Source organism: Limanda limanda, chromosome 8, assembly GCF_963576545.1.
Source record: "Limanda limanda chromosome 8, fLimLim1.1, whole genome shotgun sequence".
Lineage (NCBI taxonomy): Eukaryota > Metazoa > Chordata > Actinopteri > Pleuronectiformes > Pleuronectidae > Limanda > Limanda limanda.
This window is the reverse complement of record NC_083643.1, coordinates 25,452,228-25,574,123: the sequence shown is the minus strand read 5'-3', so window position 1 is coordinate 25,574,123 and position 121,896 is coordinate 25,452,228. Positions and strand designations below refer to the sequence as shown.

General features: G+C 40.0%; 5 protein-coding genes across 5 annotated transcripts; 2 read left to right on the top strand and 3 right to left on the bottom strand.

Annotated features, from left to right (window-relative positions):
* Positions 1 to 5,449: 5,449 nt before the first annotated feature.
* Positions 5,450 to 73,545, top strand: pot1 (protection of telomeres 1 homolog). The gene is made up of 21 exons (XM_061076963.1): positions 5,450 to 5,484; positions 19,860 to 19,993; positions 22,746 to 22,818; positions 24,887 to 24,987; positions 26,478 to 26,585; positions 28,187 to 28,261; positions 29,430 to 29,504; positions 30,257 to 30,383; positions 33,635 to 33,765; positions 33,861 to 34,154; positions 36,629 to 36,784; positions 61,715 to 61,899; positions 62,287 to 62,399; positions 63,936 to 63,962; positions 66,863 to 67,019; positions 67,506 to 67,714; positions 67,918 to 68,053; positions 69,818 to 69,900; positions 70,545 to 70,639; positions 72,662 to 72,767; positions 73,290 to 73,545. Exons 2-21 carry the CDS (start codon positions 19,874 to 19,876, stop codon positions 73,430 to 73,432), a joined length of 2,514 nt encoding a protein of 837 aa, XP_060932946.1. The 5' UTR covers positions 5,450 to 5,484; positions 19,860 to 19,873; the 3' UTR covers positions 73,433 to 73,545.
* Positions 73,546 to 76,013: 2,468 nt separating this feature from the next.
* On the top strand, positions 76,014 to 82,238 carry gpr37a (G protein-coupled receptor 37a). Its single transcript, XM_061077107.1, has 2 exons — positions 76,014 to 76,940; positions 81,411 to 82,238. Exons 1-2 carry the CDS (start codon positions 76,014 to 76,016, stop codon positions 82,236 to 82,238), a joined length of 1,755 nt encoding a protein of 584 aa, XP_060933090.1.
* A 14,761-nt stretch (positions 82,239 to 96,999) lies between these two features.
* LOC133009826 (hyaluronidase-5-like) lies at positions 97,000 to 99,543 on the bottom strand. The gene is made up of 3 exons (XM_061077364.1): positions 98,602 to 99,543; positions 97,507 to 97,596; positions 97,000 to 97,413 (listed from the first exon to the last, which is right to left on the bottom strand). The coding sequence occupies exons 1-3, from the start codon at positions 99,541 to 99,543 to the stop codon at positions 97,000 to 97,002; spliced, it is 1,446 nt and encodes a 481-aa protein (XP_060933347.1).
* Positions 99,544 to 104,416: 4,873 nt separating this feature from the next.
* Positions 104,417 to 108,336, bottom strand: LOC133009550 (hyaluronidase-5-like). The gene is made up of 3 exons (XM_061077073.1): positions 107,422 to 108,336; positions 106,762 to 106,851; positions 104,417 to 105,362 (listed from the first exon to the last, which is right to left on the bottom strand). Exons 1-3 carry the CDS (start codon positions 108,334 to 108,336, stop codon positions 105,033 to 105,035), a joined length of 1,335 nt encoding a protein of 444 aa, XP_060933056.1. The 3' UTR covers positions 104,417 to 105,032.
* A 7,117-nt stretch (positions 108,337 to 115,453) lies between these two features.
* Positions 115,454 to 119,688, bottom strand: hyal4 (hyaluronidase 4). The gene is made up of 3 exons (XM_061077085.1): positions 118,732 to 119,688; positions 116,606 to 116,695; positions 115,454 to 115,954 (listed from the first exon to the last, which is right to left on the bottom strand). Exons 1-3 carry the CDS (start codon positions 119,686 to 119,688, stop codon positions 115,454 to 115,456), a joined length of 1,548 nt encoding a protein of 515 aa, XP_060933068.1.
* Between the last annotated feature and the right edge of the window lie 2,208 nt (positions 119,689 to 121,896).

The window sequence follows — 121,896 nt, the reverse complement described above, 5'->3', positions numbered from 1 at the left end:
CATGTAATCATTCTGCGATCGATTACCTCCACCTTACATTTTCCAGTCTCATTTCTCTGATGGATGTCAGTCGTGTCTGAGAAAAAAACTTTTCCTCCAGAGTTTTGAACAAGGCCTTTAAAAGATTCCAGTGCCTGTGGTGGATAACAAAAGCGGAAGATATGACCACACACATTGTATCTAGTTAATCTCATGTTATTCACACAGAAAGAATAAATTGCTCTGATCTTCAGGAAGGACTTTAATTTACAAGTGACCAGATAAGATGTGTGGGTCCAGACAAACAATAACCATGTAGAGGTGAGTCACTGGAAGAGCAGAATCTGAATCAGATTAATTTGCCATGTATTTGTACACATACAAGAATAGACTCTGGTGAGAACTGCACTCAGTGTAATTACACAAACCGACATACAGTAAAAACAGACAAAAATCTTAGCAAGGATTGATTTAAACATTTTACTACCAGCTGCTGCTGTCTCTCTGGTTTTGACATTGCTGTTGTAATTGTTGTGGATTAATGCACATAAAGAATGGCGCTCATTGAACATGCTCATATTTTGGTGAATGGTGAAGTGAATGGATCTGTGAACGTGAGTGTTGTTCACACTCGTGGGACTGAACAAAACTCACGTACGACACCACAAGATGAAGTACTTAATTTCCAGCAACAAGATGTTTACTCTATTACAGTGAATAATAATCAAGCAGCTGTAGCCCAAAACACCTAGCATTCATACATCTGAATATTATCTGTGGCACATGGTGCTCTAATAAAGTTATACAGAGCAAAGTTAGTTTTTTGTATCGAGGGTTAACTTGAAGCTATGTCTTTTTGGTGAATTTCCCTCCACTGCTACTTAAAAAGACAGAAATCTTTATTAAACATCTTCATTAACTACAGCTATAAAATTTAAATGTTTTATCATGGAACAAAAAATATGTGGATTCTATATTTCAGTAGCACACAAGTATGAGCAGTAGAAATCATCACAACAACAGAACAATTCATTTTGTACTTGTTGTATCATGACTAGATAACGTGACTCTGCCCTTTAATGCAGGTGAGACACCAAACTGGTTGCATATAAGGATATTAAGTTACAGGCTATATGTTAGCGATACAACATGAAACCAACATTTTGATATGGAGTACAGGATTTATAGCACTGACTGTCACCTCATCTCTGAATTATACCATATCTGGACCATGTCCACTTCAACATCTTGATCTCACATGCTAAATTATATATTTTGATTGGACTATATGAAGCCTGGAACCGAAGGGAAATGGTTGAATTCAGTTTCTGGGTAGAAACATGTTGACATGAACCTGTAGTACTTTGCTTGTTTTACACTGGGCTGCTGTCAGTTTAATGAACAGCTGTGACCACGGCACAGGGCTCAGGTTGTGTTTCCTTCTGGATGACGGGTTGACATGTCCGCTGATCGCTGTCTGTACCAACACCGTATAACATCATGCTCCTCAGGGCCTCGCCCCAAACCCACCGATGTGGTGGAAGCTCATCTGAGGACGGGTAATTCACCTGCTCGATGTCATTCCTCTCTTCCTCCTTCTCCCCCTTTTCCTTGGCCCCCGAGGATGCTGGATGTCTGATGTTGATGCTTGGATAACCGGCCTCTGACCTCCATGCTATTTTCACTGGATTACTTGAGTGTTGGCCATAGAGCCTTTGTCTGCTGTATTTGTGTTGTTGTTGTTTGTTTATTTGTTTAGTTTTATTAGGTTAAATTAGATGAAAGAAATTCTAGATCAGATATGATTGGATCGGACAAGACTAGATTTAAATTAGACCTGAGCAGAGGTTTCCAAATAGGGGAGACAGGCCCAAGGAGATACACTGGTTTGGGGGGGGGATTACATTTATTACGACTTTCCCTGAGTGAGAAACTAATGAAGCCTGTGGACGAAGTGTTTTGATTTATTTGATGTCACCTGAGGTTATGTCAAAGAGCAATATTAGACTAACTCATTTTTTGAGTGCTTATGGGATCAATAACATAACAATTTAAGATAGTTAACCTAGGCGGGTGAGTGGAGAGGCCCAGAGTCTCTAATAAAATAAATTATACAGCTTTACAAGTACCAAGCTGAGTTCCAAGCTGAGTATATAGACAGGGGGGCTTTACCTAAAGTTTTAGCACCAACCTAGCCCTGGAGAAATGATACAGTTTCTGCACTGCCAAATAATCCTGAGGTCACTGTGATCAGAATCCATCAGGGGGAGCTAACACCACCCCTCCTAGGCAGCAACAGGCTACATAAAGCAATATGCAAGTTGTTGTTTTCCATCTGGAGGACAGCTTCATGTATGTAGTTTATTGTTTATTTCTCTTCACAGCAGAGTACGCTTGATTAAAAACATAGAGCAGGAGCAGAAGCTTAGGCCTGCTGCTGTGCGGTGTCTCTGCAGGAGAAACCCATTAGTGCTGAGTAATGAGCCTCCTGCTAATACAGCTGCGGAATTATACTCTCTATCACAGGCTCAGTGAGCGCCTGGCATTTTTCAGTTTAATTAAACAGTCACTAATCTGGTTGTAAGAGTACCTGAGGTTTCCATCCATAATGTTGCATGGATATGAAACCGGTGCTGGTTCGGAGCGGAGCTACTGTTTGATTAAAGGAAAGTTGTAGTTTCTGCCCCAAGAATAAATTATGCTGATTTATCCAGACTGATCTGCAGAAAGATGTCGCGATAATAACCTATATTGACACAAAATAATTGCTAATCATTGTACAGTTTAATCAATAATGATGGATAATTTCTTTAAGTTCATCATGTGTTTCATACAGAAAGATATTATGTACGAAAAGTTCAGTTAGGTAGTGGAGGTGAAAACATTTCCCTTGAAATAGTTGTGAAGTAGAAGTACAAAGTAGCTTGAATGTAAAGTATGAGTATTAGAAACTTGTACATAAATAGAATATTCTTGTTTCCATACGACTGGAATATGGAGTTTCAATTGAGACCATGCTTTGGCCATGACTGATTTGACATTAACAGATGAGACTGCACTTGAAAATGAAGTATTGAAGGAAATTTAAGTCGGATACTGAATTTCCTGAACTTTGTTTAAATATTATAGTCGTAGTGTGAGAGACAAATTGAATTGAAAGATAAATTAAGCATTTGTCGGCTTTAGTGCCAGCTTTCATACATACATTTTTTATTAGATACAACTTGAAAGCAGCTAAATAAACAGTGTATAGTGGAAACCACACAGTTCTTATGAAGTTAAAGGTACAAGACCTGGGACCTAAAAGCGTGAAGTCCTTTTCAGACAGTAACTCAGACTTTCTACAGAGTGGAAAACACAGCAGGGAGGGTTGGCACAGCATTTTTTGTTTAAATAAATCAACAGCGGTGTCAGTTTGTTTCAACAAAAGCTCTCTTGAGATCTTTGTCTGTCTCTTCTTTGTGTATTGCTCCGCTTTTTCATTCAGATATTTGTAAACTTTTCCTATGACTGTTGCTTGTTAGCAGGGGCGTCGTTAGGCCTGTTTTATGGGGGCTTCAGCCCCCCTAAAATGTTCTTCAGCCCCCCCAAATAATTATTGGGATTTTTTTTTATTTAATTTTTTTAACTATTGTTTTACCCTTCAAATTACAATCCAATAGCCTCTCATCATACTTAACAATAAAAGACCGGGCACTAGGACCTTGGGGAGTCTGTATCGCTGCTGTGCTGGCTTTCTCACTCTGCCAAGTAACGTCTCTCATCAAGACAGAAGGATTACAGCCAAGGAGTTTAGCTCATAGTAAATGATGCACGGAGTGAAATTGTAGGTACAGGTAGTTACAGAATGTGGCTATCTGTAGTTGTTAACGATTGTTACCTGCTTACATTTAGGTTTACTTGAGGCAAATGAAAGGGAATATTGTAATGAGCTATGTTAACACTAAGCTAGCTAGCGTCGGCTGCACTGGCTGCGGAAAATAATGGGGCAGAAAAGGCTTCACAGTCTTGCAGCCATGTCAATAGAAAGTGACACACTAGGTGGACTGAGTCACAACAGACTGATAGACCGATTTGCCACACTTAAAAACAGAAGGCATTCTTTGACGCTTCCTCCCACTAAATATAGTCATTAACCTGTGCTTCCAAAGTATGACTATGGCCATGGAAACATGATTACATTTTCTAAAATCTCCTGTGCATTGGATTCTATTTTTGAAATAATTTGAATGTATTTTTGTGTATTGTGTATCTTATTCCCTTCTGCTCATAATACAACAAATAAACAACTCAGAAGTTGACACTGGCAGGTCCATTCTACATCCATTGTGTGTGGTCCCTTTAAGAATTAGGATTTGGGAGTGATGCGGATATGAAAACAAGTATATCCGTCTTTCCTTTACAAGCAGTAAAATTATTTCTCTCTATTTGAGAAAAGTTCATATTTGTGTTGTCAAATTTCACAATGACCCTGAAATTCTGTCTCTTCTGTTATCTTATACTGAATGACTGCAAGCAAAGATACAGAGAAAAATCACACTCTTTCTGATTGAACCAATCTATGAACTGTCTGAAACAATGGATATCCGCAGCCCCAAATGAGCCCAAAAAAAATTGGCATCCTTAGGGGCTAAGCCCCCCCTTTCTTTCAATCCTAGAAACGCCCCTGCTTGTTAGAAACATCATCATTCTTATATGAGCTCATTCTGACATTATCCAAAGGGGACTGGGTGGTTTCCGGTGTGTAGGGACATTAGGGCTGAAAACATGGTGTATACGACGCAGTTTCGAGTCGAATAGGAATGTTGGAAATCAAACACCACCTATCGGCATCGATGTGAGTAGATAATCAGTGAATCCACATTTTTGGGTGAACTATCCCTTTAAAAGTGTCATTGACTAGAATTGAATAGAATCATTGTGATTGCAGAGTGTACAACGGAATTTAGCAGCAATCATTAACGTGCATAGCATAAATAGAAAAAATAAGAAATACAACAAGAGGACACAGCATAAACGGTGCTATAAAAATAGTGGTGTGAGGTAGAATTTAAATATGAAACAAACAGTGTGGTGAATCTTTATTTGTACAATTAAACAGAGTTCCCTTCTCTTATGGCTGTGGGGTTAAATCTGTTTTCAGTCTGTTTGTCAGGTTTGCCAGAGCTGAGCAGGTCAAACAGATGATGTATATTAAAATGCAATCACTGAAAGAATCATCTCAACCAAAGGTTAAGAAAGAAAACAAATCTGCGTTTCTTTTTTAATAATTAGCTCAAACAAGATTGTTTTATTCATTTTGGGGATTCACTGTCACCTTGAATTACTATATAAACCATTCAAATATTAATTTATGTCGTGCTCCCATAAGTCGTGTTCCCATGAACGGCGGTGTTTTGCGAATACACAAGAAGAAGAAGAAGTAGAAGAAGAAGAAACCTCGCGCATGCGCAATACAGCAACAGTCGATTCGAAACCAAGCGGGGGAAACCACTTCGTGCAGCTGTAAGTTTATCACTTTTATTTACTTCATTGTTTACCTCGACACAATAACACATCTTATGATTCGTGTCTGGGTTCGCGCAGGCTTCCTTGCCTCCATAGTCTTGCTGGCTTCTTGCACTGTCGACCCTAGGAGAAAGTTCAAACATTAGTGTGTTTTGAAGCGGAGTTTGGTTGAACAGCCTGTCATACGCTGTGCATCGTTTTCTTTATTCAGTCGCTCGCTCCAACCTCGTGTATGGTCGGTTGTTCACCTGTCGTCAGTGTTTCTGTGGGACACAGGGGATAAACCGGAGTACAGCTGAGCCCCTCTCCCTGGTACCTCCGTGTTTGCTAAAGTTGGCAAGCAGGCTACCAAGCTAACAGGGAAGTTGTGCAGGCAACTGAAGTAAAGTAAAAACAAAGTTACCAGTAAATGTACAGACGGAAATGAAGACCCACAGATTGCTGTTGTCGCTGCTCATTGATAGTGATAGTGTCAAATGTACTTTAAATGTTACTTGTCTGGTGCTTTGTTGATGAGATCACGTCATAAACAGACAGATGACACTGACAGAGTTATCCCCAGGGGAACTTTGGCTAATTCTCCACAAGCCTCGGAACAATGTACCCTTCAGAGACCTTTATAAACTGTGCAGGTGCACTGAGGAGAACTGAGGCTCTTTTTATTTAAATGCAGCACTTTGATGAAATATAAGGATAAATAAAGACTGTTCATTATTTGATGCAATACAATATCTCTTCTGCCAGGCAGTCCTAGTCAGGATGAGAAGCAATGAAGGAAAATAATATTTTCAAATGCAATTAAATAATCTCAATCTCACACACACACATTGACAGTGATACTTCTATAGTGTCTGACATGCTTAAAAAAACAACATAAAGAATTGTTGTGAAAGTCCGGACCTGGAGGTCATGTATGAAAAAAGCAATATAGAGTGTGGAACTGAGCTCTGATCACAAGACAGGAGACACATTCTTAATGTCAGGTGTGAACAGACAAACTGAGATCTGTTCACTTACACACAAGAACACACACACACTCACGGCCATAAGAATATATAATTAATATCAAAAACTTATGATAGAATATATACAGTGCATGTTAAAAGCCATGACATTGTTCAATAAAAGCAGATTCATTTATTTTTAACTGCCAAGAGAGGATAATGGCTGATTTTAAGTTAAGCATGTCAAGTATTTGTTTTGAAAGCTTCCTCACTTAAATTGTATCACGTAGGAGTGTGAGCTGCCCACGTTGACTGGTTCCTCATTGTAATGTGAGGGTCTAATCTTCCCATGATATCCTGTCGGTGAAAAGTGGCATCTGTCAGAGCACGAGTGACATGTGTTACTCAGCTGTACCCACAGAGAGCAGTGGCCTGAATGATAGTGTGACACTTAATGATGACATTTTATTTTGCCAAATGACAGTGGAACGGCAGAGACATACCTCCAGTTAAAGTGACATATGATATGCCATCTCCAGCTTTTAAGATTATGCCATCACTCATTGCCCAGAATTTGCAATACCGCTGGCTGTCAGCCCGGATGGCAGGACATTAAACTTTGCCAGCTGGTCTGGTCATTCTCCTCTGACCTGTCTTATCAGCCACACCTTTCTGTCCACATAACGGCTGCTCTGTTGGTATTTTTGTTTCTGGCATCATTTCTGAGTGAACTCTAGAGACTGGTTTGACTGAAAATCCCTGGAGATGAGCAGTTTGAGAAAAACTCAAAACTCAAATGAGTCACTGAGTCACTCGGGTCCCATTTTTCCTGATTCAGCATTGCCTGGAGCTCCTGAGCTGTGTATGTCTGATGTTATGCTTTGCACTGCTGTCACATGATTGCCTGATTGGATTTATTCCACTTCCTTTATTGTGATTGTTTTAGAAAAAGCAGAAACCAAAGCCTGTCTTACAAATTGGAATTGTGCAATTGTAAATGCTACCCTACCTTGATGAAATTAACTTTACCAAAGTATTCATAATGAAATTGATCCCCTAGGTTTAGGCTAATGACTTTAATATGCCATAATGTAGTGTAGAACAACTCGTTTTAGCTTTCGGTTGTTGTATAATTTGCTTACTCTCCAATCTCAAAGCTAATTGACTGTCGTCAGACGATGAATAAACCTCTGGGGGCAACGGCCAATATTTCAAGGCTTTCGGTGGAGATGGCAGATATCTGGGCCAAGACCCCATCTTCTGTTCATTGCACACTGTTTACAGTCCGACTGGTTTATTTGATCATATATTTTGAATGGTTCTCCACACAAAACACAAACAGTGAACATTTTTGCAGATGTTTTACGTTCACACAACATTTTGTCTAATCTCTACAAACGGTTATCTACATTTAAGATGCAGAAAAATTCCAAAGCTGATATCTGATGCATTTCGGTCAGTTTGTTCTGCCTTTTTTGCTCTCCAGATGGACTGTTAACCTGCGGGCAACAACAGCCTGCTCTAATGTGATTTGTCAAACTAACGAAAGAAACCTAAAGTATTGTCCCTCGAAAATGCAATGTTTCACATATTGACATATCCAGTTCAGCACACATCCTTCAACTCTACTTTCTCCTGCCATTCATTGCAGATTAGGAGAAAATAGATTGGTTTATTTGTAATCTGGATAGCTGTAAACTGATGTCAGGATCTGTCTGATTCAGCTCAGCAGTCTATTAATCAATCACTGACTTTGTATCGGGGCTTTAGGAGACCCAGTGTGCCAGGGCAGTGAGACAGAAGGAGTGACATTATGTTAAGGATTAGTCTTTGCCCCTGTTCAGACCTGGCATTAATAGTCGATCGCAGACACGAGGACATGTTTAAAGTTGCAATCTGTAGACATGTTGCAGCTGAATACCCCTTCCAAACATGAAAGAATCTTTGGTAACCTTCAGTATTCATAAAAACTGAAAGGGTGTTTAGTTTGTTCAGTCTGGGCTACTACAAGAACATAGCGGCCTCCATAGATAGGACCCCCCCTGATGTGAATATAAAGTATTTCAATATATAGGGCCCATTCTAGGGTATAATAAAACAACAATTTGTATAATTTAGATGATACACACTTGTGAAAACATCACTAGGATTATTTTATATTAAATATATCAATAGATCCCTTTCACCTGAATCTTACACACTGGACTTTAAGATCTGATCACTCAGTGTACACACATTGTACACACAGTGCTATGTTGTTTTGGCAGTGGGATTCAGAAGGGCCACTTACATAACAGACATCCTCTGGACCATTCAAGCTTCATAATTGAAAAGGTTTTTACACTAGTCTTACACAGTCTTAATTGCTCACACTCTCACACACGTTGTCAGTGGACACCGCTATACAGTCATTGTCAGGGAATGTGTCACAATACTAGTACTATTTTTAATCCCTTTAATGTTGTCACTGAACCTAGTTATGTTTCACAGATGGTTGGCCTGAGGGGTCTGACGTTTTCTGCAGAACTGCTCTAAAGATTGGTTGTTGTTTAATGTTTTGTGTTAGATTTCATCCTGTTTGCATTCGGAGGATAATGGACTTCTTGATGTGACCTAGACTGTTCTCTGTTCCGTCCCATTCAAAGTTTCAGTGTGTAGAATTAAGGAACACCTAGTTGCTTGTTGCGGCTGAATATTCACTCTAAAAGTGTAACATTTTGTTAGGAGCAAATTATGTCTTTCATTCTACGGTACAGTAAAAAATGCGAGTGTCATTCAGTTCCGTGAGAGTGAACAATCACAAGCAGTCACTCGGAATACGTTTTAGTATCAGATTTAAACTAACTTACTTAACACTGTCAATTTGTGTTTGGATCTGAACAGGGCCATTGAGACACATTCTAATACTAGGTGCAAACTATCTGATCTGTCGAGATAGCCGTTAATGATATGAACAGGGCCTTCGTCTTGGTTGGCGGGTTGGTCAAGGGTCATGCTCGACCCAGGCGACCTCCTGCTGAACATCTGTATGAGGGAGTGAGCACACTGCACTTTCATCTGGCTGTGGCATAGTGATATTTCTCAGCTTTGACCCTGCTGCATAACAGATAACCTTTTTCATCTCGTGTATTTGAACTTTTTATTTGCTTGGAGTGGTAAAAGAGAATTTAGTCTGAAAGCAAAGTGACACTGTTCATACTGACTATTAGTATTAGTCAGTTGAAGTTAATATTATTCGTTATGTATGCCAGATTTGTTTAGTCTTGAGATGTGATGAAGATGAAGCTGTGGGTAGCAACCCCCCACCACAAGCTAATCCCTGGATTTTGTAAACCAGTAAGTAAGAAAGTATAAGAAAAGTAACATCTAGTAGAGCAGCATGGTTAGGAGGTATTGTGATTTAGAAAATGAGAACAAGGTAAATTGCCACTTTAATGAAGCTTTAAATAATGGATAGATTTATTAAGAAAGTTTTCTTTTAGATATTTTACTCAGTAGTTTTATACCTCTTATCCCACAAACTCATGTATGGCACCCCTTTTTCACCGGGAGATATTTGTACCCTAACCCTCTTTTTGGTTTTTATTCATTTCTGCGTCCGTCATGTGTTAGAAGCGTCATCAACCCTCTGTGTCCAGATCTATCTTTTTGTTTTTTCTTATGGTTCTCCTTCTGTTGAGCTGCTCCCTTAATAAGAGACAGTGATAATGTGGAGCTCGGGTATCGGCTGAGCAAGCAGAGTGGAAAGGTGGTGATTTGGACACAGTCTCAGTTTGTCAGAGAAGCCCATGTGCCAGCAAATTCACTTGGCCATCACTCTGTTTGGCTTAGTTTCTCCATCCTGATTGGCTGAGGTTTAGCAGCATGGATTAATTCATGTCTGGCATACAAAGAATACTTGTAAAAAACGTTTAAAGTATGATTCCAAAGTCTTTATTGTAATTCCTCTGCTGCATACAACATCACAACATTGATGAACAGGTTGTACAGATATTAGGAAACTAAAATGAAAGCATAAAGTAAAGTATATTTGAGTGATTGCATGATGTGGGTTTCAACTGGACATTGGCATGCCATAAATAGTTATGTTTAAACCTTGGTCCAGGGTGTTAAAACTCCCTGAGTGTAGCTAAATCATAAGTGTGCTGTCCAAAGTGTTGTTGTGATAAACAGCTGACTGTTGTGCTGTTCCTCTATATACAGCTGTGATATTTGTATTAATTGAACTTGTGTCAGCTTCTTCTTATCAGTTGCTGCGGGTGAAATAAGGTTCATGTCTCTCATCCCTCTGGGAGGATTTGTCTGATTCCGGCTGCCGAGGAAACTCCTGCAGTCTGCATGAAAATAAAAACCTTTCAGATCTTTGTTTTCAAGCCGTGGGTCAGGAGACAAGACGTGGATAAACATATCTCTCCTGCACAGACAGTGCTTATTTTTGGACGTCCTCCAGTACTTCTGAAGGATTATTTCAGATGAAACAACGTGGAAATAAGTATCATGTGTTCATTCTGGTTCACAATTAATGGAGCTTCAACAATACACCATCACAGTTAGAAATTGAATTTGCTGTCACCACTTTGGCAAAACGCCTAAACAGTATCAGCTAAAAACATGCATACGCGTGTCTGATTTTTATTTTCCGAAGAGAAACTCAAAAACAATTTAGCTTTTTCATGAAAATTCACAATTATGGTAATCAGGTAGTGGAGTGGAGCCTTTGGTATTTTGGGCTTGTGGGGGAAATATGTCAACTCCACATGATATTTTTTTCTCGACTTAAAGGCAGCTAAACAAATTCTTAGAATGTTTACAAATTTACCAAAAAACTCTCTTTTTAGCAACTTGATGTTTTACTTTCTTCGCCAGCTGGTCTCTCACTGTGTCTGTGGACAGTTTGTGTATCAGAGATTGTTCTGTTAGAAAAAGCCTTCTGCTCCTGTAAACATTAAGGGGTAAAAAAAAGGTTGTTGCACCAAGTCAGTGGATCAGAGGGGTTATACTTCATCTCTGAATTAGTCTTTAGTGTTTCCGGGTGCAACATGCAGTAAATCAAACTGAGTGCTGTAGAGGTGGGTGTGGATCAGGCATTTAGCTGTAGGAGAGAGGTGTGCAGAGCTGTCTCAGCAGGCACAGTGCCTGGTGAGTTGATTGGCACAGCTATATGGGGTTGGCTAATCTCGATCTCCATTTAAAAGCAGTATTGGCTGGACTGAAGGGGAGAGATGCTGCACACAGGAATAAAGTTGGAGGTCCACGGAGATCCTGCTGCGATGGTTTTAGCAGAACCGTGCTTAAAGGCAGCCGGGCTGCAGAGAACACAGGAGAACGACTGTATCTGGTTACTGTGCAGAAATCAAAAAAACTAAAACTGAATCCTCCGTGTCACATGATTAGTGCCGGGCGAACCCACATGAGTAACCCTGTGTTACAAGTGCAATCTCCCATTCTCTTTTTAAAGGCCAGCAGAACTCGCACCTGAGTGGATTGTTATTATAATGGAGGATTTGTCATGGGAGAAGGAATATATGTGTTTTGCAACCACCATTGTATTGTAATGGCAATTTGAATAATTGAGCCACTGACTTAAGACAAGGTTTTTGTTGGTCCATCACTTTTCACTGCAAGATATTCAACACACCCATGGGTGATCAGATGGGAGCAGGTGCATTTGCTATTTGAAAGCGTTTTCCAGACTTTTTTCCCTGAGACTGAACCATTCATTAAATGTGCCTTAGAGCAAAAACCATGAGCTGAAAGATGGGCTGCATAGAGCTTAGACTGGCTGCATAGTTGGTCACATTTCTCTGGACTTATCATTACAATCAGGATCTTTCACATTGTGTGTAGCAGTTCCATCTAGATCAGGGGTCTCCAACCTTTCTTCATCTCTGAGCTACTTAGGAAAAATAAAGGGGGCCGAGAGCTACTTGTGAAGCTACGTTTGAAATTGCAATACCGAAAGCATTACATTTATTAAATTTCACAAAGCTTATTACAAAGCATATCAAATCTTAACTTCACATCAAGGTCGAAGAATAGAGATCATTTTTTTTACTAATTATGACCCCGTAGTAAGTTACTTAATTATTATCTTTAACTTTTCTTTCTCCTCATATCAAAGAAAAACTGAGTTAATTATTTTCTATTTCCTAGTATTGAAGTCATATTATTACCACCTTAATCACCACCTTACAAGCATCTTATGGTACACATGTAAAATAAGTTCCATTGACTCTTTTTTTTACAGTTAGTGAGATGACTGGCACTGAATGGAGTCCACCATAGAGTTGTATGCTGGAGTATACCCACTTAGGTTCACTCTAATGGAGTTGTTTGAATGTTCCTTTGTCAGTCTTGTTCAGAATTGAGATTCATGTCAGAAAAAGCTGATTCACAAAGGTATGTAGAGCCAGATAAAGCTGCAATTTTAGCAAATTTAAGCTGAACATGATTTTGGAGATTTATAACCTCCATCTACATCTCCTCAGAATTGACACTGAACAGTTCAGTAATCTTCTCTGAAAGCTCTGTGAGGTCTACCTCCATGGTCAATAGCCTTTTCTGCTTTTTCTTGGCCTGGCCACCTTCGCTGTCCATCTTGAAACCTATTTAACAGGTTCACTAATAGCACGAAACTCCTCACTTTAGCTCAGATGGCGTACAACGTAACAAGTTTGCTGCTTCGCTGCTGTGATTGGTTGGCTTCAGACGTTGACAGGACTATCACCATTTTATTGAAAGCTGATAAGCATATCTTTTTATTTTGTATTGGAGGGGGTGGGATTTCTATGTGTTTTATTGAATTGAAGTGGGAAGAGGTGCATTTATTGTCGTTGGATTTTTTAACACAGTCTGTGAACCCAATGGCTAGCTACTGAAAACAATCCCGCGAGCGATGAGTTGAAGACCCCTGAAGATATTAACTAGAACATGTTTAAACTGCAGACAGGGATTCAGAGGTGTGGAACCAGGCTACAGGCTTGAATAGTGCAAGGAGCCGGAAGTAACAGCAACAAGTGGCTTTAAAACAAAATTCACCGTTTACTTTTCGAAGTGTAGTGGAAGATATGAGACAAATTAAACACGAGTGTCTCTCTCCTGTGTCCATCTTTCTGTATTTCTGTTCAGTGTGTTTGTCTGCTCTCGTCCACAGAGAGTCTGTGACTCAGTGTTGAAGTGTACTTTTAAATGGTTTTTAATAAATGTCTTTCTATCAGCGCTGCAGAGCTGCTCTCCCCTGACATACTCCCTCCGCTCGACTCTTGCAAGCTGCTCCTGACCTGATAAAAACCCTGGAAATCACCTGCTGAGCTGTATGTGTTTTTTTTTGCTTTTTCTCTGAAACTGCTGGAGCGTACATCTTTGGCAGCTGAAGGCTTATGTTGTACAAATGAACCTTCAGGTTTTGGCCAAAGTTTTAATTAGTCTATTGGACTTTTCTTACCTGTGAATGTGCAACCTCATGACACTTATCTGAATGATACATGAAACAAAATACCCAGGTAGATGCAGCGTAAACGCAAAAGTAGTGTTTCGTTCACATTGAAAATAATTATCGAACATCATTAAATATTGAAAAACATAATATGTACCTTATGGCATTTGCAAAAATAGCACATCTTGAGCAGTGAGCCTGATTCATCGCTGCACTTTATCTTCTTTTACCATGATAATTAGTGGGATTAATAAGCGGCCTCACTTAATAGTGTACTCACATTGTGGTAAAGTCACTCGGGGCAAAGATATAGAGGATCACTGTCATTTTGGAACTGCCCCACACAGCAGTGCACAGATAATCAAATTATAGTTTATTTCCAAATGAATGGATGTTTTTATGTTATTATTTTAGGTTGTCATTGGCTGGACAGCTAGCCCTGTACAATTATAAGGGAAACCCTGTAGTGACAGCAGCTACCTGACCGCCAACATTGTTTCAATGACAAGAAGAAACAAATAAGCAAGTTGAAGAAACCAAAACTTGTCCAATGTTCAAGCCTCTTGTGTCCTAGTTGATTTAGTCATTTGTCCATAGACTGTAGAATTTACATTGTTCTGCTGATTTCCGGTGCCAGATCTAGTTTGCGAATCAAGTTCAATTAATAAATGAATTGCTTAATTGTTTTTTTCCCATTTGCATTTTTCCCAGTCTTGATCCCTGGATTTTCAATGCTAGGCTGCTAAATATAAGGAAAACCGCCTTGAAGAAAATATTATATTGTTTGACATGTTCTCATGTCTAACAATATAATAACAGGCTTTACTGTGATTAAAAAAACAGTATAAAGCAACTCCTTACCGGAGAAGCTACAAGCAGAGACTTATTTTTCTGCTTAATGTATGAATAAAAACAATCTAATATCAGAATTATCAGCTCTATTTTGGAGCATTTTATAAATGATTGTGAAGCCACAACTAGAAGTGACTCATTGTTTTGTGCTGGCAGAGATGCTGTGTTTGGCGGGGTCATCCCTCAGGAGGTCACACTCTCTTCTGCGAGGGATCATTAATATTTCTGTCTGTGAGACCACTGAGTGTCGTCCCATCCCAGCAGCCATGTTTGTCTGCAGTCCTAACTGCTGCACTGTGCTCATGCTGCAGCAGCGAGCTGTTGTTTAGAGATCTATCCCCTGTTCCTCTCAGCCTCTCTGTTCCTCATGACTAATGTTGGGATGAACTTGAGTTTCCTTCTGTGTTAATGAGCTCGCAGCAGCAGAGCGATGGGTTTCGGGGACGCACAGAGGAACAGGGAGGGTTCCAACTTCTTGAGGTGTGAGCTGGCAAACATTTGGCAGGAATCAGCTGCTTCCCACCACGGGGATTGGCGGACAGTTTACAGCCGACTGGTGGTTTCTGATAAAGTTGCTGCTCTGTCGGGGCTTGGGGATGGTTTTGTTGTTGGGAGTGTGTTTCTAGGGTTTTTTGGCTTCATTTACTGAAGCAAACAAACAACAAAGCAGTTGCAGCAGGCTAGAGGTTAGCTGGCTGCTTGTATGGACAAAGTTCTGTCAGGAATTTTTACACAGGTGGGCCGCTGTCATGGTATAATCAAGATGTTGCATGGCAGGAAAGTTGTTATTGGCAAAGTTGGGTAAAACTGTAAATCTGCCTTTAGGGAGTCACATGGAGGATTTAACAGTAGCACATGTTATTGGTACAGTATGACAGTGAGAGCCCTAATGCAAGTGGCTTGGTCTGGACCAATGACAAAAATGTTGTCTGGCCAAAAGAGGTGGTCTTGGTCAAACAGGACCATGGTTTTGTTTGATTTCAGTGTGAAATTTTTGTAGGGGATAGTTTGGACTGTTTGTACTCTTCATCCTGACCATATATAATGTTTGAACGATGAGGGAATTCATTTTGCAGGTAGTAATACAATAACGATATTACAGTGGCAGCACAATTAACAAATTTAACCTGTTCATTAGTTTTCTCCCGTTCAAGTGGAGATCTAATATTAGAGACACAATATACCACTTATTTAGATAAGCCAATCATTTGTCATCATATGGTGTCCGGACATGGCATGATTACAGTATCAATAAAGGTAGCACTGCATGATTGGTGTAAATATAATATATGTAGGTTAGCATTGGCCCTCTAATGCTTTTAAATGTATCTGATTCTATCCATGTAAAAATAGGGCTGGGTGATAAAACGATAAAGATAATTACTGCGATATAACATCCCTCTATAGAAATATAAGACATGGTCAATATAACTTTCAGGGTTTCCTCCAGTGCTTTATAGGCCCGCCAGGCCCCCCCCCCCCCCCCCCGCCAGGCTAAGCGTCGCTTGTTTATTCACCAGAAACATGATACCAAAGACGGTGTAGCAGATCCCCCGAAAGATTGATGAGACTTAACTGATGTTCAGGTCGTTTATTGAACCGTCCTTGTCACCGTACACCTTAATAAAACTTTAAACAACTTAGAAACACCGTAAGAAATTGTGCCTCTTCCGAGGGTCGCTGAATAACATAGCTTCTTCCGTCAACACTTTACTTCCTCATTGAGCCCCGATCCCCGGACAAGCCCGTCCTATTGGTCCACACAGTCACATGTCCCACCCCGACCCCTTCACTGACACTCAGACATCAGAACGCTCCTTCAACACAGTGTTTCACTGAGTATACGTCAAAACCATGACTACCCCCCCGTAGCTGAGGTGACCGCGAGAAGGCTTCTCTAGCAGGTTTTCTGGGGGAAACCCTGACTTTGATAGAACTCATTCCATCCATGTTTTGACAGACAACACGAACAGCCAATGATAATGAAAATAGTGCAGCGCAAACCAATCACGTGGCCCGAATAGAGTTACAGCCACATCAAGTTGGTTGATGCATGCATTACAGACTGTAGGAGCAGCAGCACATGTGTTAATGTTTGGGCTCCTGCAGAGAGGTGGACGACTCTGCATCGATCCAGAGACGGAACATAATCAATTTATGTTTTCTGCTACGTTCATTGTTTTAGTGGTTTTCCACGGCTGAATTATTATAACCACAGCTGCTTCAGGACAGACGCTCATTAAAGGTCTGGTTGTCCTGTGTAGGGATGTCACGAGAACCGATACCTACGATACCTTTCGATACTAACATAACAAAACGATGCCGATGCCCAAGTTTTTGAAGTACCGTAGGCACCGTCAGCTTCGATGCCAGCAGCTGTTAGAAACTTAGCATTAGCATCGGTGCTGCGCCAGTCGACGTTTACATTCTGAAAACCAAGACGGCAACTGCGGCTGCAGCGTTCGCCCCACCTCGACTTGTTTATTAAAAAGGCACAAAGAGTCGTGTATGGAAGTATTTTGCGTTTGACGCCGGGTTTACACCGGACACGGAAGCAACGCCGCTGCTCCGCGCTAATCCCTAGCGCGCCAGCACATGGTTGTTTACACCGGAAGCTGAAGCGGCGCATGGGAGTGATTGGGAGCCAGCTGTTATTTAAGGCTTCGTGCTGCGCTTACGAGTCGCTTTGGCGTCGCTTCAGCGTCCGGTGTAAACCCGGCGTGAGGCAGATGTATCATTTATTGCATAACGTGTCTCACAACAAAGCGTCACTCACATGCGACCGCAACTACCGTATAACCCTCAGTATATGCGCGGCGCAAGCACATTGAATTACCGTATATGACATTAACAACATCCAAATAATGCACTTTTTTTTTACCGTGGTATCGAAATTGGCATCGAGAATCGTGTTATTTTACTGGTATTGGCACCGACTACTGAATTTTTGGTATCGTGACACCCCTAGTCCTGTGTGAGAGTCTCTGTCGTAGTCTGTTTCCTCCTCGCTCCTCCTCTGACCTGCGCTCATCTTACACTGTTACACACGTGAACTACTACAAAGCATCAGACGTAACGTGACGTGCACAGTCAGGAAATCAGGGTTCAAGTGACCAGAATGATTCAGAGTCACGATCCGACATCATTAATTAATAACTAAATGCATGTGATTATCAGTTTGTGTGTGAGGAGGGACATAGACGAGCAGACACACACTCACACTGACACACAAACTCCTGCAGACAGAAGTTCTTCCTGCAGATTATGACTCAACACTGTTTTATCTTCATTGTTGCAGAAGATGCGATACCCTGTTTATCCAGGAACATGAGTACGAATTCAGCAGTTTTATACATAGATCAGTTGTACGTGACGTGAGTACTTGTTCATGCGCCTCAGTGCAATGGTGCTCATTTGATTTATATTGCCATATATATCGATATCGACTGATGTGAAATATTTTTTGTGATAACATTTGTTTCCATATCTCCCAGCCCTTTGTAGAAATGTGTGGCTCTGCTTAGTTAAACCTATTCATGATTGATATGAAGTATCAAATTTAGAGAAAGAAAAAGAGATCAGATCAGAAATTAGAGAGAATATTTATCCTTATTTCTATCAGAATAATCACAAATCTATATTTTCCGTCTACATTGATAGGCTACAGACAACACACTTTAGGATGTTCTCATCAGTTTAACTTGACCCTGTTGACCCTTATGATATATATATTTGGTGTTGTAACTCTTTTCTTTTTTATTGTTTGTGACTTTCAGTATTTATTATTTTCTTCTTCAGGATGAAATTCCTAAATGCTATAAATTGTGAAAAAGATGTAAATCAAGAATTTTTGCTTGCATTTTGTCGACTGTAACATGCAGCTGAGAATGGATAAAAAATTAGAATCGACTAACTGCACAAACACAAACACATTATGAATCTGATATGTCATGATTGATATCACATGTTGATCCTCAGCAGGTTTTGTAGAACAATTGTGTGAAGAAGCTAAAATTAATTTGCTGTTTTTGTCTGTTTCTATTTGTGTGCAACATGAAGAAAAAACATATTTTGATGTTTAGAGTGGTGAAATCCATCTGGGCTGCAGCTCTATTGTCTGGGGTGATGGCCTGCAGGTCGTAGGTGCAGCTCTGTGAGGTTTGTGAAGTTCTCAGCCACAGTGAGTTGACGATGTGCCTTGTAGGTTAGACCCAGAAATGATATGGTACCTACCTTCACACAGGCCAGCTCTGAACTCATGAATGAATCACTCAACCTGCTGTAATTCAGGCCTCTGGTTGCTCCCCTTTGGTCTAAATCAGAGAGGTTTGTTTGATTCTTTTTTTTTTTTTTTCTGGCTGGGTTTTCTGCCTGACTGAGCGGCTGACTCTACGGTAGAGTGAACAGCTCGTCTGCCTCGCAGGCTGTTCCTGCTCTGCCGTCCTCGGTCAAAGAGGTACCACAGAGGGACTCGGGCAGTCAAATCTGCCCGATATCAAACTAACAAGCTCTGACAGGAAGCAACTTTCTACCTGCTGGGAATATGACCAACACTTTCCTACGTTTCTCTCTGAAACGCCTCGAAGACTTTAACCCTCCTGCTATGCTCCTACTGAGTATGCTGTCTAATCAGTCCACGAATGAGGTGTTCTTTATGAGCCACGTAGTCTGGAAAGGCCAAACCCAAATGACACGGTCTCATCTACAGAGGCCGTGATCAGCATCACCAGGTGGTCCCGCCCTTATTGCTGTTGCCTTGCAATAGAGCTGAAGTTGGACATGACTAGAAAGTTTTAATCCATGTGTAATAGTAGGTGTTTGGTTGAGTTGAAGGGTAATACTCAAGAATTTAAAGTCTCAAGTACCAGAGCCATCTCCTCTATGGTTTGTCAGCAAAGTGCAATAAATCCTGGGATAGGGTGGGCTGGGAAGAATCCACCCGTTGAAGCTTTCAGTTATTGGGGAAGGAAGGACACATTTGTCAACTTTATTTTAAGCACCCTTCAAAATGGGACAGCCTAGTTTTTCCTATTTGACATAATCAGTGTTCGGATGCGGACTCCGAAGGAAGCAGCCTATGAACTGAGACACAGCTTTTGTTGGAACAGAATTAAATTGCATGTTTTGATTCACGTCTCCAGGTCACCTTGACGTCATGCCTGTCCATGTGTTGTCGGAGGGGGCGGGGCCCCACGCTCAGGTACCAACAGACCAAACCAGGATTCCCATCCATCTCATCACCACCAAGACGGACTACTCCAACAAATCAGTCAAGGTTTGTTCACAGCTCTATGATCAGAGACTTTACATTATTAGGGCTCTGCGTCAGGGATAGCAGCTTGGGTTAACATGTTTTTGGGTTGTTTGTTCATCCTATTAAACAGAGGTAGGAAGTAAAAGAAGAACAAATACTTTATTTCAGTACTGAATTAGATATTTCAGGTGCATGTACTGTATTTTTCTGACAATACCTTTACTGTCCACATTTTAACACAAAAATCTGCACTTTCTATTCCCTCCCAACATCTCGACCGATTTAAACTTAAATGGACAATAACACAGAAAGATAATTCCTTGTTTTATATCTATCTTAATGTATGAATAAAAGCAATCCAAACCCTAACCCTAACCCTAACCCTATGGTCACTTAATTGAGGAATAATTATCAGCTTTATTTTGTAGCATTTTAAGACACATTTATTAAAGGATAGTGAAGCCACAACTAGAAGTGACTCACTGTTTTGTGCTGGCAGAGATGCTGTGTTTGGCGCGGTCATCCCTCAGGAGGTCACACTCTCTTCTGGGAGGACGAGGGATCATTAATATTTCTGTCTGAGAGACCACTGAGTGTCGTCCCATCCCAGCAGCCGTGTTTGTCTGCAGTTCTAACTGATGCACTGTGCTCATGCTGCATATAACGCAAAACATATATAACACAACGGAAAAGACAAAATAAAAACAAAACAGACAAGAGAGTGAGACTCAACCGGGGAGAAGAGGCACATCTGCTAATGACAAGGAAAAACAACATGGAGGAAAGTGAACAATCCGACATCGGTGATAACTAGGGCTGCAACTAACGACTATTCTGATAGTTGATTAGTCACCGATTATTGAAACGATTAATCGACTAATCGGATTATGAATGACACAAATTCTCAATTGCTCTTATTTAGCAAACAGCTTTTAAATTTAGCTTGAGGTTGTTCGAGGCATGTGATGACTGAAAATAAAGACAATAAAGATTGATACTTCATTAAAAAAAATGTCTTTTAATAAACTTTGTTGCATATAAGGGTACAGTTGACACAAAAGCAAAGACAAATCAAGTTTTTGTCCATTTAAAACCAAGGACTGGCAAAGTGCTAATTAAAAAATTAATTTAAATTTAAGTTTCCCTTTTTACAGTGAACCAAGAACAGGCCAAGTGCTGGTACTAAAAATAAATTAAAAATCAAGTATCCATTTTTCGTGTTAACAAAAAAGGACAGGGAAAATAACATTAATAAAAACATCAACAAACGAAACTACAGTCTTCTTCGTCAGGCAATAGGATAATATTTCGCTTTTAAACTCGTTAAAAAAAAGTTAAACCGTATTGTTGTAATGGATTCTAGAATCCTGCGCGCAGGTATATACGTTTATATATAACATCTGACCGAGGCGAGTCCGCATCGTCTCCGTTACGAAGTCACACGTGCCTCCTCCTCACATGCACGTGTCCTGCTTCCATGCAAAGCAGGTCCGCTGTACAGATACTGCAGGTAGTTTTTCTCGGGCCATGTTAAGAGAGAAGTTCTCCCGAACTTTTTACTTCCTGGTGCGCAACTGCGCGCGGCAGCGGACGCCGACATCGGTCCATGTTTTATCGCTATTGCATATGCGCGACTTTCAGAGATAGGAAGGGAGCGAGATGGCTCACTCCTCAGCTACTTCCATCAGCACCTCCGGTAAAACGACGTTTAGTACCGGTGCGCGGCACGAGAAACACGCGCTATGACGTAACCAACGAATCATCGACGAGTAAATTCGTAGGTGACTATTTTGGTCATCGATTTTTGTCGACAACGTCGACTAATCGTTGCACCCCTAGTGATAACATTGTAGAGATGAAACTGAGTCGAGAGCTTGGGCAGTTTGAGCGCGGACGTCATAGCGGCTTCGGGCTGAGGATAACAGAGGATATTTACGCAAAAAAACAAATTTGAATGTTGGGGCTTCCGGTGACCACAGAAGCAGTATGAAGGCATTCAATGTTTTTATCTATAGTTTTTTATGATTTAAAGAAGTGGTCACCATTTATTTCATTTGTATTTGGCTGCAAAAATGTTTACTTTTGAAACTCTAAAAGTGTTTTGTGGACACTTCACCCACCCCTCCATCAGCATAGTAGTGAGTAGATGATGAGTGAATCTTCATTTTTGGGTGAACTATACCTTTCAGGACAATAACAATGTTTCAGCATTAGGCCTTTGTCAGATGTTAATACACTTAATTGCAATATTGAATTAATTAGTAATCTGTCTTTCACGTTGCAAATATTTAAGAAAAAATTGAATTCGATATCATATTGACCAATAGTCGAGTGTGTTTTAATATACCATTAAGTTAATAACAATAAATTGTCTTTATACTCTTACTATACTATACTCATTGTGCATAGAATTTACAAAGACTTGTGTCACAATCTTCATTCGTCACTTTTTGTGTATTCCCTTTTTATTCTTCTCTTACCTGCCACCATCTGTTTACATCCACGTAGTTAATTTTTTCCATTACGTAAGGCTCTTTTGTTGTTCTTGATTAGTTTGCTGCCAGTATATATTTATGAAAACTAAAGCAGCAGAATAATCCACCGTCTGTCTTGCAGCTCATTTGCCTGAGGCACTCATCAGCACGACTCACTTTTCTGACGTGGCTTTGATCCGGTGATCGGCTCACAGTCAAACTGCGCAGAGCTTCAGTCAGAACAAAATGCTCCCCAGTTTGTCTCTGAGTTTATTGTTTTTGGTTTTGTTTTTCTCCAGGGGAAAGTGATTTGTAAAGGCCAGCTGATGCCGATAGCAGCTGACGACTTCATCTTGAAGACTCTCATCCAAGGTAAAATATTTGGAAACATTTCCACAGCAGAACGTGTTGAAGCATGAACAAATTCACTGGATAGCTATTCTGAGATATAAATACGGAAATATTTTTTTAAATTAATGTGTATTGAGGGAGCAAACATACAGCATAAGAGTGAACATTGAAGTTATCCACTTAAAACACTTTTTTTTAGTAGGCGTTACATTTGCCTTACAACCCTTATTTTGGTTTATACTTATGCTAGAGAGGGGTCATATGAATCTGAAGGGTTACATATGTCTAATTATGAAAACAATTCTCAAAGTCAGTACTGTCATTAGTGAAACATTTGATAGTTTAATAAAAACACTTAATCATGTTCAGTGGGTTTATAAAGTATAGTTGGCTGTTGCTTCTGAAAACAATGAGATCAATCATACAGTCACATAGAAAATGTGCAGTAAAACTAGTAGCCTTAAGAGACTATAAGCTCTGCATTACTGCAGAAATTATAGTGTTTGCTATGTGTGTGGTTGTGTCAGAACGGTGTGTGTGTTAAGTTTTTAAGCTGGTATGGATTGTAGAAGCAGATGGAGGCTAGTGTGTCTCATTGTTGTCTTGTCTGTGGTTTTCTTATCTCTGAGCTGCCTGATTAAAGAGCCACAGAGAACCAATGCTCTTATTGTGGCAGGGACATTCTTCCTTGTGTTCCTTTAAACTCTGTGGCACCTGGCTGTGTCCCTTAGCTGCAGGATGAACAGGTCCTCCTCCTCTGTATTATTGGGTTATAGACACTTTCTGAATTAGTACAGGGCTTGACCTCCTGGTGCTTTGTTAGGTTTGTGACTCCCACTCTAAAGTTTCTGCTATTTCTTTTTTTGAAGTCTTTAAAGTTTTTGTGGAGAGATGCTTACATTAACTTGCTGGTATGTTATTGAGGATACCCTAAATGCTGTGTTTTGTGTGTGGTCAGAACAAAACAGAACCACTAAAATGATTTTGGCAGTTGGTGTTTATTGCAACTATGATTTTTTAAAATTAAATAACTAAAGTGTGTAAATATGAATTAACAGAAATTCAAGAATTGAGCCTTGAGGAGCACCAAACAAAACTGCAGGTCCATTACTATGCATTATACCAACTGAGATGGAGTTGTTTTTTTCTAGAGATAGGACTCGTGTCCTGTAAACACTGATGGGGATATTTTGATGTAACCTTGGCCCCTGAGTTTGGGCCTCTTGTCCACACACAAACAGTATTTTAATTCACTAAATGCTACTGCACACAAGGATAATCGGGCCGATTGTAGACACAACAAACACGGGGTGGTTCCTGACTGGAGGTCAGTTGGTGCTGATTTTCTGCCCAAATAATCCGTGTGTGAGGGGTTCTTAAAATAATCATACTGCTACCAATTTAGTCAGAGCCTACCCGACCCTTAATCATAAATATCAAACATGTTTGATTTTATTGTTTGTTTTCCCTCTGAAGTCACGTTCAAACACGCGAGTGTTCCACAGATCAGGTCAGAAGGTGATGCTAATGCACCTAAAAGTTGTTTGCATACCGCTTTATAAAATCTGAAGAAGCAGAAGAAGATTTCTGTGAGATCACAAGTGTGTGGTCAGACATTCTGGCCAAATCGCCCAGTGTGTGCTTTTTGAACATTATAATATAAAACATCTGTTAAATCTGTCATTATGTCTGTGGTCTCACGTTTTTGAAAATCGGTCAAGAATTGAAAATGTTCTTGTGTGCGGCAGCCATTAAACAGATTTTTACAAAGGCCTTCCAAAGTGAAGATTTGCAGTGTTTCTATTGATCGTCATAGAAAGGCGGACTACAAAAATATCCAAAAAAATCCCAGAGGAATGTATGTAGACTTACAGAGGCCTCAGTATGTGTTTTCAATCTAGATTCAGTCCTACCTACTGTAGGACTGTACGGTAATCAGATCTGCCTGTCATGTCTTGTACTGTCTCTCTGAGTTAATGTTAACAAATCCATAGTTACAAATATGAATCTGCCATACATGATCAGCACCTCTTGATCTTCATCTTATTCTCCATGCTGACTCCTTTCCTTTCTGGCATCTGTTTTTCAGAAGAAGACTCCCAGCAAAATACCTCATTACGGAACCAGTCCATTAACATCCTTCTGTTTGGATCACTGGCCAAAGATTTCGATAAAGCTGGCAGTCAAGGGGTAGGATCTCTCAGTCACTATATAGATATGATGTTCGACTTGTAAACTGATATTTTAAGAATTTATTGTTTTGTAAAGTATCTCTTAATGCAAGTGTTATGTGTGTTAGAAGCATCATCAGCCCCCCAACCCGCTCACTGCAAATTTAGTGGGGAATTCTCCACTTTCTTCTCACGTAGGATTCTCCCAACTTTCCGTGGACTTTATAATAGGGGGCCAGGCGTAGAAAGCCTGCAGATAATCCAGTGACTCTAATCCGGACATTTGCGTTCACACATCGTCTTCAGGAGAAGCTGCGGAGAATCTATATGTAAATGCTGGACGTGTAATTAAGCATCTTTTTGCTTACAAGTTCACCATAGTCGTTTTCAGACATGACCTCCGAAGGATGTCTGGAGAATTGGATCCGGACATTGCCTTTCACAATTGAAAAACACAGGAGGTTCTCCGATCAGACACGTTCACAACAACACAGCAATCTGGCGAAGGTTGATGCAGAGGGCGGAGACAGGATTAGTATAAATTCCACTGTGGAGATCAAGTGTTTGTTTGCAACACATTAACACTGGGATCGGCCATTATCACCAAAAACTCTCTTTTTACTTGAGGCCTGGCTGGAAAAAGTCTGCAGAAAGTCCAGAGACTCTCACTCCGACATTTGTGTGCACACATACAGCCATTCTTGAGAATGTCAGGAGTCTCTCCGGAGTTCAGTGCATGTCTGAAAGCACCTTATGTTAACCTAACAAGGTGATTATGGTCAGTGTCAGTGTCATGGTCACAACTTGCTTCCACCGTCACAGTTTGAAAGAAGATTCTGAGCTTGTGCTGCTCCACACTCTGTTAATTTGCTCCTTCATGCATCAGGTCTGTTGTTTGACACAAAGTGACTCAGAATGGTTGTTGCTCCAGCTCGCTGTCACGGTTTGGATTCTGTCTGCTCTGATACTGTCTCAGCTGTACACAGCAGCACCTAGGATGCTGTTTACAGAGCCGTGACTTTGTCTGTGATCTGCGTGGGGACAGTGAGCACATCAGGGATAATCCTCCTCTCAGCAGCATCTCATGGTGTTTTTGGTGTCCCCACAGTGCTGTCTTGATGGAACCCAAAGCCCCATAAACCTCGGTGAGGGCAGCGAAGTCATCGCTGTCTGAGCCGCCGTGCTTTGCTGTAGATCACAGAGGTCTCGTCAGGCTGTGTCTCCGTAACATGATTATTCAGACTATCTGCTGTCTCTTTGTCAGCCCTGATCAGAGGCTTTAAAGCCGTCTTGGGGGCAGCTGGCATGCCAAACAAAAAGAAATCTCCACTTTTCACACCAGTAGCGGTTTGTTGTGAAGTCTTATTTAACGTCTCCCCAGATGCAACATCTGCTGCTTCAATCTGTCCTCCCTCTGGGGAGAGGAATGTATATTTATCAGTGTTTGTTCTCTCAGTTTTAATCCGTGGTTTCTCTGCTTGTTTTTGATTATCTTGTGTTTTCCTGCAGGATGTGGTGGTGGCCTCTGGCTTCACTGTGGCCAAATCTTCCACAGTTCATGAGGACAACCTGCACCACTGTAATCTGCTGCTGTCAGGAGATGACGCCTGTCTTTATGTGAGCACTTTAGTATCCAAGCTATGTTTGATGTATATACGTATGCATATACAGTTTGAACAGGATCCCTGCTTTAGTAGTCTACTCTAGGACTACTCAAGTACAACTTTGAGTCACTAGTGTTTTAATGAAGTCAATGTCCCTTTATATTTTTACTCTGCTGAATTTTAGAGGGAAATATTGTTCCTTTTTTCCCACTTTATTTATTTTACAGTTGTAGCTGCTAGTTAACATTCAGATTAAGATTTGACTCTTTTCAGACCAATAATTTATGATGAGTTCATAATATGACGAATTCAAACTGCTCAACACTAAGGAAAGAAGTTAAACTTAGCATCACTTAGCAGCAATCGATATTAATACTGCCTGGATGTTATTCCTCTACTTAGGAAGTTATGCTTTAACTCTTCATTAAATATACTTTAAGTATTCAAATTTAAAGTATTTGTCGAGTGAAGCCTGTTCCCTAATGAAACGGGCTACTACATAATTTTAAATCAGTGTTGACGTTGCCTCTTTCAAGTCTATTTGAGTCTACTGATCTTATCAGAACGGGCAGGTAACATGACTGCTGTTGAAGAAGGTGGGGTCTAACATTACCTGCCCGTTCTGATAAGGTCAATCAACCAATTCCCCTTTCTTCATTGATTACTTCTAAAAAATGAAGACAATATATTATAAGAATGTAGTTGAGTAGAAAGTACAGATGTTTGCTGAAAAAATGTCTTGGTGTAAAAGTGAAATGTACCTGAAAATGAATCTACCTAAAGTACAGATATCATTAAAATGTACTGAAGTACAGTAACAAAGAAAATGTTACATTCCACCACTGGAGACACGTCTGATGAATTGTACAGCCTCCTCATGTTTTACCTGCAGGCTCAGCCATCACTACATGTACAATAACTTTGCTCAAATCTAGAGACAAACTTATGTGTTGATTTTTTGATAACAAATTATTTACAATGTATATACAGTTTGTCTGATTGGTTCAGAGCAACTACCATGCTGACTATTAGATATAAGAAAAGTATTGGCCTGAAATAAATTCCCATCAAATCATCCTGGATACCAAGGATAAGAAACCCTGCCTGAATGGTTTGTTTGAGACTAATCTAGTTCATCTAGTTCATCTAGCTCACCCAAGCCAGTCGAGGCAGATGGCCGCCCCCACAGAGACTGGTGCTTTTAGCCGTTCCTTCCAGTTATTGAGGGAGTCTTTTATCTCCACACTCGCCAAAGTGCTGCTCATTGTGGGAACTGTTGGGTTTCTCTGTAAAAAAGTTTTAGGGTCTTGACCTTCAATTTAAAGTGCCTTGGGTTAATGTATATTGTGGTTTGGCGCCATACAAACAAAATTGAATTGAATAGTTAAGAGGTTAAGGATAGCCAGTGCCTCATGTGACAAATTATCTGTGTGTTAACAGATTAGATTTAGACAGTCAGATGTTATGAATATAATTCCACTCTCCTTGCTTCTTTGTGTCTTTGTTATTATTCTGCGTTTCCTAAAGCAGCAGTAGCATCTGCAGTGTGTCTGCTGTGGTGACTGAAAACACATCATTGAGACGTTTGTTCACATCTCTGTCTCCATCCCTCAGGTGTCCCGCCTGTCGTCTCCTCCTGACCCCAGATCTCCATTGTCCAAAAAGAGAAGCACCACACTCTCCTCTGAGGTCAGATTTAGAGGCTTGGTCAACTGCAGAGGCTGCTGGGGGTGGGGCTGTTGAGATCTTGTTTCTGTCAGGATGCTTTTTGTCAGTGGCTGACTGTCCCAGATTCACCTTAGCTGGATCTGGGTCTCACAAGAGCCCTTAGTCTCTGCAGTGGTGATGATGAGGGGAGAATTCATGATTTCGTTTGACACTTGGGTCTTCAAACCTCTAAATATACATAGTTAATAACATTCATAGTTTTTGTAATGTACAAATATTTGCTGATAAATATCTTGGTGTAAAAGAGAAATGTACCTGAAAATGAATCTACCAGTACAGATGTCATTAAAATGTACTGAAATACAGTAACAAAGTAAATGTACTTTGTGACATTCCACCACTGGAGACGCATCTGATGAATTTGACAGCCTCCTCATGTTTTACCTGCATGCTCAGCCATCACTAGATGTACAATAAGTTTTCTCAAATCGGGAGACACTAACTTATCTGTTGATTTCTGGACATTTTACATGTCACATGTTTTTTCCAAAAAATTATTTACAATGTATATGCAGTTTGCCTGATGGTTCAGAACAACTGCCATGGTGACTGTTAGATATAAGCAAAGTATTGGCCTGAAATAAATTCACATCAAATCATCCTGGATACCAAGGATAAGAGACCATGCCTGAATGGTTTCTTTTAGACTCATCTAGTTCATCTAGCTCACCCAAGCCGGTCGAGGCAGATGGCCGCCCACATAGAGACTGGTTCTGTTAGAGGTTTCTACCAGTTATTGAGGGAGTCTTTTATCTCCACAGTCGCCAAAGTGCTGCTCATTTTGGGAACAGTTGGGTTTCTCTGTAAAAAAGTTTTAGGGTCTTGACCTTCAATTTAAGATGCCTTGGGTTAATGTATATTGTGGTTTGGCTCCATATAAATCAAATTTAATTGAATGGTTAATAGGTTAAGGATAGCGAATGCCTCATGTGACAAATTATCTGTGTGTTAAACAGATTAGATTTAGACAGTCCTATGTTATGAATATAATTCCACTGTCTTTGTGTCTTTTTTATTATTCTGCGTTTTCTCAAGCAGCAGTAGCATCTACAGTGTGTCTGCTGCTGTGACTGTTGACTGAAAACACATCATTGAGACGTTTGTTCACATCTCTGTCTCCATCCATCAGGTGTCCCGGCTGTTGCCTCCTCCTGACCCCAGATCTCCATTGGCCAAAAAGAGAAGCACCACACTCTCCTCTGAGGTCAGATTTAGAGGCTTGGTTAACTGTAGAGGCTGCTGGGGGTGGGGCTGTTGAGGTCTTGTATCTGTCAGGACGCTTTTTGTCAGCGGCTGACTGTCCCAGAGTCACCTTAGCTGGATCAGGGTCTCACAGGAGCCCTTGGTCTCTTCAGTGGTGATGATGAGGGGAGGAGTCATGACATTAAATACAAAGTTAATAATATAATAGTTTTTGTAATGTAGAAAATCTAAATCAGCCGCATTTGCAGGACATGTAGAAGCTAACTGAAAAAAAGGTGTTATGAGAATAGTTTACAATACTATAGTTCTACAACCAAAAGTTGCATGCAATGATACTATTAGATCAAATTAAGATACTTTAGTATTTGCTAAGTCCTGATGTCTTATGCAGAAGATTTTATTGTAGACTTGATGCATCAAGGAGACCAGAAGGGGAAACAATATACAAACGCTAATAGAGTAACATGAACTATTGTCACCCCCAAGTCTGAAGATGTCTCCCACAGCATCCCTGTAAATCTCCCCCTACTTCATCCATTCCAACAGCACATCCATGAATGGCTAGAAATGTTGCCATTCTCTATGTTACATGTAGGTGTTCACATCCTATATAGTTAAGCTTGAAGTATGCAATCCTTAATCACATTGTGTCTTGCTGATGATGCAATGCAGAAAAGAGTTGGAGTTGGTGCCTCTCTATCTGGGGCATCTGAGTAGGAAATTCTTTGTAAATTCTTTTTTTGTTATCCTTAGGTTTCCAGAAATACAAAGACCCCTAAATATACATATGTGGGACTGGGCGACCTGAAGGCTGGATCAGTCACGAACGTGTACGGAGTGGTGGTCTTCTTCAAACAGCCATTCAAGAGCAGGGGAACAGGTCAGTGTGAGCCTCAGCCCAAAGGATGGTCAAAAATGGGACCAAAGAATAAAGACTCCAGAAATATTAAATTAAATATTACAAAAACTTAAATAGTAAAATATAGTGTAATATTTCAATAACAATATTCTCAATATTGTCTTGCTCTCATATTGCTTTGAAATAGAAACAAGTTTGTTAGTATGTGAAAAGCAGTTCAAACCAAACAGTAAACATTTTCAACCGTTTCAGCACCACGGACAGAGACATTAAGACCTTCTGCAGCAGTGTTATAGATTTTTTTGTGGGGCAAGCTTTTAAACATGTAAGAATGATTGATACTATTATGGTTATTATTATTATTAGTAGTATTATTTGTAACATTTTTAAACCACTTCACCTCCTTTGAGTCACATGTGATTGGCAGAAAAGAAGAGAGAACCTTTCATGGAGCGATAAAAGTCGAATCAGTGCTGAGTCAGAACACACACAGTGCATCGGATTTTTTTTTTTTGATGAAAATGTCTTATTACAATAGTTTTTTGTATAATATATATATTTTTTGAATAATATATTATACTTTTTTCTGATATTCAGAACTAAACAATTACATCAGTTATCAATTACCTGTTATTGCACTGTCCTGTCTTTACACTGTACTAGTTTAATTGCATTCATATGTTTCTATATTTCTATTTATTTTTTATATTCACACGTATATATTGCATGTAACTTATTACTTGCTAGTATTGCATGTTACTTATTACTTGCTGATGTATTTTTGACTCTTACTGCTGTAATACTGCATATTTCCCCATTGTGGGACTAATTCATAATATAATATAATAATAAATTATCTTATCTTCTTATCTATAATAAACAGTCTATTCATTATAAATGGATTGAGTACCAGCATAACCGATAGAGCACAGTTGGTCTTACAGTGTGTTGCATTATGGATTATAGCCTCAGTGTTTAGTGTGTTTCTTTATGAGTCAATCAACCTTAAATGTGTTTGTTTAGTCCAGTATAACTTACAAGAGTCTCTTGATGCTGCTCTGACATGTTTTGCTGCCACAGAGGAAATAAATAAATCCAGTTCTGGGTTCAGGAATGATCTCCCTTCAGAGGCTGAGTAGTATGCACTGGGACAGCGAGCCATCTGTGACATTCCTAGGAGAGAATCAGTAAATTGCAGTTCAAATCATTTCACCACAGTCTTGTTTTACCAGTATTTTTTTGTTTAGTTGTACACTGTGATCACTTACACGTATGTGACGGGTATACAGCTCACATCATCACCTCTCACCTTAAAGATGACTGAGTGTGCTGTGAAAAGCAACAACCTTCGCTGAGATTTCTTACAAATAACTACTGCACCTATATGTATTCCCCCAAGAAACCCAAGTCAGATGCTGGTGTTTGGGTGTTATAATGGACTTTTTGTTGGAACAGGCCACTTGTCAGTACCTGTCAGCATTGAACAAGAAACTGCACTGCCCTAAACTAAAGGGACCACCAGACCATGGTTTAGTCATTATCTTTATTTACCTGTGAACACACTGACACTGATATCAGCATGAAGTGCAGAGGAAGCAGTTTGGCCTGAGGAACAGGAGGTGGTGAGCTGTTAACACTCAAAGGAACAAAAGGATAAGACATTAAACAGACTGCTCAGTCTGAGCTGACAGGACAGGATGATGAAGTGTGTACTGTGTACTGTGTACTGTGTACTGTGTGTGTGTGTGTGTGTGTGTGTGTGTGTGTGTGTGTGTGTGTGTGTGTGTGTGTGTGTGTGTGTGTGTGTGTGAGTGTGAGTGTGAGTGTGAGTGTGAGTGTGAGTGTGAGTGTGAGTGTGAGTGTGAGTGTGAGTGTGAGAGTTGGGAAGGTAATAAGAGAAAGCAGTGTCTCATGTGGAAACTGTCCAAACTTCATCATCCTGGTCTTTCTGGACCCTCGGGCGTCTTAAAGTAAACAGTGATATTAGAAAAATCCATCTGATCAGACTTAAAGGAAACCCAAACCCTCACACACAGTGAAGGCAATCAGTGGAATAATGTATTCTCTTGCCTCTAAACCTAATCTTAACCATCACAACTAAATGCCTAACCCTTTGAAGGTCGGTCAGAAAGTAAGGACCAACCGAAATGTCCTTACTGTCCCAGAATGTCCTAATTCTTTAAAGTGTATTATTCAAACTAGTCCTAAAGTTAAGAGCACAGAACAAATCTTGTCTGATGGATACAAGATGAGCATGAACATGCACAATTATGCATGTCCATATGATAGATAATAAATAAGTGTAAAAAAGCCTTTATATTTACTGATTTGAATAAAGGGCAAAAATCTTTTGCTTGAGAACAAATTTTCACATACACATCACAGCATGCACAAACATACTTGTTTATTTTGGCGTTATTTGTTAGGGCTAGGGACTAATCAATGCTAGAGTTTTGACGGTGGTGTGGTTAAACAAAAAGTATAAATTATACTGTGGGCATGGAGGAGGCTCAGAGAGCACCTCCACCTGGACCAGAGGAATAATCAAAGTATCTGAGGGCTGTTGGCTGATTGATCCTCTGGTTCACAAGTCAGCAGCTGAGCCGCCAGAGGGATAAGCATGAGAGAGGCAGAGACTGAGTGGAGCTGCAAAGCCGAGGTGCCAGCTGAAATAAGCTGGCAAGTTTAAGTAGAGTTCGGGTTATGTTTTTTCACGTGGTAAGAATAAAAAGATACTGAAAAACAACACGTTTGTTTCTGGATGTGTGGGTGACCCCGTTGACATCGTCAATTACCACATAAGCATAAAAAATATACATTTATCAGGATCAATGAAATTGTCATTAAGAAATCAAGGGCGAGATATTTTTTCCGTGCATATTTTTGACATTTCTCTCATGACGTTGTACTGTTACTCTACTGTGGTATTATTAGTATTATTAGTAGTAGTAGTAGAAGTAGTGGTACTACCAGTTTTTAACACATTATATTTACTGCCTGAAAATCAAGATCTTCTAAAACCATTCAAGTTGGGTTATGTCAGAAAGTAAGATTAGAAAGGAGGGAAAGATTTTCAAGTGTAAATATGTTCTGATGTTTTGCAAACATATAACCAGCCTGTGACCTATAGTCTACATGTATATACAATTGACACCCACAGATCTGCTCATCAACGTATTCCAAAAGATTTTATTTCTACTTCATTACTATCAACAAAATATATGATGACTTTTGCATTATTTATTTTGTTGATTTCGATTTTCTCCCCACAGACTACTGCTCCAGCCTGAAGATCACTGACCAGTCCAACGAGAAGATTGGCTGCACACTTTTCTGTGAGAAGCTGGAGGACCATCCCCAAATCTTTCAAATCGGAGACATTGTCCGTATGCACAGAGTCAAGGTGCAGCCTGCTTCTTCAGTCACCATATCCTGTTACCTTGATATTTAAAAAACTTGAACGTATACCCTTATAAATGATCCCACGTCTCTCTGCAGGCTCAGTGCTTCAACAACTCCATCACGCTCGTCAACACGTTCGGTTTCTCTGTCTTGACGTTTGACGGGGGAGTGGGTGCAGCTGTGGAGCCACGGACGTCCAGCCGCTCCTTCCACTTTGACCAGGAGGTCCGTAGCACTGTGGAGGGGCTGCGATCTTGGGCAGCCAGCCAGACTCTCCTGCCCACGGTGCCCACGATCCCACTGTCTGCCGTTGAGCCCAAGCTTTACTTTGACTTGAACTGCCAGCTGCTGGCCAAAGCTCCCATCGACACCACCTGCACCCTGCTGAGGGTAACGTATACATATACATACAGATTTGTTTTTATAATATTATGTGATAATGTTAAAGTTTATCATTGTGCTTGAAGAAATTCTACTAGGCAAAATGAAAACTGATACTTAGTTCAAATCCCTTTATTGAACACAACAGATCACCCCTCTGCGCTCTCACTGCTAATAATAATAGATTAATCCTGGACGGCTGCTGAGGTGGCGTTTTTATTCTTATGAAAGTTACGGCTGACAAATGAGATGAGATCACCCAAATCTACCAGTAGAGCAGAAGATTCCAGCTTGTCTGCTTGCTGAATGTTTTCTTACCAGTGTTTGCTATAATGATGATGTCAGAGTTTCTACCACAGCAGGTTGGCCGAACAACCTGCTGTGGTAGAGCAGAGTCATGCTGCACAATTAGCAGTTTTGGACAAATCACAGTTGAACACAGTCAAGAAAGGTTTGGAGTCACTGTGGCTGTGGGGTTCTTATACTTATACTCTTTACACCAAGGTTAGTGGACATACGCAGATTTATAAACCCAGGTAAACCCTATAAAAAGCTAATGGTGTATTTTACTTCCCCCTGGTCCCTCTAAAGCCAGAAACGGAGGCACTCACTCTTGCTGTCTTGTCAGTGTTGCATTTTGCATGATGTAAAGAAAATAAAATCTCTGTTGCATTGGACATAGAGAAAAGGAATTCAGGAGAGTGCCCACACATTGGATGTACTCAAATGTACATGACTATTTGTGCTATGCCAGGAAGTTGAATTTGCATCATAAAATCCTGCACCAACTTGTCCCTGCACTTCACGTGACGACTAGGAATAGACTTGCCAAGATTAAAGTTGATTAGAGGAATGGTTTGGGAGATATGCGTTCCACATGCAGACAGAAAGACGAAACCAAAGCTGATCAATGGACTTGTTTCCAATTTAATGGAAAATGCAAACCCTTATCCTTTGAAAAAGCTTGAGGTTACATCCACATGATGGGACAGCAGTGCCGCTGTTAACATCCTCAGTGATGCTTGTGATGCTGAAACATTTCTTACATACACACACACACAAAAAGAAAAGGGAATTCCAGAAGCTTCCCAGGAGGCTGTTTACTGTCAGAATGCATCCATTTGTTCCTCCTGTCTTCTTTTATTAGCCACTCTCACCTGTTTTGTTCTTATCGTGGATGTTAATGAAACTTGTCTTTTTATATAGCTGCCACGGTTCTCCTTGTTCCTCCGACTACGACCCCTGTTAAAGCAAATTTCAACTTACTTTGATTTGAAACTAAAGAAGTCGATATTATTGTTTTCCTTTGTAATAATGGAGCTGTTTGCCTTCAGTCTTCATCGGTCTTGAAGTAAATCTACTTCACAGTCTGACGGCCTAAATGGGATTTGGACTCGTGTATTTTATCTCTGTACCTTGCTTATCAGTATATCTTACCTTCTACCTCAGTGATGAAAACAGAAATGAGGCTGTAAGTGACGGCTGGGCTCCTGCCAGTGAGGCTGATAGAGTATATCAATTTGAACCGGGTTTGGCAGCGAATCTGCTGGTCTGCTGCCAGGCTGCTCTCACTGATTCCTAAAGCTGGGCTGAGCTGTAACAGCCTGCTGGTACACAACCACTCGTACAACCAGGAGAGGGTGTTGTCCAAATCCTAACAAGCTTTTAGATGGAGAAGAGATTGTTATACCCCACCTCAAGCTCCCCACCCCACCCGCCCTGCTTTCAACTGCATTAGCCAGCCCAATTTCACTGAAACAAATGTGACTACAATGCTCAGATCTAACAGCACTAATAATGTGAAACAGTTCAAGTAGATAAATTAATCCTTTAAATTAGTATTTTTAGTTGAAAAACACAAAAAAGGAGTATTTGCTACTTTTAACTCTTTATTTTATTGTGATAGACATTTGAGGATGTAACTAATCTGAACTTTTCATCCTTGTGTAACATTGTACATAATTAATAATAAATAAGACTGATCTACATCTGTCTCTTTCTGCTTCCACACAATGGAGGTGTTGCTGACAATGTCACTGGTCGTTGTGTGTATTTTAGAAGTAGGAATACTAGTGCAGTGCCTAAACCTACTTGTTTTGAATGGGATGTTTGCTTGACCTGTGGTAATGCATAATGCATCTTTCTTTCTAAAACTGCTAAAGTGACCTGCACTACTTGAGCAGCAAGTAAAGATCAGACAACCCTGAAGCCACGCCCCACTGCTGCACTGAGAGTAGTTCACCTGTTTGTTCAAAGTTGTCCCGTTGTGAACACTCTCGTTTCGTCACTGACAATGTCTCTTACGTTCCATTCCTCCAGCTTCCTGTTTATTTGTTTCCTTTGGCAGCTTGTGGATCCAACACAACCTGTGTGGTCCTGCACACTAGTTTGCTTTTGACCATCAGCTACACAAGTGTTTGATTAGCTCTGTCTCCTGTTCTGATCAGCACATTCTCACCAGTCATCTGTTTTGTGTTTGTCAGGTGTGGGACGGGACAAAGTGTCCTCGCACTCTGCTGAAGGTGATAGTTGAGGAAAATGTCACAGAGGGGCCGTCCGTCTTCTCCAAGAAGAAAGAGGACCTCATCGCCAACATTCTCATCTACGACAACCACGTGGAGTTCGCCAGTCAGCTGAAGGTCAGAGATCCCTTAGAAAAACAAAAAATTCTTAAAAAGATGTTACAAATTACTACCTGTACACTTGACTCATTTTGCATCAAAAGTCACATCACCTAATTCTCAGTCATACTTCAGTCACATCTGAGCGGAGAAACATCAGATACATAGTGCTGGAATATGGAAAACCTTCTTCTTCTAGACTTAGCGGGGCATGCAGTGTGAGGAAACAGATCAGTTACCCAGCAAACATTTCAACGTAAAAAAAAAGTTTGAATATACGTCTAAACCTACTCGTCGTCAAGGGAAAACTGACGTCAGGTCACAATGTCAACATCTATCCACGTGCATTGGATTTCAGATAATTCTGATAACTGATTGTTCACTAAGAAGTAAATGTCATCAGACAAACAGAGATTTCATGAGTTAAATACTCATCATTAATTTCAGATGAAACCCATTTGATCATATCTTGATGTTAAAGGGCTGTTAATTTCTTGCCTATGAATTTGAAATGGAAAGGCTGAAAGATATTTAAATAAGTATATGGAATTTCCATGTGTTTCAGACATATAGTGACTGTGTCATGAACTTGAAAATACAGTTTTAAAGACAAAAACTAAAGAAAGTAGATAAGTAAGAAGTGGCGAATGAAAGCTCCGAGCTTTTCTGAGTCAATAAAGGATAAAAACAAGCCGTGTCTGCTGAGCTTTCTCAGATTACAGAGTGAGACGGAAGGATTGTTCCTGATTTCAAACTTGCTGACTGCACACAGAAGCATCCCTGATAGGAATCAGTCCGGAAACACAACACAGTCAGGTTTTTTGTTGGATGTTTGTTTGAACCTGCCGCAGTGATAGATGGTGGCTCTCAGAGTCAGTTACACAATCGCTCGGAGGATTGTCTCTATGCTGAGTTTAATATAGATGTGAATCAGGTTATAGTGTCCAATGTACTCAGAGTTCTGTTGTAACGTCTGCAGAGATTCAACAAAATAAAGACTCTTTATTAAGAGAAAGGCTCAGAGACTTTACAGTTTCTCCAAATTCACATATTTTGAATTTGTTTGAGTTGTTATATATTCCCACTTTGAACCATCTGACGCTAGAAATTAGGTGATTTCAACAGAAAATAATTTATATAAGACTTTAAAATACGTGCATGACATTCAGGCTTTGTTGTTTTGGTAATTCAAACCATCAAGAGTTGTTTTTTTTGAGTGAGTGCATTCTTATAGTTTGAGAGCAGGACTTTACGTTTGAATTTTGAAATGCTTTCACTTAAAACCCTGCACTGGCACTCAAATAGCCCCTGCTTGTGCTTAGATTTGCTCTCCTTGTGCTCAAACTGTGTGCTGGCACTCAGATATTGTATTGCTTGCACTTCGCAAGCTCCAGCTTCAGGTCCTCTCCTCACTCTGCATCTCTGCGCATGTGTCTACTCAGATTTCTCCTCTGCTCTTGGATTTTTGTTCTGTGCTCTGACCTCTCTTGTGCAAAAAGTCTGTACAAATGTGCACGAGTGTGAGGTGAAGAAGTAAAGCTGGAGCACTGAACATCTGAGTGCAGAAGCACCGGCACTGCCCACACTCACTCACACTATGCGACACACACGGTGAAGCAGCCATAGGTGAAGGGAAAATCCCATTACCGAAGATCAACATGGGCATCATGACGGGGGCGGAACGGGCTGCTCGCAGAAAAAAGGAACGTTAACATTTGCGTGATCAGTTTACTATAGCACAATAATGTGTTGTTCTATTTGTGTATTTGTATGATACACAAGGAGGTTTTTTTCAATTTAGTTTTATCTGTTTGTGATTTGCTTGCAATATGCTGTAATGTATAGGTGGTAGTTTGATTTTAAATTTCTTTAATGGGATAGCAATTTTTTTCTCTTGCAAGCGTGCTTTACCTCCGCTGCTTCAACTCGATCCTCGGAGAAACACTGCATGCTCTTGAATAAAGAGAGGGAAACCCCCTACATCATGTTCTAATTTATCTGCATCTGTATACGACAGCCAGGGGCAGGAGGCTTTATGTTTTGGGGTTTTCAGTCCTTTTGTCCTTCCCATTTTTGTGAACATAATATCCCAGAATTCTTGAGAGAATTTCTTACATTTTGATTCAAACATCTACAAACAACTCAAAGATTAACTGATTATATTTTGGTGGTCAAAGGTCAAGGTCACGATGATCTCGCAAAAGGCTACCTTTTATTCAAATTCTTCAAATATTGACGAGTTGTCACTTAGATTTAACGATGAACTGGTTCGATTTCAGTGGTCAAAGATCACGTTGCACTCATTTGAAACAACCTTTATCCACAACCTGAACCTTTCCAAGAAACTAGGAACCTTAACAATTTGTTTTGACTGGAGAAACTTCGGTCCTTTCCCAAAAGAAGTCCCTGCTCGGAGGTTAGTACTTTCCACTAGCCTGCAAACAATCAAATGTAGAGGAGCGGGGCCGGATGTCACTGATTGTTAACACAAACCTCAGGCTGCTTCAGCTTGTGTACAGCTACGGCTCAGACAGTAATTAGCACTGTCTGACTCCACTCTCAGTCGAGTAGGGGACAGACAGACCCTCTCCACATTAAACATCACTTTCTCCACAGTGTGTGAAAAGGTTTTTTTCAAACTCAGTGCTCATTATTTCGGTGCATGCTTCACTTCACCTGTCAGTCAAACTGTGAGTATGCGGGACCTTTGTTGTTTATTATGAGTGTTAGTGTTCAGCTGTGATTCATAATTACCGTCATCATAATAGTTTTGCTTAATAATTATCGAAAGCCAGGTCAGAGAAATGATGTTGTTGACTTATTCTGTGATCATGCACTTCCACTTCATGGCAGTTTCACTTTACATTTCCAGGCCACAACCTGTATCACATCTATTGCAATCACTTAAACAGGTATGTTACAAGCAAATGACTTTTTCCATTCAAGGCACACAAATACCACACCTTAACAAGTAATGTTTTCGGATAAACATTGTCGTTATAGCAGTGACTTTATATGTAAAAGCTCTGACAGCTAGGTAGATTGATTGGTAGGAATTGTGAGACAGATTGCAATTACCAAGTAGAACGGCTAAATGTATTCAACTACCCTCACACACAAGCAAGTACACAAACCCTCATATCCCAGCCCACACTCACACACTTCAAACTGTATCTGGGCGGGGCTACAGGGGTAAATTCAACAGTTACGTTTGTAACATGTATATGCAGAATTGTACAGCCCTGAGAGAGACTGTGACGGCTTAAGTTTATTTTTTCTTTCTGGGGTGCCAGCCAGGGAGAGCCCTGACAATATTTTATTTACATTAATTAACTTATTTATTTACATTAATTAACTAAGCCACACAAAGGTTATTCTCACATATAACCAAAAGGAAACTTATCAAAGTATGAATGATCCAAAACCAATGATATTACTTTTAACTATACATATTACAAACACACAGGACATGTACAAGTATTGAATCATGGGTCTCTTATTTATTTTCCTCTGAAGAGACGGAAACATAAATTTGTTCCATTCGAAAACAATAAACAACCTCTAACAAAAAGAGTCCACTTCAGGATATGTCCCAGAAAAATAGAAATGTCACAACTCAAATAGTCCACATCCAAAAAGGGATGTCAGTAATGTGCGCATGCGTCAGTCTGTCAGTCAGTCAGTCCGCCAGTCAGTCAGTCGGCGATCTCAACCGGCAGCGACTCCGCAGTCACCGACCGGCCAGGGCTTACTCAGTCTCTCTCAGAGGTCCGCTCCTTAGTCTCGAGGGTTTCCACTGCCTCTCTTTCACTTCCTCCGCTATAGTGGTCACGCTGTTTTGCCGGCTTCCTCCGCTCTCGACTCGCATTGCACTTCCGCTTTCTCCTGTCTCTTGTGACTCCTTCTCCACCAATAAATAGGCTTGACGTCGCTCGCTACGTCATCCTCCGGCGACGGCTGTCAAACAACACTCCGGTGGGGGGTGGGGGGGGGGGTCTCTCGATCCGTTACAGTTTGTTCATCATTTTGTTCTTAATTGATAGCATCCTACTCACCGAGTTATTATCTGAGCTCAGGGAACACTGTGACATCCCTAAGGCCATGTCCAAACCTGTACTTTCACTACTCTGTTTGCTCTGGTTGAATCACTGGATGAGTTTTGGCCTGTCTGGCGAATCAAGATGAATCTATATTGCTCTATAAACATGGGGAGAGACAACTGATTCACAGAGAAGGAAACACATACACTAACAAGAACACGAACCTGGACCATCTATCAAAACAAATCTGATCACAGCACATACTGTCAGAGGGAGTTTGTCTTTATTCTCTGCACAGGACATATATAATAACTTTAAATAACCACCATGTGTGTGTGTTGGTCAGGAATCTCTGCACTGGGATTCAGATTCATCCAGCTTCTATGAGATTGAATCCAGCACCAATTTCTAATGATTTTTCTCAGTTTGCTGTGAAATGTGTTTGTGCGTCCGTGCCTGTGTGTATAAGAGACTGTGGCAAGTAAGCACAGGCATCTTCAATTGGGTATCTGAGAAATAAATTACACTACGTCGGTCCCAAAGTCACATTGAATTACAAGAGCACACACACACTGCATTCCAAACATATTTAGGCCACTACACTTTTTTCACAGTTATTTTGCAGCTTTTGTAATATTTGCACTAAATTCTAAATAATAAAATTATTCAAGTAGGAAGTTTGTCCAATAGGATTGAATATTTTTCGTTTTTTTCCCATACTATTCCAATGTTACTAAATAATGTGCTTGTCATGGAGTCAGACAACCAGTCAACGACAGCATTTCAAATATATCTGTCACAAGGTGTTTCATTAAGTTTGTCCTGTTCATTTGCATTCAAACATTTTGATGCGCAGCAAATGTTCGAATCAGTGACGAAATCCCTACGTGAAATACAGCCACACATTATGCATTTAGCAGTAGGCTTTTTGTTGTTGTGTCAGCTGAAGTTTGAGGTGGATATTAGCTAACTGCAGGCAAACGTTATGTGCTGCCAGAATAATGTAGAGAGTGTGTTGCCACCAGAGTTAAGTGTAATGTAAACAAGGCACGTGTAATGAAGTTAATGTTGCCTGTAAGCAGGACAAATATTTCCGTACAGAACTTGGGCACTGAAATCTCCGTCATGATTCACCATTATACAGTGCAAACACAGAGTTAGATGAAATGCAGTCTTTGATATATTGTGTGTTTTTTTTTTTAAATATTTCTATCCAATGTCAATGTCTTCAAGAAGAGAAAAACATTAACTGAATGATTATCTCACTTGCATCACTTCATCAAATAAACGTCTGAACAAACGTCTCCTCCGGCACAATAGCTCTCTTTCTGCAAATGATGAGTATTATGTCCAAGCATTCTTCCGTTCACAGCCATAAATGCCTTTTCGTCTTTCTTTATGTCGCTCTTTATGTCTATGGTCTTTGTCCTTTCCTTTTGTTATATGTTGGTAATCATTACAGAGTGGCCTGTGGAGCTGTGTCAACGGAAGCAGCAAAAGCTTAATTGTCCTTTTCAGTTTTTCCAACAAGGACGTCCCCCCTGTAATAATCACAAATAGCAGTGCTGTAACTGGAGGAACCACTAAATTACATCTATGGAGACCATGTTCCCTGACCTCCTGCTGCAGAGTTAATCCCACACAGCCTCAGCAGCTCTCTTTCTTTCAGACACGACTGAATATGTTTAATAATAAACTAGTGTGTCTGACCTCTGAACAGTTTCAGTGCCCATCTATTTTACCAGTGCTGAATGAAGGGCCATGACAATCCTGACTTGAACAGAGATAACTTCACACATAACATATTCAAATAATAATATTACATCCCTGACAGTTTATAACAGCCTCAGATCTTTGAGGCCTCGATGTTTAGGGTGTTTGCAAGCAGGAGGTGTTGGTAAATTTGGTTTCAGCCCAGCTCTCAGTCTTCAGCAGAAGATCTCAGTCAATGTTTCCAGGTATGTATTTGTCAGAGTGTATTTCTCAATGCAGAACTACAAGAGATGCTCTGAGAAACATAACATCGGGATCTTTTGGCTACAACAGCAGTGTATGATGCAGTCAAGGGCAGCGGGATATGTTTTTTAGAGATCCACTTTAGGATTATTTTCTTTGTCTTAAGGTTTTTCTGGAAGTAAGTACCTATATAGCTTTTCATGTCTATTCCATATCTGCAAATTGAGGGGAAATCCCTTCACTGTGTTTGAATCAATGGTGAGGTCTTCACATGTAATATTTTCCTGACGAACTGTCATACATTTTTACATTGGAAGCACAGAATGGCAGAGAATGACAGAAAATGTTGGTGAACGTGATCAATTGTCAATGAATCAATCCCTTTCTGTTATTTACAAACAAAAGTATGATGCTCATGTAGGATTTTTAAGTCCATTAACCACAATAACACAGCAGATGTCTGAGTCAGCTCAATACAAGTCATAGCATTGTTTTGAGTCAAATTAGAGATAGGGTGATGGAAAAGGCCCCCACCCAATTGGTGGAAATCTCAGAACTTTGCAAAGAATTAAAACCCAATGTAAGAAGTTGTTTTATCAGTGTTAGAAATAAACCCTTTTTATAGGTTTGATTTGGAAACCATTCAAAGGGTTTTACCAAGAACCCATTGTAAAATGTTACACCATGGAACCATACGTGAAAAGTTCCACCCGGAATCTAACTTTGTTAGTTTAACATTGGAAAAAAGAAGGTTATAAGGATATCTCATTGTACAATACCAACTTTGCCTGCATATGTTATAATTTCTCCGAGAAATAAAGCTGTTAACTGGACAAGGAAACCTCAAACTTCTGCATTCTTAAAAATATGTAATACGCAAATATTTATAAATTATATTTATTTTAAAACACTTGTAAAGTGATAATATTATAACATGATCATGCAAGTACACCCTGTCAAAGAGGAATGAACTTAATTCTAAAGAATATTCAGTTTGACATTTCAATAACAATTAAAATATCCTAAATTAATAAAAAATAAACCGCACACAAACAAAACAATAAATAAAATTGATTATCTGGCTTTCCTAACTTAAATAGCTCTTGAATACATATTTAACATTTGGCACAGGATACATATTATCAGCTCAGTAAACAGGATCGGATGGTAATAATTTAGATACGCTTTTAGCTTTCTATTGTATTAGGTTAATATTCAAGTGTTTCACCTAGGATTTTGTGTGTGTCTGTATTTGTGTGTTTGTGCTCTCAGCAGTTAAATTTTTTTCAATGTGCACAAAAACGTGTCTCATAAACTCGGGAGCAAATCAAACAAACGCAAAGTAAACTTCAGAGACATGGACACAGAACAAAAAAACTTTTCCTCTGCTCTGATCCTGAAGCAGTTGCACTAAATGTTTTGTATCAGCAGTCCATCATAAAAAAAAACCTGTATTCGCACTGTTGGACATATCCCGCCTCATTCAGCGCTTCTCTCTCATCTCTGCTTCACTGTGTGTGTGAGTGTAAACTATGCAGAGGAGATCAGATGAATAAGCGACACGACTTGATGAAATACAGAGACAGACCAGTTAAGTGTAAGGTGCACAGGTGTAACCAAGGAAAAGGAAAATTTTAGACAGACGTCACAGACTTTTGGTTGCATTTGCTTTAAATTAATCAGGGGTGTGTTTTTTGTGTAATATGTAATAAACCTATTAGATTGCCAGTAAGAGAAAACACTTTTCTGCAGAACAAACAGATTCACTTCATGCTCAAACAGCGGAAAAAAATACATCAATGCACCAACATTGCGCCTGACCACGCCTCATTTTGTGACCAGCACTCCCAAGGGAACCGAGATGGGCCCAATTGCTGTTCAAACAGTGGGGGATGCTGCATGAGAAAACGACAACTGTGTCTGTTTGAAACTAGCAAAGACAGTTGAATGGCAAAGACCTTTGATGGGGCTTTGTGCCAGCTATTAGATGGCGTCTTTAGTCCAAAAGTAACTATATTGGTTATTCTGCCAAAATCTGTTCCAACAAACAGGGCAGATTTTGTTTAGTCCTAGCATTGGCTGCAGTGGGCACGACTCGTGCTATGTGGGACTGCACACACTGGTGCCGTGACACATTATCTGATGCTCTTCCTTTTTCATGTTAACTCACACATTGCTGAGGCTCTCTCTTAGGGTATCACTAGAATGAGTCGTGTATTTTTTGTTTGTGTGTGTGTGTGTACTAGATTCATTGTTGATACCATGCAGCATTTGTACATATAGTTTGACCATAAACTCCATTTAACTCAATAATATAACTGAATCACCCTTTCAAACTTTTTTTATTTCTTCATGGCTAAATTTACAAAATTCAGCTATGTTCCAAATATGCAGCATTTCAATAGAGAAGATTTTCCTCCACAAGTCCAGCAGCACTTCAGCTCATTCACATAAAGATGCTCCCATAACAGTTATCTCATTTCAGACATTATTAAACAAATTGGAAAGAATAACAAATTAGAAATGAGAACAATTTATCACGTGCATGCGTAGGTTCCATTTTGACCTGTTCTCACTTTTTCAAAGGGCTGTTTGACAGTTAAGAATAGTGGTGTTTGAATTTGGTTTAGGTTAGGTATTTAGTTGGAATAGTTAAGGTTAGGGTAAGGGTCTAGGTAATGTATTATGTAATGAGTGTCCTCCCTAAGACAGAAGTACAAACGTTTGTGTTTATGTGTGTGTTTTGTTTTATTTGTTCACAGTCCATCTCATAAATCCACAAAACCAAAGAGAAAAACAGTGGAGGGAGTTCAGTCTTTTCCTATAATAATAGCTCAGATTAATGTTTTGAGAACAGACAACAGGAGCTTTTTTCTGAGAATTTGTCAGTGAAGTTTGCATTTTTAATGCTGATAGAAAATGACTGGTAATGTTTAGTATTTGCTTCATTAACCTCACATTTGCCTGATAGAAGTTAGTTTCTTCTCATTAATTGTCTAATTACCACTGTATGAAGTGATTATCTGTCAGTGGTTGTTACTTGTTTCAGTGCCCTGTCCTCGTGACACATCTGTCCCCAACACTCCAGGCATCAGAGAGCTCTAAATAATGACACAGAGCTGCTTCATTACTCAAACCACCTTCAGCTACATCTAAATGATTTTAAATACACCTCATCAAAACATTATTTCACTCAAAACAATAATCAAGGTAATAAAAATTAAGTCTAGTATTGAACGAGATTATCTGGAGGTCAGTGGTTCAAATACTGCTCAGTAGGATGTTATGAGCAGAGCAAAACATATCTTGACCTTGACTTAAGCCTCCAAGCTGGAGGAGAGATGTGTATTGTACTACGTTACACAAGTGAGGCTGCCTTCAATGGTATTATTTGGAAATTGCTCTGTGGGAAAGGAGTTGCAAATCAAAGACGTACCTCTGTTTGATGAAATCTGATAAAAAAAATGTTCTGAAACATGACAAACCAGGCAGAGAACGAGCAGCAGTGATATATATAATAACAAGTTGGCCATTCATTGAACATAATTATATTTCTGAAAGGATTGGATCAGTTTGCAACTGCAGAACATAAAAGTGAGCGTCATGCTTGTCGTGCGACTGAACATGTTCATCTTTAGGACTGTGAACTTAATTAAATATTCTAAATTATAAATTTATGGATTGTGATTGTGGTTGTTTGACAATTATATTGATAGATTGCCATTAGATTGCTTTAACATAGAATATGCCTACTCACGTATATCTCTATTATTGGCAATACCTCTATCATTACAATTTTCATTTCTGGTCCCTTCATCTCTAACCAACATTTTCTTTTGTATAAATACTTTAAACAATGATGCTTCTCTCAATGCATGAGACACTGTCTTTTCTCATGAATGTTGTATACCACATTTTCTCGACATGTCGACACGTGACATATTACTCTCCTGTGCGTCCTGGAGAGTGATCCCCTTCATATTGCTCTCTCTGAGGTTTCCATGTTTTCTTCCCTGTTAAAAAGATTTTTTTGTAGTTTTTTGTCCTTACCCTTCCTTACTGAGGGTTAAGGACAGAGGATATTGCACCTTGTTAGACCCTATAAGACAAATTAAATATATTATATAAACTGTGAAAGTGGGCAATACAAATAAAGTACAATTGATTGATTACTAGTTCATTTTGATCATTGTGAACTGAACTTTGAGCTGTTTCATTTTAACTGTGAACTTGCACAAGATTGACGAGCAGCAGCACAACTCTATGACTGAATTACTGAATTAGATTTTCAAATGGTTTGATCTAAATAGGTCTCACGTCTGCTTATGAGTGCAACTTGACTTGACTGATCCCAATCACACCAAAGAGATAGTCACACTGTGTGCTCTACAGACTCCATATGTTTTTTAACCCTTAGGGACAAACCTGTCAGCTGGAGCGCATGGAAATCCTCACTTGGATTGATGAGTTTTGTGAAAGGTCTGTTGTGGGATACACATCAAAGAGGATTGTCCTGTAATGTGATCAGTTAAACACTCTACAAGTATGTTTCCTCGTCCTCCTCTGACTATATGTTACCAGTGGGTTTGACCTGTGATCACGTATATACAGCTGTTAAACCCAATGAGCTTGGTGTGAACTAGAAAAGGGAAAACAGAAAATACTAGCATGAGACAATTGAGATGCAAATTGAGACTGCAAGACTATTCGGCAAGATAATCTGTTCAGATTAGCTTCAAATCGGGAACACGATCTTCAATAGGGCCTAATCGGATCTGATATCAGGCTGATAATTATCTGGTGTGTAGCAGGCATTAGTGTCACTCTTTCTCTCCATGTTCTTTAACACTCTTACACCGTTTTATGCTAAGGTGGCAAAATTTGGCACAGTTTAACATGAATCAGTACTCTGTAGAACCAAAGTACTAAAGTTAGTAGCCATGACTTCAGTGCCCAACCCTACTTGCTATGAATTTCACTCCCATGAAGTAATATGCAGAGTCAGCCTTGCTTCATGTTGAAAAGGATTTCTAAATATTATTTTAACATCAAATTACTTTTTACAATTTATTACAATTGGAGTGTTTTCTTTAATCTGAAGTCGACCCTATTCAATGGCTGTTAAATGTAAGCATTTTACTTGCTTCATGTATTGTGTGTTATTATCCAAATAGCTCACATGCTAATTATTTATTAAAAGCATTAAAATGTGAAAATGCTAAATGTTGCATGCTAGATTCCAGCATATTAACGAATGATCACCATGGCTACTGAGGGCATGGTAAGATTTTAATATTAGCCTATATTTCTAACATAGGCCTGAAGCTCAAAGCACAACGGAGCCTGACTGATACTACAGTAACTCTCTGTTTTATTCAGCTTATCGTGAGTCTTTTTGTGCATTGAACATCATCATAATAATTTAAGTCACCACACTTAACAAGTTTTTTTCTCTCACAGTGGTTCTGATCCGATTTCAGTGTACTCTGATCACATTTGACTGACAGGAGGGTCCACACGGTGACATAAACGTTAACATGAACTGTAAATGCTAAAGCAGAATCCATTCAAAACACTTACTGCTCAGGATGATACATCATTGGTGAAGTGTCACTTTGATTGGATTTTGTTTGACAAGCTCGTCAATTCACCTCACAGTCACACAGTGACATGCACTGCAAGCCTCTCAACTGAAGAACTGCTTGAATATAAATACTTCCCCCAATTACCAGGCTCCTAAAATGATGCATCGGTGATATTGTGTGAAATTGAATGAGGCGTTTCTGTGAGAAGATCAGGAGAGAAAGAAGCCCATTATGATGAAAAGAGAAGCTGAGAACATGAGGAGGAGGAGTACTGCAGTCAGTGTGTGTTGCTTCCTCTTTAATTGTTTTTTTCAGTAAACACTTAACACACAGGATAAAACATTTATTTGAAGAGTACATAAGAGAGAAGGAAAACATCTGCGTCTTAATCAAAGCAACGAAATGTCACATTCAGCTTGTCAGTCTGTCACTCATAGAAACAGATGAAAAGCATGTAGATCATACTGTACTGTGTGCTGTTATAGTTATTTTGCATCAATGGATTCAATGAAGTTACAGAAACACGCAGGTCAACTGCAGCATCAAAACTCACCACTGCTTTTAATATTGCAGCAAGTCAAGAATTTTCAATTTTCCTGGGTCCAATGGTCAAACAACTTTCTCTCTGAGCTTTGTCATGTAGGCTTTTTATAACCTATAACTATAACCATCCACCAGACAAACCCACACAATTATTCAGGAAAGTAATTGAAACTACAAAAGATGATTTGAATCACATTACTGAGGGACGTCTTTTGGCTTTATATTCTGTGCGGCCCTTACTGCTGGTCAGCAAATGTGTGTGTAACCACCATACATTCTATGAGAGGGGTCACATAGGGGCGGACCGGGATGCAGATCAGTGCCCAGACATCAGGAGAGAAAGAATAAAAATCCATCATACCCGGACCGTCACGATTTCTATTTTAAGAAGTTTCACTTTTCTAGCCTTTACAGCAGGGAACTCATAGACATTTTTTAAACAATAACTATGTGTGGCGTTTTTCAAAAAGAGACTGAACAATTACATATAATTCAACTTTATTTGTATAGCGCCAAATCATAACGTACATTATCTCAAGGCACTTTAAATAGTAAGGTAGAGACCTTGAACATTTTACCAAGAGTTCACACAACGAGCCAACACTTTTACTGGACTCAATTCGGGCGACCATCTGCCTGACTGGTTGGTAAAATAGAGAAGAGAGGAGAGGTGGGTGGAAAAGAGGGGACGGATTTGCATTCACACTGCTAAAGGACTGTTGGCTAAGCCACTTGTGTCCACATACTTTGAGCAGTGTGAGCTCATATCCCAGGCCACATACATTAGAACCCCCTTCTCAGCTGACGTCCTCTGACCCGCTGCAGTTTCACTTAAAACAAACTTATTAATTTTCTTCTTGTTGATTTGTTTGTGACCACCGCCAAACTTTCTCTACTGATCACCACATAACGATCAATACTTTCCTGAAATTGGTAAAATCTTTCTTCACAGCTGAACAAGATTCATTCAGACTCTCCTGACTCCCCTCTCTACTTCTCTTACACACACACACACACACACACACACACACACACACACACACACACACACACACACACACACACACACACACACACACACACACACACACACACACACACACACAAAAAACATAACTTGGTCTTGGTGAACAGAAATGTATGAGTAGGTGAGATCTGATCACATGACCGATGTAGGGCATTAACATTTTAATGCCAGGTGGCTTGTGCAAACTTTTTGTCTCTTCTGAATACAGAGACAGAGATAGACTTGCCTCTTGCTCAATCCATGTTGTGCTGTTTATATCTTGAGAGTTGCATGACCAGCGGAAACGATGCCACGTGCCAAAGCAACGTCATCTCTGACGCATACTGCAGCACACATGGACACACATGGCGAGCATAAACTATAGGCTTTACTCTGCATGTCCTCATCTTTAATACGGCCAGTAAATAAGTTTTTAATTAATGGAATTCTTAGTGGAATTGAAGTGATAATCCATTAGTCTCTGACCTCATCTCCCACTATCCACTTAACATTTTTTTCTCTGCATAGGCCCTGAAGGTTCAGAATTTGACACTTTATCATTTTATTGAGCTTTTAATGTCACAGAGCTTCAGAGCTTCATTCTAGTAGTTTTAAGATCACAATTAGACCTTTCCCTGACAGAGGAAATCAGAAGTAGAGGGTGACCCCAGCAGTCTTTCTACCCCAAAGACCTGAATTCTGATTTGAGTATCTTTGGACTGTAGACTTAACTTAATGGTTTTTGAGGTCTTTCTTCCCATCGCCTGTTTCAGGCTTCAGATTGTCTTGCCATTATTTGCCCCCACACTGTGTCTTCCTATCTTTCCCTGTCTCTGCCCATTGATTTATCCATCTCTCATTTAATTCATATCTCCCTCCTGCAGTTCTTCTCTTTTTGTCTCAGAAGACTGTTTACACACAAATGTTTACCTGGTTACATCTGCACTCATCTAATTTTCTCTTCTGGCTGAACCTACACACGTGTTTAGTCTGAATCCCATCTGGGCCTAGTTATATTGATAAAAGTATTGTCATAACATTATCTTCATTTTAAATATTTAGATCTAATACCATGAAGGAAATACATTCAGCATCTTTATTTAACCTCAGGTGTACACACAATAACACATATTCACATTGCATGGTTTTAAAATAAATGATAGAATTAGTAGAAAGAATAAATCATTAGGATTCATCACTTTTTCAACAGTAAATTTAAACTTTAAAATAAAGCCAAAACTAAAATCCACATTCCACAGCGTCTGCTTCATGAAAAACATATCTTTAATTACATTAAATCTCCATTACATAATTGTTCTGTATATTGGTGGTGCTTCATTAAACATGAAGAAGTTTTCTTCTTACAGTGCATTAGCTAGCATGCAATGCAATCTGGTTTTATTCCTCTAATGAGTTTAGAAAAAAGCAACATATCCTAAATGAGTGTTTTCATATTTGGAATAACTTTTACCTTCAAGCAGGCTGCTCTAAATTTTCAACTGTGATTAATCCAAACACTTTTGCTTCCACTGTCAGAGTTGGTTTTGAAAAATGTGACCTTGTGCAATGTAGAGAACCTCAGCCAAGAATTTGAATATGACTTTAGTGTTATTCAATAAAAGTAAAGTTGTACAATTTGTATTACCAATTATCAAGTATAATGTCATGCATACATGACCAATGGCAGTAATTAACATTTAATATAACACTACTTGATATAATGCCTATTTGTCCTTGGGAAAGACACCCAGCTGTGCCGGCAGTGTGTGAATGAGATATGATAGAAAAGCACTATAAAGAAGCACGATATGAATGGGTCTAGGTCACACCTGGTGTACAGGGGTTGTTATAACGAGAAAAACACCATATAAACACAGTCCATTCTATAATGATTGAATCCTGTGAGGGCTTAGTCTACATGTCCATAGAAGAAGTTTGGGTCTTACATCACTGGGGCCAACTCAATTTCCCATCTTTCAAATCAGCTATGGAACTGCAATGAGCTGACGCCTGACAGTAATGTATATTCATGTCAGATGGAGTGTGTTAACCATTTAACAGCAGAGTTTCTTAACACACGACTGCAAATTTAAGAAAGAATCAGTGTGAAACAGTCAGAGACAGTGATGCATCATTTATATTCCTTTACACTGCATTGAAAACAACCATTACACAGGAGGAAAGGATCTGCCTGTTGCAGGCAGCGCACAGATGCTAAAGTTAGCACACAAGTAATGCTGGCCAGCTTTTATGGACACTAATGTTACCTTGGCACTTCTGGTAGGTAGCCTGTGTGTATCCCTCCTGCCCTCTGTGGCAAATCACAACTTTCTTGTGTGGCCGTGAGGTGAATGATATGTGAACACTTATCAACATAATAGTTATGTGACCAAAAACAAGTTTTATGTTCAAGTCAATGAAGCTTTATCGGCAGACACGACCATAACATTGTACAACAAACAGACTAATAATAATATAACAACAAAAACAACATACATATTTGTGTCTTTGTGTAAATAATGTGTGTTGTGTGTAAGTAATTGTATATTTAAAACAGTTATTCTATTGTCCTCATATTGTAAGCATGTTAAAATGTTACAATAATGGTGATTTGTCCTTTAACTTGATTAGAAAAAGCTAAAGAATAAAAAATTCAAATTCTAAAAGCCACAGGAGTAAATCTAACGCAGGGAATGAGTTTGTTGTCCAGACAGGCATCACGTTTTTACCATGAACCTTTCCTGGTATCTGGCTGCCTATGCCTGCCTAACCATAATACAACCTGGTGCTCAGAACCTTCATAACAAAAGCATAAACCACAACTAACTAAAAATTGTTTAAACAATATTACTATTGTTTTTTATTATTATACTGAAACTATGATGTCCGACTGTCTGCATGGACAGTTATAACTTCATGGATGATAGCGTAAGCGAAAACGCGGCAAATAATCCTGCACACAGCTATACGATGCAGAAGTGGAGCAAAAAAAAGATCAAGTTAACACTCTCGCGTATGGGAAATGATTTTCTTTCCATCTTTATGAAACTGGGGCAGGACAAATTAGAATATGGGAAACGCTCCTTTGACATGGCGAGATAGGGCATTAGAGGTCTGGCTCGAACAGCAGCCTTCTAGTACAGCGCTGTTTATTTTTTCTTTTCTTAAACACATCCATCCAGAAACATTGTGATGGAAGTTTAAACCATTATTATTATATTCACGATGTCCCCGTGATCTCCTCAGTCTGTGCTTAGCTCCGACAGCTTCCGCTCATGATCTCATTTTTAACACTCACGGTCGACCAAGTGCACATTTTCATGTCATTGAATGTTTTTGGGGGGAGGGTCCAGCTCTAATGTGGCATGCTCTTTACTCCCACACGGTTTCCTGTTTAGTGAACAAAGCTATGAGGAAAATGAGACTTTATACCGGGCCGCAGGCTTGAAACGCCCCCTCCCCACCGATAACCGCCGACCGCAACAGAAACGCTGCTTCTTCTGGCGCTTGAAAAGGCAGCAAAGCCTCACTCACACAAGCGAGAGATCAGATCCACATTCACACTGACGCTTCATTACACAGCTCTCGTCTGTCTTCATCCTATGTACAGATAATTTATTTAGATGATACAGCTCTGGACAGATTTATGGGTGGGAGTGGGAGTGGGGTGTGATGTCTAATCTGTGGAGCAGAGTTTACAGGGGTTTTTTTTATTTTATTTTCCAGCATTTTCCTGCATCCGGCATCTTACTTTTAATAACCATTTGAACAAGAAAATGAATGTTTGTGTACAATCAAATGGTCAAAGTTTGTTCACCAGTTTAAACCTCGCTGAAGGGCTTGGGTTTCTCTGGCAGTCTTTTATTCATGAAGAGGGAAAAGAAGCAACACAGAACCTCTCTAAACAGTCTTGGATAAACCAGGGGCTAAGCCATATTGAGTAGTGGTCGGTCGACATTGGTTTGAGCCAGATGCCCAATATATAAAGCTGGTTTCACGTTGTTGTTTAAACTTGTGTAAAATGTAATAATTTTTTGAAAATTGCTATCTATTGTACATGATAACCTTATCCAGTAATTTGCTTTAGATGAAATTGTCATTAATCAATGAAATAGAACATTACTTGCTATAGATGAAGAAAGTGAGTGATGTTTAAGGAAGAGTGGGCTGAACTCTGTCAGAAGCAATATCATTCAACTCTATTATTCTATACATTATAACATAACATATATTTAGTGGTAGCCAGTAACGGTTTTAGTCATTATGAGTGATTAAACTGTTAACATTTAGAAAAAACAATGGATATGCAGGCTAAAATGAATAGCAGGGAGTATTAGTTTTAAATATATGATATACATATCATCTCATGTTTCGCTGAATGCCAATGACAGTTAAAGTATTATACATTTAAGAAGAAAACCACACATTTAATGGCCCCAGGTTAAAAAACGTTTGTGTTATATTGTGTTAAACTTTTATTTGTTTTGGATAAAATTAATATTAAATTTACTGCTAAAACACCAAATTAATATAATGTAAAGGACCTTCTCAGATTTAAATAAGCTTTAGGACTGCACAGTATTTTAGACTCTTTGAAAAGAGTTCAAAGTGTTTTAATATCTGAGTGTAGTTGAGATTTTTTAACAGAATTTTTGTTGTATTTCCGTCACATCCCCCCATCGAGTAGATTTTCCTGTACAAAGTGCCCGCCTGTTGAATAAGTCTGTATCTGTCTGCCTTTTAAAGCCCATTTCCTGCTGCTCCATAAGGACTCCGCTGTGAAATGAATGTTTCTTCCTCTCAGCGAGAGCACAATTTTTTTGGCGACTTTATTGAGCCTCAGCTCAACGAGTAGCCGTGGAAGCCCAAAGCAATCTTTAGAATTTTAAGGAATCTCTTTTCACTGAGCAGCCAAGCAGCACTAATACCATGAGACAGCAGCGTCTTGGCTGTCGGGCGGAGGGTGGACGGTGGAGTGTTTAGTTTTCATACAGATCAAGTACTTACAGAAGCCGCCACAGGCTGCTCCACTTTGCTCCCTCCATCTCTTTAAAAATATTTTTTTTTTATTTTCAGGGGAAGCTGAAGGGAGCCATTTTCTGTCATACAGGCTGATTGCTATCTGAGTTGTGTCCTACGGCCCCTGAACGCACCCTGTACACATGCTGATAGTAATAATGGCCCATTATACAAAGTGTAGTTTCAGCTGAATGATCTGATTAGTCGAAGAGTCACAAAGCTGACACAATATCACTGATTCCCCTGCTGCTGGTTGCTATGTCAACTGAGGTGATGATGGAGACGTGGTGATTTTCTCTTTTCTCCTGAGCTAAGTAGTACAGTGTAAATTCATTTTGCACTATCAAGACAGGAAGTCAAGAAATTGACAGTTGATATTCAAATACCAAGCCCTACTGTAGATGGATTTTTGTATATGGACTGTAGATGGATTTAGTGGCTCCAAGCTGCACTAAATTTTACACCCTCATAGATGTTAGTTCCATGATTTTTTTCATCAAGATCAATGATTTGTTCCCTTGGGAAATGGTCAAATGTTTGAAAGGCACCCTCTCTCACAATGTTAAAGTAAATGGAAAAAATATTCCTGGATTGGCTCCTTATTTGGATTCCCATCAAAATGTAATGGTGTCATCCCTGATCCAAACCGCCTCCTTCCACCAAGTTTCCAGGTAATCTTTGAAATTCTTTGTTTAATCTTGCAAACAAACAGACATATATATACACGATATATATATATCCTAAAACCAATTCTGTACTTCAGTGATAACCTGTGAAGAGAGGCCAGTACAGAAGAGATGTTGCATCTCATCTTTGTACCAGTGTGGATGAACCGGCTGTCATCGAGATAGGGCTGACTGACTGAAAAACACATTTTCCCACCACCTGCTGATGCACCTAGGACACACTGACTTCTGAGCTTTGGCAAAGTTGCCACCAGCAGTGAAAAGTAGACATAATTTGTAGGTCTAAGGTACAGACAGCCAAGGTCACGTTCCTCTAAATCTTAAACAGTATTAACCTGCTCTTGTCAATTTACACTCATAATGACTTACCCATCAATACACATGGTCGACCAGTCTAGAGTCAATCTCAGCTGTCAATCATAATATTTCACCCTGCTTTCATAGTATAAAATAAGTAATTACCACAACACCTACTGGATAAATAAGTACTTTAACTTTTTTTGAATTGTACATAGACAATTTAATTTGGTCCATGTCCCATCTGCTAACATGGAGGAGGCTATGTTTATGACCTGTACTACAGCCAACCAGGGACAATAACGGCGCTTTGTTTTATCTTTTGGGGAGCAATCATGCGTCAGCCAGAGCCTGCAAGCATTATGTTTTTATGTTGTCAATCAATCCTTCTGTTTGTGCGTCCGTCCCATTCTTGTGAACATGACATCTCAAGAGCGCCTTGAAGGAATTTCCTCAAATTTGTTACAAACATTCATTTGGATTCAAGAATGAACCGATTCGATTTTAGTGGTCAAAGGTCAAGGTCACTGAGACTCAGACAAAGCTAGTTTACATTGTGAATGCCTTGAGGGAATCCTGTCTGATTTTGCACAAACATTAACTTGGATTTATCCAAGTGTTCTTCAATTAGCCCAACATTAAGCATCGGATCGGTTGAAGTGAGAAGTGACAAACCCATTTCCTTTTGGAAAAGACCTCCATGTGTGGACATCTGGTTGTCCATTATCATCTCAAGAGAGTGTGTTACGGTCTTGAAGCAGAGTTGACATTTCTAGCACGATTTCATAAACTCTGTATTTGAATTGATGAAGGAAACTGTGTGAACACCAGGGAATCTATTACTGTCTGTACACAGAGACCTGGGACTCCCTCTCTTATGTCTTACAAAAAAAGGTGTTGTATGAACTGCAGCTCCACTTTGTTCTTTACAAAATCAACCTCAGAAAGGGACTCAGATGAGTCACGTTCTGATTTAAACTTAGAGCTGCTTCTTACGGCTGAATGTCTCTTCCCTATAATCACGCTTGGCCAGAGCCAACGCCACATGGCACCGCCTTTGTTTGCCCCTGCTGTCTGTCCTCTGTTTTCTCACCATCTTAAAGCATTAGTCACTCTCTCAGTTCTCCCTACACCTGTGTACCCAAACTCAAACCATGAATTCAGCTAAACTCTTGTGTAGCTCCGTGAAACACAGCCAGGCTCGAGGTACCCAGAGTTGATTTCTTCTGTCTCATTCTGCTAAACATCCAGGTCTCCGGAGACTAAATATATCCATACAGGGACTGGGATTCTAAAAACTAAAATATTGTCTTTAGGGTCTCATAGTGTGCTTCCTGCCGCAATGAAATTTGCAGATTTAATGATTCATATTCAATTATAATGTTTCCCCATGTACTTAGGAAGGGCTGCTGAAGATGAAGGGAGCTAAAATGAAAGCATATATACAATTAGATAAATTAAATCCTCTACTAGGAGTTTTTTACTGGTTATGAAACAGTCTTATTTTTATATTGCTGCCTTTTTTTTAATAAACTATTCTCAATGTCGGTCAACGGGACAGATTATCTACGAAGTCAGAGCAACGATTTGTGTCAGGTTGGGAAAGCCTCTGTTTAGGCGGAGGGAGAGGAAACAAGCCAGGCTACGCACTAGGCTGAAGGCTAACCCTAACAGACCACTGCTCCCAAGTCTGTTCCTCACCAACTCCACGTCTCTTACAAACAAGATGGCATGATTTCTAATCAGTGTTTAAAAGGAATGATTTAAAGAATTATATTGATGAGTCTCAGTTGGAGAGCAACATGGATCTGTTAATAGAGAAGTTTCTTGCGTGACAAAAATCTTCCTGTCTTTTACCTGGATTTATTAGACACGATGGGATGTTTTGAAATGATAGGTGATGTATGCATGTGCGGCTGAGGGATGGAGTGGCTGACTGAGGCTGCTTCATTTCCTGACATTCTTGAGTTTTATTTTTCTTTATCTTTTATTTTTCCTTCTTTTGGTAAATGTTTTGCAGATGTATTTATTTAGTCGCTTGAAGTTAATCTGATGAAAGCCCTGGGCCAAGTTCGTCAAAGTACAAATTTTTAAAAAAAGGCCACTAAATGCCAAATGGCGGGCTTCCTGTTGCGTTTTATATAATGCCCCTTGAGACTTTTTTGTGAAGATCGGTCAAAGGGAAACTTAGGGGCTGTGTTCCAGGGGGCGATGTTGAGCCATTTTGCCACTCCCATTTCAAAGTGGCCCAGAATACGTAAATCTTTACAACTTTCTAAGTTTGGTAAGTAGTTGAGCATGTTAAAGCCCTCAAAAAGCCCCTTCTTTTGTCAGAAAAATTATAATAATAATCATTTCAATTTCAATAGGCCCTCCCACCGTTTGGTGCTCGTGCCCTAATTATATTTTACATACATACACACATTCCAAATATCTTGGGGTGAAAATGAGTCTGCACCCCATTTAACATTTCATTTGACTTCAGGAGCTTTGTCTAGATAACCTGGCGATCTGTTGTTCTTCCCATTGTTTTATATTCTGTTTACAGATCACAGCACAGACAAGAAGCAAATCAAGGTTAAATTCTTATTTTTTCCAGTTATTGAATTGAGTAAAATTTCCGAACGTCTCTTCTCTGTCAGTTCCAAAGTAACATCCAGATATGTGGAAATCTTTCCGGTTTAAAGGATAATTCCAGATAATAAAATTATCTCCAGTCTTCCCAGTTCATTTCGCCGCTTTTCATGTGGACCGTAAGAAGAGCACAGGCCTCAGCAGCTCAACTAGTTAATCCACTCTGACACTGACTCCAAGTTCACGGGGGTTAACTGAGAAAATTGATTCACATGAAGCCGCAGCTTATAGATGATTCTCTTTCTGAGACATTCCTTTGCTCTCCATCCATAATGCAATTAAAGGTCATATAAATGTATATATCTATGGCTCGTATTGACTAAACCCTGCAATGTAAAAAAACAGTATAAAGGCCTCAGCGAACAGAGTGAGTCCCTCTGACAGTTCAGTGAAGCGTTCGCTGATGATGAGAGTGGGAACAGATTTCTCTCGGCTGCAGGCTCGTCGTGACGGAGAACTGACAGACTGGAAAAAAATAATGAAAATGACAAAACCTCAAAACCAAGTCCTTTGAGCAGCCTCTCAACCATTGTTACTGCACTGCCTGTAGGATTGGTGCAACATCGCCATCTGCTGATTCATTAAAGCCTGATGATGTTCATATGGACCAAGCTGAAAAATAGGAACACCTGCAACAGTGTGATGCAGTTTTGGGATAAATCTGTATGAAGCAGGTTCAGTTGCCCTCACTGTGTCAGAGAGGAGCTGATTACAGGAGATGCTGGTTTGGTTTTTTACATACATGGGGGTCCAAAATATTAGAGATTCATTTAAACTATAATTACAAGTGTAATGTGAAAGGCGTTCCTTGTTATGTCTTCATGCTCCCTTTTATGGCACAAGATAGATAGATAGATAGAGTACTTTATTCATCCCCGAAGGGAAATTAAGTTGTCATAGCAGCCGGTATATTTGAATACAATAAAATACAATACAATACAATAGAATAAAATTAAAAATATTGAGGTAGAAAGAATAAAAAACAGAAGCACAAGATAAAATACAATAAAATAGGTAGATAAGGTGCAGTGTCAAGATGATGGTAATACTGATGATATGATGGTAATGGTATTGTTAGAATACAATAAAATAGATAGATAAGGTGCATTGGCAAGATGATGGTAAAAGTACTGATGATATGATGGTAATGGTATTGTTAGACAGTATATAAGAATAGTACAGTATATATAGTATATAATATAACATAATATATATTTATATATGATAGTAATTATACCAATATAAAAGCAGTATATGGTAATAATGGCAGCACAGTATATATAATAGTAATGGTGGTATAATAATAGTATTTATAACATGTACACATGTATAAATATGTGTATATAGACTTACGTAAACAAGAATATACAGAGAGTATGATATGATATATAGTAGAAGTATGAATATGAATATAAGTATTTGACTATACAATAGGTAATATAATATACTAAGAGTCTAAGAATATGTAGACAGAGTGTGCAAAAGACAATGTTATTGTATAAAGTGATATATAATATCAATATGGTGTATATGAACACATATCACATATGATGTGAAGTAAAAATGTACGATGCTGTCACAATTTTCATCCCATGGCATGTAATGCCGCAGAATATACTGATTGGTATTTTCATCCATCTGTAATAATTTTTTGAAATCCAAATATGTCATGAAACTTCCTAATGACTTGATGAAGACATATTGTGTTTTTTTCAGTTTTTCTTTCCTCTAGTGTGTTATGTAGGTTATTCATACGTAAAATTTCTGCAAAGTCAAATAGCCCAAAGTCTACAGTACAGGGAGACCCCGACCCCACACAAACTACTGCTCCTGAAGCACCACATTTAGCTCTGTGGAGTTGGTTGAGAACAATTAGAATATTTGACCTGCCTTCAGTAACTTATTATGATGCCAGGTATTTGCTGGATGTGATTTCTCATTATTGCAGTCTCGTACCAGTACAAATAACTGATTTCAACTAATTTTGTTTGTATTCTCACTCAACATTTAGTTGAATTAACTGTCTGATTAATAATAGTTAATAACTTGCATAAATCATCACAAAGATTGTTTTTGTTTTAGTTTCTATCTGATTGATAATCCCTGTGTATCATGGAGACAGTAGATTTTGACACAAGATGCATTCCCATGATTTCCTCTTTCCCTGAGACAAATACGCAAATATTAATTTCTATAAATGATTTAACATTCTCATTATAAACTGGATAATTACATCATACATTTACAAAGCAGATCAAAAACTGCAAATGCATTTAATTGAAAAATGTTCTTGTTGACTTTTATTGTCGAGGCAGACAAACTGTGGTTTAAAGGATCTGTTCACAATACAAATGCATTTTGCATTTTTAATGAATGTACGCATGTTTATTTAATTTAGATTCACTTTTGTCATTTGAGGCCATCACTACACTGCTGCATCATTATTACTTACCTCACATTAGCTGTGCAAATACAAACTACAATGCAACAAGCTCTTAACACCTGCAGACCGATCCAGCTCACTTCACAAGAATCCAACTTCAGTTGCTTCAGTCGGAGGAAAGGTCATCTCATTTCCTTTCACTTTGCATCTTCTCCTCACAGCTCCTCCTTTCACCTTACGTGGGATGAATAAGACAAAAGGATACGACCTGAGTGAGAGAAGAAGAAGCAGTCGAGACAAATGAGAAACACAACATTTTGGGGTTGTTTGGACAGTTTGCTTTCTCTCCGCAAAATGTTAACAAAAAAATCTATTTGTCAAACGTCCTCCAACTTCATGAAAGTTTAATAGAAAATTAATGGTTTTCCTCCATTTGAGCAGGTGCTCCATTAAACGCAGGGTTAGAGGTTCGACCTGCGGTTAATGTGGGACACATCGGGATCAGTGAGCGAGACACTGAGCCACAAATTGTTGCTGATGGCTACTGGCAGCTCACAGGGCAGCTGTGCTGAATGAGAGACAATTTGGGAAGCGCTTTGTAAACCTGGGTTGAACCACTCTTTGAAATAATACTCCATTATGTCATAATGCACATTCAATTTAATTTAACTTGATTTTTTAGGCACTAAAATTATATTTTTCAGAACGAACCTTGAACTCTCTGATTGATTTTCCATTAATTTCTTAACTTTTTGGTAGATTTAATTTGTGTCTTTAACTTTATTGTTTGTCCCACCAGCCCGGAGACTTTCTGAGGATCTACAACCTGCGAGCCATTTCAGGGTCCAGTAAGGTACCTGGCCTCACCAGCAGCCAATCAGAGGAGGTGGATCACCTGGCTTTTCATCTGCACGGTGGGACGGCGTACGGAAGGGGGATTCGGGTCCTTCCAGAAAACAGCAGTGACGTGCAGGAGCTGAAAAGGTACAACAGGGACATACAGTATATTACTGAGGCTAAAAATCAAGTCATTGTAGAAAACGACTTCATCTGGCTGTTGGTGCAGACAAGGCGTGTGCAAGTTGACACATTTTGGCAGAATGCATTATCAGTGAATATTACAGAAAAGATTTGTTTCACTATAATATAAAAAAAGTGTATTTTACTGGTCCCAAATTTCAAACTTGAATCGAAAAGAATTTTTTTGTTTTTGAAGATTTTAGATTTGTTTTCAAATATAATAAAATAATACATTTTGAATGGTGGTATTTTAATGTAAACGTACCAAAGTATTTGACTTAGTTTACTGGAATGTGAGTGGTGCTCCCATTACATGAGATAATTTTTTTATCCTTCCCAATGTATGTGTAGAACCCTTGAGGCGTTCTCAAGCGACGCCGCCGAAGATGTTCTGAGCGACTCGGAATTGATGGAAATCTGGAGCACTCCGCCAGAGTCTCTAAATTTGACAGAGCACTCTGTAGGTACAGACAGTTTTCCTCATCTTCTCTCTCTCTCTAGTCGTTTTTAGACATGACCTGCGAATAAAGTCTTGAGAATTGGGTCCGGACTTTATCCACTGTTTGATTGTCTCACATGCACAATGCAGTGCACAAAGAAGTTCTCTGCAAAGAAGCGTACAGAACAGCAACAAATCCTCTGCTTCATTCAGGCGAAAGGTTTCGCAGCCAGTTGCAGCAGGCAGAGGCAGGAAGTAACATATTGATTCTTCTGCTGAGATCACTTAGTCATTCTCTTGACATCTTGGTCGGTGTCTTCTACGAGTGTGGCTCCGCTTTTTCACCGGGAGATAATTGTTTTTTTTCTTGTTTTTGTGTTCTCACATCAGATTTTCTCAACTTTCCGCAGACTTTTTACTATGGGACCAGGTGGAGAAAGTCTGCAGACAATCTGGAGGCCCTGATCCGGACAATAGCGTTCATATATGCACCACCTTCAGAGAAAGTTCAGAGAATCTGCTCCACTGCTGAACTCTATTACAATAGCACTGTGCAATTAGCCCAAAGCACCAGTGTAGTTGTACCACTTCTCAGAGCTGCCACTATGGCTGATGAAAAGTCTAGTTTTCTACAATGACTCTCTTTCACAGTGGCTTCTTACAGATGACTGGAAGAAAAACTTAAATATTTTGACTGCCTCACGAAAATAACAACATGAAAGAATGAGTGTAGTGGCTGCTCAAAAGGCATCTTTGCCAGCAGCCAGAAAACAGCCTGATGTGCAGGAGCTGACGAGTTAAAACAGGAGACAAGAGACAACCAGTCTCTCTGCTGAAGAAAGGATGGATGGAGTGATGGGTGGAATATAAGATGGATGTACTGAATCAGCAGGGAGCTGCCTCCATTAGATGCGTGACCTGAAGGTTTCCAAGTACAAATAGCTGTAGCTTTAAAAACTACTCTTCTTTTAAAAAGCTCTGTCTCCAGACCTGCAGGCCACATGTCTGTTGTTGTTGTGTAACTCTGAGAAGACAAAATATCTGTGACACAGTTTCTTACGGCGCAGTGTACAAATGTTCTTTTTTAAAACCTACTTAAAATCTAAGATACCAGAGTCGTTATGTGAAGAAGAAAAAAAGATTTGAATGAATGAAATCAAACTGTCGTATTGTTGTTGTTATCTTGAAAATTCAAGATTCTTTCTCACATCTCAGATTCAAAGAGATCTTATTTCAGAATAATGTATTTACTTACATATTCTCAGATTTTTGGTTTGGCATTTTGCTTTGATATATGTTTGCCTTCATCTGCTTTGAATATTACATCCTCGTTGTAAAATATTATTTTAACAAGGAAGAAGATGCACCTACTTTTTACTTTCAGAGTTAAACAGCAGAGCCAGTTGTCCCTGTTTTAAGCCTTCCTATATGAAGATCGGGTGATAAAAAATGTCCCTCAGCAGTAGCAACTCAGTAGTAAACAGTGTGTTTATTATTCCTTATTGATTTGTATATTTGTGTGTCTGGTTCAGTCCTTAATGGTTTCTGTTTGTGTTTTCAGATGGTGAAAGAGCAGAGTGCAGCACAGGTAAGAAACCACAATGCAGACACTCAACATGTCTTACACAACAAATGGAAAATGTATGAGAAGCTTTTGAGGATTAGTGGTTTGTTTATATCTAATCTGATTAAGTGTCACTTATTGTCCTTTTCTTTCAGGTAGGAATATATTTAAAGTGCCGACCACCTCTGCAGACTCATTAATAGCCTGTGTAGATCAATGCACTGATAGTAAACTGCGCTTGTAACATTTTATCTGTTTGCATAAGAGCTTATAGATTTGAGGGACTTTAATGATGCGTGACAAATTCAATATTCTTAACATCCAATAGCAGAGCATAAATATGGAGGGAAGAAGCCAAATCTTGTATGCAGCACTCTCTAAAAGTATAATCTTAAACTCCAGACAACACAGGGAAGGAAAATACATGGTGGAACAATTAAAAATGACACAAGAATTAAACAATACTCAACGCAGTAATATTTGATTCCACATGGGTCATTACCTGAGAGCATTGTGTTAAACAATCAGCACATTGTTGAAGTCCATTTGCCTATGTACAGCAATGTGCAACTCCTGGAGATCAGGAATACTACAGTGCAGAGGAGCATTACTGACAGAGCCGGTAAACACTGTACATATATTTGTTTTACAGTCCGAATTTGAACATATTGAAAAATGAACACTGGAACAGGTTATATGCAGGGTCTTGGAAAGTATTTAAAGTTGATATATCAATTTAGGGAAAATCAAGACCCTTAAAATGTATTAAAAAGCCTGAATCTTTTTCAAATTCAAGACTCTTTAGATGTGTAGCCGATGGTTTTTCCCTCTTATACTGTCAGGCCTCAGACGAAAAAGGACACGAGAGATGGTTATTGAATCGGGAAATCACACCTGTTTATTTTCATTCACATTTCAAAACTTCTCTCTCGACAACACCCCTTTCCGTTAGAAGCCCCCTTCAAAACAAGAGTCCCAACCAACACCCTGCTGATAACAGGAACTACACATCAACTTTCCACAATAAAGCCACTAAATAAAATAGCTTACAGATGTGTTGTTTTTTCGATGTGAATGGCATATTTGTCAAAAGTTGTTAATGGTTTATGTGAATTCACTTATTGTAGTCCTCACAATAGCACAACAAAAAAATACCTGGCGTTCAAGCGGGGACGGACCTCGAGCGGCGGCAACGTCTGTCTCAGAGCGCGAGACCGCAGGGCGAATACCGCTTGTCGTTGTTGAATCATCCATGTAGAGGATGGCTAGCTGCAAATAGTGCGCTATTAATTATGTTTATGGCTGCGAAGGAATAGGCAATGGGGAAGTGTAAATTCGCCGGGTACGACAGCTGAAGCTAGTAACGTTACTGCTAGCGTTGCTAATATTAACTCAGTTGCCGCCGCTTCAACTTCTACAGACCTCAGAGTGACGCTGAGAACCACACCAATGCTGTGTGTGTATTATTTAAAGTATTATAAAATACCTATTGCAGAGTTGACTGAACCATTTACTGCTCAGTGAAGTGCGGTCAAGCCAGCCGACACTCGCGCCTCTGTGGTCAAATCAGCCGACACAGAAATTCTACTGGGCGCATATACTGACATTTATGGTAAACGCATCCAAAGCGTTTTTTCAAAATAAACTGTTGACATGGAGCATGTACAAAATGCATAATTGAAAATGAAATGGATTGGATGATATTCACAAGGAGTGTATATTGTCTCCACGTCATTTTTATGAATAGAATTTTGACTATTAATTACAAGATGAAAGTCACACATTTTTAGCTTCAAGTAGCTAATTTCTGGATATTTCAATGTACTGTAAAAACCCTTACCTACATACTGAATATTAAACATATTTACTGTATAGATTTGGAGATTTTTCAAAGTAAAGTCCAACATTTCAACTGTGGACTAAATTATTTCTGGATATTTAAAAGTTCTATAAAAACACTTTGCTCAATAAGTTCAGAGTGAGACTGATATGCCTGTGTTCAGGACCTCTCTGACTACCTACATACTGAAGATTAAACATTTTTACTGTATAGATTTGGAGATTTTTCAAAGTAAAGTCCAACATTTCAACTGTGGACTAAATTATTTCTGGATATTTAAAAGTTCTATAAAAACACTTTGCTCAATAAGTTCAGAGTGAGACTGATATGCCTGTGTTCAGGACCTCTCTGACTACCTACATACTGAATATTAAACATTTTAACTGTACAGATTAAGAGATTTTTCAAAGTAAAGTCCAACATTTTCACTGTGGAATATATCATTTCTGGATATTTAAAAGTTCTATAAAAACACTTTGCTCAATAAGTTCAGAGAGAGACGGATATGCCTGTGTTCAGGACCTCTCTGACTACCTACATACTGAAGATCAAACATTTTTATAGTATAAATTAAGAGATTTTCCAAAGTAAAGTCCAACATTGTGCATCAAATCTAACTGATTTGATTGTACACATGTTGCACTTTACCTTGAAAAATCTCCAAATTTATACAGTAAAAATGTAAATGTGGATTTCCAAAGTAGAAATTTAGACATTTTAACAAACATGTCACCTTTAAGAATTATTTAACTTATTTTTATACTACCTAAACATTAACTTCACTCAGTCAAACTGAAACCAACATTTTAGACAACATTGTGGTTTCTTCTAACAGTAGTTTTAAAGATGTGTGAGCTTTTACTGTTAATTGTGTATTTTTACATCAGTGCATCATCTAAACCATTTCCCTAAATTAGTTGTATGGTAAATTATAATTTAAGCCTCGAACATGTTTGTTTTTAGATTGGAACATGGGCAGTCGGTACAGGCTGTGTTTCCCAGGTGTATCTTTCCACATGGCATCAAAAATGTCTGTTTGTGTCTATATGTCTATTAACTGGATGATTTGTTGTGTCCTTGCCAGAGAGAAGCTGCAGTCACGACTTGCAGCCAGTGACGCTGTCCGAGCTGAAGCGATCTGAACCGGGTCAAATTCACCACGTCACTGTCCAGCTGAGATCCTACCAGCCGCACAGACTCCACCAGGCTCTGAAACTCTACTGCAGCAAGTGCACATCTATGTACGCAACAGCACACACACAGACACACACACAGAGCCACTGAGTATCACAGAATCAGTTAATTGTTTCCTGTGCACATGCTGCCAATTAAAAGGTCTTTTTCCCTGATCCACTGGTACAGCTCTGCTCAGTTAGATGAAAAAGTCACATTCATTTTAATATATAGTAAAAACATGTAGACATTTGTAGCAGCCAGTGATTATGTTTCCGAAAGGATTGAGGTTTATCGAACTTTCGAATATATACAAACCTTTTAACCATTCTAGTCTGTTGGCAGAACAACACTTTTCAGTTACAAAGTAAACATACAGATTCAACTGTGGCACCAAAGAAGATTTTTTTTTATTAAATCTGTTCTCATTTACTTTTCCTTCTTTGTATCTCTCATATATTTGCGTGTAGAGCAGCAAAAATGTCTGAGTCATTGAGGATTGCTACACTTTTATATACATCAGATTTCCCTCTGATTCTACACTCTGCTCTCAGGCTGGACGTCCCAGATGATGAACTGGTAGCTGGTGTCTTTTCGAAGGCTTCCAGGGACCCTGGATCCTGGAGTCCCCCGCCGTGCTTGCTCTCTGGGAAGGTTGACGTCCCCGCAGACTCTGCAGAATCTCAGAAGCGAGATCTGAGTGTCCACCTGTCCACCCAGCTCATGTCTGAGGGCAAAACAGAAGAGCTCATCTTTCTCAGGGGTATTTTAAATCGTTAATTATTTTTATTTGCCTTGATCAGGTGTTTTTTAAGTAACAGTTCTGCATATAAAACATTTGAATCATTAATCAGATGAAAGAAAATGGTCTATTTTCTGTGCTGCCATCAAACTCACAAAAACACATAAGACGGTCAGGTTTTTATCCCATAGCAAGCACCTGGTGACAGACGTGGTGTTTTGCAGGTTCGACTCTGGAGGAAACATGTCGACTGGCAGCCGGCTACAAGAACATCATCCCCGTGAGGCCGTCAGGCGGTCACCTGGCTCTGCTGGACATGTCTGCACCTTTCCTGTTCAGGGGAAGAAAGAGATACTACGGGTCAGAGACGAGCTTCAATGACATTTGTTCTATTTGGTTGCCACTGCTAAACAAATCATTAACAAAGGAGATACTTCAGCCATCTTTTTTTTTTCTTGTTGAAGATGACTGACTTTTATATATATTTAATAAGTTAAAAACTCCATTAAAGATACATATGTGGTATAAAGATTGTTGATAGGATCCCTTCAAAAATTATTTTTGTTGATTTAGAATCCCCATCAAATGCATTTAAATGAAAGCAACAAGCCACTTTTGAAAATGTAAGAGGTAGAAAGTGCTGATATTTGTGTTAAAAACTGTAGGGAATAGAAGGAAAAGTTCATCAGAAAAACAAATACCCAAGTAAAGTATTTGTACGTTGCTACTTCCCCCTCTGCTCAGCATATTATGAACCTCTGTTATCTTGGCTTACCTGCAGAACCTGTGCATGACTCACTGTTGAAGGGATTGTTGTCTCTGATCACACTGACTGCAGTAACCTTCATGCTTACTACTGACCTCAAGATCTGTGTAGTCAGTAAAAATGATCTGTGAGTAATTGTGTGGCAGAAACACAGAAAGTAGTTTTGACCAAGGTAAATAAACGACTCTGGGGGCTGAACAACGCACATGGAGATTTAAGTTCATGATGCACGTGCATTTGTGTCCATGTCTAAATCCATTTAGTTAGCTTCACTGTGGGAAAAAAAGGTCACTGACACAGTTGCATGGTTCCGAGCGGTTGTATTTTGTCTCCTGGTCCCTTTGGCATCTTGTTGGATTGTTGTTATAATGGTGGATTAAGAAAAGGAGTTAAACAAACGCTTCTTTGCCGACAGAGAAGTGCATCACTCAGTGCACAAGCACATCGTCTTACTAACAAGCAGAGAGAACACTCATTTTACACCTGCCAGCATAGGTGTTATTTAGTCTGTTAATAATGAGCCTTAAATTAAGTGGAATACTGAGCTACTGACTTCACTTTCCACTGACTCAAAACAGCAAATTTTCCACCATGTGGAAGTACAAACATGGATGCTGTAAACAATATTGATTGCATTTATGTATTAAGAGTGTTTTAACAACATCTTAACAATGTATGACTGTTATATAAAGAAGTCTTCATTGGCTAAAAGGTTTTGTGTGTGGGGTTGTTAGAATTGGACGTGCAGTTTGCAATGACAGAAGTGTAACATTTGACAAGTCCAAATTACAGGCTACTATTTAAATATGATTGTAAAATAATGTTTTCTGGTTCAAAAGAAATGAGTACACTGCAACTAATGTAAGAAATATTTTCACTGCCTTTCCGATTTGTTGTTCCAACTTGAGATGGTATTTTTGTGAATTTCCCTTTCCCGATTAACCCGACCAAAACTAACAAAGACACTTAATTCTTCTCTGGAGAGACAGACAAGAACTGTCTCACCACCAGTAACTCATCGTTGTTGTTGAGCAGCTTTCAGGTCACAGATTCCTCCCAGTCCTCGTGAAATTTTCTGAGCACATGGTGACTTCTCTTCCATGTTCACAAGTAGACATTGAAAGTGTATTCTTGACCTTGGAGAAAGCAGTTTATGGAAACAGCTTCATCACAAAGAGAAGATCTCTTACGTATGATGCAGCAAACTGAGCGGCAGGGTCTTTGTTCAATCGGTTGGGATGTTGTTAAGATAAAGTTTGTTCTAAAGCCAAAGTAGAGTTTCTATTGTGAACAAGAGACGATGCAGAGGCCTGAGAGGTTTCCAGCTCATTCTTCATTAGTTCCTGTCTGTGTTTCAGGTGTGAGCGGTGCTCGAGGGCGACAGTGAAGGATCCGTTTGCTGAAGGAGTCGAGGCCATCGATGAGAAGATCGTCGCAGAAGGTGAGACAGAGTTTGGTTACAATCTCTGGACACACAGGAAGTAGACCTCACTCAGTCGCACCAGTGTTGTGTTTTCAGTTTGTTCTTTCTTCCCTAAAGGAAGAAAGAAATTGAATTATTGCAACTTTAACGAAAGAAAACGTCATGTTCAAATGATACTTTTCAAAAATACAACAAATTGAAACCAACAGTTTTCTTAAATGAAGCTGATGTAAAATCCAATCTCTGGTTGCAGCTATTTTATTTGAAAGATTTTCAGCCCTTCTGTTTTATATTATCATAAACTGAATATCTTTAGGTTTTGGTCTGGACAAACAAAACAGGTCATTTAAAGATGTCCCCTTAGACTGATGGTAAATTGTGTTTAATAATAATGAGTAACTATGCTTGTTAAGTGCAGCCCTAAGACATTATCATTCTGCAACTGACACAGTCACAGCTCATATCTGCAGTAACCACAAGATTAATGTGTGTGACCCTTTCTTCACCCTCACTCTGAGTTTTATATTTGTGTCATTTTACTTTTTTCCCTGATTCAGCAGGTTGTAAAAGTTCTCAAAGGCTCCTGGCTGATCTCAGGTCTGTTGGAGCTGCAGCTCTCTCTCTGAAATAAATCACACCGTGTTAATGTCTCTGCTCTGCAGCTCTTGGTGTCCAGCTGCTCCAGTACGTCCTGCTGATGAAGCTCAAGCTGCAAGACGCCACTGACACGCTGGAGGTCTTCCTGTGGAGAGACGCTGTGAGTTTCAGATCACATTAAACATCCTGCACGCTCTGACTCACCTCACAAGAAGAAGGGAGAAGCTTTTCCTAGCTCCTCTCTCTGAACTTATACTAAAATGTGTCACATAAGCATTTTTAGTACAGTTCGTGTTCATATAACTTCTGTAATATGTCGTCTGCTGTGTTCTAAAATTAAGGGAAGGTTCACAGAACAGCAGATGAAACAAAAGAAGAAGAAAAGTTATGTAATGATGAGTTACGGCTGTGTTGGCACCAGCCATCCGGTCTGACTGAAGTCACAGGTTATATTCAAATAACGTCAGGAATTCAGAGAAAAGAAACCAGTCTTCATCATTAAACTCTCAGAAACAGAAAAAAAAGTCTCTAATTAAAGAAAAGAATCAGAAACGTTTGGATCAGAGAGGACATAACGGGCCATTTCTATAAAGAACAGTTTGTTGTGGGACTTGTGACAGCATTAACAGCATGTTTAATGCTGCTTCAGTCCATTTCTTTATTACACTTCTGACACTGATGGAAAAGTCCAGACTTCAACCATCCAAACTGGAAAAACGTTTGTTATTCCTACACGCCAGCATCAGCCATTGGCCAGAGGCATTCTGTTTTCATGTTTCACTTAGACTACAGGTGGACCTGAATATAATTTAGGGGTCAAAGGTCATTGTGACCACACAAAGCCCAGTTTTTGCCTTGTGAGTACGATGTCACGATGTGAGGTTCTCGTCAGGACACGTGCTGCAGCATTTTGGACAAGCTGCAGAGTCTTAACGACTTACTGCTGGAGCCTGATAATAATGAATTACAGTAGTCCAGTCTCGATGTAACAAAGGCGTGGACTAGTTTTTCTGCATCTTTTTGCGAAAGGACATGTCTGATTTTTGAGATATTACGCAAGTGGAAAAAGGAGGTCCTAGAAATTTGTTTTGAGTGACTATTAAAGGACAAAACAGGATCGAAGATCACTCCCAAGTTCCTGACTGTTTCATTGGAAGCAAGGGCAATGTCGTCTAGTGCAGCTATATCATTAACACTAAGGTGTTTAGGGCCAAGTATTATAACCTCCGTTTTATCTGAGTTTAATAAGAGAAAATTGCAGGTCATCCAGGTTTTTATGTCCTTGAGACATGCTCGAAGTTTAGTTAATTGATTACTTTGTTCAGGTTTTATTGACAAATATAACTGGGTTTCATCCGCATAGCAGTGAAAATTTACCGAGTGTGTCCTAATAATGTTTCCTAGTGGAAGCATATATAATGAGAATAAAATCGGGCCGAGCACAGTGCCCTGTAGAACACCATGGTTAACTTTGGTGCGCACAGATGACTCATCATTAATTTGTACAAATTGGAAGCGATCAGAAAAATAAGATTTAAACCAGTTTAGGGCAGTTCCATTAATGTTAATTAACTGTTTTAGTCTCTGTAATAAAATTTGATGGTCAATTGTGTCGAATGCTGCACTGTACTAACAGAACGAGGACAGACACAAGTCCCTGATCTGAAGCTATTAGAAGGTCATTAGTAAGATCGGCTTAGGGGGAATGTCTTCAAATTTGGAACAAATGTTCACTTGGACCCAAAGATGAAGTAATTACATTTCAGTGGTCAGAGGTCAAGACCTTATATGAATCTGGGGGTGGGACACTGTAAATGCACTGGTTGGCGGAGGCATACAACCTTAGTGCGGTAATTCTAGTTTACTCTGATGTCATGTTTATGAATGAACACTGCATGGGTCAGAACTGTTTCCTTATATGGTATTAATTGTATTAATTTAATATCCTTGTGCACTCTCCCTCAAATACATTGAGGTAGCATCCATCATGTTTATGCACATCTTTTACACATATTTCTAAGATAGTAGCATATCTTGAATCTGATGAGTCATATTCCTATGAACTCACCATACGAACAAATAAAGAGCCACTGATTTTCAAGGTAAAACATTCACAAACGATAATGTGTGCTAATGGTCTGACTGGTTCACTTTTGTTCTATTCTCTCATGTCTATTATTAGGAGTTGTTCTTCGAAGTGAAAGCGGAGGAAGCAGCAGCCAATCAGGAGGCTCAGAAAAGCATCCATCAAACCATGGATGCCCTTTGTCCACCAGGGGGCACTGAAGGTACATCTGTCAAATTAAGGTGTAAAACTTAAGTGCAACAGCAGCTTCACACAGAGTTGTAACATCCAGTTACTTGTTACGCATAATGTCTGTGGGCTAAAGAATAAATATTCTGAAAACAACAATAAACATAGAAATAAGAAGAAACCAGAATGAACAGCAGCAGTTTTTAATTTCTTCTACGATTTCAGCTGAAGTGAATAACAATGATAATTTATTGCACAAGTTACTGAGTGCTTAAAAAATTAAAATAAATCCTCAAGTAAAACAAGACAAAACATGTGATAGAAAAGTATGACCACCTAGAGTTAGGTAAAATCAGGAAACACAGCGCAATAAAAGTAAGTTTTAAGTTTTGATTTAAAGAAGCTACTGACTCTTGGGTACTGTGTTCCAGAACCTCAGATCTGAATCTCTCACAGTTATAACGCAGAGTCTAGCTGGAAAGTGTTTTTGTGTTTGTGTTTTTTGCAGATGTTAGTGTTGAGTGCTGTGGGTGACCTTGTGTTTGTGTGTCATCAGATGGGCGTCCTTGGCTCAATTTGTGTCTGACAGCGTATCAAGCAACGGATGACGAGGGACAGAACCAAACCTGCTACCAGATCTGCAACACCTCCGTCATCAGACCCTCCTCCTCCACATGGTCTGAACCTGACCCCGCCTGAGCCCCAGCAGGTCGGAGGTCACCGTCAAACCAGCAAGAACAGTTTTTTTTTATAATTTTGTATTATTTATATATTGTCAAGAGATAATAAATGTAAATACTGCTGACTGACATGTGAGGGTACTTTTACTGATTTTTTCAAAATAAAAGACTACATTGTGACTTTAAGTGTTGAAATGTATATGGACGCAAACAAATAGCCAGTGAATTCTGTTTGGCACACATTCAGGTTGCAATTCTCAATATCAGTACAGGTATTAGAATCAACAGCTGTTAATTTACCGCTCTTTCTTACTCTGCAAGTTTCGCCTCCTGTGGCTCCTCAATCATTAGAGGGTATTTGGACTGGAACAATTTTGTGTTAAACAAATGCAGGGGTTCACAGGTGGAGAGTTGCTTTAGGTACCATTGAAGTAAACAGATATTTTGCTACAGCGGCAGTGCGGTGTTAGCACTGTCGCTACCAGCAAGAAGGTTCCCACGGGCTCTTTCTGTTTTCATGTTCTCCTTGTTTCTGTAGGAGTTTTCTCCAAAACGTGCAGATGGGGTTGGGTTAAGTGGAGACTCTAAATTGTCCATATAGGTGTGAGTGTGAATGGCTGTTTGTCTATGTATGTTGGTCAAGCAATACCCTGGCCACCTGTCCAGGGTGTAACCCCCCCTCTTAGCCAATGTCCTGCAGTCCTCTAAGTAAAAGTGGTATATTAAATGGATGGATTATTGCCCCCTGAATGGATGGACAGATGAAGTCTATATAATCTGACTTCTTGACTTCATTGCACGGGTATAGAGGGACATATTCGCCTCTGGTGGATCAGACCATTTTTTCAGTGAGAGTTTTAAGGTAAGTTTTCACTTTCTATACAAACTGTCACTGTTCATCTTCAGAGAACTTTCCAGAGGTGATCAGTGGTGCTGCTCTGCCATCTGCTGGTCAACTGACAGCATGGTGCACTTTTATGAAAGACCTATGTTGATACTTTGCGGGTCCAAAGTACAAGTGGTAAAGGGATGAAAAAATATAATAGATCAAAAATATTGATCTAGTTATCCTTTATTTGTTCACTTGATGAAATTTGTATTGACTCATGTCTTCATATAGACCGTCAGAGTAGGAAGCTTGTCCTGGTTACTGTCCAGGCAGAGGCAGATAGAAGACTGGGTATAACTACCAAGATTTATAGATTTTATCTGACCAAAAATAATGTGTGTCTCATTCTGTTGTCATCTTTGCCCCTTTTCCAAACAGGACTGTCCTGAACCAGGGAGAGTAAACCAGGTGCTGAATGCCATAGCTCCAAGAATGTGTAAGATAAAGGACAAACATGGAGCCAAGGAATTCAGGATTATACACTTCTACTGATTAAGATACGATTAATAAAAGTCCTGTATTGATCCCGATTGGGGAAAGAGGAATTATTTTCGTTTTATTGTTGCAGATCAGATTAAAGCAGCAGGGTTGTTGGTGTAATACCCTCTTTTTGCACTAGATGGCACACCACACATGTAATTATCTGCTCTGACAGAACGATGCAGTGGATTTTCCCTGAGTTCAATGGAAACAGAATTTCTTCACTTTAGCAAACATGTCCTCAGCCTCAAACTGTCCCGCACACAGGAAAACGAAATGTCCAATAATTCCAAATTAATTCTCAAATTGATTCTATACAAATACCATGGACCCTGTTCAGGAATATTTTATTGTTTTGAATATTCCTGCAACATTATTCAGTGAAAGTTTTTGTTTTATAAAAAAAGAAAAAGTAACACTTAACAATTAGTCATTTTAATATAGCATGGTAGTATTAAATCAATACAACATAAATTGGAAAAAGAAATTCAGCTCCTTAATTATTTACAGCGTATATTACATGGGTGGAAAAACGTCCACACTGCAAATAGCTATAAAGTTCATTTCCGGGGAAATTACAGCGCTATGTGGAGAACTTGAGGCCGCTGTTGATGTTTAAAACATCTTGAAATGGTATAAATAATTGTGTATACTATATAGGTATAATCCCACGCATGTTGTTGTTTATATAGTTTAACATATGATCAGATAAGCTTGACAGATGACTGGACCCTTGCTCTCCCCACCCCGTCCCCCTCATCCTCCTCCTCCCCTCGGATCCTCTCCTGACTCCCAGGCAGAGCTCCTCGGCGTCTCCTCCGGGTGTGTCTCTCCGGGTGTCTCTCTCCAGGCGCTCCAGTGTAGCTCGTCTTGGAGGAACTGTCCTTAACGCAGGGGGACTGGGATTCAGCTGTCCACCCCCAGCTCCATCCAATGCTGTGGAGCACACGAGTCGGTTAACTGTTTCCAGTCCACTCTGAGGACACGGCTCTGCTGCGGACTTTGGTCTCTTCGGTGATGCCTCCAGACTGGAGCTGCTCCGGGACCGGGACGCACCTGAACCCGACATCAGGTTCCGCAGTCCTACGCGACCAGAGACTCGGTGAAACCTGTTTTCGTGACAAGCGACGGTAGACTAAACTTTTCGTGTCGGGATTTGTCAGCAGACCAGAGATGGACGGATCGTTTGGGTTCCCACGGTTTCATCTCTCGGGTTAGACGGACCCACACGATGCAGCTTCCACCCCTGAGGCTCCTCTGTCTGTGGCTGTGCAGCGAGGCCGTGGCGAGTCAGCTCCACGGGCACAAAACAAAGGCGACTCTCAGTCGTCATTATGAATCCACCACCGCGGACAGGAATGCGCAGAGCCGGGCATGGCGCACTGTGAGCGCGGTGCGCAGTGGGGGAGCGCGCGGTGCGAGTGCGCAGGTTTCGTGGCTGGAGACGGTGAACAGGTCGTTCTCTGAGCTCCGGCGCACCGAGGTGCCCCGGAGCTCTGTGCGTAAAAGTGACCGGCGGAATGGAGTCCGACCTGAACCCAGAGAGGAAGCTTTACGCGCGGATGGAAACCAAATCGGTGGACCGCGGAGAGGTGAATGCAAGTCAGGAGAACTTGAGAAACAAACTCGGCATGGACTCATCTGCATCCCGGCGAGTAGCGGACCCAACCCGCGGCCGAGGCGCAGCGCCGACCCGGGCAGTGAGGAGCCGAGCGAGCCCGGAGCTCTGCCCGTGGCCATGGCGCAGGAGCAGGAGGCCGAGGCGCCTTTTGGACTCAACACCAGCGACTATGAGGAGGAAGAGTACTCTCTGCCGGACATTCCAGACCCCACGCCATTCGTGCCGGTGAACCCGCGGACCAGGCGCAAGCAGGTGAGGAACCCGTTCTTCCCGGTCACCGCGGAGTCCTACGGCGCGTACGTGGTCGTGATCCTCGCCGTGGTGATCTTCAGCGTGGGGGTCATCGGGAACGTGTCGGTCATGTGCATCGTGTGCCACAACTACTACATGAGGAGCATCTCCAACTCGCTGCTGGCCAACCTGGCGCTGTGGGACTTCGTCATCATCTTCTTCTGCCTGCCGCTCGTGGTGTTTCACGAGCTCACCAAGAACTGGCTGCTGGGAGAGTTCTCGTGCAGGATCATCCCGTACCTGGAGGTGAGAGGGGGGGATCTGAGGGTGAGGGGACATGGGATGTGTTTCTGAGATCAGGTCTGATGAGTGAACTGATCAGAGGTTTGAAGGAGGATCATCAATCTTCTCCAACTAGGTTTATAGTGTTTGCACTTCGTAACAATAACATCAAATCATGTGTGATGTAGGCCAGATGTTCCCAAAGGGTTCAGTCTTTGAAATCCAGATTAACCACAAATTTATGACCTGCATCATCCCAGAGGACATTGATTTGAACAAGTTAGGACAAAATATCAATCTCCGTGCACATGCTGTTTCCTGTGGCGCTAAAGTAGTATTTTTGCTTATAGTAACTTATGCCATTTTGAATGATCTTTATTGTATTATTGAATTGTATTTGATTTCTAGAAATCATCTTGTGACACTCCTTCTGCGGCCCCTAGTTTGGGAACCACTGATGTAGCTAATTTTAAAATAAGTATTTGTCACAAGGCTACATAATTATAGATGCTTCATAGGATTATTAATCAATCAGTCAGTTAATCAATCAATACATGTTTATTTGTTTAACCTATTTACCAAGCACAGTTTCTCACAGAGCTTAACAAGGAGCATCACCCTCTGCCCTTACACATCCAAATCAACCCTATTAGCTCGTGGAAAACTTAGACTCCTCAGAGAAAGTCATATGTGACGGATCCTTCTCCCAGGAAAGACAGAAGTGCAATAGACGCCACATGTAACCGCGCTCAACAAAATAATATTTTTTGTAATATATTATTTCTAGCAGTTGAAACAATACCAACACTAACAGAGAAACATGAGCAACTGTCAAAATAAAGTCTGAAGATGACTCCCACAGCATCCCATCTTATCTCCGTCCCTCTCCATCTCGCACCCATTGTAACAACATGACCATAGAGGGCTAAAGAGGCTGTCACTATCTATCTTACCTGTATGTACTAGCATCTTATTGGTTACTTCTTAAACCTAAAACACACATATCTAAATCATGTTGTGTCTTGCCTCTCTACCTCTGCTCTGATTAGGGAGTTGGAGCCTCTCTGTTTAGGACCTTCGATTTAGATATGAATGTCCCTGAGCCTAGACATTACAATTTACCCCTAGTTTACCCTCTATTGATAACCTGGCCTTGGGTATTGCCAGGAGAGAAGGGAGTATGTGTTGGATGTGACGGGCTCATGTTCTCCTATAATGGTAAACAAATTGGATGTTAGGTGATACAAAATTCCTTCACGCACAACATCGATGAAAAGTTTTGTCTGACAGAGACGAAGGGAAGAGTAAAGGCAATTGTTATGATATAGGTATGGTCAGTATTGTATATGTGAGTAGGAATATTGTAAATCTGAGTAATCTGGTTGTAACCATAATTCACGATGAGCTGCCACCTCGGTCACGATCCAGGCCCTGCAGCCGCAAAGCACAAGAACTCTGAGGAACAAGTTATGTCAGTGACATGTATAAATGAGACATTAATGTGAGGAAGAGGTAGTTGAGGAAAGAGAAGCTCCATGTGTCATGTGTCCTCCAATAATTTACACCTATAGCAGCTGAACTAAGAGCTGTTCCAAGGCAGATCTGAACCAGCTCTATCTAAAAATAACTATAACCATGATGATCAGACGAGTTAACATTTTCAATCGTAACTATAAAATGTAATAAATAGTAAAAGTCTTGAACTTAAACGGAATCAGATGGAGGTGAAGTGTTGTGTGTCTGCAGGAGTTTAGGTCATAGTTTATTGCACATGTATTAAACCTTGATGTGTTTTTGTGTCATCATTCCAACAAAGTACTGTTACAACTGTGACGTTACTGGGTGCATGTTACACAGTCAAATATCCACTGATACAGAGGTCAGGTCACATCAGAGCGGCTCCAGACTGAGCTCAGGGTTTACACTCAGGATTTAAACTCAGGATTTACACTCAGGGTTTAATGTCTCCTCGTGTGAAGGTTGTTTAATCTGATCAGTGTCACATCAGGTTGCTGAAAACAAGACAACGCCTGCTGACCAGACTGAGATTAGCAGCATGGACCCCCCACCCCCACTTCCCCTCTGATCACTGAATTAATTGTCTCCATCCATGTAAACAGAGCAGAGAGGTCTAAGAGCAGATCATCAGGGTTTTTTCTTCCACAGATGCTTTATTGTTTTGACCCGGAACAATTTTTTCTTGTTGAGTGTGTTTCCAATTATCTATGTTTCTGGTTTCTAATTAACAGAGTCTCTGCCTGTGCACCGAGGTCAATAAAGAAACCTTTTTTCTTAGAGTGTGAGACAAACCTTATCTCCCATGTTAGTGTTAGACTTCACTTAACTGCAGTGCAAAAGAGATCTGCTTTAAATACCTGAAACAGGGAGAGTAAAGGCTTTTATGACCACATGTTTGAAAATTGCTGCAATGTCCACGTGTATTTTTGCCATGTAGTCCATGTGCCCACTGTAGCTTGTGATCTCTGTTGTTGTTGAGCTGAAGCTGGCAACGCTGACTGAAATCAGCTGGTCACTAACATGTGAGCGTCCGCTGCAGCTCGACGCGTTCGCTGCTGCTTGTGAAGAGTGAAAAGCGTCTGAAAACAAAAGGACGTGTTTACTGAGTTTAAGCTTCTTAGCTGCAGCAGCTCTTTGTTTGAGACGATGACCTACAAGACAATGACGTATTCTTTTCTAAAAACCTTTACTGATGGTTTATTTTAATATAGGATTGATTGTTCTTAATATAATAACTGTTCATCAATTGAAAAACAAATGTGCAAAAAAGAAGGCACTGCAAATATTCGCAACACAACCAAATACTCACAATACTACCAAAAACTCACAACAAAAGTAATTACTCACTAAACTATCAAATACCCACAACACAAGCAAATACTCACAACACAAGCAAATACTCACAACAATACCAAATACTCAGAATACTACCAAATACTCACAACACTAGCAAATACTCACAACACTAGCAAATACTCACAACACTACTTTGCACGTCTTGTGTCTATTTGCATGTGTTAAACAATAGTCTCAGGGCCACTTTCTAGTGCACGTGTGCCTGCGTGTGCATGTTTGTGAAAATCAGAGATGCACTGATCCAACTTTTTCAGTCCTGATACCGTTGTTGAATTAATTAACTGTAAACCTCGTCATGTGGGAGAGACTGAAATCAGGCTTGACTTAAACATTACCTTCCTAAAAAAAACAAAATGTTACAAATTAAAGGAATAGATATAAATTAACTGAATTTGTATTTATTAATAAAATATTAAATAGTGTTCAAGTAAGTGACGGAAGCCTTTGTTTTCAAAGGCCGACAGGGGTTGGGCATCCAAGACAATAAATTACAGACCCCTTCACTTTTATTTTTGTCGCTTTCACTTTGTCAGTTTAAAGCTTCTCACATCTTCTAACTCCTTCGTAACTCCTTCTTTTCTTTTGTTCGACTGCAGGAACTCTTGCTCTTTAGCATGATGCTTCTGGAGGTGCTTGATTAAGTTTGTTGTGTTGTATTTTGGAGAACCCCCACCCCTCGCAACATTTCCTTTGCAGATCGGAAGAGATTGATCACTGAAAGCAGGACATATCCCGTCAAGATAAAGAGTCGGACAAAACAGCTCAGTCCGCTCTGAGGATCCCTCCGTAAAAACGAAAGGGTCCACTTGGTCTATTGTACCAACTCAGTTAGAGCCACAGTAACTTGGGACGATATCATATTTTCTGTAAAGTTTTTAAAAGATTTCGAGATCGTTGGATGTTGAACAAAAAGTGTTAACTACCACCATTACAACATTTTCCTTTCTTGCATATATTATAACTTTTCCATCTTTTTTTGTCGACTGAAGTCTGTCGTCATTGCATAATTATTTAGGTGAACATGCTAGGTTCATATTTTCATTGTCAACTCTTTACTTACCAGCGACAACAGTGTGCTGGTTTATGTTTTGCACCTTGTGAGTCTGTGTGATCCAGATAGTTTGTGGGACCCTAAATCTGTTTGAACAGTCACATTATATGGAGAAAAAACAAGTTAGCTATGGTTAAATGGTTGACTTTTAAGATGAAGATGTGTTTATGGGGAGGTTATAGGTAAGTTAAGCAAATAGTAGTTAGAGTTGAGGTTGTATAGTAAGTAAGTAAGTCAGGAACTGCCCCAGAGCCAGTTTGTTCAGGTGTGTATCGTCACAGTGATAAAAGTGCAGGCGTGTAGTTGAGATCCTAACTTTAAAGATGGGTGTGGTACGAGTCGACCCATGAGCTCTGAGCACTCATGTAATAATGATGTTCAACTACTGAGTCCTCATGGTTTTGTACATCAACAGGTTGACAGGAGGGTGTTATCCATCTCAAGAGAGTCTCCAGTTGTTTCTGTTAACACTAATAAGTGTTGCACTTTTCTCTCCTGGGTCATTTCCCTCAGAACATGTATGAGAACGTTTTTCAAAGTGTAACCAGATTTTTTTCTTCTGTTCCCAGGTGGCATCTCTCGGGGTCACGACCTTCACGCTGTGCGCCCTGTGCATCGATCGGTTCCGAGCCGCCACCAATGTGCAGATGTACTATGAGATGATTGAGAACTGGGCGTCCACCACAGCCAAGCTCGCTGTCATATGGGTGGGCGCTCTGCTGCTGGCTTTACCCGAGCTGCTAATTCGTCAGCTTGTCACTGAGGACGGCGATCCTCCCGGCGTGACACCGTGCGAGCGCTGCGTGGTCCGAATCTCCACCGAGCTCCCAGACACACTCTACGTCCTGGGTCTCACCTATGATGGTGCACGACTCTGGTGGTACTTTGGCTGCTACTTCTGTCTGCCAACGCTGTTCACCATCTGCAGCTCGCTCCTCACGGCTCGCAAGATCCGCCACGCCGAGCGGGCCTGCATCCGCGGCAGCAAGAAACAGATCCAGCTGGAAAGCCAGATGAACTGCACTGTGGTGGCGCTGGCCATTCTCTACGGCTTCTGCATCATCCCGGAGAACATCTGCAACATCATCAGCGTTTACATGGCGGCTAGCGTTCCCAGGAGAGCCCTAGACATCCTGCATCTGGTCAGCCAGCTGCTGCTCTTCTGCAAGTCAGCTGTGACACCGGTGCTACTGTTCTTCCTCTGCCAGCCGTTCACCAAAGCCTTCCTGGACTGTTGCTGCTGCTGCTGTGCTGAGTGCAGCTCGCCCAGAGACTCCGGCACCAGCGACACCGAACACGAGTGCAACACCACCGAGCTGGAGCTCTCACCGTTCAGCACAATCCGCAGGGAGCCGTCCACTTCCACTAGCTATGCAGCTGCGGGGACACACTGCTGAGGACAGAGGTCAAAGATCAGCAGTGTTAAGTGGAGATGGTTCTGGATCATTCCTGTGATTTGATTAAGGCTTTGATTGGTGGATGTGTTGACCTATCAGGCTGCAGATATCTGGGATGGACTCACAATTTTCACATTTACTTGACAGACAGAAGACATTGCCTGTCCACTCACTGTTTACAGAATTTATATGAGAGAAACACAGTATTAATTCATAGCATTTATTTGTTTAGTTTTTTTAATTAACTCCCAAGTATTTTTACTCAATCTGCACTTGTTTGTAGTCACTGTATTGTTGGACACTGATCATTTATTCTGTCCCGTGTCTTTATTTAATGTGTTGGACATGTCTCAACAGTTTCTCTGAAATTATTTTAGTCAGTTTAGTTAGTTGTGTAGAATTTATAATCAGCTGTTGCTCCATGTAAACATGTAATTTATTTTTCACTCCTGTTATGCATACCCCAAAACTTTCTGTTCTACAATAGCAATAACTTTAAGTTCACTGGGTATGTACAAATCAAACACTATGAACTGCAGCGTTCTTTTCAGGAAACTTTAGGGAAATAAAATAGGTGATACAATAAAGCGTTATCTTTGATTGTTGTATTGGAAAGACAGCTGCTCTTAGCATCTGTAGTTGCTTATGATCTGTTCTGTCCCTGTGTGAGTTATTTCAGTAGGATGAACAGTAACAGAAACGTCTGTAGATGCTGTGTTGTGTTAGCTGATGTTCCTGTGAATCAGGCCTTTGTGAGTATTTAGTTCTTCACAGAAAACTGCACCTCACTTAGTCTGTAATGTGACAGGTTTGTTTGCCATTTGAAAAGTGTCACTTGGATTAAAAGATATTTCATAGTAGTTTTTTTTAACCCTTGTGTGCATTTAAAGAGTTAAATTATGTGAGTAGGCAGAAACCTCAAATTTGAAAGAATTCTAACTAACACGTAAGTTGTTACACACAGACAAGACATGTAACTCATTCTCATGTTTGTGGAGGAAAATCAGTTTGCTTCAGTTGTCGCTTCATGTAATGGATTCAAGTAAACACATTCAACATTTAAACACTAACTCCCACTGCTAGCAAACCACTTGAATAGGGTTGATGCCACATTCACGTTCAATGTCATATAAGTGGGACTATATTACGTATATAGTCTGCAGTCCAATATATTATAATATAATTGCTAACAGGTTGTTAGCAGCTAGCTAAGGAGCTAGCACTGTGGTCCTCGCTAGCAGGACCTCGTTTCAGCACCAGGCACATAAATTATTAATTATGAGTTATGAACTAGAACTGTTTTAACCATTTACATTTCAATTTTATTTTTATTGAGACTCTCCTGGATAACGCATGTTAGAGGCACCAGTTTTGGGGAAATCCGGCTTTCTGACAATTTGGTATTGCCTTAAAATACTACAATCCCCATGAGCCTTTGCTAATTTTGCGATGTATGGACAAATAGCGAGAAACACGAACCCAAAATTAGGTTTTAGATTTTCAAATCAGTTCCTCAACTATATAACATCTTGTTGTCAACTGTTAGTGCAGCATGCTTTCAAGCTAAATGACTGTATTGACCAAATTGCTGTACAAGCTGTTACTTTTCAGATGAAGTTTTTACATGCACAGGTTTCTATCTTTTTACTTTTTATAAAAAATGTACATATACGGAGACCTAATTATACATTTTCATGCTGCTACAGGCCACAGATCTAAGACCCATAAAAGTCGATCGGAAAAAAATATGTTTTGAGTTTCACTTCCAGAACCTACAATAGCTCCATCTGTTATTGTCTAACATCAGGCACTAAAATCATGTTGCTGTAACCAGAGGCTACAGCACATCCACTATGGACAGTTTGATGCTACCAGCCACCAGAAGTGGAGACAGAAATGTAAAGTTTAGCAAAGCTAATTTTGGTCAGGTCCTATTTGCTGAAGATGAGGAGGAAACATATGAACCCAAAGAAGCAGACAGTTGATGTTGCTGTCCATCCAGAGGACACAGCTGCCATTGTTTGTTCAGTTCAGACCCAACACAACATGTTACAGTCAGTCCAACAAACAGCTGAACCTCCATCAGGCAGCCACTGTCAATGAAAGAACATCATTACTATTTTTTAATTTGTGCTATTTGCTCTGATAAAAAAAATCATTACAACAAACAGGACTTCTTTTAATGTCTCAGCTGTCTTGTCTCTCGCCATCGTTTCGTCGTCACCGTCGCCGCCCAGCCAGGAGGAGAACACAGCGCGCCATTGTCCTCGTCCACCGTTGTCTTGACGACAGAGGGAGTCTTCCTCTCAGCTGGCTGCCTCGGTGAACAGAGCCACAGTACCACAGACAGACAGCCCGTCCAGGCTGTGTTATTCAGAGAGAAGTTGTCACTGATGGTTTCTGGTCTGAACCAGTGCAGTCTGGACTGTGAACAGCTTCTCTCTGGTTTAAATAAATGTGCAGCAGCTCAGATTGTGTGTTTACAGGTAGAGAACAAGGCTGACTTCCAATTTCACAGGTTTCTGTACAAGTGTGTGCATGTTTCTGGTGGAACTGCTTTAAGCTCAACACATTCTTACAGTGAATGGGTTGAACCACTAGTGTTGACTTGCAAACTGGGCATGAAAACAAAATTAGGGTGTGTGCAATACTTCTAACAGTAATACAAATCCATACTATCCATAAGGGTAATTCACCAATATTTAATATATAGCATATATGACATTGAAATTATAGACTGTATATAAATATGGAGGACACGACAGCTCCCAAAGGTAAACCTCCGACTCCTCTGTGTTCCTCAAAGATGGTTGCTGTCAGTTTGGTTTGAATTGGCTCTTTAATATTATATAAAGAACCTCAAACGTCATGATTGACAGCTGAGGCAACTCATGATTGGTCAAGCATGTGTATGGGCGGGGCCTAAATACCTCAGCTCCACACCACGATCACTTCTTCCAGAATATTGCCGCAAATGACGTCATCAGTGCAAGATGGAAGCACCTGTATCACAAGTTTTCTAGCTTCATTTTTGTACAACGGGAGAAAGACAGATCAGATCTGTTGTTGAAAAGCATATATGCCATATATTTTACGTATGTAACATAATATACATTTGGATCATTAAATACTCACATGGGTGAAGATTGTTTCATTGTCAGGAATTCAGCTGTTTCATTTTAGTGCTGCTGCAAGAAAAGTCCGATACCAAACTGCCTCACCTGAACGCCTCATGCTCTTGATGAATTCATATGAAGTCCTGAATATCTCAATAAAGTTAGATTAAGATATTGAAAAGATGGAAAATATGATTAAAATGAAATGATTGTAAGATGATTAAAAGTGAATCTTGTATTTATAGCATTCCAGCCTTTGGATAGTGAAGTAACATTAATGTATAATTGTATTCAAACCAGGATCACCCGGAGGACTTGTTGTATTTAACCACATTCTAGTCTAATCTCCAGTTTGGCACTGACTTGCTCTCTGGCACCAAACTTGCATGTTCGTGTCTTTTGTGAACGAGGCCGGTGGCCCTGCTCCCTGCTCCAGTAATTGGACAGCCCCATTCATTTAGAAACAATGGGACGACGGGTACACTGAGGCTCCGCTGCCGAACAAGCTGCTCACTGACCTTCTCCTAACTGCTCCCAGGGTTGTTCTCTGGGATGAGATGAGATGAGATGGACATCCTGAGAGCACTGGAATCACTGCCATCCGATTGGTGGACAGACGCCAAGTTACCAGGGTAACAAACCCACTTGTCTTGGACAATGCAAATTCAGGTAACTTGTTTCTGCTGTGTGCTTGAAAACAAAATGTCAAATAAAATGTTGTGATCATTATAACACCCAAACTTGCTGTGTCTGGATTTATTTGTAATTGGTCAAGCCAAGACAAAATATTTACCAGATGATCCTTTTCCTGATTAAACATAAATTGTATTTCATAATGATGTGTTGTGTTGGATTATTTGTTTCCTAAAGTATCTTTTGTACCAACTATGGTTAAAATTGATCACTTGTGATGTCATCATTGCTAAGCAAAAATAAATGAAGGATGCACAGTGAGTATTTCTGTGTTTAATAAACAATTTAGTTCACAGAAATTCATTCAATTTATCAAAGACTGCATTTAAGTAACCCTGTCTGCATTATACATGTTATCGAGTGCAGTGCCCATTCTAAATCTTCCTGTTTAGAAAGGCCTGTGTTGATGCTCTGCAGCTACTTCAGAATTATTCCTTGACATTTGTGAATCCTCCTCAAACAGTTCTACAGTATACAGTCACTTTTTTTTAGCGTTTGTGAGCTGGAAGTTGTGTGCAGAGCTTTTTATAAACAGTCTGTGGTGCAGAGTTAGAAAACTTCATCTACATACATTATCTGCTCTGTACTAGTACCATTCACTGTTGTTCTTCAAACTTGCGGCCAGGAATTTGCTTTAAAGGAAACACAAGAGTGAGCTGTTTACCTTTTCTATCTGCATCTTATAGATAATTAATGGCACTACCAACTGACTGTTATCCATTTTATCCCTTTTCTACCCTCCAATGTCTTAACATGCACATGTAGATCATTGTTTCTCTTGGCCATGGTCCCGTTGTAGCAGAGACAGTGCAGTGGTAGAGTGGTTGTCAAATTTCATATGTAAGTCTGTCTAACTTCCTGTGGGAGGTGCCCAGGGGGGGGGGGGGGTTGCTCCCATTATTCCAGTCCTGACAGTACCCATTGACCTGATTGGATTTTTGCCTGACAAACTCAGACAAATTGTCACCACTTGCCAGAGGTGATGAGAAAAATGTGTCGAGTTCCAATGTGGCGATGGGACTGAGCCCTGCGAACTGGCTCCAGCTCATTCAGAGGGGAAACACCTCACGGCTGTTGTTTATCACTGGGATTTGGTTGTGATGACTAACAGGAAAAAGTTGTCTGTTCCAGTCTGGGCCAGTCGGTGCTGACAGTCGGGTTGAAACCCTCAAGTGTGTGATATTTAAAGATTCTAATCTTTCAAATCTGATCAAGCAACTAATGTCGTAAATTAGCAGAAGTCAGCTTCCTTTTTCAAGTTCACTCTCCTCCATTCCCTATGTATGCTCCATCCGGGATCACAGCCATACATTTTTTATTAACTTTTCATGAGTTCAGCACATATGTCTTTGATTGACACAAATGATTTGTACGCTGACTGCTGTTATCCATGTTTGTTTTGGTACAAGAACATGTGACGGTTGAGGGTCTTGCAGGATATTACTCCTCCAAAACTCCAGTGGTTATTGAGCACTTTGCTGTGAAATGTATTTACTCTGTTGTGAGGTGGATACACCTGACTAAACAAGCGAGTGAGCTGGTTCCATCAATCTTCATGTTTGTTTTTGCACAAACATGCACAGTCTTTGTAGATCTCATCCACCGATTTTGATGCAGAGATATTACGAAATTGCAGTTTTTCTTTCCACTACCGTGTTATGTGATTTACTCATTTTCCTTATTTTCTACTTGTCACAGACTAGAGGAGAATATCTAGAATCTTATTTGTGCCATTCATCTGAGGATTCAATATGTTGTCTTTGCTCGTTGTGTGTTTTGAATGTTGACCCACTTCTTCTCCTCTCTCCTCTGCAGGTGACAGTGTTTCTGCTGCCAACCAGCTGGAACTGGGCAGCAGCTCGTCGAGCCGTCGGCTGAAGACCTTTAATGGCGACTGACTGTGGCAGCAGCTTTCTGACAGCCGCTGTGATCTGATGCGCTCTAAAGATTCCCTCCAGACGTCTGCTCCAGCTCCCTCTGCAGACTCCTCACATCCAATCTGTTTCTGTACAAAACCGACTGAATCAGCCTGGAAAGATAAAGAGGAGAAACTTGAGGCGATCCATAGAAGTTCCTGCTAGACTACAGCAGATGTGTTGTTCACTATTTCTGCTCAGATGTTGTGTTTCGTGTTTGCTTCACTGTCTGTTGGTTGAAAAGCTGTAAAAACATTCAAACTGGAGTCTGGAAATCGTGTCAAGAATCGATAACTAATAAGTAATGCATACTGTGCATAGAAGGGTGGGGATTAAAGGGATAGTTCACAGAACAATGAAAGTTCACACCCAAGGGTTGGGTGAAATGTTTGAGTCCACACAAAACTTTAGGTGGCTCAAGGGTAAACAAAAAGTGAAGAAGTGTTGCAGCCAAAGTCTGCAACACTTCTTCAGACTAAATAAAAAACTGACTGTTTTGTGGACTCAAACACTTCACCCACCCCTCCATCAGCATAGTGGTCAGGAGAAAATTTCCTTTTTCGGTGAACTATCCCTTTTAGTCCTGCAAACACGTTATTGTCCCCTTCATGGTGAGTTATTATCTCTGGTGGCAAATGTATTTACCATCTACTCACCACTATGCCGGTGGAGGGGTGGGTGAAGTGTTTGAGTCCACAGAACAATTCTGAATTCCCAAATTCCCAAATTTTATATCAGTACATGAAAGATTTAAATCACTCTTTGAGCTAAAATGTCGTAAATCTTTATAGTTTAATGAAAAGTCATGCATTTTAAGTTTAGTTTTCTTTTGGGTCTATTCATGTGGATGGTAAACATTGTATTGAAAAATATTTCTACATTCAGACATTCATATGCTCAAATTATTGTCTCATAAAAGTTTTTAACTCACACAATCATCAGTGATTAGCTGCAGCTTCTTATAGCAGCATCCAAACCTCAGGCAAGAACATTAATGTGAGCTTAACCCCAGTGAGAGTGATCACTGTGAAAGGTTGAAGATAATTATGAGGCGAAATGTGATTGGGGGGAAAGGATCTGAAGGCCGGTCCGCCCAATTATCACCATGAAAGAGCCTTTTCACAAACCGCTTGAGTCAGCATCCATAATGTATCTGCTGCGACAGAAAACAGACGCTGGAATCGTTTGGTAGATCGCAGCCTGGTTGTTGTTGCCCGGAGCTGATTTCTAATTGCGTTCCCCCCTGACAGTGCTGAGAGAAATATGGGGGGGGGCTGGGGTACACGGGGGAGGGAGTGAATTCCCTCAGTGAAGCATCGGTTGGGCAGCGGGGAGTTCAGTCACAGCCGGTGACCTAGAAATGTAGCAATCCCCAACAAAGGAAAAGAATCAGGACAATAAAGCTCTTATCCCCCCTTGACCACAGCTTCCATCCCACAGAGCAGATAATAATGCAGGCAGGAGTTGGGCCGGACCGGGCTGCCAGATCCCAGAGGGTGCAGGCTCCACCAGGAGCAGGCTGTAGTTCAGTCAGCTGTTGCCAAGTCTTCTTACCAAACTGTTTATTTTCTATGACCCCCCCCCCCCCTTCCAGACTTTTCATGTTGGGTCATCATCAGCCCATGAAAGCTAAGAGGACATTTGCTGTCAGTATTCACAATGAATCTGTGGTTTTGCTGACATCCTAACCTTTTCTCAAGCAAAATTATATTCTTACTTTATCCGGAGAAAAATGTATAAAGGATTCATACAGACAAAAAACCATGCACATGACTTGTCGCTCACACCAACTGGTATTTTAACTTGTTTGCAGTTGATGTCAAAAATTAGATAAGAAGTAATTCTAGGTTGTTTACCAGTTTCACTAATTGAGTTATAATTTTCTACAGAGCAGTTAAACTTTTGTCAAAGTAACATTAACAAAATTAATTTTAAACAAACACAAATTAATTTTAACTAGATTTACACTCAAGCCATTGTTTCCCCATGTCCCAGTGGTCTCAACTGAAATGTGTTTGGCCACTGAGGTGCCCTTGTCCTGTCCAATTCTTTTTTTTTATTAAACTAATCCCTTACTAACAGTTCTATCAAAAATGAAAAAAAAAAAATAATACAAGTGTAGCCCCTTTATGGCCCCTGATAGGGGCAGGTGTGCAGATCTGCCCTGGACCACTATGAAGGAACTACTGCAGCCTCATGTATTAAAAATAGAACTCGTGTGTGCTTGAACACAGTTGAAGTCTTAAGAGATGTTTGTATCTGGTGCCTGGATTGTGTTGCACAAGTTCTTTGTGAATCTATTACTGTTTACAAGTGAAGTCTGTACGTTCATAATAATGGATAATGCATTCAAAAGCAGTCAGTTGCCGTCTTTGCCTTCATGTGGTGTTGGGTAACCAGAAAAAATTGGATCCTGTCTATAGAAATTCACATGAACACAATCTCAAGTTGGATCAAGAACTTGGAAAGTTATAACATTTTGGTGCATGAGTTGCTGATTGCTGGTGTCATCCCTTATGAACCATTAATGTACAATCAGCTTTTAATAGTAGCTTCTAAAGTCACTTGCAAACTGAATGTCAAAGTATATCTTCCAACACCAGACTTTTAGCCATTGCAAACATTTTTAGGATCAACGTACATATACGCTATATGCCTATCACACCTGATCCTTTTTAATTGCTTTTTTATTTTATTTTAGAAATATTAGAAAGAAATGTCAATGTTGTATTCAAACACATAAATACAAGCATATTGAAGTCAGAGCAATAACTTCACAACTAGGGAAATGGGACCTGGTTATCCCAGTTCAGGGGCCACACCCTTTGGAGGCTTCCCATTCAAGACTCCTCCATATGCACCAGAGAAATGAGTCTTCGCGTTCTGAAGAAACAAAGTAAATTAATGAATCTTCTAAGGACTGTATATCTCAGGATGGGATGAAAGATGGATCTCTTTTCAAAAAGAGAATATGGCAGGGAGGAGGTGGCTCAGTGAGCAGCTCCAGGGGAACCAGGGACGAGGGGGACTGGAACACCTCAGTCTAGTTGGTCAATCAACTCTCCCTGGATGCAAAAGGCAGTAGCGGAGCTCCAAGAGGAAGAGACACCGAGACTCAGGAGGACATAAGTGAAGCTCGTAAAGCAGAAGCTACACTGAACTAACCTCAGCTGCAAAGTCAGGGGCCAGATGAAAAAAGCTGTCACTTTAAGTTGAGATTTAGATTTATTTGTTTGTTTAAAGAAAATAATCATGCTGAAAAACCCAAGTGCCGTCTCTGTATGGGAGACCCCGGTGGCAGCAAATGCAACAAAAAATAAATTTTTTATTGTAAATATTAGGTTTCAAACTTAACCAACTGTACAAATGTTACAAAAGACAAGGGGCAATACAACGTCAATGTTGTGTTATTCACATGATAAGTTACATTTCATTAGTGAACTCGGACAGCGTAGTAGGCAGCTGACTGAGCTGCAGTAAGTGCAGCAGCTCAAAGGGCGGCATAAAGCTTGTGATGGGAAATAGGAAATCCTCCGTTGACCTGAAGGTTTTCATTCAGTTCAGCCTTAACGTTTTTGAATCAACAGAAGGACTCCTGCACATTCCTCTGAAGGATGCAACCCCTCAGCTGGAACCCAGCTAATGTGACATCACAGGCTCTTAAAACACAAACGTATAAATATACGTTTTAGGAGACAAAACAATAAATTAGGTTTCATACCATGACTTTATAAAGATAGGAGCTGCACAACCCAACTCATTTATAAACTGTTGGTAATTTAGGGTTCGGTGTCTTGTCCGGAGTCTTGAAATGCAGATTTGAAGAGCTAGGGATCGAATCACTGACTTTTTGATTAGTGGATGACCCACTCGTCCCCCTAAGCCACAGCTGCACATTTGCATATGTATAAATGCACATGGGGAGCTACTCTATGAGTTTCAGAGTAAGAATATGTATACCGGATTGTGCAAAATGTCTACTACTGTAAAAACTTGAAAGTTTGATATATTCACGATAATCTTTTTAAATCCAGCTCCTCAGCAGCTCAGAGTGACTTCAGTAGAGATCTGTCAAATCTGCAGGTCACAACAGAAACCAGGAAGAGATCCCAGACATGAAATATTCATACAGCACACAACAGTCAGGCCGTTGATCAGAGCAGCTCCGTCACTCAGAGGCTGGATTCTTCTGAAAGAGCAGCTGATGCTGCCAGTCCTGCATATGGATGAGAGGGATGTTTGACCAAGACAGACTTAAGTCCTCACATTAAATCCCACTGTGCACGGATGCACGGATTCATACAAGTCAACAATGAGTGTGTTTCACCACTGCACATTCCACATATGCAGAATGAGTTTTATTTTACAACGGACACTAAGTTGTGTTGAGTTTTCAGATTATTTTTTGAAACTGAGGCAAAACCATGAGGACCAGTGAACCCTGAATGCCAGGAAGATTTATGTAGATAGATTTGAGTTCCCCACAGATACTAGCAATCCAATTTTGACTTGAGGCAGGCAATTTATTTCCCATTAGTAAAAGAGTAAGGGCGCTGTGCAGCACAATAAAGCATAACAAAGAAATCCCAATTTACTCTGGATGCTAGACACAAAAAGTTGAATTTGGTCATATAATAAAGCATTTTAGAAATGATCTGAGCTACACTTTTACCTCGAACAGCACAATACCTGGCAACCCAGATCTGGCTGCAGAGTCAATATTAATTAAAGCAAGCTCTGCCATTCAAGGCTGAACTGGAGTTGAATGTAAACTAATGCTATACACCACAGGCAACATATACACACATGAAGAACTGAATATGGTAACTACAAGGTCACTTTTACCTCGTTGGGATATCACAAGTCTTCCACCTATAAATATATAAAATGTGTGTAAACGTCAATAACAACTACTGTATGTTTATTCTAGAAGTAACAGAGTCCCTAATTTTGCCTTCAGGTTGCTTTACCTGAAAAAAAGCTGAAGGTGAAAGGTTAAAAAATGGTTCATCAGGTTTAAACTTTGAAAATTGATGGTGGCATTACTAGGCTCAAAACCGACCAATCACACAACTTTATCTTCAGACGGAGGCAGGCTGGCCATTTGTCTCATCATCGTCTTTCCTGTAGTTTATTAGGTTAGAATGTATCTTCCCTCTTTTGGAAGTCGTGCCCACCAGGAGAAAGAGAACTGGCATCCCACATGAATCATTTGTCATGCTTAAGGTTGGAACTCGACTTGGAACAGTTTTTTTCACCTGTTCTAGAAATGTTTGTTTAGCCTCACAGCCAGAATTGTCTTTGTTTGAATCCCAGTTTGAGTTTGCATGTCTCCATGTCTCTGGGAACTCTGGCTTCCTCCAAGAGTCCAGAGACATGAAGAATGGACACTCTAAATCTGTTTGTCGCTTTATGTTGGCCCTGTCAGAGTGTTACTTTCCCTTAGTAGGATTAGGCAAAAAAGTAATCTTCACTGAACAAAGAACAAAGGTGGTTGTCCCAAAAGCGATGCAATAATAGAAAAACATTATTTGTGGTGTGTGTTTGTGTGTGTGTGTGTGTGTGTGTGTGTGTGTGTGTGTGTGTGTGTGTGTGTGTGTGTGTGTGTGTGTGTATTATGTTGCTGCTAGTATGGTAGCATGTTCTGGAATCACTGCTAGGAAGTGATTGGCTTAACCTGCTTTCACTGCTTAATGTGAAGACTGTTTCTTACACTTCCCCTCCTCTGAATGTGTTCTGTACCGGAAAGGCCAGTTTTATGTTGTGTTGTGTTGTGTTGTGTTGTGTTGACTGTCGTGATAAAGTCTGAAAGAAAATCAAATTAAGTGGATCATATCAGGGAAAACTTAATGGTTGTTGATATTTGAGTATGTCGATCTCTAAGTTTTACCTCGGGAGTAAATATGTAAGTGGGAGAATTGTTGTTTATTGTGTGACGTGTCTGTTGAGCACATGACATCACACAGCTGCATGAAGCTGAAGTGGGTAAAAGATACAGAGCTCTGATTCCCCCTGCAGGACAGTAACATGAAGTACAACACAGACAGTTCACTTTGACATCGAACCAATAAAGAATTGTGATTTCATTTAATTGTTTACAATTTCACAGATAATTGACTTTCAACATAATTTGTTTTCTTGTTTAAAAATACCCCCGAAGATGATTAAGTATCAACATAATAACATATGGTTAAATATAATTTCATGAATAATTATCTGTTTTTCAGTTTTTAAAATTGATTGTAAATTATTATGACAAAGTTTGATACGCTGATCGGATGGTATCATTTTTAATTATCTGCACATTAATTCAGAGACATAAGGCAGATGTGTTTCACATCTGTGAAGCTGTGAGCTGAACTCTCTCAATTCTTTTTCTGAATCTCTAATTAATGTGTTAACTTGACCGGTTTTATACTTCTTCGGGTTCACAAAAATGTTAAATGTGAAGTTTTAATGCAGAGAAGCAATATTTAAGTGGGATAGTAAAAAACACTAGTAATTCACTACAAACCCTTCACTACATGATGACAGTGAGCATTAACTTTCCAGTGAAAATTACCTGGTACTAGGTTCCATTATGACATTAATTATTTACTGAACAGTAAATAATCTTGAATAGGAGCAGTCGACGCTTCGGTCACTCATTTCTCACACAGGGTGGTGAGTCGGCTGTTCAGCAGTCGGATGCTCCTCATGGTGGTTTCATCCAGCAGCGACAGATCCACGGAGTCTGTGTCGCCAACACATTGAATGACTTTGAAACTATGAGAGAATCATCGGTGCTGCCCCTGTGAATATAAGGTTCACTTCTCTGTGCGTCTCATTAAGCTGAGTGATGAGTGATCATCTTGCATGTAAATATAGCCGATATCACAAAATGGCTGTTGTCATTATATAAAATCTGATTATAGAGAGTGTGTTTGTGTGTGTCACAAACAGCAGGGGAGACCGACAATGATGCAGCTTATCCATTCTTCTTTTAGTCTTTGTTATACCAGGTTTTGGTATCCATCTCTGATAAAGTCATTTGTTTTATTCATTCTCTTTCAGCCAGTCTTTTGCCATGTGTTTATGGTGCAAGCTAACGTGTGTTTGCACAATATATCAGTCAGTGATTTGTGATCCTGCTACTTCACTGATACTCAGGAGGAATATATTTGTTTCTCTCTGACCTTAAGTTGAAATATCACTTTGTTCTTTGTTTACAAATCATTACTATTTAATTACCCAGCATGCCGGCAGAGACTAAAGCAGGGTGTTGTTTTCACCTGTGTTTGTGTGTCTGTGTATGTGATGTGTGTGTGTGTGTGTGTATGTGTGTGTGTGTGTGTGTGTGTGTGTGTGTGTGTGTGTGTGTGTGTGTGTGTGTGTGTGTGTGTGTTTTAGATAGATGATGTGAATGGATTTTCACCAAGCTTAGTGGAAGCTTTTGGGGCTGATCAAAAGTGAACAGGAATATGGTCTGAAACACACAATTTCCCACAAATAATTGATGATCAGAAAATGATCAACCCTCATATGATGTCATATGATAAGTGACTTTATTTTTTACATATCTTCTCCAACTCCAACTAAAAGCTCATATAAAGCTTATGTAAATCAAAAATGCTATATGTTGTGACATCATCAGCATGTCATATAGCAGCCAATAAGGTTAGAGACACACTTGTTACTTGATGAACCAATCTTTCTTCATCATATTGTATAAGTGATGTCATTATGAAAAAGCAATATTACAATGTAAAAAGTTACCTGATTGGGGTATTTACCGAAAAGCTTCACCTACATGTGTTGCTTCATCCACACAACTGTCTGTGAAGAACCCAAAGATGAACCATGTGCTTTCATGGTGATGGCTTTTGCATTTGCCTTTTTTGCATGGCCACGTAAAATGAGAAAGGAGTCATTTAAAAGTAACCATAACAGTGTGGATGGCACCTAAGATCAAGCAGTTCCGTTAGGGAAAATAGTTTTCTTTCTTTCCGGCAGGATCTCTGAACAGATTTTTTTCTAGGTTTTTTTTACAGATAGGTTGATGAATAGACACCCTGTTTTAGCTGAAGTTTATTTTGCTTGTATAAATGATTGTGATGTTATTGCATACGTGTGTTATGTCTGCCTTGCCTAAATTGAAGAAGGACCACAAAGGAAATACAGCAAGCTCTCAGTTTATTGTGTTTTATTCTCAACAGTTTTATTGTATTCAACAACTGCATGGCCGCATTCTGATAAAATGAGTCTATTTCAAACAATCTGGCTACATGAACTAAACAGTGTCAACAAGCTCACACACGATTTCAATCATAATCACTCAACTTAGTTTTGCATATCAATAAGCACACAATGCATAATAAACACGGAACACATAGTACACAGCTGAAGCTGATGGGGGGGAAAAAAACTTTCATAAATAAAAAGTATTGCAATTCATCCTAGGTGTTTGAATTTATTTGCATGGCAATAACTTCAATAGAGACACAATTCAATCAGAACTTATCATTCTCATGATGGCACAAGACAGATGGCAAAGCATCAGAGATCATCCTCTGGTAATCATGAACAGAAATATGTAGAACAAGCATGACATATTCTTTATGTTTATTTTTTTAATTAAAAAAATAGGTGTTAATTGCTCAATAGTTTTATTTAAGAGGGAAGTCTTGTCAAAGTGTTGGTTTCATTCCAGGCTGTAGGGTGTAAAGTTAAAACACCAGACATTAGCAATAACATTTCATGGTGAGTTAGATAATAAGTCAGTTCAGTTTATATTAGCGCAGAGAAAATTTGTATTTCATCTTTGAACAATAACATAACAACAAATAGGGACGTCTCATAAACACTACACAGGAAAGAGCTGGGTTACTCTTTAATCTCATTACCAAAAGATGTTTGTCCCCGGGTGCAGAGCGAGACAGGAACATGAGGCTAAACTGAATTCAAAACATTTTAAACACTGGTAAAAACAGTCACAAATAACAAACAGCAAACAACAAGCTGAAATAGCAGTGTAATTACATTATCACCATGGACTATTCACATCACAACACACTTCAGAAAGAGTAAAATCACAACCAGAAGGAGGGGGCGGGGCCTGTCAGCGCCTCGATTGCCCGCGGTGATGACGGCCTCTTGGATGATATTGAAGGTCATGACTGATCTGCACGGCTTCTCGCTGTAGCACATGCAGTCAAAGCTGCGGTCAAACCAGTTGATGTCATCCTGCGAGAGGCCGCCGCTCACAGTGAGTGGGCCAGTGCGCCGCTGCCGCTGGATACGGTAACGCCGCGGGTCGAGGTGGAGGAAGACATCGTCGTCCCAGCGCTTCCGCACACAGCGACCTCGGCCCTGGCAGAGCGCTCTGCTGCAGAGCCGTGTTGCCGTCGAGACATTCAGGATGTACGGGTTCATGACCTGCTCAAGGTGGCGTCGAGCATCAAAGCAGGAGTCCTAAAAATGTGTAGGATGTTGAACCATTTATTTATTGGAAGTTTAAGTTTCAAACCTTCCCCCGGAAAATACTAAACTAACACTGCTTTTTACCTCTGAAGCTGTGACGTTCATGTCTCCCCAGGAAACAACGCCAGCAGCACCAAGAGCGGCAGCTTCTCCAATAGTGTTGACCAGATCAAACTGCAAAAAACAAAGACAATCAGCCAGAGAAGCACAGGAAATTACATCAGTCATATTGATTCCTAAACTGCAAACCTCAGTATTGAAGTTTGATACTAAAATATAAAAAAAGCCATTTTAAACCAATAGATTTAAATAGATGGTAACAATACTTTGAACGAAAGTAATTATACACAATCATGATTTAATGTGTGGAATGAGAGTGACTCAGAAGAGCTCATTCCTCCACCAAGGCCCAATAGTCCCCTGAAAATAAATCAAGCTGCACTAAAAGTATTTTAGACACTCAGAGATATCAGTCCCCTCAATATCTTTTTATAAAGATACATAAATTGTCACCTCCGGAAAGGATGTTTTTTTTTTTCCCTGTCCATTGATTTATTTGTTGGTTTGTTGGTTTGATGTTCAGCTGGAGTACGCAACGACTACTGAACAAATCACTGACAAATTTCAATGGATTCTTTCTTGGTCCATATTTCCAGTTTTTGCATAATCCTTCTGACAAACAGACAAACAGTTCCTCGTTGGCTGAGGTTACAACTGGAAACCCACTAAAACTGATACTGGAAAAATGTTTTAACGCAAGTGCTTAATAACGCATGATGAAGGGACATGATATAAAGCAGTAATAGGCAGCAGGGCAGAAAAAAATGACACAATGTGAGGTTTGAAGAGTGGCTCACAGTGAATTATTAGGCCTATTCCATTGAAACAAGGAACAAAGGTCAATCATGTTTCCTCTGTATTTTAAAAGTGTGTATGTGGTTAGTTTCTCTTGCATTCAGGTGAGTTTATCAGTCTAATAGAGCCTGATGCATATTTCTCTGGTTTGGGTAAGGGTGCTGTTTGTTGTACGTCGAGCTTTAGATAAGGCTGCAAGACACTTGGCAGCGAAATCAGACATATCAGAGTATGTTCTGTGGAATGAAGACACAGCATCATAGCCTACATTCAGCCTCAAAGTGACAAAACCTGTGTTTCTGAGTGAGCACCAGTTTGTCTGACCTCTGACATGTAGTCATCAGTGCTGTCCTTGTACACAGGGCGGATGTAGGCATATACAGGGATGGAGTAGGAACTGTTGGGGAGTGTTGACACCCTGATGGCTTCATGGATTCGATGGCGGACATACAGCCGAGCCTGCTGGGAGTCTCTGAGCACCAGCTCCAGATAGATGGATGGAAAGAGCGCTGTGGAATCTTTCCACAGCCACAGCAGCTCATTGTTCCTGTCCTTCTCGATGGCGGGGCACTCTCCAGTGTAGCCCGCCATGTCCTGGTTGTAGTCATAGTTGTAGCAGTCAGGGTACAAGTAGTAACCCCAGAGTCTGTTGGGCCTCAGCCTCTTTGCAATGCCGATGGAGCGGAGGAAGTACCTCTTTGCTCCACGCTCAAACACGATCTTCGCCCGATCCTCCGCCTCATCGTCAGACAATGACGCATTTTTTTTCTTGACCGTTTCTATGGAAATCTCTCTGTAGATGTCTTTACTGCCCCAGTTTCTAGCCCACTGTGGCCTCCACTCCTCAAAGTCAAGCACAGCAAGACCTGGCTGGTTAGAAGGAATATAGAGCTCTATGTCGTCCTCGGCCAGCTCATGGTGCTGATTCATGTCTATCAGCTGTGGTAGACCCTGATCGTAAATCTTACCAGTGTCTTCGTCCACGTACGGGAAGAGGCCGAAGCGGTCGGTGTAGAATATGGAGATACTCTGGTTGGTCGCAGTTTTCAGCGTGCTGCTGACTAAGTGGAAGTAGGAGAGATCGAGGGGCATGCCAAAGCGGCTGTCACACAGCTCAGTTGGGGCATTCCACATAAAAAGGAAGGGTTGATCAGAACGAAGGGGAGGGTCCGTCCTCGGTAAGGCTTGGCCCGAGCTCAGCAGAGTCAACATGGTGATGAAGACGAAGAAATGTCCTCTGTCATGATGCAGTTTTACTTGATTCATTTTCAATCAAGAATTGTATCTGTGGGGAGAAGGAAACAAAAACATCAATCTGAAATACTAGGAGGTAACAATGAGTTTCTGCCCCTCTTTAAAAAATTAATCTGTGATATGAATAGAACATGCCATATTTTCAGTTTGAAATGTGTATTGTTTTTGTCCATCAAAGCTCTTCATAGAAACTAAAGAAAAGAAAATATTTCACCAGTGGAAATATCTAAATGTTCATCTCAAAAAATGTATGAGCTAACACACAGAATCAAAGTTAGGGTGAGAACAGTTCCCTTCTCCATCCATAATGCATTGAAAAGATTTAATTTAATAATAATAAAAAGTTACTTAAAGCCATGCTTGCTAGTAGTTTTGTGGATGGAAGTGTTGGTTGGTCACTGATTGTTGTTGCTCATTATAAACACATTAGTATTGTGTGGTTGTTACCATGCAGCCTGATATAGCATCTAGCATGGCTGTAGACTCAGTATTGTTTCTGCAATGAAGGTCAAATCTACAGCTTTGGTTGGAAGGCTAACAACGTAGAGAGAGATGTGATTGCCTGGCTGAGTGAGAACACGTTTTTAGTTAAGAAGGAATGCAGCAGTACCCCGCAAACAAATCTCACTGTTAGATAGATAGCTATTTGCATTTTAACTTTCATGCATTCTGCCATCATCAAAGCAAAAAATTGTTTCTTCAAAAAAAAAAATGTATAAAGGTTTTGTTCATCAAAGATTTGTGTTATTTCATCAAATTAATAAAATCAACTTAATTTCATTGTTAAAAGAAAGTATAACCTTTAAATTTATTTTATAACATTATCTTAATTATTTTGCAACATATATCATTTAATATTTTGTAGTGAATGATATTTACAGAACTCTCAGAGCTCCATTGTTTCTTTCATTTTGGAATTTCCTACATTATCAACCATATGGCATATTTATTCAACCAGCAGTTGATTCTTAGTGTTGGCTTAATTTTTTTTCCAGCTGAGCAGATCCGTGGCATCAGTTCAAGTTAAAAAACGGAGTTGGAAATATTTTCGTGACAGCATCGAATCGGCACTAAATCTCCTGACTTAGGAGAGATTTATGTGTTTTTAATATCCTGATGAAAAAAAGGTGACTCTGTAATTGTCTGGATTTCCCATTGTTGCATAATAGAGATGAAATATGACAGTGTTGTCCTCAGTTGAAGGCATAAAACAAACCAGCAGCACACTAAGATGGGAACACTTTTCCCTCCGTCACTGACTGAGGATGTGGACCTGATAAGCACTTTGCCTCCTGAGGGCAAAGGCATAATTCATCCTGAATGAACAAAGTCATTCTCTGTTGTTTGAAAATGTGAAGAAATGCAATCAGAGTTACAACATAATCCAAGATTATTAATGATTAATGGAATTTGTAGTTTACAATAGAAAATTAGAGCCCAAGATGTCAAATCTGGGCATTTCAGCATAAAATCAGGCAGAAAGTCTCAATTCATTTTACCAATATGAATGAGTTGGTCCAATTTTACTACCAAAGATCAGTGTCCGCATCAGCTTTCATCGGCTCTTCTCTGTTACTTGAGCCGGGATTTGAAAAAACACGGAGCGAATTGAAATCGGACACAGATGCTACAGATACATTCAGTTCTAATTATAGTTTGATGTCCACAGTCTCTTACTTTCAAATCTTTAGCCTCTGAGAAAACTATCATCTACACTTTGAGCATTTTACAAACTCTAATCTGTTCAGCTGTCTTGCTGACTGTATTTATTCTATTTTTATTAAATAGAATAAGAAGGTGTTAGGACAGTGATCACTGTTCACAGCATCGACTCATAGTTTTACACGCTCTACACAGTGTTAACATTAATATCTTTATGAGGTCAAAAATCTGAAGTGGAGCTACAGTATGTTTGTCTCCAGGCAGGTTACAAGCAACCAATCAGTCTGACGGTTTTATGATTTCTGTCCTTTCAGACTTTTGTCAAGTTAAATTTGAGGGGAAACTGTGTCACTGCTGCAGCTAAACTCTTCACCTTGTAACTTTCTCCACTTTTACTCTCGAAAAAACACCAATAAACCTTTGAACCCAAATGAGACAGTGAAAGGAGACATCATAAACTGAGCACCAACCTGCTTTGGGGTCCCACCTCCCGCTGTTGAAACTGCACACTCAGTAAGTCCTGGTATGATTACCTGTTCCCAATAAACAACACCCTCACACTCCTTTGGGAGTCTAAATAGTTCCTCTTTAAATACGCTGCGACCTTACAGGCAGGACACTTGTGGAAACTTGTAAGAGCTGAGAGATCTGCAGCCCTGAGGTGTTCTGGGTTTTATTGCGATGTCCTGATGTTTTTCAGGCTGAGACCCAGCTCCCTCCGTCCTGCCAGGAGGAGGATAACAGCGGTAGCTCCAGGATGAGGACAATGTGTGTGGACAAACTGCCACTCATGTTTGAGGCTTCTGTCCAAACACGCAAGGAATGCAGTGAGAGTTTGAACTTGGTCAGCTTTGGGTTAGAAATGCACTAAGCTGAAGGAAATCTACCTGGTTTCATCACCAGAATGCAGAATCACGTAAAGTGGAAGTTCGACCGGCTCCATCAACTCCTGCCGATGGTCAAACCCAACTCTACTGAATCAACTGGTTCTCAGATGCATTTCATCAAGAAGGATCGAACAAAAGAAAGAGGTCTACATCGGATTCTGCCAGACTAAATTATGAATTAGTCTTTGTAGGAATGATTATTTTCTGTTAAGATTGTTTAATGTGTTGCAAACACATAAAATCCATATGGAAGTAATGTGATCTTTGGTTAAGTGTTGACTGTTTAGTTACTGTTGTGTGATAAGAAGAAGAGTGTAATAAACTATCAGACTCCTTTGTTATTTTGTGTGTGTGTGTCCATCTGTAGCAGTCCTGTTGAATCATAGTAACATTCAGCCGTTTTCACAGGCATATTGCCTGTGAGATTCCATGCCAGGTACTGTCATTTAATTACAGCACAAGGTGTTTATTAAAGTTTGAACATGTGCCATTTTTCCTGGCTTCATCATTTATATGTTTTGTGCACAAAGGCAAAAAGTCCAATTATGAAATATGTTGAACTTTGACCCCAAGTTGCACTGACAATTCTTAAGAAAATGATCACACTCACAGATTGCAGTAGCTGAGATGTGATTAACATGAGAGCCATGTCCACATTTGGTTTGGCTGATCCTCCCGGAGTATTCTGCAAGCATCGGACGGGGCTGAAGGCTTCTTGTGCTGTAGAGGCCTTCTCTTAGAAGTTGTGTTTTTATACAACTAAACTGCAAAGGAAAATAGGTTTCATAGGAAATATAATCAATGGCTTTGTTATAATAACTGCAAATTAATCATAAGAAGAAGTTTGGTTTTATTGTCTGTATTAAGACAACAACCGCCGGTAAAAGACGGGTAATAAACCAGACCAGGATCCAACCTTAACCAAGTGCGGCACAAGTCTAGACATGACCATTAAACAGTCAGTACAAGTTGATACTATACTGAAAATAACAAGTAGTCTGTTAATATTTTATTGATGAATTCAGTATCTTAGTATTTGGAATTCACCAAATATGTAAATTATCATGTTATTACATATTGCAAAAACACAATCCAGTCACGATTACACAATCGGCATCTCTTTGCTTCTGCAGTTAGGATAGAGACACATATTTGTTAGGAGGCACTGTTCCATGGCAGATAAAGAAAGTATGTACTATCAATTTGTTTTCAATGTTCACACTGAAGCATGGATGTCTGTATAAAGTGAATTAACTCATGGTAGATCTAAATTTCAGGATTAACAAAAATGAAAAAAATTACTCAGCTGCTTGTTGTTTCCCTTGCCCAGTAGGTGGCACTATAACTGTGACCAAGCAATATGATGTAGTCCCAGAAGTTTGTACAAGTGTGCACAGTGTACTTAACTTCTGAGGATACCTGGATGACTGAGAATATACACAGACAATATTATGTCGATATTTTTATGCCAGGACTCTGATACAATGGTTGTAGTTTAAAAAAATAACCTCCAAGTTAAAAAGTTTAGGTTTCAACTAACTGCTAACGGCATCATACTTGCTGCAACCAAGTGTTATGCATCATAGGTGAAGTGTGCTGCTGTAGCTGGTGTTAAAGGGTGCGGTCAAGCCATTTAACCTCGCCTCTACACAAAACCACTTCACACATACATTTTTACCCTGACTCGCCGAAAACTTTAATCCCTAAGTACGATGACCAACCCTTCACCCCACCTTACCCCAAAGCTCTTACACTTGCTCGCAGAGGAGCAGGAATTCAAACAACTGATGATTTATCTTGTCAAATGGAGAAATAAATAGCATAATATTTCAGGTATGCCACTGCCGAACCCTTGATTTGGAACATGCCATTTTACTGACACACCTAAATAGAAAGGATCCATCAGTCATGTTATTAATTACACCTTCCTGGCAAAAGACAAGTCAAAATGACTGCAGTGAGAGAAGCCTGTTGAGAATTAAAAGTTCTTCTAAAAACAGCAAGACCTGGCTAGGTTTTGACACCTCTTGGTCTAGCAAATAAAAAAAAACAAAATTCATGTAACCCTCAATGGTTTATCAAAATGGTAGTTCTGGATAGGGGTACTGATATAAAACACTTACTGTAACCAGCATCGAATTGCACAGTGAAATTGTTCTGAAATCAGGGCTGTAGTTGGGTCTCTTATGTTTTTCACTTAAATTATGGAGGTAATGTTTTCACCCCAGTCCATTGGTTGGTTGGTTGGTTTGTTTGTTTGTAAACAAGATTACACAAAAACAGCTAAACAGTTTTCCACAAAACTTGTTCTATGTCAATTTTATTTATACAGCACATGCAAGATAAGTTGACCAAAGAGCTGCACAAAGTATTAGGTACAAGAGGAAGACAGCAACATGTAATACATCAGAATACCAGTAGTTCAAATGAAATAAGCTATAAGAAAATAGAATAATATAAAATGAAATCGGTGGAAGGGCCAGGGAAGAAACCAGGTCATCCTTTACTATTGTGATGATTCTCAACATTTTTACTGTTTTCCTTGGGAATATTTCCCATGTCTTGATAAAAGCAATCAGACATATTAAGAGAACTGGTATCTATGACTCTGTGACATTTGGTGCAGCTTGATTGGATTATCAAGCTGTTATATGCACTACTGCTGACCATTCTAGTTATTTTGCTTTGAAACTCGTCTCTGACATTTAGTTGTTATTGAGGTGGACTGGTCTCGGTCCTGTAGGCATTTTTACACTGACTTATCATGGGAACTAATTGGTTATAATGTCACAGTTTTTACTTCAGTTCTCACTGTTTCTTAATTAATGACCATCTCTGTGGACAGACTTTCATATTGAGCTTGATTTAATTTCTTATAGAATTCTATTTTGTTTGCATAGTTGAAATAACGCTATAAGCAGTTAATGCCACATAAGGGAACATTTTCTGTGGTTAAACCCAAATCTGTTTGATCTCGATCGTTTGGGAGAGTTTTGGGGAACAGGTCCCCCCTGCATAGCACTGACAGGTGAAGTTTCCAGCCCAGGCATCGAGGTCGGCGGAGGAGGGTAGACCAATCGCCACGTACTTCCTGTTGGCACGCAGGAGGCGGAAGTGGGTGGGGTTCAGGTGCAGGTACTGGGAGGAGTCGTAGTCCTTCCTGACACAGCGGCCTTTCCCTTGGCAAAGGAGCTCACTGCAAAGCATGGTGGCCGCCGTCACATTAGCAATGTACGGGTTCAAGGTAGACGTCAGGTACTCGGAGAGAGACTCACAGGCAGCCTGCAGGGAGTGGGTGGGGTTTACACATCAGACTCAGGTATATAAGCACAGAGGGAAAAGGACATTTAGAGGTTTGGTTTAGTCCTTAAACCATTGATTAAGCCATACATACAAAGTCTTTTGTTCTCATTTTCAAACAACAACAACAAATTCAGAGCAGATTTTTTGTCACATGTGTCTGATTTACAAGCTGAAGAAGAGGTTAAAGGATTTCTATTTTTATCTCTCCAATGGTTTGGATTTTTAGTAGAATTCTATATACATGTTATCAAATATTTAACTTCAATTGACTAAAAGATGATCAGAAGTTGAACTTGTCAAATTAAAGTACCAGTGCTGTCACCACAGGAATGTAAAAATTAGTAGTCCTGCATAAAAGAAGAGATTTGTGATGTTTTCTCCATTTCAATGATAACAAGCTCATTACTAGATCTGAAAATGTATTTTACCATATACACCTATTCAGCTGGATTGTAATAGAAAAATATTATTGGGTAAAGCAAGTAATAATAACTTTAGGCTATAATGTTTGTGTGAAAGCTGATAGTGAACGTTGACAGCTCAGATAAACAACCCAGCATTGCTGGAGATGGATATAGCTGGAGGCTGAAATGTGAAAGTGTTAAATTCCGTCTGTAGCTGAAAGTATGTTGAAGTAATTGAAGTTCAAAGTTAGGAAGGTTATAGAGGATTTGAAGATTCCATCATTCACTTTTGAGCTGTTAAATGATTTACTGTTGACAAAGTTAACGTGTGTTTTTCTGTGTGTGTCTGTGTGTTACAGATTGCATGTCCACATTTGTGTAATATGTTTCAGAAATGAGAGAGGTCACATAGCATTGAAGGTCATGAAGCAGCTGATGAGTCTCTTATTGCTCAGGGGTCTGAAATACAAACCACTCAACCCTTTGCTGAAATATGTCTACTGTGTACAAGAAGACAAAGTTCCCTTCATTCTGGTGAGAAAATGTTGTGCTGATTCATTATTCACACTAATTACAGATAAATAATTCTTTAGCACGTCTGTCGGCAGAGATAACGAATACTTCAGTGTCACGGCCCTTAGTTCCTCCTAAAAGAGGAAACAAGGTCAGTTTATTTTTTGCTGATTTTCCTGGTCATCTTTGTTCCCCTTTTCATATCTGTGAAATGTGTTATCATTGCTGCAAACATATTCAGAGACCTGTCTTCAATTGATGTGATGATGTCTGGGTTTTCTCTACTTTGGCAAGAAATTATGAAAAGCAATAAAATGGTTTTCACAAATACATTTAGAAAAAGTATGTATGTTTATGATCTCATGCAAATCTTGCTCTAAAGTTAACAGACTTGAACTCCCTTTTTTGACTGAGAGGAGACCAGTACAACCAGTGATTGAACTTGACACAGCAGTGGTTACCTTGTTGTTGTAGTCTTTGGTTCCTCCCCACATTATGACCCCAGAAGCCCCCAGAGCTGCAGACTCTCCCACGGTGCTCACCAGGTCACTCTGAAAGAGGAAGAAACACACAGGAGACTCAACACTTTCTGAACTAATACAAATCCATCCATCCATCATCTTATCCTTTTGAGGGTTGCTGGGGGAACTGGAGCAAAAACTAACAATCACCTGTTTTTAATGAATTTCTTTCTTCCATAAAAATTTATTTTCAACCTGGCGAATTTCATGTGGTGATGCTGCTAAATACAGACACACTCACACGCTATTTTGTTTTTCGAGCCAGTTTTGTACAGGTGGGACTAGGAGTGTTGTGTTAAGGTCAAGCATGACCGAGATGCTTGCAGCAGTGCAGGTCTGTGAGTGAACTTACATAAATAACTTGATTTCGCTAGTGTTAAGTGAACAGCTTTAAGAAAACTACAACAGTTCTGTATTGACCCAAAATAAACAAAGTGGGAATCCAATCTAACTAAACGGCTAATAATGTGTGATACATCTGACATATTAGAAGTCCCTGATCACATCAAAATGGAAGAACCAAATGATGCCAACTGCATATCACCCTCAGGTTAGTTTACCAGCTACTCAAGCAAATTGAAAGAAATCTGACTGTCTCACCAAGCTCTCTAACTTCTTGTTCTGATCCCTGTACAGTGGCCTGGAGTAGACGTAGATTGGAACTGTATACTGACGTTCGGGCAGCATTGCCACCCTCATCGCCTCATGGACACGGTTGCGGACGTAAAGTGCAGCCTGGGGAGAGTTCTTAAGAGTTGAGTGGAGGTAAATGGAGGGAAATAGGGCAGTGCTGCGCTCCCACAGCCACAGCATCTGGTTGTTTTGCTTCTGAGTCTTCTCAGAGCACTCTCCTGTGTAATCAGACTTCTTCCAGCCGTAGTTGTAGCAGTCAGGAAACAAGTAGAAGCCCCAGCGGCGGCTCGGGCGCTCACCAACGCCAAGACTGATGGTCCTCTCCATAAAGTGCCGGCTGGCATGCTGGAACTGTGTCTTGGCCTCTTTGGAAATTTGCTGTGTTGATAAAAATGGGGCTATCTGCAGGGCATGAGTGATGGACAGTTTCTGGTAAATACGTTTTGATCCCCAATTTTGGTCCCACAGGGGGCGCCAGGACTCCCAATCAATGACAGCCAGTCCAGGAGAAGAATCTTGGTAGATGTTATGATCGATCTGTCTCCGGGCCTTGGCTAGATGTTCTGTCAGGTTGCCGTTTTGGGGGATTCCACCTCTGTAGATCTTGCGTTTAACGGTGTTGACTTTAGGGTAGAGGCCAAGATGGTCTTCATAGAAGATGGTGAGGAATTGACCAGGCTTGGAGACGGTCGTGGTCATTGCCTGGAAGGCTGCTGTGTCCAGGGGGATTTCCAGTTGTTGGCAACGCTCTGTAGGGGCGTTCCATATGGCTACAAAGGGGTGGTCATGGATCAGTGGCGGCTCGGTAGTTGGGAGGGCAAGGATGGTGGTGAGAGATCCGATGATACAGAGGGCGGTGCAGGACAGAAAGGGCATGGCCATCATGTCGGCTGTGGAGAAAGAGAAGAAACAACAGAAAAACCAATAATTTGCAAGAGACCATCTCAAACCATTAGGAGCAAGTCCTAACCGGTCTGGCCTCATAGTTCCCCTTCCTATTAATATACATGCTATTACCTCAAATGCAGAAAGTGTATACAAATCCTGGTTGTACCTTTTTGTGGTGGACTTCAAATCGCAGAATTTGACAGAACCATGACTTTATCTCAATAAATATATTCGATTTGTCTAAAGACATTTAACAGGTCCATGTGATCACACTGTGTGAGATGGGTCTAATTAATCTTGATCTTAGTGTGCGCCAGACTGTACAGTATCTGGTTTAAGCCAAACCACTTAGTAAAATACCCAAAAACCTATATGTGAGACGGGTCATCAACTTCAAAAAACAAGCTACGATGCAGGGCTATTGCTTTTCATCTTACATAAATCAAACTTTTTTTTGTCAACCACAGAAATACACTGAGGTGATATCTATGTCTGGCATAGTCCCATTGTACCAAGTTGATCCAAGGTTTCTGAATATGACATCTGTTTGTGAACTAGCCAATTTTACATTTACCCTGACACTTTTTTTTATATATATTGATTATTCGTAGATAGTTTTAACAACCAAACCTTTATCACTTAACTTATAACTAATAGCTTTTTCAGCTAATTACCAGCTAACCTTGTTTGGGCCTATATAATAAACATTTGCAGAAAAGCAGCTGGAAAATATGAGACCTGAAAAACAAAGCGAATGTTTTAATTCCACAGTGGCCTTTAATTCCTTTCCTTATACGATTATAAGTCATATTACAGGAGTTTGTTTCAGTTGAGTTTTCAGTTGTACCATAGGAAATTTCTCTGAGAAACAATAATAAACAAACTGAGGGAATAATTTGTTTGGGAGATGATAAACTCATATGCAATTTCATTATCTTGCAGCTTTGAGCTTCTCTGAGGTCAAAACTCCACTGACCAGAGGAAAAGTATCTGTCTAAAGATATGACAACTATAAATATGGTTTCATATGGAGCTATTGCTCATTACCCAAAGACTTAATATGTTATAGAAATAGGGTTGTCTCTTCATTATCAGATCACAAACCTCTTTAAATAAATATAATCAAGCATTAATACAAAATCAATCTAACAGTTGACTGTTGCTTCAACATCATCACAAACTGTATCGCCCGGGCCACACAGCTTCGTCAAAGCTGTTAAAATCATTGATTTCACATTATTTAAAAGTGTCAATTAAAACCTCCGGTCTCTTACAAGATATATGTGAAATCTGGATTACAAATAGTTTTCCAACATTTCATAGGATCCTACCTGCTGCTCTCTTCAGTGGTCCGTGAAGGATTGTTCTCTGTTTCTGAACTTCTCTGTGTTTGATTGCTGATTCATGTGTCAGAGAAAAGTTTCTTCACTCTGATCGATGGTTATCTGATTTCCTGACGTAAAGGCCTGCACCCCTTGTTCAGTCTGTTGTTGAATGAGTTGGTGATTCAGGGGTCAGCTGTACGCTGTCAGGCTGTTGTATTAAAGCCTATATTTGTTATTTTACATGTTTTATTGTGTATAATTAAATAATAAAAACTACAGACAGATAGTACTTTTTTATCACTGGTAGCTATCAGTAGCTGATACATTTTGTGGCACTCACCTATTAAAGTGTTCAGTTATTAGCACAAATATGTACAACAATGTCATTAAGGCAACAATATGGGCTATAGTTAGGCTTGGCAATATTTCACCTCATCTTAGATATCTATTGTGGTTGGAGAGTTTGCATTTCTGTTTGTTGTGTTTATATTTTGCTTCTGAGTACAGGTCTGGACCTCACTGACTCATACAGCTCCTGGGTCTTGGGTTCTATGGTTCGGTTGGACCTAAGAAGATCACTACTCAGTCGTGTTCTATTACCACGGTCCTGGGTCTGTTGAACATGTGTAATAACCTGAGAAGACCCAGTCCTGGCTGTGACCGACAGCATTGAAGAAAGTCCTGTGTGTGTGTGTGTATGTGTGTCGTACCCTGCAACATTGTAGGATGAGAAAGTGCTGCAAAAGAAGAGTTCAAACGTCTGGAGAAAGGCAAATAGTCAAAGCTATCTTTGATATACAGCAACAAAAATACAAAGCTGATTGTAAACAAGTTGTGTTGTTCCTCCATCCCTGTGAATCAGCAAAATAAACAGAAAACCTTGATGTACTTTCTTGAAGGATGGATTATATACGCTGCTGACAATTACATTACATTAGGCAAGACATAAAGTTTGGTTTTGTGAATTAATGTTAACTTCAGATCTGTTTCTGGTTGGGCTTGGGTCCAGTGTTTCGCACATCTACACAGGTTGGGGCCCCATCTTTCAAATGATAGACTATGATGGATCAAAATTAGGAAGAACATTTCCTGGTCTTTTCAGGTTCGGGCTCAACTCATTTAGAACTCTACTACTGAGTTTCACAAAATATCAAGTAAATTGATGAAATAACAGTATTGATAGCTGCCATAGAAGGCATCTTTGTACCTTTATGATGCGAGGAGTGTACGCAGAATAGTGGCCTCTTCTTTACATGCAGACATCTTAAATAAGCCTCATGCTTAACATACATTTTCATCTTGCAGTAGTGTGGCCTGAGTGCAAGGCCTTGCAGGACTTCAGTTTATGTTTAGTAATTCAGTGGTCACTTAAAATTCAATTGATTCTATTTGGCTTGACTTAGTTGATGATTCCAGTTTGCATTTAAAATGTTTGATATTTTGATATTTATAAAAGATTCTTTAATATTTTGATAATACACAAATGACTAAAAACTGTATGGGCATTGGTAGAAACTCAGGACTCAGTTGAGCTTTATTCTGCTGTTGTAGTCTAAAGGATTTTTTGATTTACATATTTATGATGTATGTCAATTTTTGATTTACTTGGTTTAAGATGAGAGACAGAATTTTCATAATTGCCTTGTCCACCTATTAGTGGGATCAAGATGTCCAACCTGTGACACTTCATATCACTAAATATTGTTGTCAGAGTTGCTGATCAACAGAATTTGCTCATTGGTGACTGATCCGTTTGATTATCTTTGTTCTGAGGGGTATAAAGGTTTAATGGCTGACAAAGGGACAATTTATGTTTATGTTTACAATTTATGCTGAACAGTAGCTGCATGTGGTTGTTAGTTTCCTTCAGATGAAACAGTCTCTGGGTTTCAACAGTCATCCTTGGTGAGAAAGAAGAGATAACCATCTCTGTGTCCACACCTCTTCCTCTTTTCTGTCCTCAGTGTTTGGACCACACAGCTCATGTATGATTCCTGTTTGCGGTTTGTTGCTTTGAAAAGAGTAGAGTGACTATTTCCACCTTAGGATGTATTTGGCAAAGAAGAAAGAGCAATAAAATGAAAGTCTGCATCCACACTTGTAGCCCTGTGAATCTGTAATGCTCATCATGCACAGTATGCACATGTTGCACAAAGTGAAGATAGTTGCTTTGATCGTTTGAACATGGTCTGCAACAACTCCCAAGAAATGTATATGCACAGATAAAACACATAGAACATAAGAGAAGTCTTTATTTGCAGTGCATTTACATTCAGGTAACATTTTTCCGTGTTGCATATTTGGTTTACAATCTTAAGGGTAAAAAATAAAAAACAAAACAAAAAACAGTAAAGGAAACAGTTACAGCATCATGATGAGAGGCTTGTTTGAGATGAAAATAACGGTTCATTATAAACCAGGATCAATGTCACAGAGAGTCATGCCAGATGCTACATGTTTCACTTCAAACAAACTCAACCTTTATTTATTGTGTTTTGGATGGAATGACCAAAACCAAGATTCAGGGCCACCTCTGTTCTGGGTCTGGTTTGAGTTTGAGTTTAAATGATTTAGATCTGTGGTCTGTGATTCAATTTGGTTTGGACAAAAATGGATGGAGACACAGTTAATAATGTTTCTGACTGAGTGCAAAATTGAATTTAGTTTGTAAGGTCAATGGAAAGACACAAAATATTTTACAGGGCATGAACTGAGTTAAAGCATCACCATCACAACTTTTTCTCAACCTTAAGATTGCAGCTTCAAATGAGTTTGACGGTTCACTGACTTGGATGTAGAGAGAATTTTTCCTGTTTCAGTCCCACTCCTCACCCTTAAAATCTGTTCTTGCTGTATTTAACTTTGGTGAGTGAGTATGATCTCCTATAAGAATTGTGTAACAGACTGATATTCAAAACTTCAACTGCCAGAATTAGGTCCAGCAAGTTCAACAGTAAAACAGAACTATAGATCAATCTGAACACTTTGTGTCAAATATCTACCTCAACCTTCTTTTTAAGCAGAGCATGGAAACTATCTATTATGAATGCAGGAGCTTTGTGGAACATAGCACTGTGCAGTATGGTCCCCACAGTCCCTCTTCTTCCTCTTGTCTTTGTGTAAAAATCTGCATCTAATTGTGTCTTTCCATTGACTTTCTATCATGAATCATGCTGCCTCTAGAATACACTCCACGAACTCTGTGAACACACACAGTGGTCGAATGCAAGCTGGGAAATGTAGAAATATTTCAGCATCCTAGTTTGTCAAATTGGAGAAATGGGAGCTGCACTTATTTTATTCTTACCCCCTCAAACCATAGATTGTAGAGTTTTTGGTTTTCCAAAACTTTAACTCGATGCCACTCACACACATTCTGACAATGACCCGACAGGCACTAATCATAATGCAACCAACAGGAGGTCCTTGTCAAGTTAACAACTACTCACTTTAGCATTCAAGCAACTGTCTTTTATTCTCTGTACTGTACTTCCAGTATGCCGGCTGCCACAGATAAACGCTGACTGCAGCCCTTGAGACAAATGTCATAATGAAGTGAAATGGTGAATGGCTGTTATGTCTGTTGCAGTTAGATCCTCAGGTTTCACAGCTGTTTCAAGGATAGAGAAGGAGTCAGATCAAAACTGGAGCCATCAACAAACCAGGGAGAACCTTTTTTCTCAGGTCCTTGTCAATTTTAATAAGAATGAATAATAAGAGACAGAAGCCGTGCAGCCACATTGAGATGAATGAAAATCCCAAACCTGACCCAACCTGTTAATCCCATTCTTCCAGACTAGGATATAGTAACTTCTGCACAATATCTTGGGTTTGGTTTTGAGTAACAAAACCAACAAAAATGAAAAGAAAATACAGTTATACTGATTATTAGTACCTATAACATGTGCACGCCATGTCCCACACAGGCTCAAATATGTGGCGTTTCCTGATCTGAGCAGTTCAAGAGTATAGAGTAAGCAACAGTACTAAAACATTGTATGTATTTAATAACAAGTGAAATAACAGCTTAATGTTGAGGAAATAAACAGGTTTCCTATCAGAAATAAATGTCTTCAAAAATACAACAAACAAAGCGTCAGATCTTATTGATTATCTTTCCACATATGATGTGTGCAGCACAGTTTCCTCAGATTCCTCTGAGAGGCAAACAAGATGCTTTTCCTGCAGTAAAGCCAGATTTTACTGTGCACCATTTAAAAGCAGGCACATCAAATGGTTGGTTGCACAGAATCATGTGAGAAGGCTTCATTGGAAATTTGTCTGGAAAAGAGCAGGCAACACTTTCAAGTAGATCTTGGCAGGTGAGTGGATGAATCATCTGTCTTTTGCCGTCTATCACGGTCGTTGAGTCTAGTTTGATTCATCACAAAAACCCTTAGTGCCCTTCTTCATATTTTAATAAAGAAATACTCTCAAAATCATATATAACTAATGCTATAGCAGCCTCGGCTAACCCTTTTAGGAGCTGCCATTGTTGTTAATGAACAGTTGTTTCTTGCTATTGCCACACACCTAAGACAAGCCTGTAGCTGCGAGTAGTTCCCCCCTCATAGAATGCAGATTGGTACGAACCACTGTGGTTCTGAATAAGATGGATTTGGCAAGAAATCCAGCTGCCTCGCAAAGTTATGTCAAAGTAAAAAAAACGTGATCCCTCTGATCCTATTCCTCAGCTCTGCAGAGAGGATGAATCACCATGTCAAACATTTATTTTGCTGAAGGTGACTCATGCCACACTTTAATAAACCACAACTCTATATTTATATATCTACTGATTAACATTCCTCGAAAAACTGATGCAGTTGTCGGCTAAAGATGAAGTGCAGGTTGTTGCAGAAACTGCTGCAACATTCAGTTGATAGTTTAGTTGAACAGTGAGTGACACAATCAACCAAACCTTCATCTGTCAACGCGCCAAACCTCTGTTCCATCACACACTCCTTAATAAGGAAGTGGTTATTGCCACACATTTGTCGCTTTTCAACATTCATTTCACACTAACCACCTTTAACCATTCCTTTAAAGGTTGTATTCTGCTCTCTGCAGCCTTTGGCTGAACTTTGAAGGAACTCTTCTTATATTTCAGAAATACACTTTTTCACAGAGTTAGAAGACCTTAACACACAGTCATGTCTGTCTGGTATATACAGTACAAAGCCACAGCCAACATCCCATTAGCTTGGTTTGGGGCAGATACTATGGGCTACATGATTATTTGCCTTTAAGTTTAGTGCAGACATTCACGGTCCTTATTTGACGAACCTTAATGACTTTGTTGATCCTTGCCTTCTCATGTAGTGCCACCGTTTGATGTTTCTGGCTTTTAGTGAAAAATCAGCAGCTTTTGCATGTTTTGCTAGGAAATATAGTCCAGATTTGCATGCCCCCCGTTAGGATCCCTTTGGTCATCCCTGAACTTTTAGCGCCATTAACAGGTTGATTTTCGTCTTTTGTTCAATACTTTTTTAATGGCCAAATCACTGCAACAGTGACCATTATAGCAAATCTTAACATGCTAACATGCCAAACTACAATTGTAAACATAGTTAACATGTTGCTGCTGAGCATTAGCTGTTGCCATTGTTATTATTAGCATGTTAGCATGCAGCCTTAGCCTACTATGTTGTTTGACATTTTTAAGACTAAATGATTAGGCAGAATTAGAACTTAGTAATTTCCTCACTTACTTGGCCGGACATCGTGATCATTGAAAAGTAAAGTCTTTACTCAGCTTGAAAAATGACTCCTCCTTTTGTCAGCGTGCATCATACGACTGTCTTTACAAACGCTAAGTTTAACAGGAGCAGCAGCAACATGATGTGAAGGCTGAAGCCACCTGGGGGCGCCGCACTCTTCCCTATTTCCCGTTGTTCATCCTGCTCGAACTCCCACTCCGTCCTCCTCCTCTCCTGCTCGTCCTTCTCCCCCTCCCTCCACGGCCCATCATCCTCCTTCACTTTGTTGATGCTTTCGCAGGTTTCGCCCTCGTGACCTTCGTAACAGTGACAGCGAAACCTCTCTGTCAGCAGCTGCAGGTCGTGTTGAGAGTGCCACCCGGTGACAGTGAACTCCACATTGCTAGAGGAACTGATTTTGTAGCTTTTGGCGCTCAGGTGGAGATAATGGCGGGCGCGGGGGTCCCGCCGGACGCAGCGGCCGTTGCTCTGGCACAAGAAGTCGCTGCAGACCTCAGCTGCTCGCGTCACGTTCATGATGTACTTACCCAGGCGGTAGCTCAGGAATGTCTTCACTTTGGAGCAGTTAGACTGTGGAGACAAAGCAACACGGATCAAATGAGATGCAAACAGTTGTTTGGCCCCATAGTGGCTAAAAAAAATCCCGGTTGCAGTAAAAGTGTTCCAAGATTATGATGGTTGAAATCAGGGATTTTTCCAAGCTAAGCTAATACTGTTTAAGGAGATAAGGTTGAAAAGCTTGAGGGAGAAGAGAGAAGAAGAAGAGAGGAAGATAGATCATAGATAGATTATACAGCACATTTTTTTAAGCAGCTCGATAATTCGATACTTCTTCTTTCATGCAGACAGGATCACAGCGAGCCAAAACATACATGCATTATACTTTTCCAAATGTCAAACACACAGCGGCCACACAATGTCAACATCCTATTGTCTGACTATTCCAGGGGCGGTTTGTCTGGATTTACAAAAAAATCAAGGCCTCTGAGAAAAGATTGTTTCTCACAGAAAAATACAAATTTAGACTTTAAAGGACTCAACAGCACAAAAGGTTCCAAGTAGTAGAAGGATCTCCACCCAAACAACACATATGACCTGTTTCGATAATCTGTGTCATTAGCTGGGACAGAGATTTTAGAGGATGCTCTCCTTCTGTGACCCATGAGCATTTATTTTTTTGACGCAAAAGAAGGAGAATGATTAGAAAAAGAGGACACCCACCCTGGATGAGGTCAAGTTCAGGTCGCCCCAAATGACAAATCCCGCAGCACCCAGAGCAGCACTCTCCCCGATGGTGTGGATCAAGTCTTTCTGCAGGAAAACACAAAGAGCAGGTGCAGAGGTCACAACTCATGGACACACTGACACACGTTGAATATCAAACATACTGATATGACACAGGCACAGTGAATATACAAGGGAGATATTTGATTTAAGAATTTTTATAACATGATGGGACCGCTTATGACATGACGCTGACATGACATACTGCTGTTTAATGTCACATCGTTCACAGAACAGTTTACAATTTAAACTTTGTATTTAATGTACTAAATTCAAAAAGACACAGCTATCTGAATTCTGAACAGAAAAACAAATACATAAATTTATATGACAAGTGTGCAACATTTTTTCACTGTCAAGTTAAGAAACAACTTAGCTAATGACTCAAATATTTCAACACAGATATTTCAAAACTTATTTCAAACACTGCTCACAGAGTGTGTAGAGTACTGAGGCTGTTTTGGTATAAAAATAAACCACAGCAACACAGCTTGTAGTTGTGACTCTAGGCCGTTTTTTCTGTGCATCTCCACAAGATGGCAGTACGGAACTTCAGGAAGTTCACTGTCAGTATGGACATCCTGCTGTCAGGACAGATTTATATATTGATATGTCTTCAATGAGCATCTTTGTATAAAATGCTTTAGTTTGGTTCTGGCCTATGAAGCTACTCGTCAGGACTGTCATCTTCAGAAGAAAGGAGTTATTGCCAAGTAGGTTTACACCTACCTGGAATTTTCTTTGGTAAAAAGGTGCATACATTTAACATAAAGCATAAAAACACAATAAGTAAAATGAAAAACAAATCTCAAGGGGTTGAATACAACAGTAATAATAAATCAACTGAACCTATCATATTTCAAAGTGAAGAGTGGGAAGTGGAAGACAGTTTAAGAGTTTTCTATCGTTACTTAGTTTATTGATTTCTGTGTGATTACCTTTATTATAGGTTTAGACTTAAAAACCCTTTTTAGGACTCTGGACCTCTACCAAGTACCAACAAATAACTGGTTGAGAGTACTGGATCACAGTTTATAATTTTAGTTATAGCTCATTCTAATGATGTGTAAACACAAATAAATGAACTGTCAGGAACATACACACCGCTTTGTACCACCGTCCAACATGTTTTTATGACAGTAGACATCTTTGAAATCGCTTTACTCCCTCATTCTAGATTTAGTTTTCCTCTAAGTCTTCCCTGTTTCCCCCCTGTGCACTCACTGTTCTTTCTGCTCCATTGTCTTTTTGTGATAGCACTGATCACAGTGACCTGTTGCAGAAACTTTGCCTTTCCTACCAAGTCTGCTCAAATTTAAAAGTCTTAAAAAACTCACTCAGTACTGTGTGACAAAGTTTAGCTCTAAGAAGTGCAGTTGGTCACAGACTTACCCTCAGCCTCACCCTGTACATGATGAACTGCAGACTCAGAGCTTGTTAGCCTGTGAGTTCTATTTGAGGCCACGTCCATGTTATTTTGTACATCTGCTATACTGTCATTAGTTGACTGTGAGTCAAGTTGGTAGATTTTTGTTTGTTTAAAACAAAAACAAGTAAATACAGTGAAAGACTTTGATTTCAGATGTTCAAAGAGATACCACACATTTAAAAGTGTTTTTTTGTGCTGCATATACAGTATACATATAAACACATCGTAGTGGCCTGAAATACTCATTTAATACTCATTTAAAAACCAAATACCTGTGACATTAGATACATGAAGAGGTCCAACCTTTCAGTCCTGTCCAGGCACAGTAACACTCTAACATCATGGCACCGTTAACATTGTATGTAAGACTACTTTTATAATTCCCGAATAGGATAAGGCGATTGGCTCGGAGTAAACTAAGCTGGATTTTGTGTCTCATGACAGGGAAAGTAGATCATCCTTTGTCATGTGAAACCTTTAAACTTCACTGGGTTTGAACAAATGAGGGGGGAAATCTCTTAATTGAAACACTTTGTTTTGGGAAATTAACTATTCCTTTGTTCATCAGTAGAGTGGCAAATGCCCAATCTACATTTTGCTCATACTTAATTCTGTTGTAAACCATGTATCTTACTGCTGTGAGGAAGGCCATGGCCTCATCCCGGTATCCCAGCCTCAGGTACACGTATGTGGGGAGGTCATACTCTTTCGAGGTAAGCGAGGCAACACGGAGCGACTCTCTGATCCTGTGCTGGGAGAAGTGAAGGTTGCCAATACTGTTTGTGTGACTTTTCCTGATTGCCACCGAGGGAAAGAGCGCCGTGCTGCTGTTCCACAACCACCCCAGCTCGTCGTTCCTCATGCTCTCCAGCAGGGGGCAGAAGCCTGTGTAGTTCTGATCATGCATGTTGTAGTTGTGGCAGTCAGGGTAGAGGTAGAAACCCCAGAGCCCATTGGGGCGAAGGCGTGTCCCCAGCTGAATAGTCCTCTGCATGAATGCCCTGGCACTCTTCTCAAATCTCCGCCGTGCCAGCTCCTCCACCTGCGCCGCCGTCACGTTGACGTAAGCCTTGGCGGTCAGCTCCCTAGACTTTTGCCGGTAGATGTCCTTTTTGTGCCAGTTACGGCTCCACTGAGGCCGCCAGTACTCCCAGTCGATGACAGCCAAGCCACGGAAGTCCTCTGCAGGGATGAAGTGGTTGATGTCCTGGTAGGCCTTCAGCAGGTGCATGTCCAGGCTGCAGTTCTGTGGTAGGCCTCCATGCACAGGGTCGCCGTGCGGGGTGTAGTAAGGGTAGTTTCCCAGCCGGTTCGCATAGAAAATGGTGACATTCTGGCCTGTCCAACCAGCACGTGGGCTCCCATGGATGTGGAAAAGACGGTCGAGGTTGGCGGTGACATTGTACTTGATGGTGCACATGTCGAGAGGGGCGTTCCAGGCCGCGATGAAGGGCTTCCGATTGATCAAGGGCAGTTTGGCAGGTTTCTCACCAAAGGTAATGTGAAAGAGCAGAAACAGCCACGAGCAGGTGAGGGCAACAGGTACAACACGGTGGGAGGAGGATGTCCCGCCCACTGGCACCACAGGCATTCTGGGGTTCAGGAGGAGCAGCTGTCAATCATCCTAAAGAGAGGGAGATGGAGGGATGGAAACACAAGGAGGATACAAGTAAATATTTGATTGATTAAACTGGTATAGCTGAGTTTTCCCAACCTTAATTTAGCTTGACCGTTTTATTCATTCATTTTCTGTTCATTCTCTGGCTTCTCTCTCTCATTCTACGCCTGTAATTTATTTAGTATTGGGGAGCAGTTCTTACAAGGTTTTTATTACAATTGAATTGTGCATATATTTGTTTGGTTTATTTTTTATGTTTTTTTAAGTTCAGTGTGTGGGATTTAGTGACATCTAGTGGTGCTGAATACCCATCACCTCACCCTCCCCTTCCAAACATGAACGAGAACCTGTGGTAACCTTCAGTTGTCATAAAAACTGGAAAGGTGTTTAGTTTGTCCAGTCTAGGCTACTGTAAACAAAACATGGCCCCTGTAGAGAGGACCCTCTCCCGATGTAAATATGAAGTATTTAAAAATAAGGGGCCCATTCTAGGGTAAAGAAAAAAATTCTTGCAAATTGGACAATCACACAACATAACTAGGTTTTTTTTTATATAAAATTTCTACCAATAGATCCCTTTCACCCAACTCTTACACACTAAACCTTTAAGTTGTACAAATGGGGATGAGCTTCAGATATTTGGGAATGCCAATGTCAGTAATTATGTCAGTCTGCTCCACCCATCTGGTCCAGAGAGAGCTGACAGTGTTTGAACAACGTCAAATATCTGATACCAGTTTAGTTCTTGAAAATTCAAAAAAGTAAATAAAGATGAATTCTTTAATAAGTGATTATGTAAATAATGTGAGGTATTTGAACACAATTTTGACATATATAGTAAAAACAAAATTGTAACCCTCTCATGTTCATCAAGACAAATATAATTTCTCAGTATAAGCAGGTTTTTATTGGTAATTTGTGATGGTTTTAATGTGAAAAAAACATAAATGATGTTGGATGAAAACATATCTCCCTATTGTACAGTATCAGTGTGAAGTTTCATCAACTTCCTCAGACTTTCTAACTGTATTTGTATTTTTTTTGTTCACTGAGTTTATAGTCGAGTTTATGATGAGCTCAGCGATTCCTCTAAATGCACCTCAAACTGGTCCCACACAACGTCTGCCATGTAAATTAACATCTTTTACGCAGATCATGAAAACTTTAGCATTTGCTTGTAACATTTGATAAGCTGAGGTGGGTTTCCATCCTTAAGCCTGTAAAAACATCTGGGATGTATTTAGCACCCTAAACAGTCTGCACAACCTTGTGTAGTAATTATAGATAGATAGATAGATAGATAGATAGATAGATAGATAGATAGATAGATAGATAGATAGATAGATAGATAGATAGATAGATAGATAGATAGATAGATAGATAGATAGATAGATAGATAGATAGATAGATAGATAGATAGATAGATAGATAGATAGATAGATAGATAGATAGATAGATAGATAGATAGATAGATAGATAGATAGATAGATAGATAGATAGATAGATAGATAGATAGATAGATAGATAGATAGATAGATAGATAGATAGATAGATAGATAGATAGATAGATAGATAGATAGATAGATAGATAGATAGATAGATAGATAGATAGATAGATAGATTGATTGATTGATTAATTGAAACATTTGAATCTCCCGATCAGTGCTGTCCTCAGAGACTCGCTCTAAATAGTTTTTGGCTAATGTCCAGGGCTAACAGGGGTCAGAGGTCACAAAGAGGAAATCAGTTGACACCCAGTGACTGGAACAAGGACTTCAGCTGTACAGACCGCTGCGTTCCTGTCCACAGCAAGTCTCCCTGTGACCAGAGCTGAAGCCTCAGGCCACAATGACAGGCCTTCCTGCCAAATGTCTCAGTGAGGTTCACTGTATGCTGTGTCTCTGCGTCGCACATCCAGCTGCTGGAACCAAACATCCAGTTGAAGAACAGCAGACGCACAAATCAGAAGTCTGATTTCTGCAGTTAAATGTGCTCAGCCTGGTTTCTTTCTTTGCCACTGAGGGAATTTCAAGAGTTGACTTTTTACCCCACATACCTATCTAGTGTTGATTTTTTATTCCCTGACTTTCACAACATTTCTTTTATAGCTTCAAAAGTCTGTCTCGCTTTGGGGCATTATTCGGATTTTGATCGCTTCTAAAAGTTGCAATATTTCTCTCT

Excerpts from the sequence above, each read along its gene's own strand:
- pot1 (XM_061076963.1), top strand. The coding sequence starts at position 19,874 with ATGCCTGTCCATGTGTTGTCGGAGGGGGCGGGGCCCCACGCTCAGGTA. Across the intron at positions 22,819-24,886 it reads CTTGAAGACTCTCATCCAAG|AAGAAGACTCCCAGCAAAAT; the intron begins GTAAAATATTTG and ends TCTGTTTTTCAG. Across the intron at positions 24,988-26,477 it reads ATAAAGCTGGCAGTCAAGGG|GATGTGGTGGTGGCCTCTGG; the intron begins GTAGGATCTCTC and ends GTTTTCCTGCAG.
- gpr37a (XM_061077107.1), top strand. The coding sequence starts at position 76,014 with ATGCAGCTTCCACCCCTGAGGCTCCTCTGTCTGTGGCTGTGCAGCGAG. Across the intron at positions 76,941-81,410 it reads GGATCATCCCGTACCTGGAG|GTGGCATCTCTCGGGGTCAC; the intron begins GTGAGAGGGGGG and ends TTCTGTTCCCAG.
- LOC133009826 (XM_061077364.1), bottom strand. The coding sequence starts at position 99,543 with ATGAATCAAGTAAAACTGCATCATGACAGAGGACATTTCTTCGTCTTC. Across the intron at positions 97,597-98,601 it reads CTGATGACTACATGTCAGAG|TTTGATCTGGTCAACACTAT; the intron begins GTCAGACAAACT and ends TGTTTTTTGCAG. Across the intron at positions 97,414-97,506 it reads TGAACGTCACAGCTTCAGAG|GACTCCTGCTTTGATGCTCG; the intron begins GTAAAAAGCAGT and ends ACACATTTTTAG.
- LOC133009550 (XM_061077073.1), bottom strand. The coding sequence starts at position 108,336 with ATGGCCATGCCCTTTCTGTCCTGCACCGCCCTCTGTATCATCGGATCT. Across the intron at positions 106,852-107,421 it reads ACAAGAAGTTAGAGAGCTTG|AGTGACCTGGTGAGCACCGT; the intron begins GTGAGACAGTCA and ends TTCCTCTTTCAG. Across the intron at positions 105,363-106,761 it reads CCAAAGACTACAACAACAAG|GCTGCCTGTGAGTCTCTCTC; the intron begins GTAACCACTGCT and ends CACTCCCTGCAG.
- hyal4 (XM_061077085.1), bottom strand. The coding sequence starts at position 119,688 with ATGCCTGTGGTGCCAGTGGGCGGGACATCCTCCTCCCACCGTGTTGTA. Across the intron at positions 116,696-118,731 it reads CCATGGCCTTCCTCACAGCA|AAAGACTTGATCCACACCAT; the intron begins GTAAGATACATG and ends GTTTTCCTGCAG. Across the intron at positions 115,955-116,605 it reads TGAACTTGACCTCATCCAGG|TCTAACTGCTCCAAAGTGAA; the intron begins GTGGGTGTCCTC and ends TTGTCTCCACAG.